Source organism: Chelonia mydas, chromosome 2 (assembly GCF_015237465.2).
Source record: "Chelonia mydas isolate rCheMyd1 chromosome 2, rCheMyd1.pri.v2, whole genome shotgun sequence".
Lineage (NCBI taxonomy): Eukaryota > Metazoa > Chordata > Testudines > Cheloniidae > Chelonia > Chelonia mydas.
This window is the reverse complement of record NC_057850.1, coordinates 250115560-250233919: the sequence shown is the minus strand read 5'-3', so window position 1 is coordinate 250233919 and position 118360 is coordinate 250115560. Positions and strand designations below refer to the sequence as shown.

At 43.1% G+C, this 118360-nt stretch overlaps 2 protein-coding genes across 8 annotated transcripts; one reads left to right on the top strand and one right to left on the bottom strand.

The window, feature by feature from the left end:
* Positions 1-30633: 30633 nt before the first annotated feature.
* On the top strand, positions 30634-86622 carry DLEC1 (DLEC1 cilia and flagella associated protein). Of its 5 annotated transcripts, none has more exons than XM_037891172.2 (38): positions 30634-30775; positions 32772-32912; positions 36035-36191; positions 36799-36909; positions 40323-40519; positions 40809-41029; positions 41294-41375; positions 41761-41848; positions 42718-42891; positions 45186-45322; positions 45700-45792; positions 47825-47915; positions 51803-51965; positions 54082-54274; positions 55655-55713; positions 57257-57428; positions 57881-57974; positions 58224-58354; positions 62579-62737; positions 64531-64670; positions 64908-65061; positions 68914-69024; positions 70142-70272; positions 70989-71177; positions 71721-71788; positions 74480-74631; positions 75504-75619; positions 76392-76462; positions 76761-76978; positions 78258-78410; positions 79434-79556; positions 80281-80375; positions 80479-80563; positions 81167-81361; positions 82351-82512; positions 83889-84042; positions 84618-84738; positions 86195-86584. In XM_037891172.2, exons 1-38 carry the CDS (start codon positions 30701-30703, stop codon positions 86316-86318), a joined length of 5100 nt encoding a protein of 1699 aa, XP_037747100.1. In that variant the 5' UTR covers positions 30634-30700; the 3' UTR covers positions 86319-86584. The 5 variants fall into 5 exon arrangements, 4 of the variants coding, with proteins under 4 accessions (XP_037747100.1, XP_043397561.1, XP_043397559.1 ...); XR_006289148.1 differs by having other exon boundaries at positions 30639-30775; positions 84297-84738; positions 86195-86223; XM_043541626.1 differs by having other exon boundaries at positions 30639-30775; positions 84297-86622.
* Positions 86623-87841: 1219 nt separating this feature from the next.
* Positions 87842-117892, bottom strand: ACAA1 (acetyl-CoA acyltransferase 1). Of its 3 annotated transcripts, XM_037891173.2 has the most exons (12): positions 117636-117892; positions 107847-107940; positions 107436-107493; positions 102689-102768; positions 102257-102299; positions 99407-99505; positions 98657-98737; positions 95233-95423; positions 94898-95077; positions 93947-94002; positions 90219-90364; positions 87842-89448 (listed from the first exon to the last, which is right to left on the bottom strand). In XM_037891173.2, exons 1-12 carry the CDS (start codon positions 117816-117818, stop codon positions 89373-89375), a joined length of 1287 nt encoding a protein of 428 aa, XP_037747101.1. In that variant the 5' UTR covers positions 117819-117892; the 3' UTR covers positions 87842-89372. The 3 variants fall into 3 exon arrangements, with proteins under 3 accessions (XP_037747101.1, XP_043397563.1, XP_037747102.1); XM_043541628.1 differs by lacking the exon at positions 98657-98737 and having other exon boundaries at positions 117636-117880; XM_037891174.2 differs by lacking the exons at positions 102257-102299; positions 102689-102768 and having other exon boundaries at positions 117636-117880.
* Positions 117893-118360: the final 468 nt, after the last annotated feature.

Here is a 118360-nt window from a genome sequence, read left to right as displayed (position 1 = left end):
ACAAAATAAATCCACCCCCAACAAGGGTCCACACCGGTGCTTTTCTTTGGTAAAACTTTTGACGTTGGGGTGGGGGTGGTTTCACACCCCTGAATGACAAAAGTTTTATGGACAAAAGTGCAGTGTAGACAAAGCCCCAGTCTCATCATGAAGAAATGTTAGTGTGTTTCAAAAGGATAGTTGAAGCATAACGTTTTGGAATCTTCCATTCATATTATCACAACTCCACAGCCTTGAAACACCTTCCGACACACACAAATAATCCCAATGAAAAAGAAATATCAGTTGTTTCCTTGGTGCAAGGTTTGACCAGTGACACGTCCCTGTAACATTACTCCCTTCAATGGTTCTGTATAAAAGTTTTACACACACGCCCACACTCCCTTCTGGAGGAGTTAGAAAAAGCCCTGCAAATGCATAGATATTTATAGTCCCCACTATTGACTTACTGTTGCAAGGAAAGAAACTGCCATTGTATTCCATTGTGGGGAAAAGTGCAGATGTGAAGCAGCAGCAAAGAGCTCCTGGAACAGATATGCCCAGATGTTGGAATGTGACTTGGTGTGGGAGCCTGACGTGCCAGGCTCACTCTGTTTTCTGTCCTAGTGACAAGTCTGTTAGCCAGGCTGGTTGGTATCGCTGGACCCTCACTTTGCGTGGACGTATTCCTCTGGGCTGGTGACTCATTTATTTCTCTGTTGCAGCCGAGAGCTGCTACAGCCACAACACAGACACTAATTATGAGAGGCCAAGAGCCCAAGTGCCTGCTCTGCCCACAGCACAGACCCCTCCCAGCTCTCATGTCCCTGCCTGCAGTGGAAATCTAGGCCTCCGCCCATTGGTTCATCCCAACCCTGTTTCTGCTGTGGCTGAGATTGGCAGAAACACCCTTTCATTCACTGTCTGCTATTTTCAGAGACATTTACGGTTCACAGAAGAAAGTGGATGCCACAAACCTATCCCAGAGGGTAAGAAGTCCCCAATTCAGAGAGACACTTATAGAAGCCACAGCCTGGGCAGTAAGACTAAATGGCTTGTCAGGAGAAATTGCATTCTGCAAAGGGAGTAAATGTGTGTGGAACAAATTGCCAAGAGCAGAAATAGAATCTGCAAACCACAAGCACACTCAGAATAGACACAGGAACTTAGAGAGGGGAGAATTTACAGGCTATAAATTCTAGACACAGAGGCGGAATGTAAAAGAACTCTGCCCTGCCCCAAAATTTTACTCTGTTAAATTGATTCTCTGCAGACGCCTTTCCCTGTTCTTCAGTTACATTTTGGTCTACAACAGAAAGGCACTGCTGACTGCTTGCATGGTGGGAGTAGAGCGCTCCAGTTTGGGGAGAAAACCTCCCCCAAAAAACAAATTGTTTTTCAATCAGGGGCATTTGGATACAAAACTAGAAGAGATACAGTGCAAGAGCCTCAGCTGGTATAAACGGGCATAGATTTATAGCCATCAGTGAAACTTTGCCAGTTTGCCGCAGCTGAAGATCTGGGACACAGATGTTGAAAACAAGTGATATTAGCTCACCTAGTCCCTTCCCTCCCAGTTTGGCTATCGTCTACTGGGAAAGAGGATCAAAGTAAAAAAGTGGCAAAGCCCAGCCAAAAAATAAAACACAAAAAGAGAAAGTTTTCAAAACAAAATGAGTACAGTATTCTCCTTTCTGTTTACTTTTTTTTCTTTTTTTTGGTCAAGAAAATAAAAAATTTTAAGCAAATTGAAATTTTTCATTTTGGTCAAAAAGTCATTTTCTGTAAAAAAAAAAAAAAAAAAAACACCTTTTAGATGAAACATTTTCAACCAGCTCTCTGAATCATTATTATTTGTCTTTGTACTGCAGTTGCACCTAGCCCATTGTGCGAGGTACTGCACAGACACAGAACACAAAGAAAGTCCTGCCGCAAAGAATTTACAATCGAGGGTGACCTGATGTCCCGATCTTATAGGGACAGTCCCGATATTTGGGGCTTTTTTTTATATAGACTCCTATTACCCCACCCCACCCTCTGTCCTGATTTTTCACACTTGCTATTTGGTCACCCTATTACAATCTAAATCTTAACCAAGCTGTAGACCGCTCTTTCACTGCCTTTCTACGAACCAGTCCCCCTTGCTGTTGTTACTATTATTATTATTTATTAACATCTATACGCCCACCATTTGCCAGACACTTTCCAAATACTCAAGGAGGACTGTCTCTGGTCTGAGGACCTCACCGTTTCAGGACAAACATGGAGACATTGGCTGGGGAAGGGAATAGGCAATTTATATACAAGTCAACTAGTTTCATCATAGGGAATGTAGCGGACATAGGTCTTGACATAGACAGGGTAGGGGCTTTACAGATGTGCTCAGGGAAGTTCTATAACACATAGAATATCAGGGTTGGAATGGACCTCAGGAGGTCATCTAGTCCAACCCCCTGCACAAAGCAGGACCACTCCCCAATTTTTGCCCCAGATCCCTAAATGGCCCCCTCAAGGATTGAACTTGCAACCCTGGGTTTAGCAGGCCAATGCTCAAACCACTGAGAATCCCTCCCCACATATTAGTGGGCCCTGTGGAAGAAAGCATAGAGGTGATTGCACAAGAAACTGATAAATGGGCAAAGAAGCTTGGGAACATTAGTGGAGCTGAAGTGATGGGGGCAACATGATCTTGACTAGGGTGACCAGATGTCCCATTTTTTAAAGGGACAGTCCCATTTTTTGGCACTTTTTCTTACATAGGCACCTATTACCCCCCCCCACCCCCTGTCCCGTTTTTTCACAGTTGCTGTCTGGTAACCCTAATCTTGACAAGAGGGGATAAGTGAAGAGGAGCAGAGTTATTTCAAAGTGGTCACACGAAACTTAAATGTTGTCATCATTTTGTTGTTCTCTGTTTCTCTCCAGTTACCACTATCTCTCTGGTAAAGTAGTGCCCAGAACCCAAAACAGTATTCCAGAAATAGTCGCACCACAGCAGTGCAGAGAATTATTATGTTTGGGGTAGGGCTCCCTGAGATCCAGCCCACATGCTCCTGGCCCTCTCAAGCTCAGGAGAATTCATGTACATGAATGAAACTGTTTGAGTTTCTGTGCTGTCATCCCTTGAGATGAATGGAGGATGCCCGGCACTTTGAAAGGCTTCAGGAACCAGTGGTACCAGAAACAGAAGATTAAACTGTGTGCATGAATCAGCCAATTCACTAACTCACAGCATTATGGGTGTGTTTTGTCTCTTTGGTGAACACAAACATAACATTGTGATGTTAGCAGGAGTTATACATGCAAACTCAGGGCAAAATAGACCAACAAGAAAATAACCCACTTAGGACCCAAGTTCTGACCTCAGATAAAGGAAATCAATGGGAGTTGTACCTGTATATCTAGAGGATAGGCCTATGGTGTCCAAACTTCAGAAGCTGGGACAATATACTTACATAATTGAGCCTTACAGCTGATTGCAAGCATATGGGATGCTGCGTACCTCTCAGCTGGCCCTCATTTCAAGAGAGAGCACTCCTTTTTGTCCCACCATTACTTACATTCCATGCACATATGGGGTTCCCCTCCTTTGTTTGTTGAAAATAATTTATGCCAGAAATAAAGAATTAGGAAACTGAGGAGATGGAAGGAATTATTTACACTAAAGGGAGGAATCCCTCAGCAATTTAAGATTCCTCCATGAATGAAGTCTGTGACACCCTCATTTTGGGTTTTTGTCACACATTGCGTCCCACATTTGGGCTTTGGCTGGTGAAGAGGGGTGAATTTAAGAACACAATGAAACATTGAGAACACCGTTCTTCATCTGGCTGAACCTGTATTAGAACAGGATGGGAGCCAATTTAATGTCACCGACACATTAGCGCAATGACAGCCGTCACCAGAAAGCTCCAAGAGAATGTGTTTGTTTTTCGCAATTCATTTCAATTCACAGTTAACAGAGGCTGAGGAATGTTTCCCACTGGCTGCTGAGTGCTGTCAGGTCTTTCCTGATCTTTAAAGCTTCATCTTCAAACTTCTAGCCCCATTCTGAATGCAGTTAAAGTTGGCTCTTGTGCTAACCTTTCCACTCTCTAAAGTTACTAGGTGCTCAAACACCCAGCTCCTATGCTATGACTCTGACATAAATACCTAGCAAGGTAGATAGGTAAAGACTAAGCTTCATCCATTAACAGAGCAAATGCCATTGGTAACATTCACAGAAACCAGCACCAGTGTACTTTCTTGAATGAGCCAGAAGGAGCACTAGTTGTGGAGATGGGTCATCATCTGAGAGATCAGGCATGTCCATCTTCAAGAAGAATGAATGGATCACAGGGATGGTAATTGGATGAAGATTATTTTTACCCCTGGGTAGACTCCTCAAATACAGAACAAGTTAGTAGCAACCAAAAGTCATTCATTCCCACCAGACAGCCACTCAATGGCTTGTTTCATTGAAATGAATTTGTGGTTTCAGTCCTTTTCCTGAGGAGCAACATGGACTTGATTTTCAGAGCGGCTGAGCGCCTCCTCCTCCCCGTGTCTTCCGCTGGAGTTATGGGTAGTCACTACACCTCTGGAAAGTTAGGTCTCGAATGTTTAGATCACAAAATGTCACCACCACAATCAGCACTGAGTTATGTGCTGGCAGTCTCAGAAGTGTATATATGTGTGACCTTTGTTTCAGTTCCACCATACAAACTCCACATCACCACACATCATTGCTTTCTAGGAAGCTTCCATCTTCATAGAATCATAGAAGATAGAAATGGAAAAGACACGCTAGGTTGGTCGTCGGGTCCATCTCCCACCCATGCAGGATTGCTCTGGTCCGACTTACAGGGACCTGGGGAGGAGCACTGAGAAAGCACCTGGCATTGCTCTCTAGTGCAGTGGTTCTCAACCAGGAGTCTGGAACCTTCTGGGGGGCCATGGGCAGGTTTCAGGGGAGCCGCCAAGCAGGGCCAATGTTAGACTTGCTGGGGCCCAGGGCAGCAAGCCAAAGCCTCACCACATGGGGCTGAAGTCCAGGACCCTGAGCCCTGCCACCCAAAGCTGAAGCCAAACTTAGCTTCACGGGGGCCCCTGTGGCATGGGGCCCCAGGCAATTGCCCTGCTTGCAACCCCTTAATGCCAGCTCTGGCTTTTATATGCAGAAAACCAGTTGTTGTGGCACAGGTGGGCCGTGGAGTTTTTATAGCATGTTGGGGGGGGGGCTCAGAAAGAAAGAGGTTGAGACCCCTGGTCTAGTGATCTCTCTTGGGCTAACTGGAGGGTTGCTATGTGGACTTAGGAGGGATTTTCCTCCGGCCAAAAGGCAGGGCACTATGCCATAGTGGAGGGAGAGGGAGGATATGAGAAGAATCCTCTGGACGTGGAGGTCTCCTTCCTACTGCAACCAGGCAAAAATGAAAAGTTGACATAGTTAGGCCTCTCTACCAACATGGGCCCAGCCCAGCCCTGCCCTGCCCTGCTCTGCCTTGCTCAGCCAGCTTTGTGGTGTAACCCTTCTGCCGGTCAGAGTTGGCAGCAACAAGGGCCGGGTTCAATATCTAGGGGATCCGTTCCAATAACACAATGCAAACCGGCTCGAGCCCCCACCCAGTGACCTGGGACAAATATATACCACCCCTGCTGGGCACCTCCAAGAGGCAATACTTCCCCTCTCGCAAGCACAGAGTCTGAGTGTAGCAAAAAGCCTTTTAATAACAGAGAGAAACAATGTGGCATTATGCTGGGGAAACACCACCAACAGGATTCATAACACAACCCATGAGCAAAAAAAAAAACCCACCCCAAGCAAATTGGGGCATGCCCTTTCCCTTTGGTTCTTGAGTCTTGCAACCCCAAGTCACCCAAAGTCCCAAAAGTCCAATGACCCAAAAGTCTCTGTCCCTGGTCAGGGCAGCCCCAGAGTTCGAAAGTTTATCTGCAGAGCTTTACCTCCCAACCTGGGTGGAGATGGGGGTGGGGGTAAGAGGCACCTTACATGATCTGAAGCTGACCGCCCCACAGCTCCATAGGGCTCCGCTCCGCCCCGCCAGCCGCCCCCACGAACTGCTTCGCTCAGCTCCACTCTGCAGCCCACAAGCAGCTCCCACAGTCCCACGAACTGCCCCACCAGCCAGTCCACAAACTGCTCCGTGTTCCACCAGCAGCTTCCGCCATCCTATGAACTGCTCCACGATATATCTTCAGGCTCCCCCACTACTTAACACAACGCTCAGTGATTTCAGCTCTTAGTCAGTTCACCTCTTTGGTGAATTCAGCTTATAGTAGGGGAGCCTCAGTGCTGGTGCACTATTAGCCCAAAGTGAGCTCAGCGGCCTATAATTAGACTTCTAATGAAATCAAAAATAGCTCTGATATTCCACAGTAGAGAGAGGAGGAAGTGCAATTAGCACATAAGGCCCTCACCCAGGGACCCATACCACCAAGTATTAATACTTGTCCCTAGCTTCTCTCAATTCACACAGTTTTGGAACCCATGACCCTTGCCTAGCGAGTGCTACTTAGTTGATGGTGAGTCCCTCCATCATAACAAAAGGCCAAGTACAGTTCCAAGCACAGTTCCCATAATCAGGGTAATAACAATTTATTCTTCCTGCCCCAATAACAGAGACACTGGGGATCCCACAGCAGCCAAAGTGATCATTTGGGCAGCTATGGCCTCATTCTAGGCGGGGTGGGTGTGCATATGCAAATGAGATTGGCCCCTGAAGTTCTTTTCCACAACTTGCCACACCTCACCACCAGATGTCAGGGCGGAGCTCATCCTGACACTGCTTACAGTGGCACCAGACTTGCAACTTGCATCATGTTGTTTTCAGTTACTAATATTACTGAAAGTAAACAGCAGTCCTGCCCTGCACCTCGTATTTTCTAACACAAGCTATGATGGCAGAGCAGGTGCCAGAGAGGGTATCAGGGTTTAAGCAGCAGATCTGAATGGCTCCTGAGTGCTGCAGTTTACACAGAGTGGATTGTTCCTGACACCACTATGGAATGGCAGATGAAGCCGTTCCAGGCACCAGATCTGACAATAAGATGAAAATCCAGAATGCCACAAATACTTCAATAATTCACTTGGGGAGCTACATTTGTTCGCTCCGGTGTCCTGTGCACACTCCACATGCATCCGATACCTCATGGTGAGTGACGGCCTTAAAGCTGAGGGCAGCTACGCCTCTCACCACAGTGTTTTATGTGCATTTTAGGGCACTCTATTTAATAAATCCCAGTGAGCTGGCATTCTATGGCTGTGAAGTGACCTTCCTTCCCGCCCTTTGTTGCCATGGTATATAGTCCCAGAATCATTCTTCCTGGCCAAAGAGGAAGGTATGGAATTCTCCAGCAGTGCTCCTCAAACTGCATCCCCATCCCCCCACTCAAGGCTGTGTGCTCTGCCTTCATGGCACTTCCTACTCTGCCACCTCTGGAGTCGGTGATTGAACCCTGCAATATACCTGTCTCACATTGACCCATCTCCAGAGCTTCATGTAAGATCCATCCCTTCCCTCCCGCCCTTTGTCAATAAGAAGGGCTGGGCTGGAGAGGAGGAAGAAGAAAGAAATATAGTAACAATAAAAATGACAACAGCAACTGAGTAATGGCACCTAAATCAAAGAGACGAAAGCCCTTTGCAGGCAGTTCTTATGTGATTCTTCATTCTCTATCTAGTACAAGATTCTGCAACCTTTACTCACAAGGATAAGGGCTGCCGGATCAGGACTGAAAATACTACATTGATGGACCAGGAACCAATCATTTACACTCTCCATATCTTCTGGTCATCACTAGGGCCCTACCAGATTCACAGCCATGAAAAACGTCACGGACCGCGAAATCTGGTCTTGTGCGTGCTTTTACCTTATACGATACAGATTTCACAGGGGAGACCAGCGTTTCTCAAACTGGGGGTCCTGACCTAAAAGGGAGGTGCATGGGGGGTCGCAAGGTTATTTTAGGGGGGTTGTGGTATTGCCACCCTGACTTCTGCGCTGCCTTCAGAGCTGGGCGGCCGGAGAGTGGTGGCTGCTAACTGAGGGCCCATCACTGCAGGCACCAGGACAGAAGTAGGGTGGCAATACCAGACCAGGCCATCCTTACTTCTGAGCTGCTGCTGGCGGCGGCGCTGCCTTCAGAGCTGGGTTCCCGGCCCGCAGCCGCCACTCTCCAGCCGCCCAGCTCTGAAGGCAGCGCCTCTGCCGGCAGCAGCACAGAAGTAAGGGCAGCAATACTGCAACGCCCCATCTACAATAACCTTGTGACTCCCTCCACAACTCCTTTTTGGGAGAGGACCCCTACCATGACAGCACTGTGACATTTCAGATTTAAATAGCTGAAATCATGAAATTTACCATTTTAAAAATCCTATGACCGTGAAATTGATCAAAATGGACCGTGAATTTGGTAGGGCCCTAGTCATCACACATTTACGCCTGTTCTCTGTGCATCACATCGCTATTGTGTTTTCCAGCTCTCTACTGAATAAATTGGGCAGTAAAACACACAACAAGAGGAGGCGAGATGGATTAAGTACATCACTGCTTTTCTTAGGGATCATCATACAATGACAGGTTTCACTCAGTCATTCATCATGAATTATGCAAACCTCCCCTCGTAAATAATGTCCATATACAGCATTACCCTTCTACCCTTATTTGCCTTATATTAAAGTGAGCATTAATAGAACCCATCCCAGTTACCGAAGACGCATAGTAATAGGCTGCGTATCCATCCTCTGCCAGGGCAGGATAGTTCCTTCCAGTATGCCAATCCGGTTTTAAATGACTCAGGCAATAGACCTTCCATTCCCACTCTTGAGAGACTACCCCATGGTCTAACAGATCTCACTGACACGCTGAACACACACTGTATACTAAGGCATATACAGCCAGTGTGCCCAGACAACACACACCAGCATGATAGCTACACCAACTTTAGAAATGGTGCCACATGCTTTCCTCTCTCTGCCTGGCTAGCTCTGCTGACCAAAGATGAGACGGGGAAGTGGTCATGGGTCCACCTTCACACCACCTCTTCCCATCCCTTTCACATAGGTAGGAGCCACAAAGTTGCTAAGGGTGGAGCAAGGCCTGCACTCCTCAGCCCCACATTGGGCACAGGGTCACTGGGTCACCAGGGTCACCAGCTGCCAGCCAAAATCTGGCCCACTGTCTGATTGGGCAGGGGTTACAGCTTCTGTGGAAACCATCACCTTGATTTTTCAGATGTTCATGTCCTTAAAATCTCAGCTCTATCACCTGGACCTGGTTCTGAATCCTGTGCAAAAACAGTTCCTGCACAAACCCTGGAATGTATTCACTCGATACTGAGTGCTAAGGGGCTGTGCTCCCCAGGGAACATTTCTGGAGGTGGAGAGGGGCATTGGTCTTCAACATTCGTAATAAATGCCGTAACACACACTGGTCTTCAAGCACAGTGCTCTCCTTGATTCTCACAAACAGGCTATGTCTACATCCAGAGCTTCTGGCTTTTGCTGGGGACAGCCCCATTCCCCCAGCTGCCTCCAGAATCAAGGAGGCATAAAGGTGGCACACAGCTATTCTTGTCCCCATATATTCCATGGCTCAGTTCATCCACAGTGTAGAGTTAGGGCTAAAGATTCCAAGACAGAGACAGAAAGAGAAAATAGTGACTCGCTCAATAATAATCTCCATCTGGAGCGAAGCACAAAATGGCAGCAGGGAATTCTGTACATTGGAAGGTGCAATACATAGGAAACAGAAAGACACCATCTCCTTTTGATGACATAGCTCATACACCATAGTGAGTGGGCCAGATTCTGATCTCATTTACAATAGTGTCAATCCAGAGTCACTCCACAGAAATCAGTGGAGTTATTCCAGATTTTAACCAATGTAACTCAGATCAGAATCTGACTTACTGTGTTTAAGCATTGCTATTTCAGAGCATGAATGGACCTCAGATTTATCTCAGCCATTGTGTAATCAGCCAAAGAGGTTACTGTGAGCTCTAACAGACTGCTTTTCTTGCTCAATTTCATCTGCCAATTTAAGATGCTCAGAAAGGAATTTGCAAAAACAGAGGTTTAAAAACATCCAGTTTGAACCTTAACTTCCCAGTTACCAGTGTAGAAATTGACTCTTTTCCCCAATGTGATTAGGAGGGAAGATCAGGGTATTTGCAGTGCCTGGTTAACATATAGTGTAGGTTTACAGTTGGCTGCCCAAGCAAATTCTACTGCAACCCCAAAGACTCTGAGGACAGTGCTACAAATTTTACTAAGGGTAAAGTTCTAAACCTTGATTAGCCTGACATGTGGGGTGGAAAGGAGACCAGAGTAACCTCTGTGGAGATCTGTGTAAAGTGCCCCCACCACCCACCTAGCTTCCGATACTCACTGTAATGATAAATTCCTCAACAGAATAGGGAATGTGTAGGGCAAAAGACAGCTAACCCCACCCCCTGGCACATTCCATGTAGACACAGGTTAAATCAGGGACAATCCATCCATAGGAAGCCAGATGCTTATGGAATTTAAAGGGAAGAAGGGTTGTTGTGCTTTTACTTAGAGGCAAACTCAACTACAATGAAACTCAAATTAAGCAGAGATGGATGTGCTGATCTTCTGATGAAGGCCTGAGGAATGTGTTTGTTGAATGACACTTACAGGAAGAAGTTCTTTATCACCTCAAAGGAATGTGACATTTCAGGATTACCAGGTATTTCCTAAGGAGAAGGTGCCTCCTGGCTGCCTCCGCCCGCCCCTCATTGTTGCCCACACACCCTCACCAAAGAAAAAGTTCTCTGTTACCTCTTCCAAAGTTTGTGGTGACTGCTTTCTTTTCTCTAAAAAGAAAAGGAGTACTTGTGGCACCTTAGAGACTAACCAGTTTATTTGAGCATGAGCTTTCGTGAGCTACAGCTCACTTCATCGGATGCATAGCATATCGTGGAAACTGCAGAAGACATTATATACACACAGAGACCATGAAACAAAACTTCCTCCCACCCCACTCTCCTGCTGGTTACCAGCAGGAGAGTGGGGTGGGAGGAAGTTTTGTTTCATGGTCTCTGTGTGTATATAATGTCTTCTGCAGTTTCCACGATATGCTATGCATCCGATGAAGTGAGCTGTAGCTCACGAAAGCTCATGCTCAAATAAACTGGTTAGTCTCTAAGGTGCCACAAGTACTCCTTTTCTTTTTACGAATACAGACTAACACGGCTGTTACTCTGAAACCTTCCTTTTCTCTGTGTAAGTGGGGGAATGGTCCCGCTATTGTGCAGAACTTTCCTGGCTTATGAACTACCCGGGTAAAATTGGCCAGCGAAAGGATCTGAGTCCTCGCTCCCACTCCTTTTACCCTGAGGTCTGCCTGACCTCAAGGACTCCCCTTCCACTCTCCTCTGTGGCAGAGCTGGGCCCAGGATTGCAGGGGTGCTCGACAACCCCCAATCTTGTCATGGTCACTTAGGCCAGGGTGTCCCCACTCTGGGGTACTCTCTCAGCACTGGACTCTTCCCTGACCTACTGATCATTGCATATAGTTCAAGCAAATACAATTTATTAAACAGCAATCAATTAAAAAAAAAATAAGGAAAAAATGGAAAAGGTTAACGGAAAACACGTAACCCCACGCTGTGGGCACAGGGACATGACAAACTGCTGTCTCTGGAATATAAGGGAAGCTCACAGTCTGGTCCTTGCATGTGCCAGGCCTTCCTCCCAGGTTCTGGCTGTACTGAACGAGCCTCTGATAGTGTGGCGGAAGTGATTAGGCCCTATGATGGTGTCCCCTGAATAGATATGTGGGCACAGTTGGCAACGGGCTTTGTTGCAAGGATAGGTTCCTGGGTTAGTGGTTCTGTTGTGTGGTGTGTGTTGCTGGTGAGTATTTGCTTCAGGTTGGGGGGCTGTCTGTAGGCAAGGACTGGCCTGTCTCCCAAGATTTGTGAGAGTGATGGGTTGTCCTTCAGGATAGGTTGTAGATCCTTGATAATGCGTTGGAGAGGTTTAGTTGGGGGCTGAAGGTGACGGCTAGTGGCGTTCTGTTATTTTCTTTGTTGGGCCTGTCCTGTAGTAGGTGACTTCTGGGTACTCTTCTGGCTCTGTCAATCTGTTTCTTCACTTCAGCAGGCGGGTATTGTAGTTGTAAGAATGCTTGATAGAGATCTTGTAGGTGTTTGTCTCTGTCTGAGGGGTTGGAGCAAATGCGGTTGTATCGTAGAGCTTGGCTATAGACAATGGATCGTGTGGTGTGGTCTGGGTGAAAGCTGGAGGCTCGTTCACCTGCACATCTACCAATGTGATATATGCCATCATGTGCCAGCAATGCCCCTCTGCCATGTACATTGGTCAAACTGGACAGTCTCTATGTAAAAGAATAAATGGACACAAATCAGATGTCAAGAATTATAACGTTCATAAACCAGTCGGAGAACACTTCAATCTCTCTGGTCACTCGATTTCTGATCTAAAAGTGACTATTCTTCAACAAAAAAAACTTCGAAAACAGACTCCAACGAGAGACTGCTGAATTGGAATTAATTTGCAAATTGGATACAATTAACTTAGGCTTGAATAGAGATTGGGAGTGGTTGAGTCATTATACAAAGTAAAACTATTTCCCTTTGTTTATTCCTTCCCCCTCCCCCCCCCCCCCCCCCCACTATTCCTCAGACGTTCTTGTTAACTCCTGGAAATGGCCCACCTTGATTATCACTTCAAAAGGTTTTCTCTCCCCCCACCCCACTCTCCTGCTGGTAATAGCTCATCTTAAGTGATCACTCTTCTTACAATGTGTATGATAAACACCCATTTTTTCATGGTCTGTGTGTATATAAATCTCCTCACTGTATTTTCCACTTTATGCATCCGATGAAGTGAGCTGTAGCTCACGAAAGCTTATGCTCAAATAAATGGGTTAGTCTCTAAGGTGCCACAAGTACTCCTTTTCTTTTTGCAAATACAGACTAACACGGCTGCCACTCTGAAACCTTCCTTTACCCAGTGTCCTCCCTGCCCTTGAGGACTCCCCTTCCCCTCTCCTGTCTGGCAGAGTCCTCGGAACCCCAACAAGGCTGGGCCCAGGATTCCGGGGGGGCTCGACCCCCAACCCTGCTGTGGTCACCTAGGATAGGGGCTAGGGTGTCCCCACTCCGGGGTACTCTCTCTGCACTAGGCACTTCTCTGATTCACTGACCATTACATACAATTTAAAGCAAATACAAGTTATTTAATGAACAATTAATTTTAAAAAGAATAAGGAAAAATGGGAAAGGTTAAAGGAAACACATCAACCCGCTCGGTGGCAGGAAACATCACAAACAGTGTCTCTGGAACGTCAGGGCAGTTCACAGTCTGTTCCTTGTAAGTCCCAGGCCTTCTTCTAGTCCCTGGCTGTGCTGCAGGGATGCTGTGGGTTGGACACTTGCTCTGGTGGTGGCCACACGCTCTCAGGCTCTAAGCGGTAGGACCCTTCTACCCAGTGTCGCCCCAGCCCTGTCGGGGCTACGATCCAAGCCTGGCCTGCAGAGCCTCTTGGCTGAGGTGTCTCCCTGTGCTGGGCCTGCTGCCCAGGGTCCCCCTTGCTCTCCCCAGCTGCTCACCACACCCAGCTCCAGACTGCTCCCGCCCCAGCTCCACCACTCTGTCTCTGCACTGCCGCTGCTCAGCCTCCAGCTCCCTGGGCTGCTTCTTTGGCCCCTCTGGCTCTGGTTGCTACAGCCCTGATCCCAGGACAGGTCTGCTCTGCAGGCTGCTTCTGTGACTCTGCTCCCAGCACTGACCTGCTTCGTGGGCTGCTTTTCTGGCCCTTCTGGCTCTGGTTGCTGCAGCTCTGCTCCCAGGGCAAGTCTGCTCTCTCTGGGCTGTGCCTCTGTCTTTGGGGCTGCAGCTCTGCTCCCAGGACAGGGTCTGCTCTCTCTGGGCTGCTTTTCTGGTCCCTCTGGATCTGGCACAGCTCTGCTCCCCAGCTTAGCTTGGGCCCCTGCTTTCTCCTTAGCTCGGCCCCACTCTATCTGACCCAGGCAAATCCAGCTCACACGGAGGATGGGACCTCCCTGGCCTCCCGACTCCCTGATTAGCCTGCCCGCCCTGTCATTCAGGCTGACCTGGAGCATTGGCCTCTCCCCATTGTTCCTGGGGACTATCAGTCTCAGGGTCCTGGTTTCCCATAGACCCTTCCCCTTTTAGTACTGGGAGCTAGCAACTAAAACACCCCCACTGAATGTTAGTAAGGGGGCGACAGTCCCCTTACATTTGGCCTTATTTTGCATATTATGATTATATCTCCTTAAAGGGACATAGCACATCAGAGAATAAATAAGATGCATTTGCTGCCTATAAGACCTCTAAGGACAAATCCTGCCACTGGATCTACTGTCGGACATGTTCACATAGATGAAGCCCAGCTAACATCAATGGCACCTCTGTCAGAGCACAGGGCTCTGCCTACCTGGAGTCAGTTACAGTACTGGGTCCTAAGAAAGAAGCAGGCTTGCAAGTCAATGGGAGCTTCCAGTGCTCAATACAGCCATAAATCTGAAGTTAATCCATTGACTCCAGCACCGTTATTCCACATTTATGTCTCTGTAATGGAGAGCAAATTCTGACAATAGGAGTAGAAAACTGGTATTGCAGGTATAGAGCCAAATTCAGTGCTGGCATAACCAAGGGCACTGGCACACCGCTGCCTCGGCGACACTGTTCTATACTCAAAGAGTAAGTGCAGTAAATTTGGGGAGCATATACTGTAACTTTCATACACAACAAAGATGATGAATCCTTGCTTTAAGAGCAAAATGGAACTTAACAATGGAGGCACAAGCAACACCTCCATAATTGTGCACTTATATTTTCTGTAATCATGGCAAGATCAAGTAGAGCAAACTATGCTGTTGCTTCTGTGGATTTGTGGAAGTGAAACTTACTATGATGATTAAAGTATGTAGAAAGAAACCTGAAGGTTGCCCATTGAGGAAGTAGTTTCATTAGTTTTATAAGGAGTTTGTATCTTTTGGCACATCCGCATGAGATCAGCAGCCTCAATACAGTCAAAGCTTATTGTTGAAATGATTCATTTCCTTCTCTCTCCCGTTTGCAGGATTCTCAAGTAATAAGAGCCCTCAGATACGCATGCACACTTCCCACAGATGTTAATGGAGGGGGAGTGGATATAAGCAACTTGGGGGAAATTGTGTCTACGGAAACAATACTGGGGGATTAAAACAAGAAACCATGAGGCTGCTATTAACATAAAGCAACTACAATGCCAGCTACGTGAGTGGTCTGTTGGGTAGAAGAGGGAGTCAGAATTGATGTTGTGGTGGGTGTGTGCTCTAGACCACTGGATCAGAAGGATAAGGTAGACTATGATGAGATAACTGGCACTGTGGATATGGGGAAAGTGGTGGACGTGATATACCCTGACTTTAGCAAAGGTTTTGATACAGGCTCCCACAGTATTCTTGCCAGCAAGTTAAAAAAGTATGGATTGGATGAATGGACTATAAGGTGGATAGAAAGCTGGCTAGATCGTTGGGCTCAACGGGTAGTGATCAACAGCTCGATGTCTAGTTGGCAGCTGGTATCAAACGGTGTGCCCCGGGGTCGGTCTTGGGGCCGGTTTTGTTCAACATCTTTGTTAATGATCTGGATGATGGGATTAATTGCACCCTCAGCAAGTTTGCATGTGACACTAAGATGAGGGGAGAGGTAGATACGCTGGAGGGTAGGGATAGGGTCCAGAGCAACCTAGACAAATTGGAGGATAGGTCCAAAAGAAATCTGATGAGGTTCAACAAGGACAAGTGCAGAGTCCTGCACTTAGGAAGGAAGAATCCCATGCACCGCTACAGCTGGGGAATGACTAGCAAAGCAGCAGTTCTGCAGAAAAGGACCTGGGGATTACAGTGAACGAGAAGCTGGATATGAGTCAGCAGTGTGCCCTTGTTGCCAAGAAGGCCAACGGCATATTGGAGTGTCTTAGTAGGAGCATTGCCAGCAGAGAGGAGAATAATCACTTCCCTCGATATTTGGCACTGGTGAGGCCACACCTGGAGTATTGTGTCCAGTTTTGCTCCCCCCACTACAGAAGGGATGTGGACAAATTGGAGAGAGTCCAGTGGAGGGCAACAAAAATGATTAGGGGGCTCGGGCACATGACTTACAAGGAGAGGCTGAGGGAACTGGGGTTACTTAGTCTGCAGAAAGAAAAGGAGTACTTGTGGCACCTTAGAGACTAACCAATTTATTTGAGCATGAGCTTTGTGAGCTACAGCTCACTTCATCGGATGCATACTGTATGCATCCGATGAAGTGAGCTGTAGCTCACGAAAGCTCATGCTCAAATAAATTGGTTAGTCTCTAAGGTGCCACAAGTACTCCTTTTCTTTTTGCGAATACAGACTAATACGGCTGTTACTCTGAAATTAGTCTGCAGAAGAGAAGAGTGAGGGGGGATTTGATAGCAGCCTTCAACTGCCTGAAGGGGTGTTCCAAAGAAGATGGAGCTAGGCTGTTGTCAGTGGTGGCAGATGACAGAAGCAGCAGCAAAGGTCTCAGATTGCAGTGGGGGAGGTCTAGGATGGATATTAGGAAACTATTTCACTAGGAAGGTGGTGAAGCACTGGAATGGGTTACCTAGGGAGGTGGTGGAATCTCCATCCTTCGATGTTTTTAAGGCCCGTCTTGACAAAGCCCTGGCTGAGATGATTTATTGGGTATTGGTCCTGCTTTGAGCAGGGGATTGGACTAGATAACCTCCTGAGGTCTCTTCCAACCCTAATATTCTATGATTCCTGCATTGTATTTCTGGTTGTGCCATTAATTTTTTTGAGACTTTGAACAATTCCTCAAACTTTTCTGTACTTCATCTGTACAGTACATCTGTTCTACACAGCACAAAATTGAGATGTTAAGAACAAAACTAAATCAAGGACCCAAAGGACGTGAAGAGAAAAAATTCTTTAATTATCTGTATACCAATGCCAGGAGCCTGAGTAACAAACAAAAGGACTTGGAATTACTCATTTATGAGCATTGATTTAGTTGGGATTACTGAAACCTGGTGGGATAATTCCCATGATTGATATGTTAAAATCAATGGTTATAACCTATTTAGGAAGGATTGAGTGGACAAAAGGGAAGAGTGGCATTTTATATCAAAAATTTCATGTTTCCAAGTCACTGATATCTTGGAAGAAAATAATCTTGGAAGAAAAGCCATTCTTTTTGGGTGACAGATCTGAGGAACTGTTCCAAATTGAGGTGTCATTAGAGGAGGTTTTGGAACAAATTGATAAACTAAACAGTAATAAGTCTCCAGGACCTGATGGTATTCACCCAAGAGTTCTGAAGGAACTCAAATGTGAAATTGCAGGACTACTAACTGTCTTCTGTAACCTACCATTTAAATCAGCTTCTATACTAAATGACTGGAGGATAGCTAATGTGACGCCAATTTTTGAAAAGGGCTCCAGAGGTGACCATGGCAACTACAGGCCAGTAAGCCTCACTTCAGTACTGGGTAAATTGGTTGAAACTATTGTAAAGAACAAAATTGTCAGACACATATATGAACATAATTTGTTGGGAAATAGTCAACATGTTTTTTTTAAAGGGAAATCATGCCTCACCAATCTACTAGAATTCTTTGAGGGGGTCAACAAGCATGCAGACAAAGGAGATCCAGTGGATATAGTGTATTTAGATTTTCAGAAAGCCTTTGACAAAGTCCCTCACCAAAGGCTCTTAAGCAAAATAAGTAGCCATGGGATAAGAGGGAAGGTTCTCTCGTGGATTGGTAACTGGTTAAAAGATAGGAAACAGGGTAGGAATAAATGGTCAGTTTTCAGAATGGAGAGAGGTAAATAGTGGTGTCCCTCAGGGATCTGTACTGGGCCCAGTCCTGTTTAACATTCATAAACGATCTGGAAAAAGGGGTAAGCAGTAGGTGGCAAAATTTGCAGATAATATAAAACTACTCAAGATACTTAAGTCCCAGGCAGACAGCGAAGAGCTACAGAAGGATCTCACAAAACTGGGTGACTGGGCAACAAAATGGCAGATGAAATTTAATGTTGATAAATGCAAAGTAATGCACATTGTATATGTATAGTTAGGATTATGTTTTCCAATGATGGGGTCTAAATTAGCTGTTACCATTCAAGAAAGATCTTGGAGTCATTGTGGATAGTTCTCTGAAATCATCCACTCAATGTGCAGCAGCAGTCAAAAAAGTGAACAGAATGTTGGGAATCATCAAGAAAGGGATAGATAATAAGACAGAAAATATCATATTGCCTCTATATAAATCCATGGTACGCCCACATCTTGAATACTGTGTGCAGATGTGGTTGCCCCATCTCAAAAAAGATATACTGGAATTGGAAAAGGTTCAGAAAATGGCAACAAAAATTATTAGGGGTATAGAACGGCTTCCATATGAGGAGAGATTAATAAGACTGGGACTTTTCAGCTTGGAAAAGAGGCGACTAAGGGGGGGATATGATAGAGGTCTACAAAATCACGAGTGGTATAGAGAAAGTAAATAAGGAAGGGTTATTTACTCCTTCTCATAAGAACAAGGGGCACCAAATGAAATTAATAGGTAGCAGGTTTAAAACAAACAAGAAATTTTGTTTTCTCGCAATGCAGAGTGAACCTCTGGAACTCCTTGCCAGAGAGTGTTGTGAAGGCCAATACTATAATAGGGTTCAAAAGGGAGCTCGATGGATTCATGGAAGGTAGGTCCATCAATAGCTATTAGCCAGGATGGGCAGGGATGGTGTCCCTAGCCTCTGTTTGCCAGAAGCTGGGACTGGGTGACAGGGCATGGATCACTTTATGATAACTTGTCTGTTCATTCCCTTTGGGGCACCTGCCATTGGTCACTGTCAGAGTATAGGATACTGGGCTGGATGGACCTTTGGTCTGACCCAGTATGGCCGTTCTTATGTTCTTGGAGTGCTTGTGGATGAATGTCCTAACAGATAAAGCATAACATGGTATACTCGCTGGTATCTGCTACAGACCACCAAATCACACTCCTTACACACCTATCTATTATGTGTAGGGGAAAAAGCTGCATGATCATGAGGGAATTCAATTTGAGTAACATATGCTGGAAGTTTCATTCTGCCAGTACTAAATCATCTTGGAATTTCTAAATATCATAGATGACAATTTCCTAACTCAAAAAGTGTTGCATCTAACAAGGGAGAATTCTATATTAGACCTCATCTTGACAGATAAAGAGCAACTGATCACAGAACTAAAAATTAGATACAAGTGCAAAGAGAATAAAGTCCAGACCAGTGATTTATATACTTGATGCTTTACAAGGATCAATTTCACAACGCTGAAAACAATGATGAGCCAAATCAACGGGGAGAAAGAATTTAATCAGAAAAATGTGAATGAAAATTAGGAATTTGTTGAACATCTTACTATATGCCCCAAAAGGCACAGTCCCACAATCAAGGAAGAACGCCATACTGGTTAAATAACTGACCTGGTTTAGAAGGAAAGTGAAATCAGCAATAAATAAGTAAATAAACAAACAAATGGAGGAAAGTGGATGTTGATAGTAATAAATATAAATCAGAAGCTAGGAACTGTAAAAAATTCATAAGAGAAGCAAAGAGACAAGGGGAAATCTATGGCCAGCAGTGTTGAGGGCAAAAAGAATCTTAACAATAGTACTGATCCATTACTAGATTATCAATAATAATGCAAAAAAGGCAAAGTGTTAAATAAATATTTCTGTTCTGTATTTGGAGAAAAATGATGATACAGTCATATCATATGATAACCCTTGCCATTCCACTAGTATCTCAGGAGGATGTTAAACATTAGCTACTACAATTAGATATTTTTAAACCAGCAGGTCCTGATAACTTGCATCCAAGATTTTTAAAAGAGCTGGCTGAGGATCTCTCTGGATCATTAATGTTGATTTTCAATAAGCCTTGAAACACCAGGGAAGTTCCAGAAGACTGGAAAAAAATATTATGCAAATATTTAAAAACAGTAAATGAGATGAACTGGGTAATTATAGGCCTGTCAGTCTGACATCAATCCCAGGCAAGATAATGGAACAGCTGATACAGGACTAAATTAATAAAGAATTAAAAGAGGGTAATATAATTAATGCCAATCAGTACGGGTTTATGGAAAACAGATCCTCTCAAATGAACTTGATTTTCTTTTTATGAGATTACAAGTTTGGCTGATAACGGTAATAGTGGTGATGTATTATACTTAAAATTCTGTAAGGCATTTGACTGGGCAACACAGGACATTTTAATTACAAAACTAGAATATGGCACATATTAAATGCTTAAACTGGCTAACTGATAGGTCTCAAAATATAATTGTAAGTGGGAAATCATCATCAAATGGGTATGTTTCTAGTGGGGTCCACAGGGATCAGTTCTTGGCCCTATGCTATTTAACCTTTTTTTCTCTGTAACCTGGAAGAAAACAAAACCACCACTGATAAAGTTTGTAAATGACTCAAAAATTGGGGGAAGTGGTAAATAATAAAGAGGACAGGTCACTGATGCAGAGTGACCTGGATCACTTGGCAAGTGGGCACAAGGAAACAATGTGTGTTTTAATATGGCTAAAAGTAAATGTATACATCTAGGAATAAAGAATGTAGGCCATACTTACCTGGTGGGGGAACTCTATCCTAGGAAGCAGTGACTCTGAAAGAGATTGAGGTTGTGGTGGTGGATAATAAACTGAACATGAGCTCCCAATGCGACACTGGCCACAATGGCTAATGCAGTCCTTGGATGCATAAACAGGGGAATCCTGAGTAGAAGTAAAGAAGTTATTTTACTTCTGTATTTGGCACTGCTGCAACCGCTGCTGGAATCCTGTGTCCAGTTCTGGTGCCCACAGTTCAAGAAGGACGTTGATAAATTGGAAAGGGTACAAAGAAGAGCCACGAGACTGATAAACAGATTAGACTCAAGGAACTCAGTCTATTCAGTTTAAAACAGAGAAGGCTAAGAGGTGTCTTGATGACCATCTATAAATACCTACATGAGAAACATATTTAATAAGGGGCTTGTGATGGGTTACAGACTCACAACTGCAGCACCTGCTGCTGGTAGCTCTGGGAATTAGCTCTGTCCAGCTGTGGAGCACCATCTGCAGGTGGTATCTCACGCATTGTCTGCTCTGCTGTCTGGGACCTGCATTGCTCCCTAGTTTGTGGCATCCTCTTCTGGACTCAGCCCTCCAGCTGTACCCCACTCGGTTCTCTCCCCTTCTGGGAGTATCCATAGTCCTCAGTCTGCACCTGCCCTCATAGCCAGCTGCAGCACCAAAGTCTACCCCTTGCCTCAAGGGCAAGCCACAGTCTGTGTCGGGCCATGCTCCTCCACGGCCAGGTGCAGTGTAAGGGGGAGGGAGAGACCCAGGCCCACCCACTACTCTGGGTCCCGGTCCAGGGACCTTCTGGCATCAGCTATATCCTGCCCTCCTTCTCTCCCCTCTACTGCTTGTGCTCCCTGGGCCTCTTCCCCTTTGGACCTTGCACCTTCTCAGCCCTTTCTTTCAGCGGCCTCAACCTGGAGCTTTCCCTCTGCTCCCCTGAGCCTGCCCAGCGCTGCTCTATCTAAGGTGCTATCCCCAGAAGCCAGTCCTCCTCCCTTGCTGGTCAGGGAGAGACCCTGTCTCTTCTGCTTTGCAGCCTTTATATAGGGCCCAGCCTGGCCCTGATTGGCTGCCTTTCTGCTGTTCTCTGATTGGCTGGGTTCTGCTTAGACGCTTCAAGGACTGCTATCAATCCTTTGTCTGCCATAGTTGGGCAACGGCCCCACTACAGGGCTGTTCAGTCTAGCAGAGAAAAGTATAACATGATCCAGTTGAAGTTGAAGCTAGACAAATTCAAATTAGAAATAAGGCATACATTTTTAACACTAAGGGCAATTAACAATTGGAACAACTTACCAAGGGTTGTGGTGGATTCTCCATCACTGACAATATTTACATCAAGATTGGATGTTTTCCTAAAACATATGCACTAGGAATTACTTTGGGGAAGTTCTATGGCCTGTGTCATACAGGTCAGACTAGATGATCCCTTTTGGCCTTGGAATCTACTAATCTAGTCTGACTGTAGTGGTAGAGATTCATCATATAGCTTCAGACTGGCACAAGGATGTTTAAATTTGCTGTCAGCCCTCATTAAGGTATATTACATATTAGGGCTGTCAATTAATCACAGTTAACTCACACGATTAACTCAAAAAAGTTAATCGCGATTAAAAAATTAAAAATCTCTGTTTTAATCGTACTGTTAAACAACAGAATACCAATTTAAATTTATTAATATTTTGGATGTTTTTCTACATTTTCATATACACTGTATTCTGTGTTGTAATTGAAATCAAAGTGTACATTCTTTTTTATTACAAATATTTGCACTGTAAAAATGATAGACAAAAGAAATAGTATTTTTCAATTCACCTCATACAAGTACTGTAGTGCAATCTCTTTGTCGTAAAAGTGCAATTTAGAATTGCAGATTTTTTTTGCTACATAACTGCAGTTAAAACCAAAACAATGTAAAACTTCAGAGCCTACAAGTCCACTCAGTCCTACTTCTTGTTCAGCAAATCGCTAAGACAAACAAGTTTGTTTCCATTTACAGGAGATAATGCTGCCCACTTCTTATTTACAATGTCACTAGAAAGTGAGAACAGGCATTTGCATGGCACTTTTGTAGCCGGCATTGCATAGGATTTACATGCCAGATGTGCTAAACATTCGTATGCCCCTTCATGCTTCAGCCACCATTCCAGAGGACATGCTTCCATGCTGATAATGCTCGTTAAAAAAATAATGTGTTAATTAATTTGGGACTGAACTCCTTGGGGGAGAATTTTATGTCCCCTGCTCTGTTTTACCTGCATTCTGCCATATATTTCATGTTATAGCAGTCTCGGATGATGACCCAGCACATGTTGTTCGAGATTGCACTATAGTTCTTGTATTAGGTGAATTGAAAAATACTATTTCTTTGGGTTTTTACAGCGCAAATACTTGTAATCAAAAATAAATAAAAAGTGAGCACTGTACACTTTGTATTCTGTGTTGTAATTGAAATCAATATATTTGAAAATGTAGAAAACATCCAAAAATATTTAAATAAATGGTATTCAATTATTGTTTAACAGTGCGATTAATTTTTTTAATCGCTTGACAGCCCTAGTATACATTCCTGGTGTAATGATATGTTTACTCTCTTTAAATCTGTAGCAGGAAGCTAAGCAGGAGAGGCTAAAGATGGTTCTTGCACCTGTGCACAGAGGCAGCGCGCGGCGGGGAGCATGCAGGGTCACATGCCCCTCAAGATTTTTCAGGATGCCTCTGGCAGGGACACCCAGCAGCGAGGAGGCAGCGCTTCCCCTGGCAAGAGTGGCTGGCTGCTGTCTGAGCTCCTTTCCACCACATTGGGCTGCTTCTCCTTCCCTGCTTGTGCAGTCCCAGCGCTGCTGCTTGCTTTGCAGACCGTCCGCTGAGTTGGGAGATGGGGGCAGAGGCAACACATAGGACTCCAGCAGCAGAGAAGGCAAAGCAGCCCATGTGGCAGGGAAGGAGCTCAGCCGGCAGCCAGCTGTCCTACTGCTTCCTCCATCCCCTTGTTGCATGGACACACTGAGACTGCCACTACCAGTGGGACTGCTGCCTCCTCACAACTGGGCATCTGTGCCAGAGGTGTCCCAAGAAATCTTGACAGGTTCTGGGGGTCATGCGCCCCCCCCAGCCACAGTTACATGTTACCTCTGCCTGTGCCCATCACATCACCTTTTGCTCTCACATCCTTTGCTCTCACTCTCTCTCTCTCCCTTTAGTCTAATTTAAGAAGCTCAGTGTAGTAGAGACTAGTAATTGTATCGGTTTGTGAATCCCCATAGACAATTATGATGGGATTTCAGCTGAGGCAGGAGCCCAGACTGGCAATGATGCTGTTACCCAAGAACCTCTTAGTGCCAACTGGCATGGGGCACAGAGGAGGTGCACATGGGTTACAAGAATCTCCTGAGTCTGGCATGTGCATTCCAGCTCACCAAAGAACGTCTTGTGAAGTCTGAAATAAAAGCCGGTGTCACATGAGTCATCAATATCATTGTGAAATGTACGTAAAGATACTATCTGAGGAATTATGTATATACACTGAAAATACGTTCTTAAAGTGTGTCTAGGGACTGGTCACCAGCAAAGGTGAAAAACAGGATTTCTGTCAGACAAGAGATGTTTGTCTATCTATCCATGTTTATATGCAAATTGAGTACTGTCTTGTTCATAGGGGGTCCCTTATCACCAGTCTGAAATGAATGCAAATGAAGGATTGGGAGAACTTCAAAGAAGGAAACTAATACGAAGACAAAAACAGGAGGCGAGGGAAAGAACCCTGTCTAGCGGGTCAGATCAAAGGTTTGCTCCACTATATTTGGAGGGAAAAGAAGACACCAGCTCACTCTTCACTGACCAAGTAAAAGGACAGCGAGTTTGCTTCATGAAAAAGGGGTCTCAACCAGGCTTGGTTGAAAATTTTGGAGAACTTTGGGTAAGATAAGCTTCTTTAGATAGGAGGGTAACCTGTACATTGAGTTTAGTCTCTTGAAAGTGTGTTATGAATTCTTTTTATACGTAACTGTTTGCTTCCAATAGTCTTACTCGCTATCACTGGAATCTCTGTTCTTTGATAATAAACATTTATTTTGCTTTTAGCTATAAATAGAGCTCGGTGCTGTGGTGTTAAGCAAAGTGGTGATCTTGAGTTGAATCTTACAAGCTGGTGTGTACCGCTCCTTTGGGCACAGCAGGCCTGGTCATTCTGTGAGAGTTCAGTGAAAAAGGGGCTGGATGCTACAGAGAATACTCAGAGGACTCAGGGGTTAGTGTGTGCCTGCTCCTAGCCTGCACCGAGCAAGCGAGGCCTGCGGAGGCCTGGAAGGCAGTGCTTGTGTTACCAGAGGCTGTTCATTTCTGGGAGCTGACCCATAGCAAGCCTACACCAGATTGCTTTACAGTAAGGGCAGGTAGTGGGCAGACATCTCACAACCCTGGGTACCCGTGGAGAGTGTCACAGATGTGAGAAGCTCCAGCCCTGTAGCGAATGTGAGCCCTGCCTGGGGGAACTCCTTCTCATTGGCTGCCTTCCCTACTGCCATGCCTCTTGGGGCTGTGCAACCAATCAGAAGAGGAAGGAAGAGCTCTCTTCTCCCCCAACCTCCCCCTCAACCCAAAGGCATTCCCATGATGGGGAAGGGGTGGCGAAGAAAAAAAAAAACAAAACCCAATTGAGCTGCCGCTGAAGAAGGAGGGAGGGAGGGAATGAAGGACCTGCCGCCGAATTGCTGCTGAAGACCCGGACGTGCTGCCCCAATAATGGACGGAGTGCCACCCCTTTCTATTGGCAGCCCCAGGCATCTGCTTCCTTCGCTGGTGCCTGGAGCCGGCCCGCTCTCATCAAATAATAGGTTCTTCTGATCCCAAAGGACTAGCCACACACCCAGGTCAATATATAACCCCGTTCTTACCCAAAAATCACGCTGATGCCAATCCTTTAGTATCTAAAAGGATATTTATAAAAAGAAAGAAAGAAAGGTGAGACTTAAAATTGGTTAAAGGAATCAAATACATACAGTAATTGCAAAGTTCTTGGTTCAGGCTTGTAGCAGTGATGGAATAAACTGCTGGCTTAAGTCAAGTCTCTGGCTGTTTCGAAATCATTGGAGGGTCCTCAGTCCATTGGTTAGAATGCTCCCATTAATATAAGTTCATAGTCCAGAGGTTTGAGCTGGAGCAAAATAGAGGCAAAATGGAGGGGTTTCCAGGGCCTTTTATATCCTCTGCCATGTGGAGGGAAACCCATTGTTCTTACTGTGGAAAATTACAGCAACAAGATGGAGTTTGGAGTCACATGGGCAAGTCACATGTCCATGCATTTCACCTAGTCATTGCAGGAAATTCCATTAAGTGTAAATAGGTGTCTCCCATGGTCCATTGTTCTTCTGATGGACCACTCAATTTGAATAGTTCCTTCAAGATGTGCTGGCTAACTACTTCCTGGGTGTTATTTTAGGAGCAAATATTTGAAATCCAGGTATAGAGCCAATATTCATAACTTCAAATACAAAAATGATCCATGCATACAGATAGCATAATCATAAGCAGCAAATCATAACTTTTTCATAGACACCTCACTTGATAACCTTTGTACAAGATTTGTTGCAAATATATAACAGTGGTTGCAACAATGATCTATATGGCACGGAGAAATAAGACATGGGAAATTATTGCAAAAGAAAAAAAATGATCATCTATTAGGATCAAGCACATTTTATAATGTGTGGTTACCATTTCTGGAGTTTGAACAAAATAAATATACAGACAATGATATAAGGGTGATCAGACAGAAATGGGTCTTTTAAAGGCAGAATAACCAGAAGAGAAACAGGGCAAATGACTCATATATAAAGGAAAATAGATAGCAGCTGGTTATGACTTACATAATATACAGACGAAAAATGCCAGAAGAAGGGAAACATTTCTGGAAGATCTCATACATTGGAAGTAAGAGTAACTATTTATATCTGGACAATGTGTACTTTAGACAGTGCTTTCTAAACTGGTATTTGTGTTGTCATAAGCTAGAGCTCTGAGAACCCTCTTGTTTCTTTGAAGGCTAAATAAGGTGGAATTAGAAGGTGAGGTATGTGTGTTATTAATAAGATTTGTAATAGTGTACTTGTGTGGGAATGTGAATTTATTAGATTCATGTTAATGAGAAACATCTGGCTCATTTGAAACTATATATATATATATTCAGTTTACATATGTTAATAATGGGGGTGGAAAGTAGGCCTAATCTAAAATCTCTGAAGTCAGTGAGAGACTTTCAACTTACTTCAGTCAGCTTTGAATCAGCCCTTAAATTCTGACTGCAGGTTCCTTATTTGATTAGTGAACGGAAAGACTCCAGCTTGACTTTCAGATTCCAGGGTGAGTTTTCAAGGCAAAAGTTAGAAAAAAACATTTTTACCTATAAAAACTGAACAGACCTGATTTATAAGTAATTGTGAGACAAGAAATATGAAACCCCGCAAAGCTATTTTGATAGACACTTTTCAGTGTTGAACCACACATTATTTTAAACAAAAACATCTTTCCGATTGCCACTACTCTATCTGAGCTTATTTTGGTCCACCGGAAAGAACTGCTAAAAGAATATTGGATTTTACTGACTTTCCAGGTAAGTCCATAGATATTATAGTCAACTGTAACAACAGATGACTAAAAAACTTGGAATCTTGAAGGACTGACACATCTGCATGCTGACACGCAGGGTCAGTTTTAAAGGCAAGAACATATGTAAATTCACAGGGTGCCATCAGAAAGAATAGTCATAATCCTTTTTTATGGGAAAACATTTGCACCTGGCAATACTAGATGAAAACTGAAACCGGTGCCAGATGACAGCAATTTCTCTGATTGGCCTTCGTCTCCTAAGCAGGATATTTTAGAAACCCTGAACTTCCCCTGCACGCGATAAGAAACTATGGCATTTTCATTTCCTAGTAAATGATGTGATCTCTAGATTTCTAAGAATCTCATTTGATAACATATTATACAAGGGAAATGCAGAGTTTAATGGCCTGATGTAGGAAGGATTGTTCCATTTATCCTATTGTAATTAATCCATGCACTGCATACATATAAACACAACTATTGTTAGCTACATTGCACTAGGGTGACCAGATGTCCCGATTTTATAGAGACAATTCTGATATTTGCAGCTTTTTCTTATATAGGCGCCAATTACCCCCCACCCCCTGTCCCAATTTTTCACACTTGCTATCTGGTCACCCAACATTGCACAAGAGTAGAGAGGAAAGAACCCAGGACTTTTTGCTCACCCTGAATGAACGAATGCTCACTAGCTAGGAGTAGCTTCTGTAGGTGGGCTATTTTCTGCAAATTAAGGTTTCAGAGTAGCAGCCGTGTTAGTCTGTATCCGCAAAAAGGAGTACCTGTGGCACCTTAGACACTAACAAATTTATTTGAGCACAAGCTTTCGTGAGCTACAGCAGTCACCAAGGGGCAGAAGCATTCATGCACCTCAGCCAGTATTTGACACCATCATGTATTTTTCTGCCCCAAGCCATATTTGAAGAGGCCTTCATGCTGGTTAACTACCTTGGTGGTTGTAGAAAAGTGATATGAATTACAGTGCCGCTCTCTCAGTCTAAGTCAGAAGCAGAAAAACGGGGGGGTGGCAAAATAAAAAATACTGGGAATGTAGTTATGGCAAACAGCACTGTCATATTTTACCACCAAAATAAGACTGCCAGTACAACCACTATAAACATGTTCCAAGCTTATACAATTAGATAGGAACAGAAAAAAGGGAGGACCGAACTAAGAAGCCTTTCACTTCTAGGGAACCAGTTTATATTCCACCTATAATGGTAGTGAGTAAAAGTCATTCCCATCCAATGTTCCCTCTAATTTTTGACAGGCTGCGTGTGCAAAAAATTTCTTCTGCGCAAATTTTTGACAGGCCATGTGCGCAAAAAATTTCTTCTGTGCAAAGTTTTGTGCACACGGTGTTTCACCATGTGCGCGGGGTTTATGATCTGTGTGTGCGCGCACACGCGCACAGCTTAGAGGGAACAGTGTATGGCTTTTTGACTGCTTATATGTCAGGAGATGATGATTTCAGTCCATTACTACAAAATCGACTATTGCTACTAGCATTTGCTAGTAGTCTCAACAGAAAGGGCAAGAACTGAGTGATCAAGTCAACTGTATTATTTAATTATCGCTAGATGTGTTCCCTCCAGGTCAGATATGAGGTTCCTACCTTGTCCGGCTTTATGTTTGTTTTAGGCCTAATTCTAAGAAGTGTTGAGCACTGAGGTTCTCATTATTATCAGGATTACGCCATTCATAATGACCATGTAAATTCTTCAGGGCAGTGCTGCAGATGCCCTGCTCCCATTCAACTCAAGTAGGGGCTTTCCCAATGACTTTAGTAGGAGCAGGTTAATAAACCAATATTAGAGCTGGCTGAAATGTTTTGAATGAAATGATTTTTTTGTTGAAACTCCCCCCCCCCCTTTTTTTTTTTGCAAAACTATCAGCCTTCTCCATTTTTTGCCATTTTAAATCATTTAATCAAAGTGCTTATTAATTTACATAACTATTTTGATAAAAATATTGCAAAAAATGACAAAAGGATCCCTGTTAAGCCCTGCAAAAGAAAAAAAATACTTCTTTGAAATTTCACATTTTTTCAGAATTGTTTTGCTGCATTGTTGACCAGTTCCAACTACTTTTATTATTAATAATAATTACATAGTGGGATGGTGTCAGGAAGCCTCATAGTTTCTCCATTATTGAGGGGGAAAAGAGGGGAGAGGGGGTTGAAATGGGATATTAGCCCAGCTGTGATGCATTAGAGCAGTGGTTCCCAAACTGGGGTTCATGAAATGTTACAGGGGGTTCTCAGGGAAAAATTCCCTAATGGCGGACAGAGCTGTCCTTAGAGACCCCGGGCAGCAAGGGGCCAGCAGCCTGGAGCCCCTGGACTTCCAAGAGCAAAGCAGATCAAAGCAAGCATATCTATCACACTGAGGAGATTTAAACTTCAAGACTCCTTATAAGAAATGGAAAGGGAGGTGGATATTTTTTGCTGTTTTTAAAATTAAATAGGCAGCTAGTATTGTTTTTAAAATTATTATGAAGAACAGGTTTAAGCTTTGTTTTAATGTGTGTCGTTTACCTGGACTGCTCAAGACCTGAATGCTTGTGGAGGAGGAACTGTTTGAGTTGGCTTCTTAAATACCTTCATGCTGTTTCACATCGGATATTCCTTGATGAAACATAGGAGCCTTGTCTTATTACAGGCTTATTCAAAGTGATACAAGATACCAAAGTGAGATCTTGGAAGAGTGTTGCCGTTTTCATAATGTAATAAAACTACTGTAATGATAAATAATAATAAATTGTGTGTAATAAGCATGTCATAAAAACAAATTGTATATTTCCAAGATCACTGCTTTTATAATTTATACTCAGGTAAAGGAGAAAATCCCTGGAAACATTCATTTTTTAGGAGGTTTGGGTTCGCCAGACTTGACATTTTCGTGAAAGGGGTTCACAGGCTGTTAAAGTTTGGGACCCACTCACGGAGAGTGAACTGAGACAGGAAAATCAAAGGCTACCAGGAGCCCCCAGAGCTGGAAGTGTGGCCTGGGGTGCAGCGAAATCCGGGGTCATAAGCCAAGGGCTAGATCTCAGGCTGTGGGGCAGCCTGCGAGGGGACAGGGGCGATGTCACAGAGAGGAGGCAGAGGGTGAATACCGCTAAGTGACGACCACAGCGCACCTCCAGAAAGGAAAGGAAAGGAAAGGAAAGGGAGCGAGGCGGGGGGGCTACAAACACTGTTACCCGCCCAGCCCCAGCTCCCCGCTGCCCCCGGGGCGGTCTCCCCAAGGAAGGGGCGCGATGGCGGCCCAGGCGCTCGCCAGCCCCGGCGCGGGAGGAACCCGCTGCTGGCTGGGAGGAGGCGCCGTCGCTAGGGCAGGGCGCTGGTAAACTGAGCCGGCCGCTCCCCTAGCGACAGGCTCCGGCCGAGCCTGCCCGGTGCGAGCGGCGGGGCCGGGGCTGCCCTGGCCTCCGGGCCCCGCGTGGGGGATGGCGGCGGGCGGGGCCCCCAGCAGCCCTGAGCCCTCCATGGACAGACACAGACCTGCCTCCGAGCGGACTCAGGTAACGGCCCCTGCGGCCCCGGCATGGCCCTTCCCCGCCTCCGAGACCGACCCCCCCCCCCAGCCAGCAGGGGCCCCCCCCCGAGACCGACCCCCCCAGGCCAGCAGGGCCCCCCCCGAGACCGACCCCCCCTCAGAGACCGACCCCCCCAGGCCAGCAGGGCCCCCCCCTCGAGACCGACTCCCCAGGCCAACAGGGCCCCCCCCGAGACTGACCCCCCCGGCCAGCAGGGACCCCCCCCGAGACCGAACCCCCCAGGCCAGCAGGGCCCCCCCCCCCCCCCGAGACCGACTCCCCCCCTAGAGACCGACCCCCCAGGCCAGCAGGGCGCCCCTCCCGAGACCGACGCCCCCAGGCCAGCAGGGCCCCCCCCGCTGAGACTGACCCGCCAGCAGGGCCCTCCCCCCTCTGAGACCAACCCCCTCCCCTCCGAGACAGACCCCCAGGCCAGCAGGACCCCCCCTCCCCCGAGACTGACCCGCCAGCAGGGCCCTCCCCCCTCTGAGACCAACCCCCTCCCCTCCGAGACAGACCCCCAGGCCAGCAGGACCCCCCCTCCCCCGAGACTGACCTGCCAGCAGGGCCCTCCCCCCTCTGAGACCGACCCCCCAGGACCCTTCTCCCTCCGAGACCGACCCCCTGCAGCAGGCCCCTCCAAGACCGACCCCACCAGGCCAGCTGGGCCCTCCTCCCTCAGAGACCAACCCCCCCCTGCCCCGTAGGGCTCTCCCTCCTCAGAACCTCCTCCTCCCCTCCCCCCCCCCGCCCAGTCCTCCCTTGCCTTCAGAGATCAACCCCCTACCCTGCACTCAAAGACCAATGCCCCTGCCCGGTCCTTCCCCTGCCCTCAAAAACTGATTCCCCCGCCCCTGCAGGGCCCTCCACACACACAAACCCCCCTCTCTCACCCCTCTCTCACCCTCCAATACTTCCCCCCCACAGGGCCTTCCCCCCTCCAGACCAACACTTCCCAGACGCCCCTCTGCCTTAGCGACACCCCCCCCCCCCCGGCCTCGTTGGAGGCCCCCTCCACAGAGATACCTCCCGCAACCACACCCCGATGCCACCTCCAGCCTCAGAGACACCCCTCCACCCATGATCCAATGGCTGAAAGTTGAAGCTAGGCAAATTCAGACTAGAAACATGGTGCAGATTTTTAACAGGGTAATAAAACATTGGAACAATTTACCAAGGGTCATGGTGGAGTCTCCATCACTGACCATTATAAAATCAAGATGGAATGTTTTTCTAAAATATCTGGTCTTGGGATTTGCCGGGGGGAGGGGGGACTTCTATGGCCTGTGATATACAGGAAGTCAAACCAGATGATCACAATGGTCCCTTCTGGGCAAGGGATCTATGAATCACAAAGAGAGAGACACACACACACCCCAGCAGCCCATTCACTGTGCCTGGACACCCCAACCCATTCAGAGCTCCAGCAGGGAGCCTCTTTGCCCCACTTGGAGAGACACCCCCCAGCCTATCCAGAAAGACACCCCTGTACACACACTCCATCTCAGACACACCTCTCTTGGACCTTCCTGTGAACCTCCCTTCTGTGCCCCTATAGTATCCACTGCAGACAGGAGCCCCTTTCCACCACCATCTGACATTTCCTCTACCTCCTACATCCCCTCTCTGGCAGACCCCAATTCCCCCTGCAGATAGTCCTTTCCAGACAGAGCCTTCCAGCCCTAGACAGTCCACACCTAGCCACCCACCCAGCCATTCTCAGGAGGATCTGAATGGAATTTGCTTTTGCAGCCTATATCTTTATATAACCCAGATTTTTACAAAGCAAATAGATACACAGAGCTTCTATATCCAGAACATTATGTACATAGTCCCCTTTCTTACGAAAGCACTGGTAATCTGAAGCTACTGCTGTGGAACCAAACTGATTTAATCACTGGTGCATACATGCCCCTCACCCTCAATCCTGTCTCTGTTTCTAAAGATTAACAATTTCTCACCCTAAGTTTTTCCCCTTCAGGACATTTCTCATTTGTTGACTAGCGTCTTTAAGAGCATGTATACTGCAGATGTTATAGGGATGGACACTGGAACAAATCTGATCAAGTCCCGTGGAGGAGACAATCTCTATCATGAGAAGTTTGTGGAGGAGCTGCAAAAGGTAAAGCAAATAAACAAAAAACAGAGGCAATTTTCAGAGCTGTTCTGAGATTTAGCAAAATGTTTGTCAATGTTAATTCAGACCTCCCAGGATTTTTTTTCACAATGGTTTCCTAGAATCGCAACGACATTTTCATGAGCAGTTTGAATGTTAAGTGGCAAATACCCTTCTTAAGACCAATTTTGCTTGTAGAGCCTCTCATCTCAATATGTATTAGCCACCTGATGCTCCTAACTGTTGTTCTGGGAGTTTTTTCAGATGTGAAGTAAAAAACAATTCTCTTTAAAGTTCCTAAAGCACTATCTGCTTTTACCCTACATTCTCCCTGCAGTTTCAAGTGGATGTGATAGTCTTCTTACTATCCTTCAATAAATTGTTGTGTAGTGTTGTTGTGTGCTCTTAAGGAGCTGCTGAATGGAGTGAAGTGATCCTTATATAACCATTTCGTACCTCACTGGTGGGTTGTGATACATAATTCATTAAATTTTGCAAAGCACTTTTGAGACAAAAATGATGAAAAAAGCTGTAGAAGTGCCAAGTATTTTTTATAATCCTATTGCTTCAGTAGGTGCTGAGCAAGAATAGGAGACGAGATCACTGTTAAAATGAACAGATATTCTGATTTTGGCAACAGATGTTAGTTTTGTAGGCACCATCTATCTCTTTGTACTGTTCACAGACTCATAGATGACTCGTGCCTCCCCATATTGGGGGGGCACAAATCTAAAGGGAAAGAGACATGACCGCACCATGTGTCTTCCCTGCTTGGTGCCCCAAGCCCTGTGCCCAGCCTGGGCCCTCTGCACTCTCCCCGCCCCACCAACATTACCTGCACGGGGGGGGACTCTGTCCTTCTCCCGCTGTGCCTTCCCCCCTCCCCAGCATGTTCGGCTGCTCTCCCTGGGAGCCGGCCCCAGACGGGGAGCAGAACGGAGCCATTTCTCACGCAGCTGAAGCTGGCTACTGAGGGTCGCTGACTCTGTGCAGCGCAGCAGCTGCCTGAGAGATCCTGGCTGGGGAGATGGTGGCACCTGGGCCCGACTGCTGGGGATAGGGGCTGAGTGAGCCGGAAATGTGCCTGGGGGGAGAGGGGATTCTGGCTCACTCGGCCCCTGTCCCTAGCAGCTGGGCCCAGCTGCGGGGCGGCCTGCCACCTTCCCAACCAGGCTGTCTCAGGCAGCCACTATGCCGCACAGAGCAGTGACCCTGAACGGCTGGCATAAGAAGTGGCTGGTTCTGCCCCTTCTGCTTCCTGCCCAGGCCCGGCAGCCACGGTCAGAGGCCGAGCATGCCAGGGGACAGGGGCAGTGGGAGAAGGATAGAGCCCCTCTCCTTCCCCATGCTGGCAGCCCATGCAGAAATCTGGTGTGGCACCTGACCCTGCATACCCCACAACGCATCACCTATGCACAGACTGCAAGACAGACAAGCCTGAATTTCAGATTCTATATTTTTCTCCTGAATTGAGTTTCTTCAGAAGGTACCAGTGAATGGAGTCTGCTTTTTCTTGACAATATCTGAGTAGTGTGTTTGAATGATCTCTCCTCAAACATTGACATCTTGTCATTTAAAGTAAGATGCTTCCCAAAAGAAGTACCGTATATACTCATTCATAAGCCGAATATTTTTGGTAAAAAAGTGACACATCAAAGAGTGGGGGTCGGCTTATAAACGGGTCTACACCAAAATTTGATGATTTAAAACTCTATGAAATCATTGAATTGAATATCTAATACATTGTCGTTTTGTTTACCTGGAGCGTCTGCAGGCACGGAGCCCCTCAGTTCCCTGTGGCCGCGGTTTGCCATTCCCAGCTAATGGGAGCTGCGGGAAGTGGCGCCACTTCCCGTAGCTCCCATTGGCTGGGAATGGCAAACCGCGGCCACTGGGAGCTGAGGGGCTCCATGCCTGCAAACGCTCCAGGTAAACAAAACATCCTGACCTCCAGCGGCTTACCCTGACGGGCCGGGAGCCAAAGTTTGCCAACCCCTGAAATATAGGGTCGGTTTATGAAAGGGTCATACAGTTTTTACCATTTTTACTTATCCCTCTTGGGGAGGAGGTGTCGGCTTATAAACGAACCGGCTTATGATCGAGTATATACGGTAGTTAGCATTAAGATAAACCATGTTATAAGAAAGTTATTTAGATTTTCTTTTAAAGTGGGTGGTGCTCTATCCATCTGAGGAAAGGGTACAATATGTGCTGTATATTCAGTGCAAATCAGAGCTTTACAAAATCCACTTTCCAGCTTGCTATTGGAGAACAGAAAACTTACAAGTTAGAGGTGGGTGAAACTGAGCTATCAATTCACTTTAAACTGCAGATTTTAAGCTTTCAGGTTTTGAAGGGTTTTTAAAAGTTGTTTTTAGTCCTAAATCTGAACAGATGTGCAGTCTTTCTGAGTCTGTAGACAGGTAATCTTAAAACCTCTCTTGTTGGAGCAGCTGCGGAATGAAATCAACAAGACTTTGACGGCTGATATTCAAAACCAGTAGGAAAAAATTGATGATGAATGCTATTTTGTTGAAACTGAAATTTTCTCAGATCCAAGATGGAATTGGGAGATCAGGGAAGAAGGACAGAGAGAGAAGAATAGTCAATAGCCTACTGTTTAGGACACTCACCTGGGATGTGGGAGACTTGGTTCAAATCCCTGCAGTGAATCAGTGAATTAAAAAGCTTTCTAGTAACTAGGGGAGAGAGAACACTTTAAATTTAATCATATACCTGATATAGTATCTGGAACACAAGCAGGGTCCAAGCATAGCACCTTCCCTCTTTCCAGTAGCAGAGGTTGAAGGTCAGGCTTCTCAGTAGGGTATTGACCCTGGAATTCATTGGTAAAGGGGCTCCTTTCATCATATCTGCCTCTGGTTGTAAAGTTTAGTGATCTGACTGGTAGGCATCTGGTAGATGTTTCAAGCCCCACCACAAGTTAAATGTTAGAAAATAATGCATTCTATTCTGAGAGTTTGTTCTTGTAAAGCAAAAACATTCTAGCAAGCCTTCAGAAAGAAACAGAAAACATTTATTTTTCTATTACATGTACTGAAATTATTAATAATTTGTGATAGCTAAAAATATATTTATTTATTTACATTCACCAATCTACTTGCCAGATTCATACTGAATATAACCATCGACTGACAGAAGTTGACATAGTAGAAAAGCACATCATTCAGGCAAGAGCTCGAGCAACAGCAGCAGAAGAAAGGGCTCTGAACATGTTGAAGGTAGATGTTGGGGAGGACTTCCACAACATTGGATTGCCACCAGGTGAGGTTTCTGGGAATGTTACCTATCCCAGTACACATTTATGGGATCCGGAGCCAAATTCAATGCTTATTTAAGTCAATGGAAAGACTCCCATTGACTTCAGTGAACTTTTGATCATAATGCCAGGGTTTAATACCACTTATACTAAAAGAGCAGCTCTGAGAAACTGTAAGGAGAGAATCAAAAAGAAAAAAATTAATCTTACATAATAAGAAACTAATTGGGCAGGTAATTTTCAATGCCTGAAACCTGCCATTAATGGTTCTATACCTTAATTTTGTTGCAAGCATATATAAACAGCTGTACAAAAACCATTAATACAAATGTCTTCACAATTGCCCTGTTGATAAGTGTTATTACAGGCAGGGAAACTGACACAGAGATTAAGTGATTGGTCCAAGGCCCCAGAGCCATGAATCAGAACTGAATTTAGAATTCTGGAGTTGTTTGATTCAAGTTCTGTGCTCAGTTTACAGACCATATTTCTCTCCAAAATACTTCATTGTAGTGATGTGAAGGAGAAACAACAGAAATGTGGACTGACCATTGTTAGTGTATCTTAAAACGCCAATCTTTTGTTTGTTTTTGTTTTTTTTTAATATTGTAGTGAAGTCCTCCTTTCGATGGTGTGTGGATAATGACCTTCTCAAAAAACATAATTTAATCTGCCCTGAAGATTACATCACTGATAGAATACCCATTACCAAAGCACCTAAAGGTAACTTTTAAAGTAGAGACTAATACGGATTTCTGATAATGCTCTGAAGAATTAGACATGGATAGCCTGCGTATAATGCTCTGTACTTCTGCCTAATGAGCAGAAACACGAAGGGCTTTACCATATGAACACTTAGTTCGTGGCAAGCTGGGGTGTAAATTGACTGTGCTGTAACCTGGTGTGCACTAGGTGTCCATGTAGACCATGTTGCTGAGCACTAACAGTTCTCTAGTGCACTTTAATGTACCCTGCTTTGAAATGGGAATAGATTAAGGAGGACGATAGACTGTTTAGTCTATGGCAACCGGCTCCACACAGAAATGTTGTGTGCTGCAGGCTAGTGTGAGGTAGATTTGCACCCAGCTTGTTGTGAACTAAGTGTTTATATAGACAAGCCCTAATATTTAAAGTACTATGAATTAGCTTAAAGGACACAGTAAAGATAATACATTTGTAATATATTACAAAAATTCTCCTTTCTGTGTAACTAATAAATTACTAAAACTGCAATTTGTTTTAAATATCAAATTTACTTTTCATTACCAATGCTGTTTGTTTAGTTTTTTCAGCTCACTCACTTTAGATAGCGAATCTGTGGTGGTCAGTTTCACCCTGTGATTCTTCTGCACTAGCAAATGCAGCAGTATTTATGTGATAAACAGAGCAGAGAAATAATTAAATTATTGAAATGAAAACCGTTTTTATTTTAAAAATTTGTTCTGATTAATCTCTATGCCTTTGTTTTAGAGCTGATCAAAAATTTTCTAACAGAATGTTTTTCCATCTAAAATGCTGATTTGATTAAATTGAAATGTGTTATGAGAACATATTAATTTTGTCTGAAATTTTTATGGGAAAGTATCAAAACGTTTTTGATAATGTCAAAATATTTCGTTTTTACTTTATCAAAACTTTTTTTCAATAAGGTGAAATGTTCCACTTTGATTTTATCATTTTCACACACACACACACACACACATACATAAACAAAACATTTCAATACGGTCAAAATGAAATATTTCAGAACATTTCATTTTGCAAAAAAATCCGTGGTTTCTACTTTTTGCCCAAATTAGGGATGATATGAAATTTCAAATCTTGGAATTTCTTCAGTGTGAGAATTCCATTTTGTTATCAACTCTGTTTATCCATTTGTAAAGTGGAGATAGTAACTTATCTACCTCAGAGGGGAGTTACAAGGCTTAATTAACTGTTTTTAAATCATATTAAGATCCTCAAATAAAGGGTGTTAAAGAAGTTGAATGCAGTTTTGTTGTAACTGTGTTGGTCCCAGGGTATTAGAGAGACAAGGTAGGTGAGGTAATATCTTTCTTTCTTTCTTTCTTTCTTTCTTTCTTTCTCTTTCTTTCTCTTTCTTTCTTTTTTCTTTCTCTTTCTCTTTCTTTCTTTCTTTCTTTCTTTCTCTTTCTCTTTCTTTCTTTCTTTCTTTCTCTTTCTCTTTCTCTTTCTCTTTCTTTCTTTCTTTCTTTCTCTCTCTTTCTTTCTTATTGTATTTTGATCATTGTAAGTTTGTCCTAAATGTTATCAGTATGATTTGTGATTGAAACAGATTAACCTACTTGTAACAAAATAAACTGTAAATATGGCGGAAATATTAGAGCACTTAAATATTTAGTTGTTTTGCTAACTCCAAGACCAATCTTGTATTATTAATAATTAGGGCTCTCAAGCAATTAAAAAAATTAATCATGATTAATAGTGGAATTAATCGCACTGTTAAACAATAATTGAATACCATTTATTTAAATATTTTTGGATGTTTTCTACATTTTCAAATATATTGATTTCAATTACAACACAGAGTACCAAGTGTAAGGTGCTCACTTTATATTTATTTTTGATTACAAGTATTTGAACTATAAAAAAAAAAAAAGAAATCGTAGTATTCAGTTCACCTAATACAAGTACTGTAGTGCAATCTCTTTATCATGAAAGTTGAATTTACAAATGTAGAATTATGTACAAAAAAACTGCATTCAAAAATAAAACAATGTAAAATTTTAGAGCCTGGAAGTCCACTCAGTCCTACTTCTTGCTCAGCCAATCAAATTTGTTTACATTTGCAGGAGATATAATGCTGCCCGCTTCTTGATTACAATGTCGCCTGAAAGTGAGAACAGGTGTTCTTGTCGCACTGTTTTAGCTGGCGTCGCAAGATATTTACATGCCAAATGCACTGAAGATTCATATTTCCCTTCATGCTTCAACCACCATTCCAGGGGACATGCATCCATGCTTATGATGGGTTCTGCTGCATAACAATCTAAAGCAATATTGACCCACACATGCTCATTTTCATTATCTAAGTCAGATGCCACCAACAGAAGGTTGATTTTCTTTTTTAGTCGTTCGGGTTCTGTAATTTCCGCATTGGAGTGTTGCTCTTTTAAGACTTCTGAAAGTATGCTCCACACCTCGTCCCTCTCAGATTTTGGAAAGCACTTCAGATTCTTAAACCTTGGTTCAAGTGCTGTGGCTATCTTTAGAAATCTCACATTGGTTCCTTCTTTGCGTTTTGTCAAATCTGCAGTGAAAGTGTTCTTAAAACGAATAACATGTTCTGGGTCATCATCCGAAACTGCTATAACATGAAATATGTGGCAGACTGCAGGTAAAACACAGACCAGGGGACATACAATTCTCCCCCAAAAAGTTCAGTCACAAATTTAATTAACACATTATTTTTTTAACAAGTGTCATCAGCATGGAAGCATGTGCTCTGGAATGGTGGCTGAAACATGAAAAGGCATACGAATGTTTAGCATATCTCGTACGTAAATACCTTGCAATGCCAGCTACAAAAGTGCCATGCAAATGCCTGTTCTCACTTTCAGGTGACATTGCAAATAAGAAGAGGACAGCGTTATCTCCTGTAAATGTAAACAAACTTGTTTGTCTTAGCAATTGTCTGAACAAGAAGTAGGACTGAGTGGACTTGCAGGCGCTAAAGTTTTACATTGTTTTATTTTTGAGTGCGGTTATGTAACAAAAAAATCTACATTTGTAAGTTGCACTTTCACGATAAAGAGATTGCACTACAGTACTTGTATGAGGTGAATTGAAAAATACTATTTCTTTTGTTGTTTTTACAGTGAAAATATTTGTAGTAAAAATAATATACACTTTGATTTCAATTACAACACAGAATACAATGTATATGAAAATCTAGAAAAACACTCAGACTACCAATTGAAATGTATTAAATATTTTATCGTTTAACAGTTTGATTAAAACTGAGATTAATCGCGATTAATTTTTTCGAGTTAATTGTGTGAGTTAATGGCAATTAATTGACAGCCCTATTAATGTTTCTCTGCTTACAGTAAGTTTCTAAAATGAATACTTTTCTCCCTATTGCTCAGAAAATGTCAATACTTTTCTTTGAACTGCAGGAAAAAAAGAGCCTGACTATATCAAGGAGACGCTTAGTTTTAAACAACTCATTTCTAAAAGTCCACGGGATCAGAAACATACAGAAATCCCACACTTGAGGAAAACATTAGATAGTCTGCCAGATGTATCTTTATCCACCTTAACGCTGTCTTCAACTCCTGAGCCTAGACATCAGACTAAGAAACCATCAAGTAAGGTATATTTCGGAGATGCACTCTTTTTAGCCCGTCAAACAGTTTAGGACTTATTGCTATCCCTGTAGAAAGAGGCAAGTCCTAGCACATTGCTATTTTAGTGTAAGTAGTTGCTTTCCATGTTGGAGAAGAGAAAAATACAGTAGTTTGCTGAGGGTGAAATTCTTTACCGTTACATAAAGCCTAAGTAATCAGGAATAGGTATTTTATATAACACCCCCCCCCCCCCCGCCCCCAAAGTTGCTGTGTTTGACACTGAATTTTGCATCACACTCTCTGTTTGTTTCAAAGAAATCTAGCTCCTCTCACAAATCAGTCTGGAAAGATGATATGTACAAAGCGGATAGAGAACAAGACCGCGTTTACCTTGCCAGACTTGAGAACCGACATAATTGCCTGAAGAATCCCCGCTTTTTCCCACCAAATACTCTTAATGGAGGAAAATCTCTTATTTTTCCTCAGAAGAAGGTAGATCGAATGATAACAGGAAGAAAAGTGGCATTTGATAAAAGGTACGTATCTTGACTCAGACCCTGATCCTGCAGAGAGTTTTGCTTTGGAGTTATTCTGGATTTATACCAGTTTAGCCAAAACAGTATTTTCTCCTGTGTATCTTGATTATAATCATTCAGAAATAATATCTTACAAGGTTTTTATAATTTTTGTTGTTCATGCTTATGGATGCAATCAGGACATTCTTAAGGCATAGATAAATAACTGACAGTGTAAGAGCTCACTGAATATTTCTTAAAGTCTCTCCCATTATTTTATTTCAGTGATCCTCAGTCTGTTCCTGTATTTCTAGCTACCCCGCCCGCTGTTTTGTTTTCTGAGTATGAAGTTGGTCAGGTTTATGAGGTAACAGCTTTTTCATCTACAAAGAATTTATTCTACCTCTGAGAAACTTGATGTCTCTCCATGACTTTCATAGTTCCCCCACCCCTATGCAGACTTCCACATAGCCAAATAAACTCTCCTGAGCCTCATTTTCCTCTCTCTTTCAATCATCAGCAGAACTTCCCGCAAGGAGTACCAAGTGTGATCCTTTTCAACCTCAGGTTGCTTTTGTGTGACATGTTCTTTACTTCAGATGCTGACAGAAATGTTCAGTTTTCCCATTTACAAAATACCTACCTCCTAGGCGTGTTGTGAGAATTAATTCACTGCTGTATGCAGAGTATTATGAAAATGAACAGTGGTGCATAAGTGTTATTTGGTATTCTATTTTCTTTTTTAAATGAAGATGACTATAGAGCTGCAGAACCTGACTTCAGTGTGTCGCCATGTAAGAGTCATTCCTCCATCTACTTCAGCCTTTGCCATTGGGCTGGGTAAGTTGCTATACTAGCTCTGAAGATGCAAAATTGTACAAGAACTAATTTGTCTACTTAAATATAATACATTGATTTTTGTGTGTGTCCCATCTACAATGCAATCCAGGTGGGCAGATCCTTAATCCCATAGAGTCTCATATCACTTCTTAGAAGTTAGAGGTTGTCTTACCTGTCTAGGACAGTCTACATGAAACTCCCAGACAGAAGTCTGAGACTCTAGTGGTCTAATTAAAAATGAAATGTAGGGAGATCAGATTGAAACAAAAGAAATGGTATGCATAACACATCTAGACGTAGGCTATGTCTACACTACTGCGGTAAATCGATCTACACTACGCAACTTGAGCTACGTGAATAACGTAGCTGGAGTCGACGTTCCTTAGATCAAGTTACCGCGTGGTCTACACCGCGGGTGGTCAACAGGAAAAAATCTCCCATTGACTTACCTTACTCTTTTCGTCGGGGGTAGAATACAGGGATTGGCTGGAGAGCGATCTGCAGTTGATTTGGCGGGTCTTTGCTAGACCCGCTAGATCGAACACCAGTGGATCGATCTCAGAGCATCGATCCCTGCCGTAGTGTAGACCTGCCCTGAGACTGCAAAAACTCATCTAGGTCCTGATTCAATGCCCATTGAAATCAGTGTAAAGAGTCCCTTACTGCCCATTGACTTCAGAGGGAGCCAGGGATATATGAGGACCGCAGGGTCAGGCTCTCTTGTGGTCACACCATTTATGGCAAATTATCTAAGAGAGCACATATTGAGAGTTCGCTAAGAGCAGCTTTCAAAGGGCAGAATATGGTCATGAAAGCGTAGAACAACTTCTGTATTTGAAATTTTCAATCACCTGCATTTTCTTTCCTAGGAAAATTTCCAGGAGAGGGTGGACTTGTCGCTCCTGGGATGACTTGCCAGTACACAATTCAGTTTATTCCTGAATATTTAGCTGATTATGAAGATTATATTCTAGTGGAGACGCAAGCACCATCCTCTCTCCTAATCCCTGTAGAAGCTAGGAGACCACCTCCTGTATTAACATGTAGGTGCAAGCACTCAATAGTTTCTGTTAAGCTTTAGGTCTCTGATTTTTAAAGGGCCTTGACTGTCTCCAGCTTTATGGAGGATTGTAGAACAATGTTGCAGGTGCATTTCATACCACTTAGGGGTCTAACTGTCTGATTTACATGCATAATCTGATTAATAGGCATTTAAATGCTGTAAAATACTCCCTTAATTATTTGTATCTGCCAAATTGTGCCAACAGTTATTTTCAGGGTGCAGAGCCAGAGGCCCAAAAATCTGAAGCCACTTTTGAAACTCATAGAATCATAGAATATCGGGGTTGGAACGGACCTCAGGAGGTCATCTAGTCCAACCCCCTGCTCAAAGCAGGACCAATCCCCAATTAAATCATCCCAGCCAGGGCTTTGTCAAGCCTGACCTTAAAAACTTCTAAGGAAGGAGATTCTACCACCTCCCTAGGTAATACATTCCAGTGTTTCACCACCCTCTTGGTGAAAAAGTTTTTCCTAATATCCAACCTAAATCTCCCCCACTGCAACTTGGGACCATTACTCCTTGTCCTGTCCTCTTCTACCACTGAGAATAGTCTAGAGCCATCCTCTCTGGAACCACCTCTCAGGTAGTTGAAAGCAGCTATCAAATCCCCCCTCATTCTTCTCTTCCGCAGACTAAACAATCCCAGTTCCCTCAGCCTCTCCTCATAAGTCATGTGTTCCAGACCCCTAATCATTTTTGTTGCCCTTCGCTGGACTCTCTCCAATTTATCCACATCCTTCTTGTAGTGTGGGGCCCAAAACTGGACACAGTACTTCAGATGAGGCCTCACCAATGTCGAATAGAGGGGAACGATCACGTCCCTCGATCTGCTCGCTATGCCCCTACTTATACATCCCAAAATGCCATTGGCCTTCTTGGCAACAAGGGCACACTGCTGACTCATATCCAGCTTCTCGTCCACTGTCATCCCTAGGTCCTTTTCCGCAGAACTGCTGCCTAGCCATTCGGTCCCTAGTCTGTAGCGGTGCATTGGGTTCTTCCGTCCTAAGTGCAGGACCCTGCACTTATCCTTATTGAACCTCATCAGGTTTCTTTTGGCCCAATCCTCCAATTTGTCTAGGTCCCTCTGTATCCTATCCCTGCCCTCCAGCGTATCTACAACTCCTCCTAGTTTAGTATCATCCGCAAATTTGCTGAGGGTGCAATCCACACCATCCTCCAGATCATTTATGAAGATATTGAACAAAACCGGCCCCAGGACCGACCCCTGGGGCACTCCACTTGACACCGGCTGCCAACTAGACATGGAGCCATTGATCACTACCCGTTGAGCCCGACAATCTAGCCAACTTTCTACCCACCTTATAGTGCATTCATCCAGCCCATACTTCTTTAACTTGCTGACAAGAATACTGTGGGAGACCGTGTCAAAAGCTTTGCTAAAGTCAAGAAACAATACATCCACTGCTTTCCCTTCATCCACAGAACCAGTAATCTCATCATAGAAGGCGATTAGATTAGTCAGGCATGACCTTCCCTTGGTGAATCCATGCTGACTGTTCCTGATCACTTTCCTCTCATGTAAGTGCTTCAGGATTGATTCTTTGAGGACCTGCTCCATGATTTTTCCGGGGACTGAGGTGAGGCTGACTGGCCTGTAATTCCCAGGATCCTCCTTCTTCCCTTTTTTAAAGATTGGCACTACATTAGCCTTTTTCCAGTCATCCGGGACTTCCCCCGTTCGCCACGAGTTTTCAAAGATAATGGCCAATGGCTCTGCAATCACAGCCGCCAATTCCTCAGATTCTATATATTTGCTATGTCCATCACTTCCTCGATTGTTAAACATTAATTATCTAGGGTGTTGTTTACTGCAAAACTATCCTCTGAAAATATCTAGTCCAGCCTGTAATATCTCAAATCTCAATCTCAACTGGCATAAATCTGCATAGCTCAATGGAGTTATGCCTATTTATACGAGCTGAAGATGTGCTGTTTTTGTTAGCCATCAGTGATTTACTTTCCCCCAACACAAAGCTCTTTTACAAAATCTTCTTTATTGTTATCAAAGTTTGACACAATCCTTAAGTACTTGGAGCTGGAAGCATCATTTAATATGGGAGAGTTATAGCAAGTTACAGCTCAAACTGCTGCACCTTTAAAGTAACCATTTAAAGTGTTTAGCATCTTTAGAGTCTTAATAATTCATATTCAATGAGTCCATGTTTAAAGAGTAATTGATTAAATAACTATTTTTCCTGCAGTTAGCTTTCACTACATGCGTATTTTCCTTTGTTGTATTGTTTGTTGCAGTGCCTCCCATCATCAGTTGTGGTTCCTGCCTTGTGGGGGGAGTAAAAATGACAGAATTTGTGTGCAGAAATGAAGGGTCCAGTAATGGAAAGTTCTGTATTATGCCAAAGAAAGTATGGCCACCCCCTAATTTCAGGGTAAGTGATTAGGAGGAACCACTACACAGTTTAGGTATCTCAAAGTATAAAGACTTTGTGGGCCATGACAATCTGCAGGGCTGGCCTGAAGTCATACATGCTCCTCTGTAAACTTCAAAAAAGGCCCCTTGTATCTGCCACTTGATTGTGACAACAGCACCCTTCCTGCCCTCTGCTCCCCCCCCAGGTAACCCAGAAAACCATGAGGATTTTCTGTCAATTAAGCAATGGTATATACCTTTGAGATTTATTAAAGAAGAAGAAGAATTATATGGAAAGAAAAAAGTTTAAGTGTCACAGGATGTCACCTATTCTAAATAGCTGGCTACAAAAACCCAACATGATCAATTTATTTTGTTTGTTCTTTTCACTTCAAGGCTGTTGCAACTATTGGTTTTGTGGAGCAAGGTCCATTTGGGATCCGACCTGCTGTTTTTGAGCTAGGTCCAGATCAAGCTATGTTATTAGAGGTCAGTAATTAGTGTTTAATATTTTGTACTTTACCAAATATATGAGCAATATAGGCCATTTTAAAATCCCTAAGTGTGATGCTTAGGGGTTTCACCCAGACCAGTAAGGGGTTGTGTCACTGCCTGCCCGATAGCCTTGGCTGCTTCTGTACTGTGCAGCTTTGGCTCAGAGTCCTGACACCAGCAGCCTGCTTACAGCACAGTGGCCTCCCCCTGGCTTCCAGCAGCCTGGTTACTCCTTCCAGGGTGACACCAAGAGCCCTTCCAGTCCCAAGTCTGCCTAAAACCATCTTCTCTGCAGTGTGCAGCCCCTCTCACTGTAGCACTAACAGAACCTTATCAAGTCGCTGCTCCTTTAAAGAGGCAGTACGCAGTACCAGCCTGTAAGTTTGGCTGAGGATTTTACTCTTCAGTTTGAAACACTGCACTTTGATGTTTGTGTAATAAAAGAAGATTATTTATTAACGAAGAACAGATATTTAAGTGATACCAAGTAAGGAATTGAGATAGAAATGGTTACAAATAAACAAAGTAAAAATACGCTTCTAAGACTAAAACCTAACTCAACAAACTAGAGTCTTCTGTTCAAAGTAGATTTCTCACCACAGCTGGTCTTTCAGCATGGCTGGCCAGTCTTTAGCCAGGATCCAACAGAGCTCAAGCTCTTGATTTCTTTGTCTCCTCAGGTGAAGTGTGAGAAATTGGCTTTCTCTCTCTGCCTATATCCTCAAAGTTTATCTTTGTTTTCAAAGTCAAGAAGCCCTCCTGCATCCACCATGGAGTTGACGCCACATTAATTTTTATAGTCTCCACCACTATCATGATAGTTAAATGGTTATCTCCCCCACTCGTTAATTTGATGGCTTTGTTTATCTTTTATGTATATATACTTCTGTAGGCTTTCTCTTTGCTCAGTTTACATTGGAGACACATTCAAGCAGGTGCAACCATATTCCTTTGTCTAGGGCAAGATGATTTAAGCCCTACTTGCCAAACACATTTTAAGAACGTATTTCCAGCCCATATTTATAATTTTTTGTATATCACCTGTACATACACCATGCCTCTTGGAGGTCTCCCATGCATAGGAAGAATGCACTCACTAAGCCACCCATTAGGAGGCTGTAGTGTACACTCCTTTCTTTCACGTATGTGGACAGTGGTGAGGGGAGTGGTGCCATGGCCCTATCACCTTTCTATGCCTTTGGGGAGGCTTGTACTCCAGGAGGTGCTAGTGAGTAGCGTTTGAGAGCATAGAGACTGCAATTATAGGTGCTTGTAAGGGGAGAAGGCTCCTGTGCCCTTCCAGCTCTGCTCACATATCCAGGGGACAAGCCCAGTCTGACCCTAATCAAGGGATCCTGTGTGAAGCCAGAAACAACAACAGTTTGAGATCACAGGAGTACATCCCTTACTGTAATGGAGAGAGTCAAATCCAAGAAAGCACTTTCCTTCACAGATTGCCTTGGGAAGGAAGGGCAATCTCTCCTCCTCTTTCCTTTTGGAGCATAAATTCCTTTGTTGCATGCTGCAGATGCTTATGCTCCATTTTGGATGCCAGTTGTGCTCTTTTTGAAGAGGGACACTCCAATTAATATATAGATCTTGCTGATACTACTGCTTTCTTTGCTGTCCTTTCCCGTTTTCTCAGATCCAGATTACACAGAGATCTTCTGCAGAGTGCTGATTGGTTGAAGGATGCATAGGGATGGATGAATAACGTTGATAATGATCTCTGCATGCTATCCACACTCTTTTGCAGTATATTTATCCCATATTTAAGACTTGATTCTGCCCTCAGTTACATTGGTGGAACACCAGTGAATTCAGAAGACCTACTCTTGATTTACCTCAAAGTAACTGAGAGCAGACTCTGAACATTAAAGACTTTTTATGACATATGTAAGGTTTTATAATTGATTAATTGATCACTAGAGTTTTTTTGTAATGAACATCTCTGTATAGAAGTCTAAGAATTGTATGAAATTAGTTATGGGCACGCTATTTCATTGTGTGTAATCGTCTCTTTTAGATACTGTTTTCCCCCTCGTCTCCTGAAAACCTGAAGCAGACATTCACTATTGTTTGTGATAATTGCCAGATCAATGACATCACAGTTACAGGTTTGTTTCTAATGTGTTTTGAGATATTGTATAAAGCGGAAAGTACAAGGTGATATAAACATTTTTAAATCAATGGATTAATCAGTGTTTGCAAAGCATTTTGAAGATGTTAATGTCAATGTTCAATGTATGTTATTGTTACATTATCCTACTAAATGAAACATTTGGAATCCCAACTGCACTAGAAACATACCTCTTAACTTGATGCGTGACGCTGGCCTTTAAACTATGTGAGAGAGTCCTATAATGAATCATAGAATCATAGAAGATTAGGGTTGGAAGAGACCTCAGGAGGTCATCTAGTCCAACCCCCTGCTCAAAGCAGGACCAACGCCAACTAAATCATCCCATCCAGGGCTTTGTCAAGTCAGGCCTTAAAAACCTTTAAGGATGGAGATTCTACCACCTCCCTAGGTAACCCTTTCCAGTGCTTCACCATCCTCCTAGTGAAATAGTGTTTCCTAATGTCCAGCTAGACCTCCCCCACTGTAACTTGAGACCACTGCTTCTTGTTCTGTCATCTGCCACCACAGAGAACAGCCTAGCTCCATCCTCTTTGGCACCCCCCTTCAGGTAGTTGAAGGCTGCTACCAAATCCCCCCCTCAGTCTTCTCTTCTGCAGACTAAATAAGCCCAGTTCCCTCAGCCTCTCCTCGTAAGTCATTTGCCCCAGCCCCCTAATCATTTTCGATGCTCTACGCTACACTCGCTCCAATTTGTCCACATCATTTCTGTAGTGGAGGGCCCAAAACTGGACGCAATACTCCAGATGTGGCTTTACCAGTGCCGAATAGAGGGGAATAATCACTTCCCTCGATCTGCTGGCAATGCTCCTACTAATGCAGCCCAATATGCCGTTAGCCTTCTTGGCAATGAGGGCACACTGCTGTCTCATGTCCAGCTTCTCTTCAACTGTAATCCCCAGATCCTTTTTTGCAGAACTGCTGCTTAGCCAGTCGGTCCCCAGTCTGTAGCAGTGCATGGGATTCTTCTGTCCTAAGTGCAGGACTCTGCACTTGTCCTTGTTGAACCTCATCAGATTTCTTTTGGCCCAATCCTCGAATTTGTCTAGGTCACTCTGGACCCTATCCCTACCCTCCAGCATATCTACCTCTCCCCCCAGCTTAGTGTCATCTGCAAACTTTCTGAGGGTGCAATCCATCCCATCATCTAGATCATTAATGAAGATGTTGAAAAGGACCAACCCCTGGGGCATTTCCCTTGGTACTGGCTGCCAACTAGACCTTGAGCCGTTGATCACTACCCATTGAGCCCAACGATCTAGCCAGCTTTCTATCCACCTTATAGTCCATTCATCCAATCCATACTTTTTTAACTTGCTGGCAAGAACACTGTGGGAGACCGTATCAAAAACTTTGCTAAAGTCAAGGTATACCACATCCACTGCTTTCCCCATATCCACAGAGCCAGTTATCTCATCATAGAAGGCAATCAGGTTGGTCAGGCATGACTTGCCCTTGGTGAATCCATGTTGACTCTTTCTGATCATCTTCCTCTCCTCCAAGTGCTTCAAAATGGATTCCTTGAGGACTTGCTCCATGATTTTTTCCGGGAACTAAGGTGAGGCTGACCAGTCTATAGTTCCCCGGATTCTCCTTTTTCAAAGATGGGCACTATATTTGCTTTTTTCCAGTCGTCCGGGACCTCTCCCTATTCCCACGAGTTTCAAAGATAATGGCCAATGGCTCTGCAATCACATCAGCCAACTCCCTCAGCACCCTCAGATGCATTGCATCTGGCCCCATGGACTTGTGCATGTCCAGCTTTTCTATATAGTCCTTAACCTGTTCTTTCACCACTGAGGGCTGCTCACCTCCTCTCCATACTGTGCAGCCCAGTGCAGCAGTCTGGGAGCTGACCTTGTCTGTGAAGACTGAGGCAAAAAAAGCATTGAGTACTTCAGCTTTTCCCACATCATCTGTCACTAGGTTGCCTCCCCCATTCAGTAAGGGTCCCATGCTTTCCTTGACCAACTTCTTGTTGCTAACATACCTGTAGAAACCCTTCTTGTTACCCTTCACATCCCTTGCTAGCTGCAACTTGAATTGTGCTTTGACCTTTCTGATTACACCCCTGCATGCTCGAGCAATATTTGTATACTCCTCCCTAGTCATCTGTCCAGGTTTCCACTTCTTGTAAGTGTCCTTTTTATGTTTAAGCTCACCGAAGATTTCTCTGTTAAGCCAAGCTCGTCGCCTGCCATATTTGCTATTTTTTCTGCACCTCAGGATGGTTTGTTCCTGTGTCCTCAAAAAGGCTTCTTTAAAATATAGCCGGCTCTCCTGGATTCCTTTCCTCCTCATATTAGCCTCCCGGGGATCCTGCCCATCAGTTCCCTGAGGGAGTCAAAGTCTGCTTTTCTGAAGTTCAGGGTCTGTATTCTACTGCTCTCCTTTCTTCCTTTTGTCAGGATCCTGAATTCGACCATCTCATGGTCACTGCGGCCCAGGTTGCCACCCACTTCTACTTCCGCTATCAATTCTTCCCTGTTTGTGAGCAGCAGGTCAAGAGGAGCACAACCCCTAGTTGGTTCCTCCAGTACTTGCACCAGGAAGTTGTCCCCAACACTCTCCAAAAACTTCCTGGATTTTCTGTGCACTGCTGTATTGCTCTCCCAGCAGATGTCAGGGTGATTGAAGTCCCCCATGACAACCAGGGCCTGTGATCTGGAAACTTCTGTTAGTTGTCCGAAGAAAGCCTTGCCTACCTCATCCTCCTGGTCTGGTGGTCTGTAGTAGACAGCCACGATGACATCATCCTTGTTGCTCTCACCTCGAAACTTAATCCAAAGACTCTCAACAGGCTTTTCTCCAATTTCATACTGGAGCTCTGAGCAATCATACTGCTCTCTTACATAGAGTGCAACTTCTCCACCCTTTCTCCGCTTCCTGTCCTTCCTGAATAGTTTATACCCATCCATGATAGTGCTCCAGTCATGTGATTTCCCCATCAAGTCTCTGTTATTCCAATCACATCATAGTTCCTTGACTGTGCTAGGACTTCCAATTCTTCCTACTTGTTTCCAAAGCTTCTGGTGTTTGTTTTACAGGCATCCAAGATAACTAGCTGATTGCCCTACTTTCTCAGTATGAATTAGGTGGCCAATGAGGGGAATTAGCAAGGGAGAAAACTTAAAATAATGTGTGATTCATTCCATTGGCCTTATACCATTTTGCACTGACTCAAGATTTGATATTTATGATATCAAGAATATACGGTGACAAACTGTAAAATTCCAGTTTTTGAGGGAAAGACGTGCATTTGGGTTTGAAACGTGTTGTGGCATACCCAGTCTTAAGCTATGTAGGCAATTGTGTTATGTTTGCTAATTTAACCTTTTGATTTTTAACCTAAATGCTTTTCTTACCAAGGACTTGTAAATACTTAAGAAATTATATATAAACTTCCAGGCTTCCTAATAATTTTATTGAAAAATTTGCAGCAGTGCAAAGGTTTTTACTATTTGCTGTAGTTGTTAATATACAACTCTTTTTTAATTGGTTATTTTCTGTGATAAAGATTGGGGGTCAGATTCTCAGTTGAACTCTCATAGTTCAATTGACTTCAGTGGAACTATGCCAGTTTACACCAAATCATATCAGTTTATACTAGCTGATGAGCTGGCCTTGCAACCCCAAAATGTGTTAAATACATAAGGAAACTGTCTGTATATATTGGTGTAGATTGGCAGTGAAATGATATCACGAAGGTACTGTAGTCTTAGCACGTTGGAGCGCAGAAGGCTGAGGAAAACCCAGATTTATCAGTAGTGTCCATTGCTATAGGTATGGTCATGAATAAGCAAGCAGTGTGAATAAACTTAACTGCCATATGGTAAACAGCGATTCATGTTTATTTTCTTGCAGGAAGTGGACAGCTGATAGCTTTAGAGCTTTTATCTGTCACTGGTGGAGAAAGCCACCCAGCCCCTGGTGAGCCTACAGACATAGCAGCACAGCACCTCATACGTTTTGACCCCCAAAATCCACATGCCACAACAGAGAAGAAACTCCTTATAAGAAACTCTACGTACGTAGCTGCTAGTAATATAATAGCACGTTAGGACTGTAGAGTGTTGTTTTATGACCTAATATGTGCTACACTCTTCTGTTAGATTGGGACAGCAAGAATCCCCTGGGTTGGGGAAATATTCATGCAATTAATCAGCAATATGGATAAATGTTATTCTTGTTTGCAATAGCAGCCACGGGCACAATATACATATATCAGAGTGCTAAAGGCAGCCACAGATCACACTCCTGACTGAATGGCTGATCTGCTGCCATATTTTGATACATTTTCAGCTCTTTATACTGTATCCCTCCAGCCCCAGAAGATTTGTAAATGGGGGAGTTGGGGACAAAATGTCCTCAGTGGGAACACCTAAATCTAATAGATTAAATTATAAACTCTCTTTGGGATAAGGACCACATCTTAAAGTGCATTTATATTGTGCCTAGTACAATGGTACCCTGATCATGATTGAGACCACTGGGCATTGCTGTAACATAATAATAATAATAATAATAATATAATTAACAATAAGTGCAATATCTCTGATAAATTAAGTTAGAGGTTTGCAGATAACCAAAGTATCAATGGGCCAGATACTTACCTTGATTACATTAATGTAAATCCTTACTGACTGTATTGTCTTCACTGGAGTGCAGAACCTGACATGGAAACTGTATACAGACAAAATGAAAAGTGACAGAGAATTGTGTTTGGATTTATAAACGATGGGTCAGATTCTCAACTAGGGTAAATTGGCAGAGCTCCTTTGCTATTGTGATTCCCACCTGTTGAGGATCCAGCATCACATTTTCTGTACATTTTAATTGCACTGGCATGGTCACTACACTTTTATTGTAAAGCATTTGTATGAAACAAACCTGTACTTTGTGAAACAAACTTGCATACAATGCAGTAGTAAACAGGTGACTATCAAGAATAGTTTTATAGTTTCTGTCATACCAGGCAGTATAAAAATTGCACTTGTTCTTTTAGTTTCACCTCATTTGCACTCAGAAAATAAAATATCAGCTTCCTGCCATACTTATTGTGTAGTGTGAGGTTTTAGATGTCACAGTGAAGTGGATTTTAAAGCCTATTAAATTACACAAAATTCCCCATGAAGCAACTCATTTAAGCAAGCATTCTTATTGACTGCTTTCTAGTTAAGTGGCATGATTGGCTAACAATGCATAGTCATTTACTTACATGTCAAGAGTCTAAGCCTGACCTCATTTTACAATTAAATATAGAAACCTACCTACATAATAGCTAGCAGTACAGTCCAAACCCACTGAAGTCAGTGGGAGTGTTTCCATTGATTTCAGTGGGCTTTGGATGAAATTCCAGAAAGGGAAAAGTTTGATGTCAGCAAAGGCTACTTCTGTCACCTAAATGCTGCACTACATTATAGGTTAAGAAGGCTAGAATCATAGAAATGTAGGGGGTGGAAAGGATCTTAAAATGTCATTTAATCCATCCTCCTGTGCTGAGGCAGGATTAAGTATACGTAGACCACCCCGGTAGGTGTTTGTCTAACGTGTTCTTAAAAACCTCCAATAATGGGGATTCCACAACCTCCCTTATTAACCTATTCTAGCTCTTAACTATTCTTATAGTTTAAAAGTTTTTCCTAATATCTAACCTAAATCTCCCTTGCAGCAGATTAAGCTCATTACTTCTTGTCGTACCTTCAATGGACATGGAGAACTATTGGTCACAGTCCTCTTTATAACAGCCCTTAACATATCTGAAGACTGTTATCAGGTCCCTTTTCAGTTTTCTTTTCTCAGGACTCAACATGGCCAGTTTTTTAACGTTTCCTCATAGGTCAAGTTTTCTAAACCTTTTACGATTTTTTTGCTCTCCTCTGGTCTCTCTCCAGTTTGTCCACATCTTGTGCTAATAGCTTTTCAATACTTATATAGTTTATCACAGCTTCCTTGTATTTTTATACTGTAACAATCTTCCTACACAACTCTATCAGTTTTGTGACTAGTAGAGATTTTCTTATGATCTTTAAGGAAAAGGATATTGTGGACTGTGGTACAATTTTATACTATGATCTTACAGAAAAAAATCTATCTAAATATTTGGTATTATAGTCTTTTTCTGTTTATTAATCTATTTCCAGTCATGTGGAACTTCCTTTCTACTGGCAGATAATGAAGCCTAATCTGCAACCATTAATGCCTGAAGAAACTGGGGACCTTGCAAAGGTCAAGTACCACCTAGATGTAGAGTCAGCTTTCTCTATAAATCCTAACCTGGGAATTCTGCAGCCCCACACTGATCACGAGTTTATTCTCACTTATGCTCCGCAGGAGGTACGGGTCAAGATTTCTTATTTCCTATAAATTCCAGCTGTGTATTTTTATGCAAGTCATAAAAACCTTGCTGTAGAGCTTTTTGAATTAAGTTTAATCAACTGTTGTGATGCTGGGATACATAGTGTTAAAAATCTACAGCGTTATTAAAGGAAAATATGTTTTGGTTGCAAAATATCAAGCCTGATTCTGATCTCAGTTTTATACTGATTCAGCTCCATTAACTTCATCTGAGATGCTTGAGATTTACAGTGGCATCAGAGCAGAATTGGGTTAGTGTATTTAAAAAGACTTGATCCAAACAGATTACAGAGTTGAGGGTGATTAGATCACATAACTGCCTAAACAGGAGTGGAATGTATTGTGGTTTAAGAAAGATCTTAATACAGGTTAATAGAAAACTGAATTAATAAATGTTTCATTAGTGAAAACATAAAATGACACATATTGCATTATTCAGATTACTGGTATTTATAAATAAGTGAGCTCTTTGTAACACATTACAGTATTAAGGTCCGACTATATGTCATTCCTTCACACTATTAGCATAAAAGAAGAGCCATCTTTAAATTTAGTACTGCCAACAGGTACAACAGTGCCTCTTTTTCAAGCACAGTTTGGAGTTTGATGACCTCTGAATTTTGATATTAGTGGGATGGATAGACAAATACTTCAGCTGTTAAGGCATTAAAGTAATTTTATTCTTGATTTAGGGAAATCTCGCAGATATTTGTCTACAGTATGTAATATACCAGGGCAAATTATAAGATATGTTAAAGGAAAAAGTCTGAATTACAGTAGAACCTCAGAGTTACGAACACCAAAGTTACAAACTGATTAGTCAGCCACACGTACCTCATTTGGAACTGGACGTATGCAATCAGGCAGCAGCAGAAACCAAAAAAAAAAGTAAAAAAAAAAGTAAATACAGTACAGTACTGTGGTAAACATACACTCCTAAAAAATAAAGGGAAAGTTTAAAAAAAAGATTTGACAAGGTAAGGAAACTGTTTCTGTGCTTGTTTCATTTAAATTAAGATGGTTAAAAGCAGCATTTTTCTTCTGCATAGTAAAGTTTCAAAGCTATATTAAGTCAATGTTTGGTTATAAACTTTTGAAAGAACAACCATAACGCTTTGTTCAGAGTTATGAACATTTCGGAATTACAAACAGCCTCCATTCCCAAGCTGTTCCTAATTCTGAGGTTCTACTGTAACAAGTATTTTTCTTGTAACCATGCAATATAGTTGTAGTCCTTTACCTTTTAATTATAGATTATTTTGCATCCATTTTTCCCCATTTTAAATGTTCTTGATTTTGGGGGAGGGGGAGATGGATACCTCAGCATAACTGATTTAAGTTGTGTCCTCTTTCATATAGCTGAAAGATTATCACAGTGTGATTCAAATTGTACTGAGGGACATCCCAGAGCCACCTAGGTAAGCTGAGAAGCAGTAGTGACATGCAACAGACACATAATAGTGTAATTAAATTATTAGCATTAAGTTTATTGGTGGTGGTTTATTTCTCTAGTGATTGTAATGCTTGTGAATGGTCCTGGATCGACAACGCTACATAATTTATCCACAGAACAGATAGCAGACAGCATCATTGCAAGCTTTCCCACATGCTTTAGTACTTCCCAGAGGGACCACCTATGTGGGCAAGAGGTAATTCAGTCTCCATGCCCATTAATTCCGTGGCCTTTCTGCTGAGAGTACCAGCAAGTTTGCCAATTATTGCCAGTTGTCATAGTGGTCTTTGTGGTATGGATACCTGCTCAGTAGAAATTGAACTGGGATGACTAAACTCGTTTCATGTAGACCAATGAACAGCCAGCAGATGTTTACAGTTTTCATGCACCAGCCAGGATTGAATTCATACCTACAGCCAAGAGGCTTTAACTGCCATTGCCATCTCTGTATTTATTCAATCTCCTTACTTTTATTGAGTAATCACTTTAGGATTGTATATTACATTATTTCTTGCTAAGGATTTACTAAACAACATGCCAAGGTTGAACTTTCTAGCTTCACCCTTTTCTGAATTATCTATTTGCAAAGATGCCCATCAGAATATATGAGGAAGAACGATTATATTTTCCACATTTGCATAATTCAAAAAAAGATCAGCCAAAAAATATTTATTGCCAGGGTTGAGGCCTGTCACGGAAAACTTCCTTTCAAACTCAGTTTGTTTGAGAAGGTTATGAGCAGTTGCAAAAGAGACCTGTTATGGGAATTGGCAGTAGTAAAGTTTAGCTGTAGTGCACACTGCGCTCACCCATCAATAACCCTCTGCATTTGTACTGCGCTTTTCATCTGTGGAGCTCAAAGTGCTTTACGAATATTAATTCTCACAACATCTCCATAAGGAAGGTAATGTTGTTATCATGATTTTTAGCTGAGGCACATTACAGGCCCACAATTCCACAAGTGGCCTGTAATTTTAGGTGCTTTGATTTTTAAGTGTCCAGTTTTAGACACCTGATGTTCAGAGGTGGTGAGCACCTTCAACTTCAGCTGAAGTCACTGGGAGCTAGGAGTGCTCCATACTTCTGAAGGTCACATCCTAGAGGTCAAATTCTGCTTTTAATTACACTGGTGTATATCCAGAAGCCAACAGATTTATTCTGGATATAACTGAGTGGGGAACCTGATCTTAGGTGTCTAAAACACCCCAATATGGAGACACACAATTTAAAAATTTGAATCTAAGCATTTTCCCATTATCACAAGGCAATATGGTAGCAGACCAGGCAATAGGTCACTGGAGTCTTGACTCCCAGTGTCCTATTCTAACCACTAGATACCCTGGGTCTGATTCTCCTCTCATTCCAGTTTTATTTCATGGCTTCAGTAAAGTTACAGCTGATTCACATCAGTGTAAGTTAAAGGCAAATCAAACCCCCAATATCACACTAGATCAGATCATATATAAATGCAAAATCTGCTCAGTAATTCTAATGATTTCCTCACACAGCTCAGAAAAGCAGGTGATGCTTGGAAATTCAGAATCCAAAACAGATGATGTGATTGCACTGGAAATAGAAGTTAAAGGTTCAACAGAACCATTTCAACTCCTTTTGGAACCCTATGTCATTATCATCCCTGGAGAAAACTTTATTGGCGTAAATGTAAAAAAAACATTTAAGGTTTGTTTGCTTCTAACTTTATGTTGTTGTTCAATGCATGTAACTAGGCTCCATGGGCGTAATGGGAGCACATATATTGCTGTATTCTAACAGTAGCTTTGGATAGCCACACTTTTCTGGGTTTAACTTTAACCATCAATGTTGCTTTAAACTCTTGGGTTTTATGTTTTTTGTTTGTTCTTGATTCATTTCAGGGAAGGGGTTCAAGTACTATGGTGATACAGGCCACGCAAATAACTAGATAGACCTGTCACATCCTAAAACTGATCTTAGCATGTTTATAGTAGAATGGTTTTGACATGAGTTCACTGTTGAAGATAAAATTGAAACAGTGCAAACACTGAAATACCTTGTTTCTAAGGCAGCACTATTGACAACATATTGGCATTTTGAAGACTCCCGTGAAAGCATAAAGTGCATTATTTAGCTCATTAATTTTTCAATTGTTTTAGATGTGGAATAACAGCAAATCATCCATCAAATATACATGGGGAAAAATCAGTGCACATGATATAGTTGAAGTTGAACCTTATACTGGAGTGTTAGGTAAAGTTTCTGTGCTTTGTAAATAATTATTAGTAGAAATATTTAAATTGTTGAGTGTTATATTAAGAAAGAAATGGTAGAGTGTGATGTTGTCAACACATGTTTGTGAAATTAGGGCCTGAGCCAAAGCAGATGGAAGTCAATGGGAGTCTTCCCATTGACGTTCAAAGGCTTTGGGGATTTAGCCGTGTAAAGTGAGGAGGAGGGGAAAGATGATGATTATGAAGAAACTGAATTTTTCTTTTCTAGAAGCCAATGAATTCTGTGAATTTGAATTGAATTTTACTGGAAGCAAACCTGGATATGCCAGCCATAACCTGCATTGTAAAATCGAACACTCTGTGGAGCCAGTTGTGCTGCATGTGGAGGCTGCGTTTAAGGTGACAACACATACAACATTTCAGGAGGATGGGCTGGCTGAGAGAGCTGATAATGATGGGATATAATGATATATGTATAAATATAACCTTTCACCTTTTGGGTGTCAGACGTTTGGTATTATCTAATGGTTGGTGAGTGGCCTATGTGAAATGAGTTGGTGGTCTCAGTCCAATACCTAGAAGAAATCCCTTATTTCATCACTAGTTAAAACTCTTATTGTAATAGGTGTACATAAACTAGAGGGCTGCACAATTCGTTGCTTCTATAGGCTGAGCTCATGGCACCCATTGGGGCTCCTTGCATTCTTCCATTCCCCACCACAAGGTCCCTTTATGCTACCCTAACTTCCTCCTCTATTTCAGGGACTCCCTGTAACCCACCTCCACCTACCCCATGCCAGGGGTTCTGTTTGTACCCTATCCCATTCCCTCCATTCCAGCGTCTCCCATTCTCCCTCCCCATTACAGAGGTTCTGTATGCCCCTTCATTGCCCCCTCTGCCACATTCCAGGGGATGTGTGTCCTCCACTCCTCCCTCCCCCTATACCACTGTCCCCCATTCTCCCCTTGTGATGTCAGGAGCTCTTGTGCTCCGTGTTCCGCCATCCCCACATGCCTTCCATACCAGGGCTGCCCATGCCATAGGATCTATGTGTGACGGGTTCTTCCCTGGCTCTCCACCTGGAACCGGGGTACCACTGAGCCCCCTGACCCACTAGCTTGGACTCCCTATCACACTGTACTGCTGTGACAAGCTACAAAGCCCTCCAGCCTGCACTTTCACCAGCATACAAACAGGTAGGGACACACCCAGCTGCAGTTACAAGCAGGCTCTCTGACCAGCCCCTGCATGGGAAGGCTACTCTCAGCTACTCAGGCATGCGCCTCCTCTGAAGTGTAAACCAAAAATTATACCGTCTTGCATTGCACAGGGAACTGTGCAGTGTAAGCTCATAAAATTCACCCCCCTCCCTCAATGGGGAGAGGAATATGCAACAGCTTTTGTTACGCAACAGCTCCTGAGTTATGATTCCCACACACTTCACTCCAACTCACTCGTTTAGATAAAGCAAAAACAAGTTTATTAACTACAAAAGATAGATTTTAAGTAATTATAAGTGATAGTAAACAGATCAAATCAGATTACCTAGCAAATAAACAAAACCGCAAACTAAACGTAATATACTAAATGGATTAGATACGAATAGCAGATTCTCACCCTAAGAGACGATACAAGCAGGCTGTAGTTTCTTAAGGGGCAAGCTGCACTTGCTTTATAGCTTGGAATCCCCAGGTGTTTCATTCACAGGCTAAAAATCCCTTTAGTCTGCGTCCAGCACTTCTCCCAGTTCAGTCTTTATTCCTCAGGTCTTTTCAGGAGTTTTCTTGTGTGGGGAGCGAAGAACACCAGATGATGTCACTACCTGCCTTATATAACTTTTGCATATGGTGGGAACCCTTTGTTCCCAAAGCTTGGTTTCCAGACTGGTCTGTGGAAAAATACTGACATCCCAAGATGGAGTCTAGAGACGTGCTCTCATCACATGTCCTTGTAGAGTCATAGCAGCCATCATTCACAGCCTGTTTGGAGCGTTCACAGGAAGGCTTACCAGGTCGGGGATAAGCTTCTCCTAAGGCCTGTTGTTTTTTCCTAATGGCCCATTGCTCTGAATTGGCCCTTCCATGTATTCAAAAATGATACGTGCATACAAATAGGATAATCATGTTCAGCAAATCATAACCTTTCCAATGACATCTCACATAACCCGTCTTGCATAAAATGCATCATAATTATGCCATAATCATATCATAATAATATCACTGTGAAGATTATGGTGTGCAGTGTCACACTGTGTATTTGTGTACCTACCCCTGTCTTCTCATGCCAGTACCTCTGTATCCTTCCCCCCATGCCAAAATCCCTGCATTCTCCTCCCCGACCCATACTAGGGGCTGTGTGTATGCCCCCCCATTCCCTCCCATCGTTCTTATTTCTTTTCTTTCTGTCTGGAAGATAAGTCATTCAGCATTTTACACTGTATTGGGACAATAAGCAGAACTGAAATGGGGGGTATTGTTATGCTGGAAGGTGTTAATGGTTGCCATCAACCAGTTCTTCCATTTTTCTCTGAGACAATTACAGAGGTGGCTAAAGCTGCTGTTCCCTAACCAGATGCCAGGGGCTTCATGTGTCCCCCTTTTCCCTCTTCCAATTTTCACCAGAGTCAATAGGTTTCTGCCCATTGCTGCCTAAAACATTTTTGGACATTTTGAAATTAATTAGATGTTATTGTGTTTCATACACAGAAACAGATAAATGCCATCAAGTTGAGTGTAAGCCAGATTTATGTGGCACTGTCTATGCAAGCAGCCAAACTCTTTTCAACCTTGTTCTGAGGGAACAGAGACAGGACCCAGGGCTGACACTCTTATAATTAATTAGTAATTTTTCTAGGGTATATGCAGTGCTCTGAGATAATCCTCGGGTTGAAGTACAAGGCTAGATTTTCAAGGGGATAAAGTTTTTAAAGGGCCTGCCTCCTTTTTGTGCATACAGTTTTGTACCCCTCAAATAAATGGTGAAGAGAAATCGGAGTAATCTAGTTTATGCCCTCAATTAGGTAGGTAGGGCACATTTGAGTTGTGGGTGCAGTTTGTGCCTGCAGTTCATTTTTGCAGGTCCAAATTGTGTGGCTGCAAATTGCTGCTACAGACAGGTAGGCTGGGCCTTCGAGAAGTCTGGCCCACAGCATAGGGAAGATACAGGTTGAGGCAGTATGGGCAGGCTTCCTCTGCTGCTCCCTGTGCTGTATATGTTCTTTGCAGAAAGAGCCTAATCTAAAACCCACTGAAGTAAATGGAAAGACTCCCATTGACTTTAGTGAACTTTGGATCAGGCCCGAAAAGAGGATTTCAGTCTTTAGGGTTATCAGAAGCCTTTTCAGGAATACTAAATTCACATAAAAGTACTGGCATGAATGTCACCCAGATAGTAACGATTCTGTCACCACCTGTCCTGTAACCCTAAGTGCTTCTGTACTGTGCAGTTTTGGCTGAGAGCCCTGACACCAGAAGCATGCTCACTGCACAATGGCCTCAGCCTGGTTACTCCTTGCAGGATAACACCAACAGCTCTTCCAGTCCCGAGTTTCCCCAAAATCATCTGACCTGCAGTATCCAATACCTTTCACTGGATACTGACAGAGGCTGTTAAGCTTGCTGCCTCCAAAGAGCAGAGAGCTGTTAGTTTAGCTGAGGACTTTACCCTTCCATTTAATACACAGCACTGAGGTGGATTGTCTATTAAAAGGAACGTATTTAAATGATAATAAGTAAGAATAGAAGACACGGATATGATTACAAATAAAACACACTTTCTAGTGACTAAAACTTAACTTCAGCAAGTTACAATTTTGTTGAAGCAGGTGTCTCACCAAAAGTCATTTCCAGCTACTCTTGGTGTGCAGGCCAAGAGGATCCACTCTTCAGGAACTCAAAAGGTGCTGCTTCCCCTTTGTCTGCCAGGTGATGGATGCCAAACTGGCACTCTCTTTCTGCTTATATTTACCAAGGTCGACTATCACCCTTTCAAGAGCCAGGAAGGCTGCATCATAATCATTAAGTTGTCTTCTCCCCCACCCCATGCATTTAGCTTGATGGCTTTTTTTATCTTATATGTAGATGTAATCTTCATTGTCTTCTGAGGTATTACCTGGCTCAGTTTACACTGGAGACACAGGAAAACAGGCCAGGACAGGCCTGTCTAGGACAGACTGTTTCCAAAACACCTTTTAAGAACATATTTCCAGCACACATTTATATTTCTTTATACACCACCCGTACATTCATCATTCAATAATATTAATGACCAGCATGTTATTGGTTTGCATACCTTACATGACACCTTTTAGGTACAGATTATGCCAACAGTGTTTTGGGGGAATATGTTTGTATCAGGCCAAAGGTGAGTTATGGTATGGGGTGCCCTCTGCCAATTATCATTGAGGGACTCCCGGGCCACAAATGAAATCTCAGTGTAGTGCGATGTATTAATCAGAAGAAGGATATTTTCTTGATGATTTTATGATCTCTTCTGTATTAGAAACTGAACCTTTGCTTTCTGTTATAAGTTAATGTAAATACAAATCTTAGCTAATGTATGCTTTTTAATCAGGCAATTTCGGTATTGATATCCATTTTAATGTATATTTCTTGGTGTCCTAGGGTCCAGCTCTCTCTATCGATGTTCCATCACTCCATTTAGGTTTGATTAAATTGGGAGAAAATGTGTTAAGTACCTTTGAGATTCAAAACCTAAGTCAATTGCCAGCATGGTGGAGAATGCAAGAAAGTCAAGCTTGCTTAGCTGAAAGGAACGAAGATGTAAGTCGTTCCAAGAGGTTCTTTATAAGACTGGTAATATAGTTCTGTACAACGCTGCCCAGAACCAGCTACACTATCTTCTTTATCATTTGTGTCTCAGCTCCCAGGGCACTAAATTTCATCCCCCAAATCAGAAAAGTAATTTTCAGTTTTCTTATGATGATGAACAAACTGATTTTTGCACATCAAGAAAGTACAGCACAAGTTTTATTAAGTGCAATAATGTTTAGCCATTTTTCTTTGTTTCTATTTATAATGTGCCTAGGACAAATTCCCTGCTGGCCTAATTCTGTGATATGCTGAGCATATCCTCAGGGGCAGTGAATGACCTCAACTCCCACTGCTGTTAATAGGAGCCTCCTGGAAGGATATCAGCACCTTGCAGGATTGGGCCTTATGGTTATTACACAATACATTTGAAAAAGTGCAAATTTGCATCACAAAAATAACTATAAAACTTCATACCCAACAAAATACCAAAAGCATTGTTTATGATCACCTAGAATGTTAAGTATCAAATATATTCCATCCACATTCTTGACCCCATTGTTTGTCGAGGAAATCTTTCCTCTCTTAGATAGTATCTGTTGGCCAAGAACTGGCTTAGACATGGTTTAAAATGGTGGTCACACTAAAGTTCTTGTGTACCTGTCCCCAGTGCCAGATTTATCTGTCCCGCTCCCCAGAATATTTTGGCACTGTCAATCTTGGTACATTCGTAGCTGGTGTGAACAGGAAGGTGTATCTCTGCCACCCTCACTGAAAACCAGATTTGGTCCCATGTTCTTTCAAGGGAAAGATCTGGACATAGTGATTCATGCCACTGTCATACTCTGCCTGGGGTACATATTAAATCTCTTTGGAGCCTGATGCTGGAAATTTGTTAAGCAAGTACATTACATTGGTCCTTTGTAATCTGAGTTGGCTGCCCATGAGTTTCTGGATTAAGATGATGATTAAGATTGTCTTTGACATATAAAGGCCTGAAACTTACTTACTTTGAAAGATCATGTCTCTCTTCGTATTATACAGTTGCAGTTAAGGTCAGCAGAAGCAAGATGGAGGTTTCTTGTTTAAAAGAGAAGGGGCTGCTGGCAGGGTGTTTCCCAGGAGGGCCTGTTTGCTTTGGAACACACTCCCCACTTTGGTCTGTGATAGCCAGAATATGTTGACCTTCAGAGCATGCTACAAATCCAGGATTTTGGGGGTAGGGAGGCTGGTGGCAGAGGGTTGACTCTGAGGAGCATAGGGAGCTGTATCGGATATCTGATTATTGCTAGCATATGGTTGCATTTGTGGCTGGATTTGTCATGCTTTGTGTTTTAAAATAAATGTCTAGGGCACCTAGAATCTGGGATAGGTGCTTTTTATTTTTATATAAAGAATCATTGTAGGTCCATATCTCTAAAACAAAGAAGGCAAAATTCTGCCCTTCGAGTTGTTCATGTAATTCCTACTGTAGTCAGTAGAAGTTGGACATGATTGTTGGCCAAAATTTGGTCTAAAGACATTTTGTAAGCACAGCTTTCTTGGACAGAATGGGTCGGGCTAGCAGAACTAAATGAGGGACCCTATCTAGTTAATTAAAAGTTACTTCTTACCTTAAACAGTGGAAGATCCACAATGTCATGTGCTGTATTCTCAGTCTCCTGATCGATATCCTGAGTTCTTCAGTTTGGGTCTTTAGCTGCATGGTATGCAAAGCGCTTACCAAACTGAGAACTTGGGTTCAGCATTTTACACTGCCTAGCAAGGTTTTGAGTGACATTCACATTTGTTTCTCTATCACCTAGGCATCCCCATTCACGATTCAGCCATCTGATGGAGAATTACCTCCTTTGGGCAAATGCAGCGTGTCAGTTCTGTTCAGGTCCTTGCTATGTCAACGTCTCCAGACAGTATTAGAACTAGATGTCAAAAATGGAGAAGGAAGGTGAGGAAAAAATGGAAGTTTTCCTTTAAGCCATATTTTAGTTTTGATATTTTTGTCTCCTGAAACACCACGGACAATGACCGACACCTGCAGCACTCAGAATAGTATAATATATTAATAAGCTGCTCAATTACACATATTGCTAAATTAACACTACCCTCATGCTTCCCAGAATGTCTGTGTAAATTCACTAACTACGCAACAGTAAAACTGGGCCATTTCTGGGTCTATTTCCAGTCATCTTCCTGTTTTTGTTGAAGTTCAGACCCCCCAAGCATGTCTGATGTCTAGTCACTTGGTGTTCAGTGAAATTTATATTGGAGTTCCAGCACAAGCTACTGTCAAACTCTTTAACCAGACACTGCTGCCAGCAAAATACTTTTGGGAAGAGGTAAGTGACTTTCTACTGTGACAGTTAGTAGTGACACTAAACTGGGAGGAGTGGTAGATACGCTGGAGGGTAGGGGTAGGATACAGAGGGACCTAGACAAAATAGAGGATTGGGCCAAAAGAAATCTGATGAGGTTCAACAAGGACAAGTGCAGAGTCCTGCAATTAGGACAGAAGAATCCCATGTACTGCTACAGACTAGGGACCAAATGACTAGGCAGCAGTTCTGCAGAAAAGGACCTAGGGGTTACAGTGGACGAGAAGCTGGATATGAGTCGACAGTGTGCCCTTATTGCCAAGAAGGCTAACAGCATTTTGAGCTGTATAAGTAGGGGCATTGCCAGCAGATCGAGGGAAGTGATTATTCCCCTCTATTCGACATTGGTGAGGCCTCATCTGGAGTACTGTGTCCAGTTTTGGGCCCCACACTACAAGAAGGATGTGGAAAAATTGGAAAGAGTCCAGTGGAGGGCAACAAAAATAATTAGGGGGCTGGAGCACATGACTTATGAGGCGAGGCTGAGGAAACTGGGATTGTTTAGTCTGCAGAAGAGAAGAATGAGGTGGGATTTGATAGCTGCTTTCAGCTCCCTGAAGGGGGGGTTCCAAAGAGGATGGATCTAGACTGTTCTCAGTGGTACCAGATGACAGAACAAGGAGTAATGGTCTCAAGTTGCAGTGGGGGAGGTTTAGGTTGTATGTTAGGAAAAACTTTTTCACTCGGAGGGTGGTGAAGCACTGGAATGGGTTACCTAGGGAGATGGTGGAATCTCCTTCCTTAGAGGTTTTCAAGGTCAGGCTTGAGAAAGCCCTGGCTGGGATGATTTAGTTGGGGATTGGTCCTGCTTTGAGCAAGGGGTTGGACTAGATGACCTCCTGAGGTCTCTTCCAACCCTGAATTCTATGATTCTATGACACAAGATAGGGGCTGAGCGCTGTAGTTGCTATCACAATACAAATAATAAAAAATAATAAGATAACTTCTGCGATGTGTCCTATGTGTAGTGACCCCTTGATTGGGTCGTCAGCAGGAATTAAATCTGGGAACTCTTGCTCTAAAGCAGCGGTACTCAACCAGGGGTCCGTGGCCCCCTGGTGGTCTGTGAGCCCTTTCAGGGGCACCGCGTGGTCCCACAGCTGAAACCCGGTGCCCCTACCCGCACGTGGGGCTGAAGCTGGGAGCGGTGCGGGGCTGAAGCCAGCATCCCCCTTCCCCAGCCAGGAGCGGCACGGGGCTATCCCTTGCCTGCACCCTGAGCTACTTCCCTGCCCACACACAGCCCCTAGCTATGCCCTCCCTGCACTCTGAGCCACAGCCCTCACTGCACACAGCCCGTAGGCGCCCCCCTGCCTGCACCCTGAGTGGTTTTCAAACTTTTTGAGCTGAGTCCCCCCTTTGAGTTATATTTTTTGGTTGCGGCCCTCCACAGCCCAGACAGGCTGGGTGGCCTGCTGAGGTGAGTCAGGGGGTGGAGGTGGTGCTCCCTCCCTAGACTCCCCTGTGCGGAGCTGGCCCGAGCCCCACCAGCCCTCACCTCCCAAAATAGAAGTCAAACTATGCCTATGCCCAAGGGTCCCCTTCCCACCCCCCGCTTTGCCCTGGAGTTTTTATAGCATGTTGAGGGGGGCCTCAGCAAGAAAAGGGTTGAGAACCCCTGGACTAAGGCACAATCCTTTCCCCTTCAGCTAAAGGAGTAACTCTGTTAAGTGGGAGCAGTAGCTCTATCTTATTCTCTATGTTGACTGGCCACTAGAGAAGCGACAGGACACACTTAGCCTGCGTGTTACACAACGTATTGTGCTGTGTCAGGAATTCCATTGATTTATTGGAGTTAATTTATGATTCTGTGATTATATTATGAGGTAACTGAGAAATCCCTCATTCTGGACTTTTATACCACATTTGGGCTTTGGAGGCAGACTTGTGTGGGAAAAGTGTACATATAATAATAATTACTATTAGGGCTGTCAAGTGATTACAAAAATTAATCACGATTAATTGCATTGTTAGAGAATAATAGAATAGCATTCATTTAAATATTTTGGATGTTTTCTATATTTTCAAATATATTGATTTCAATTACCACACAGAATACAAAATGTACAGTGCTCACTTTATATTATTATTTTTACGTTATATATATTATATTATAATATTACATTATTATTATAAATATACAAATATTTGCACAGTAAAAAACAAAAGAAATAGTATTTTTCAATTCACCTAATACAAATAATGTAGTGCAATCTCTTTATCATGAAAGCTGAACTTACAAATGTAGAATTATGTAAAAAAAAATAACTGCACTGAAAAATAAAACAATGTAAAACGTTAGAGCCTACAAGTCCACTCAGTCTTACTTCTTCAGCCAATCGCTCAAACAAACAGGTTTGTTTACATTTGCAGGAGATAATGCTGCCCACTTCTTGTTTACATGTCACCTGAAAATGACAACAGGTGTTTGCGTGGCATTGTTTGTAGCCAGCGTTGCAAGATATTTACATGCCAGATGCGTTAAAGATGTCCCTTCATGCTTCAACTATCCTTCCAGAGGACATGCGTCCACGCCAATGACGGGTTCTGCTCGATAATGATCCAAAGCAATGCGGACTGACGCATATTCATTTTCACCATCTCAGTCAGATGCCACCAGCAGAAGGTTGATTTTCTTTTTTGGTGGTTCAGTTCTGTAGTTTCCGCATCGGAGTGTTGCTCTTCTAAGACTTCTGAAAGCATGCTCCACACCTCGTCCCTCTTCAGATTCTTAAACCTTGGGTTGAGTGCTGTAGCTATCTTTAGAAATCTCACATTGGAACCTTCTTTGCGTTTTGTCAAACCTGAAGTGAAAGTGTTCTTAAAATGAACAACATGTGCTGGGTCATCATCCAAGATTGCTATAACATGAAATATATGGTAGAATGTGGGTAAAACAGAGCAGGAGACATACAGTTCTCCCCCAAGGAGTTCAGTCACAAATTTGCATTTTTTTTTAATGAATGTCATCAGCATGGAAGCATGTCCTCTGGAATGGTGACCAAAGAACGAAGGGGCATACGAATGTTTAGCACATCTGGCACGTAAATACCTTGCAATGCCGACTACAAAAGTGCCATGCAAACGCCTGTTTTCACTTTAAGGTGACATTGTAAATAAGCAGGAAACATTATGTCCCGTAAATGTAAACAAACTTGTTTGTCTTAGCGATTGGCTGAACAAGAAATAGAACTGAGTGGACTTGTAGGCTCTACAGCTTTACATTGTTTTGTTGTTTGAGTGCAGTTATGTAACAAAAAAAACCTTTATTTGTAAGATGCACTTTCACGATAAAGAGATTGCACTTCAGTACTTGTGTGAGGTGAATTGAAAAATACAATTTCTTTGTTTATCATTTTTACAGTGCAAATATTTGTAATAAAAACAATAATATAAAGTGAGCACTGTACACTTTGTATTCTGTGTTGTAATTGAAATTAATATATTTGAAAATCTAGAAATATATTCAAAAATATTTAATACATTTCAATTGGTATTCTATGTTTAAAAGTGCAATTAATTGTGATTAAAAAAAATTGAGTTAATTGCGTGAATTAACTGTGATTAATTGACAGCCCTAATTACTATTAAGAAAAAAGTAATGGACAAAAGCATCTAAGTAACTGAATGTAGTGGAATTAAAGCGCCTGTAAAGTGTGTCCAGACTCTACATATCAGATCTATCATTTTCCTGAAACATATAGATTCTCTGTGTTGCTTCATCCTGATAATCATTTCCAATCTGGAGATGAATTTTGAATGGAGTAGATTTCATCACAGTTAACTGAATGTTCAAGTGTTTATCCTACTTGATAGCTTATCGGAAGTCAGTCAGCTTTCTGCTCTGCCAGCGTCTCCCCAAGAAGTGGCACTTTGGGCCCACATGAAGAAAAAGAATTGTGTATAGAGCTAACAGCTAATATTATGGTAAGTTTAAAAACTCGTCTAATTTTAATAACACAGAGAACACTGGGGTTTTTATTTCAAGACCATGTGGCAAAAACAGTATTTGCAAGTACAGTACAATGCAATTGTGCATAGAATCTGTCTCAAACTGCCTTTCAGATATGCTTTATAGACTAACATGATTGAAGACAGAAGATAATATGATTTAAATTATAGGCACCTTAAATTGACTTTGTAGTCGGCTTGCTTGCTGCTTTGTTTTATTTTTTTTCTACTATGCCCTTTTCTTTACACTTAATGATTAATGCTGCTTTTGTAATATACAAAACTATTTTTGACCTTTATTCTTAATACATATTAAATTGATTAAATTTTACTTTATGGTCCTGAAAACATCTTCCTTACATTAATTCTCACCATTTTTCTCTCTCACCTAAGGCCTGGCTACACCTAAAACTTAGGTCAATCTAGCGCATTTCTCAGGGGTGTGAAAAATTCACACCTCCGAGAGACATAGTTGTCATCCTAAACCCTGCTATAGACATCATTAGGTTGACAGAAAAATTCTTCTGTCGACCTGCCTACCACCTCTCATCCTCTTGAGAGAAGTGGGAAAACCCCTTCCGTCACTGTAGCAAGTGTCTACACTGCGGCGCTACAGCTGTGCAGCTGCAGCGCCATAACTATGCCACTGTAGCATCTGTAGTGTAGACATATCCTAACTCTTCCTTACCTGGAAAAACTTAAAGGAGGGAGGTCAGAATTAATGTGTCCAGACAATGAGATCCATTTCCACAAGCAGTCTGTCACTGAAAAGACAGGCTTCTATCAGAAAATGTGGCAAAAATCAGTAATGGTGCATTTTTAGGTTTACAGTATTTGATGTTGATGCAAAACATACAGTAACATCAGCAAATGTTTAATGTGGTATCTACTACCAAACAAATCTGATGCAGTGTTTTGGTAGGAAATCCATGTAAAGCAACGTGTAAAACGTCTCAGTCTTCCCCTGCAATTCTGTTGGTTTTTTTAATCCAGTAAGATTTTTACCTGTTTTACTAATACATTTTTGATGATGACATCTTTCGTCTGTATCTTTGACTCCATTTACAAAGAAGATGTGACTTTCTCCTATTAGGATGAGCTGAATGACCTTACCCTCTGCTGTAGCATAGAAGATATGATTGAACCTCTTTTTATGGGGATTTCTGGCCAAGTAAAGGGACTGCATGTCACATACTTGATACCTTGTGACAGTAAAGTTACCAGGTAAATGAAGGTGTTATAAAATAATCACCCAGACTTGTTTGTTGGTTTTTAACATCTAATACACTGTAATAGTCCATCTATATTCTGATTGAATATCTTTGCTTTCTCTGCTTGGAGTGAAAGAATTAGCCCTCTTGCTGCCAGCCAAGGGATGGGGATCCTATGCCCATCATAGCTTCACAAGCCAAAGTAACTGTCTGCAATGTTTAAAATATGTAAATTTAACTCTCAGATATGGATATTAAAGTATTGAGTTCTATACCATACAATTTAAGATCAAATATCCTGGGCTGTTTCGAAGTTTTCCTGCCACATTGCCAAATCTGGTATATGACAAATGCAACTCTCCTTGATAATTTCAAAGCCTACGTCTGCCTGGTATTTTTAATTGTATCCTTGTGATACCTAACATGACTACTCTGTTTCAGGATGTACTTTAAGTCCTTGTTGTTTCTTTTTTTCAGGTGAGCCAGAAATAGCTTTAATTTGGCAGATCAGCATAATCACTACACCTGAAATAAATTCCTACAGGAATATAATTGAGGGAAACCAATACTGGCAAATGCTGGTGGTATAAATCTTAGGCTAGTTGGTCCTTTTCACAAGGGACATCAAAATTGCCTTATGTTGGAAATCTCAACTCTGCCTAAACTGTTTCTATGCTATGAAGAAAGAGGAGTGCTAGCTTTAATATCTGACGTCACTTTTATCTTTAGTGATGAGAAGCAAATGTTACGAAGTCCTCAAGATCTTCTGTTGGACTTTGGATCTGAAGTTGCATTGAAGAGCATAGTAACACGCCAACTAATACTTACCAATCATACTGGAATCGATGCTCCATTCACACTAGAAGCTGAATATTTCAGTAGCTGTCCAGTTACCACAGAGGAACAAGGAAACAGTCTGTAAGTTGTGCCTTTTTTGCTAATGAATCGGATTCTCGGCCTGATTTTCCTTTCACGTTGCTGTGTAAATTTGGAATAATTTCATTGAAATGGAGGTATACTGGTGTGAGGGGACAATCCCCTATTGCCATGCCACTTCGTGCAATACTGGGTGTTTCTTGAGTTGACTTTGCTTTGCTTATGAGAAATGATGAATCCTCTGGCTGAGGTACTATGGTTGCAGGCCATCAACTTTTGCAGGAAACACAAAGGGCAGGATTCTCATTTGGTGTAAATAGCATTGCACTATTGACATTAGTGGAGCTATGCTGATTTACACCAGCTGAGGATCTGGCTTACGGAATCCTGAACTTGTGTCTTGGCATTTAAATGGCTTCACATATAAAGAAGCTATTTTAAAAATTCATTTAGCAGGTGATTCTAGGAGGTCTGTCTTTGAGCAATAGTTACCCACAATCTAGGAGTTTGGTTGAACTAGCTTGTAAAGTTAGCAAAGACTTGTGCGGCTCACAGACTTATCATTGAGTCTTTTCCTTTTACAAGCTCCACAGCCAGCCTGGTGAAAAGAACAGCACATATCAGAAGACATGGAGCCAAGAGAGCACAATCAGGTATGAGAAAAGCTATTTTTGTTGGCCAGAAAGATATCTCCTCACAATTGGCACACCCAGCAACAGCATTTATGGAAAGAGGGCTGAATGGAAATGGAAATCCCTTAATATTAGAGTTTGGGCCTCCAGGACAGGACTGAAACATACTGGTGGACGTTGTGGGGCTTGCCCACAGCATTCAGTGTCTAGTCTGTAGATAGAGGAGTCCAGGCCCCAGGGCAGTCAATCTGGTCCTTTTTACAAGCTCTAAAATTTAAAAAAATTAGGCCAAATTCCAAACTGATTTCCATCCCCTGCAGCCTTATTGATATCAGTAGGGTTGGATGGACTGACCAGGCAGGATTTGATCCTTTGTTGTTTATTATTTATATTGCAGTAGCTCCCAGAGGTCCTAATAAGGAAGGTTCACAGCTCCGTTGTGCAAGGTATTATACCAGTACAAAGAATCAGACTCTGATACCCTTATTCATCTAGAGGAGCACCTTACTTCACAAGTAGCCATTGAGACTATTTATAAAGTAAGGTGCTATGAGTGAGTAGTGATATCAGAATCTAGCCAATAGCAAATAAAACAATTTAAAAGATGCAATAGAATGTCTACTCCCAGGGGAATTGTGTGCCAGTGCGCATGTGCATAATTCATGTGCCACAGAAAATAACTTCTGCCGGAAAGTTGCTGCAGTCACACCTTTTGCCCACCAGGGTCCGCTGTGGCTCTAGAACAGAGCAGACACTCTGGAGCCCTCCCCTGCTGCTATAGGGAAGAGAAAACACTGTGTTCCTTGCAGCGCCCTGCCTGTGGGGCCAGGACAGAAGACAGAGGATATGGGTGGACAGGCAACGTGGGGCACACACGGCTGCTGGGGGCATCACAGACTAAGGGCTAGTGGGGCAGGACAGATAGAGTCAGGGGCTGAATGGGAGTGGAGGCGCAGGACCACATGGGGACAGGGGTAGATGTGCCTGACTGAATGGGAGAGGCTAGGAGTCAGCCAGGGGTCTGTCTGGGGGAGGCGCCCCAACTGCCTAACAATCCTGCCCTTCCTCCCCCAAAAAACCCTTTTCATATTTCTCCCACCAACAACCCTCCAGGTACACTCCCAGGATCCTTTTTTCCTCAGCTCCTCTGGTACCTCTGACTCCCCCAAGCCTTTGCCCTGCTTCTGAGGGGTGTGGGAAATAGGGTCTGTATTGTCGTTTAAATTAATTACTCAGAGTTCTGTATTTATATGCCTAGTAAGGAATCTATTTGTCAAAAAACATTTCCTGAATCTTTTTCATTGTCTGTATTGTTACAGACATACTTACTGACAGGAATTTTGAAATAAAGTACCAAAAATAATGGAAACTGGTGTGATTATATTGTGTTATTTTGACAAATAAAATATGCAGAATTTTGCAGAATTTTTAATTTTTTGGTGCAGAATTTCCCCAGGAGTAAATGCCTAACATTAGTTCTCACGTTGTATCCTGTGATGCACTTCCAAGTGGTCCATGGAGCTCCGTCTATGTCAATAGCAGAGCATCTCTGTTTTCAAGAAGTGATGCCTCCTGCCACATATTATCCAGTCAGGACTGTCTTGGGGTTTCTGGGACATTTTTTTGATCAAGTAAACAAACAAGTCCTTATCTACATCTGGAGTGCTTGCTAAATATCTTAGTCAGGTGTTTGTTAGATGTTTAGATTTCCAGACACTACCACAACTAGAGGGCTAGCAGACATCTAGAAATAAATAAATAGCATAGATCACGAAGTTAACCAATCAGTCACTCCAATCCCATTGGAGTCCATTTATTTTCATCTTACCAATATTGCTTTTTCATGTAATCAAGCATTACATTTGTCACAGAAAAGTGCAGAATTAGGAGGTTGGCAGGGGAGGTTGTCCTTGGAAGAATCTTTGTCTTAACAAGTGATCCGTAATATAAAAACAGATTGAGAACCACTGAATAGGAAGCTGGAGTGAAAATGATTTGATTCTAGAGCAGTGGTTCCCAAACTGTGGTACATGTACCCCTGGGGTATGTGAGACACCACTGGGGGGTATGCAGGAGAAATTGTGTAATGGTGGATTTTATTTATTATTTTATTTATTGCATTTTCATAATAGGCTACTCAGACGAAGCTTTAAAATTCCGTGGGAATTTGTTATATACAGTACAGTAGTTAATTTACTTCAAGATGTACCAGTGAGAACACAAATACACAGAGATGCTGACGTACAGAGCCCTCACCTCCAATCACTGTACAGCACAGGTTCAGTTGCCCAGCAACTGTCCAGTCTAGTCTAACTGAGCTCAGAACTTAGGGGTTTTTTCGGTTGTATACATTGCACTATACCTATATCTGTATATAACAGTGAAATACAGACAGATGGCTAAAGACAAATAGTGTTAAGAAGAACACACAAAGTATCAGTGATAAGAAGGGTGGGGTACATGGGCAGCTGGTAGATCTGGAAGGGGGTATGTGGGCTGCTGGCAGCTCTGGAAGGGGGTATACAATAGGAAAAGTTTGGGAAACTATTCTAGAGGCTGAATTCTCAACTTTGTAAATAGGCATAGCTCCACTGAAGCCAGTGGAACTACCCTGATTAATACCAGCTGATGATCTGAACATGTATTTTGTTTGAAAAACAAACCTTATTCCATTTCCTAGAAATCTTATCAAATGCTCTTCTATTCTTTCAGCATTTATGCTGGCTTTACTGTCTCATGGGAGAGGAGTGGCTTTCCATGCCCAACCTTCCACAGGAACTCTGAAAGCCTTCCAGCAGCTAATTATAGAAATAACAGCTTATAACAACATGTGGGGAGAGTACCATGATGATCTCATCTGTAGGGTAGGTGAGGCTTTTTCTTCTGATAACCAAATCTGCATGGTCGGTTTGGGGCCAATTGTCTTTCCCCAAATTCCTCTTTGCTAAAACACATTCTTCTGCTTGTCAGGATTTCAATAAAGATTCAGAATAGCTTTTTCTAGACTGTTTCTTCTGACAAGGTTTAGTTGACAATTGTCCTCTCCTGTTAGAACGTATGGATCTGGTTTTGGCTACATGTTGAAGGCCTTTTTTTTCAGAGGGCTGTAACAGAGTTCCACAACATAGTTTTATTCCATCTACAAAATCCAGTTGTAACAGTCGCTACTCGGTTCCACCAACCCAATATGTTGTGCTTTTGTGCCTGGTGGAAGGGCTCTTAGGCTTTGTCTACACTGTCACTTTGTCGGCAACACTTTTGTCATTCCAGGGTGTTAAAAAACCACACACGCACACCCCGAATGTTTTACCGACAAAAAGCACTGTTGTGAACAGCAGTTTGTCACCAGGGAGCGCTCTTCTGCCGACAAAGCCGCTGCATCTCGTGGGGGCTGGAAGTTTTTTGTCAGCAGGAGAGCTCTCTCCTGCTGACAAACAGCTGCTTCGTGGTGCCTTTTAGTGGCACGGCCGTAGTGGCACAACCGTGTTGCTAAAAGCCTCGTAGTGTAGCCATAGCCTTAGAAAGGCATCAAGCAGAATGTCCAATAGATTAGGTACAGTACTTTCCTGGTGACAAGAGTCCTCATTAGATCTCTTGCTTCACTAATGTCCTTTAAAAGAGAGAGTTAAAAAAAAACTGAAAATCCATTTGGCTCAAAGGCTACGATATAATTTAGTAACCCACGTTCTAAGGTAGCATTTAATTCTAATTGCCAAGATGCATTGTTTTTTCTTAGGTGGGAGACTTACGGCCTACATTAATTCCTATGCAAATGACTGTGAAAGGTTGCCCAATCTTCTTGCAGATGACAGGACCTCAGACTGAACACCAAACAAAGATACCGGTAATCAGGTATAGCCCCCCAAATGCTGTTTGTAAGGACGTCAGACATTTCAAATGCCATTAGACTATGCCTACAGTGTTCATTTTTGGTCATTTGCTGTTGTTCACTAAGAAGGCAGACAACGTTCAATGGTATATTTGTCAAAATACAGTGTGTGCTTTATTTTGTTTAGACAGTCAAACATTACACTAAGGCCTTATCTGATGTAGATAAGTTTAGCATACCGCTTTGTTTGTGTTTCCTAGCATGACTGTAAAATGCGCTGTTTCCATATACATCATCTCCTAAATCCTTCATCAACCATGCTACCAACCATTCTTCCAGACTGTTTTCTTGGGGTTTAATACTGATTGAATTTCAGTCATTCCAGGCTCAGTTGATTCAGGGCCAGCATGGACAGAGATCACTGGCATGATGGAAATGGTGGAAAAAGTCCTGCTACTCCTGTCACTGAGGAGGTAGCCTCTGCCACTCCAACGCTTCTATTGACTTCTTTATCCACCATCTTTCAGAAGCACATTTTCTCACACACACAAGTCTGAGACAACTATGTCATCAGAATATGGAGGGAGTGGATAATGGAATGTAATCTGAATGTACAAAATAACTTTGTTTCCTAGATTGACTGTAGATTATCTGGTTTCCAATACAACAAACTGCCAACAGTAACTCTTTAAGCTGATCTGTTTCCACTTTGTTAATGACTCATTTAAAAGAAAAATTGTTAGGAGTTGACTTAACAATTGCACATTGTAACATTAACTTATTCCTCCTTTCCAGGTTTGGTGCTCATGTCTCTGGTGGGGATACTGTCACCCGCTGCATCAGACTCAACAACCCCACTCCCTGTGGTAAGGCTGGTTTCATATTCTAAGATATACGAGCTAGGCTGGGATCCTTGGACCTGGCTAGACTGTGTCTAGTGCAAGACCAGTGACAGGCAAAGATGGGTTTAAGTCACATTTACGCTCTTCTGATCCTTGAGGAATCCCTGACTGGTCCTGAGAGTAAAAAACTTCCACTTAAGTGCGCTTAGCATCCGTGTGTCCGTGTGCCATTGTCAACCTAGTCCACTTTTTCTCAAGGGCCAAAAAAGCTATGTTATTGTTGGCCTGACTAAGATTAATAGTTCTTTCCTTTTTCATTCAGACATTCGCATGGACTGGAAAACTTACAATCAAGAAAAAGATCATGAGAAGCTGGTGGACCTCTTGCTGTTTTATGGCCCTCACTTTCCTATGAAGAACGTAGAGGAGAATGAGATTGAGTCAACTGCGAGCGCTTCAGAGACTGAAATTGTGTTAAACTGGGATAAAATTCCAAGCAGCCCAGACACCATTTCTCCAGCCTCCTTCGTGACAGATGATGTAAGGTCATGGCAGCGTGGTTTTCTAAACCCCATTATCAGAAAAGCGAACAGAATGCTGGGAATCATTAGGAAAGGGCTGGATAATAAGACAGAAAATATACTGCCTCTGTATAAATCCATGCTACATCCATATTTTGAATGCTGCGGGCAGATGTGGCTGCCCCATTTCAAAAGATACACTGGAATTTGAAAGGTGCAGAAAAGGGCAACAACAATGGTTAGAAGTATATAGCAGCTTCCATATGAGGAGAGATGAATAAGACTGGAACTTTTCAGCTTGGAAAAGAGATGATTAAGGGGGATATAATAGAGGTCTATAAAATCATGACAGGTGTGTAGAAAGTAAATAAGGAAGTGTTATTTACTCCTTCTCGTAACAGAAGAACTAGGGGGTCACCAAATGAAATTAATAGGCAGCAGGTTTAAAACAAACAAAAGGAAGTATTTCTTCACACAATGCACAGTCAACCTGTGGAACTCCTTGCCAGAGGATGTTGTGGAGGCCACTGGGGAAGTTCCAGAAGATTGGAAGGGAGCTAATGTGTCAATTTTTTAAAAGAGGTTAAGGGGTGACTTGATGAGTCTATAAGTACTTACATGGGGAGCAAATATTAAATAAGTGGCTCTTCAATCTAGCAGAGAAAGATATAACATGATCCAATGGCTGGAAGATGAAGCTAGACAAAGTCAGACTGGAAATTAATAAATTTTTAATGGTAAGAGTAATTAAAAATTGTTAACAATTTATCAAGGGTCATGGTGGATCCTGCATCACTGACCATTTTAAAATCAATCAGGATGGGATGTTTTTCTAAACGATCTACCCTAGGAATTATTTTGGAGAAGTTCTCTGGCCTGTGTTATACAGGAGGTCAGACTAGATGATCATAATGGTAATTTCTGTTCTTAGAATCTATGAATCTGTATTAAACCATCACTATTTTTTGTTTTGAAAACATTAATCTAGGAAGCCATGGGCTGGAATGCTGCTTTGCATGATGAGCAAGACACTCCTAAGGCTCAGTCTTGCTGTCATCTGAACAGCATTGGGGTACCTGACCTTCCATTGATTTCAGTGGGAGGTCAGGGCATCCAGCGCCCGCAGGAGTTACCCCGAGTCACAGTGTTTAATGGGAGAAACCAGGGTTTATGCTGGAAAGTGAGACAAAATGATATTAGCTATTTTTGCTCTCTCCTTTTGTTTTGAGAATGATGGGTCTGCCTTCCCATAGTCCTGTGCTGAATGCGTAACATTCCTTACCCTTTCATACCTGTAGGAGTCAGATGTAGACAACAAGGAAGAGAAAGGAAGGAGTGATTCTGAAGTCTGGAGACCAGTAAATAATCAACAGAAAATAATCTCTGTCCTTGTACAAGCTCATGAAGGGTTTCCTTCCGACTATCCCTACTGTATAACTCCTACACAAATTGTAAGCTGTGGCTCTTATATGTCCTTATAGTTTGCAAATAGCCAACTGTGTAGGACTGGGGAGATGGGACAGAAAGGGAAGGCTTTTCATTGGTACAGAGCAAGAGCAGTGGAAAAACGAAATCTTAAAGAAGGTGTGGAGAAATACTTCTGCAGACCTTAGGAAGTCAACAGGATAACAGTGGTCTCCAACAGACTTCCCAAGGTCCAAGAAGTCCAAGTACCAAGCTCTGGAAGCAGGTCCTTTGCCCTGTGAAGAACAGGCAAGCATAACTGGTTGAGCTTGAATGCAGGCCTTTCGACCTTAGGCTGTCTTCACAGGTGACTCATCCTGTACAAATATACTGTATAACTCATACTGCTTCAAAAATAATTGATGCAAAATCAATTAGGGACCACAAGATCTAGAATAAAATATGCTCAGAAATTTGACAGGAAAAAAATGACAAACAGTTTATTGGAAACAAAGTTATGAGTGTGTGTGTCCATACATCAAAAATTTGAACATTAATGAACTTTTAAAAAAACCCACCACATCTTAAATCTTGGACTAATCTAGCAGTGTATCAATTTTCAGTTCCCAAATGTAAGAAACTTCTTTGCCAAAGGGTTAAAGTACAAGGTTAGACTTAATAAAAGAAAATTTTAAAGGGGTCATTTGTAAATTTTTGGAACTCAACGGTAATTAGAAACTTAACTAAGTTCTCAGAAAATTAATTCAGTTTCTTAAAACTAATTTAGTTATTTTGGTGCACGTGTATGCATGGACCCCTTTATTTCAGAATAAAAGTGGCTAAAGTTGAGTGTACCCACATAGATTTGCATGGAAATAGTTACACTGGTTTTAATTCATATTTTGTCATTTTTGTGCAAGTCTGGGCATAGAGCAGCCCAAAGAGATTTTTATGTATGCTTTAACTGCAAAGCTCAATGCAACCTTAGATGTAGATCTGTTAAGATGCTTCCATAATGCAAAACTGCTCATTTGCTTTAGCTAAATGTCTGTATAATATTTTGATTCCAGGTTGTTCCTGCAGGTGGCAGTGTCTCCATCCATATTTCCTTCACTCCACTCACGTTACCAAAGCTCATTAACAAAACTGAATGTGAGGGGTTTGCATTGGGTTTCATGAGTCTAGACAGCAAGGTAAATGTACTATCACAGCTAAGTATTTAGCTAAGTAGTATTGTCACTTCCGTTTGCTTCTTTCTGCGCTGAATGCTGATCAGTAACAGTGAAGCTATATTATTATTTATTCCTTACAATATGGGGAGCAGGTGGTGAATGGTGATTTCTGCTACTGATTAGCTAATAACTGCACACACAGCTAATTTATACTAAAACCGTTTTTAATAAGGGAATAGGGAATTAGGACTTAAACTCCTGAGTGCTATTCCCAGCTCTCCTTCTCATTCACTGTGTGAATTTGGACAAGTCACCTATCTTCTATCAGACTTTTCCCTGGTGAAATTGGAGTACAAGTTACAGGCTGCTGCAAAGCTTAAATAATGTTTGTAAAGAACTTTGAGATCCTCAGCTGTGAAGCATAAAGTGTTATTAACTATAATAAAATATTTAGTAAAGAAATTTTATAAAATTTTAGAACATATGAGTTGCCCCCCTATTAATGAGAGGCTTTCACCTAATTTATTAAGAATTTTTGTTTGCATTCAAAATGCAAATATAGCTCAGATTCTGCTATTTGCAGAATTTTTATAGAGGTAGCATAATTTACTACAAAGAATAGGCCAAACACTGCCAGAGTTCATCTATGGCTGACAGCTTTGAGAAACACCCTCTCAGATTGAAGTTAGTCCTTCAGCTTTGACACATTAGTTTGATCCTCATGTATTCTTCCTTTTCTTATCAGCTTGCACAAGGGATACCTGGCAAGGTGACTCGTTCATATGGCTATGGAGTTGCACCGTTGCGAATGGACTTGCAAGCTTTTGTAAAGCCTGCTCTGTGAGTACAACAGCTCCGACAGTTCATAAACTTACAGTAAACAACTAAATGAAATCAGAACCCTTTCCTTAGTCTCTAACAGCCTATGATTCCTTACGTTCAGGTTAACTATAGAAATGGATCATGATGGAGGAATGGTGTTTCATTCCATGGCAAGTGATCTCATACCAAATCAACCCCTTTCTGGAGTGAGTATCTAACATATTACTGTATTAAGGTGTATTTAAATATACTGCTCAGCTCTTAAGATCATTCATGGCAACACTCACATTGCTGTAAAATAATGTTTTTACTGACCATGTCCTGCTGATGCAGTGTTAAATGTTTACCCACAACGCAGTACCTTTATTTTTTTTGGTAGACTACAAACTAGGCCAGAGGAGACTAGAGTATAATTACCTATAAGCCAAGAAGGGAGATGTCATTTCAGGAAGATGGCTATTCTGTATTGGGTTAATTTACCGTAGTGATCTTTTAAGTATCAAAACAATTATTCATTTTCAGATTTTAAAAGATTCTGGAGCAGAATGAAGGTGATTTAGCTCCCAGCATGTTTGTGAATTTTGGTGATTCACAAAGTTCTATCAAATTTTGTTTTTAAACCTTTTATTATATTTTTATTTTACATTTTAATCAAGAGATTCTGAAGCACCCACACAGAGAAAAAAGAAAGTGGTTTGGGGAAGGATCCTCCAAATCTCAGATGCTATGGAATGACTCGAGAGACTAGATAGCCTTCAAGTCTCTGGAAGGAATTCAGATTGAAAGTAGTTTAATACATTCTCCTTCAGGTTTTGACAGAGTCAGTCCTTACTCACAGCCTGAAACTCACCAATTCCACAGAGGCTCCCTTACACTTCAGGATCCTTCTATCTGTGCCCTTCGCTGTGTCCAGTATCGACCCCAACAGGAGCCTGAAAACATCTCACAGCGACAGGGAGGAGCAAGGGAAGCAACTTCTACTTCATCCACAGCAAAATGTGCTGGTAGGTTCAAAAAAGCCCCTCGGGCCAGGACAGTTTAAGGCTTGTCAATCCAGTGCATTAGTCCGCACTAGAGGGGTGTCAATTCTATTGCACACTAACTGGCCCACATGGACCCTGCTGGCATGCACTAGCCATTCCTTAGTGTATGTTCATGTAGTACTATTTCAGCAGGGACTGGTGTCCACTCTGGTACCCCCTAGAATTTACACCTCTCTAGTGCAGATTAATCCACTGTGTAGACAAGCCCTTAGTAATTAGTATACAAGCATGGCCTAGGTGAACTGCAAAGCTTTGGGGAGGAAGGAAAAACACAATTGTACAATGGTGCTTGTTATGCTTTTCTTACTGGCAATGTCCCACTGAAGTCACTTTGCAGGAAGCACTAAATCAGTATCAGAATATCATAATGATAAATGTATTTACAATGTAAAAGAAAATATTTGGCTTTCCACTCTTCCTTTCAAGGCCTGAGCTTCCCATCTGCTAACTCCTATGTTAGATGACAGGGGAAGGCAGAAGAATCCTGTTTCGTTTTAGGTGTATATGTTGGTGTCAGGGAATAGTCACTCAGCAAAGAATGAAATAACTACACTTCAACATGGGCACACGGGGCTTGATTCTGACAGCAAAACTAACAACCCCATGGAAGGCAATAGAATTACTTCTGTAAAAGTGGCAGGAGGGAAAGGAGAATCTGGAGAATTCACAATCTTCAACTTGCGGGTTTTTCTCCTCATATTTTAAAGCATTACAGTTCACCTTTCGCCCTCTGTTTCACTGCACTCGCCTTTAGGAAATAGTTCTGGATTTTGAAAAAAATGTCAAGATTTTTTTTTAAACCTTTGCCTGGTTGTACAGGATCCCATGGGATTTGGGGCACCGGCATGATTCTTTTGGGTTATGATGGGAATGTGCGCTCTGGGGCAGAGCTGTTGGGCTGTGGATTTCCTACAGTTACTTCACACATTTTCATCTGAATTTCCCCCCAGGTGAAAGTGTCATTTCACACAACTCTGGAGTTACTTACGTATCAGAATCTGCCAGCTGACCAGCTGCTCTCGGGAATCAAAGTGCTCCAGTTTGAGAATGGAGACAGGAAAGTGGAATTCAGTCAAAATCTGGTTATTGAATACAGTAACAGAACGACCCAGGTAACAAGCACTGAAGAACAAAAGTAACTCTAAAAACTTATGTTCATGATGGACCTTTAATACAGAATGATCAGTTTATTTTTCATAACTTACCCACCACTGAAATGCAGCTGCTTCTAGGGCAAAGTATGCCAACTAACCAATAATGAACAGCAGCACTGCACAAAAGTAATAGCTTTCAACTGAAACTGCAGGGGACTCTCAGGATAACAGACGGTTAATCTCAGTGTGGCACCCTAATTCAAAGAGTCCCATAGGTTCTTTGATTGTACAGCAGGAAGGCCTAGATTTCAGCCAAAAGACAGCACCCTCCAATGAGACTTTGCCCCTTGACACCATGCTGAGGCATTTGCTCAGTACTGACTCAGCGAGAGTGCTACCGACTGAGTTACCAGCATCACCACCTGTAGCAATATTTCTTGGAGGTCTCTTGTGGCTGCTTAGCTAATGGGATGGGATATGATCACAGCCCCCACAGTTTGAAACTGACCTCTTCCAGACTGAAGGCTATAAAATCAGCAGTTTCAGTGCTGTGCAGAATTTTTTCATTCAAGGTATTTCTAAAGCTTTGCTCACTGTGGTATCTAAAGATATGGACAACATAATGATAACTGTAGACAACCTGTGTAAAAAAACAATTTGCAACTATGTGCCAGATACAGCTCTAAAGAAGGAAGAAAAACTAGAATGTCTGTGTCTTCATACATCAGAATGTACAATGAACATTACCTTGCTGAGGACATACAATGTTGCTGTTCTGAAAACCTCCCTGAAAAAGCAACACAACACACTTAACTGTCGTAATAGGCCACAGGCTTAAACAAAGTCTGAACTGTAGAGTGTAATCTCTCTTCTCTTGCCTAAGCCAACATCTGAGAAACTAAGGTCTGGTCTACACTAGACCTATACTGGTATAATTACATCATTCAGGGGTGTGAAAAATCCACATCACAGAGCAACGTAGTTATAGCCACCTAATCCCCCTTGTATACAGCGTTATGTCAGCAGAAGAGCTTCTGCCACCGACATCTCTCGGGAGGTGGATTAACTCTGCTGACAGGCGAGCTCTCTCCTGGCAGCTTAAAGCATCTTCATTAAAGTGCTACAGTAGCACAGCTGTGCCAATGCAGTGTTTTAAGCGTAGGCTTGCCCTAAATAATCATAGATTTTAAGGTCAGAAGGGACCATTATGATCATCTCCTGCGCAACGCAGGCCACAGACTCTCACCCACCCACTCCTGTAAGAAACCCCTAACTTATGTCTGAGCTATTGAAGTCCTCAAATCATGGTTTAAAGACTTCAATGCTCGTTACTTTTTGGACAAAGTTATGGATTGTTGTTTTTTTAACTCCCTTCCTCTCTTGTATTCTTCCAGCTCGTGCCAGTGACTGCATACCTTACTGTCCCACTGTTGGAGCTCTCTTGTGAGACAGCTGATTTTGAGACCTGCTTTGTAGACCAAACTAGGACAGAAGATGTCTTCCTGTTAAACAGGAGCAGATGCAGAAGCTACTGGACTGCTTTACTGGGTATTAAGCCTGTGCAATAGATTCCCTTTGTTATAAGAGGCTAACACTTAGTGTTCTGTTTTAGTAAGATGAGCACGCACATCTAGTCAATACATACAACATGATGACAACCATTCAGTAAGAAGCAGGTCAGGTTCTGATCTCACTATTTTTACTCCAATGTTTCTTCGCTGACTTCAGTAATTACTTCAGATGTACACCAGAGAATAGAATCAGACCCAACATATTTATTGATCTCTCTTTTCTAACTTAAGGCCTGATCCTAAGAGGAAGTGAGCACCAGGAACTCCCACTGACTTCAGCCTGAGCTTGCTTCTAATGAGGTTCATGGTAAAATGCCCGTTTATTTCAGTGGGAGCAGGACTAGACCATTTTATTTTGCCATTTACAACTCCCAGCTTGCCCTGCAAATGAAAGCTTGCCCTGCAAATGAAAATGTAGACAATGTCAAATGTGACAATACCAGACACTTTTTCATGGGCAAGTCAGGAGATGTTTTGTTTACTTACATGAATACTGTGTTATACACAAGGCTCTTATATCATGTCAATTGATATTTTCATACTTTGCTGCAGACCAACAGGAAGAGCATAACAGCATGGCAGTATTTTCCATCTGCCCCACTCACGGAATTCTTGAGGCCCATGAAGGCAGCTTACCCACCAAAGCAGCTTTAAAGATCAGTTTTACCGCAAGGTAGAGTAAGAGAACAGAAGTTTTGCTGTCTTTGGAGTTGACTAAGAATGGCCTTGCAGACTGCTATGGTGCAAGGAGTAGTTAAAACAGAAATTAACTGTTACCCCAGTGTGTGCCTCCACCGAACAGCTGCCCAGTTCTCTGTGCTACAATATTGTCTATGAGAAGAGAATAAAAGGGGTTTTGCTCCCCTCATAATCCAAGAACAAATGTTTCTGCTAAAATTATCAGCCATTATGTAGCTGAATTATTGAGACATATTCAGTCAATAGAGGCCCATTTACACATGGGAATGCATTTTAACATGGCTGTACTGCGCAGTTCCTGCATGTACCCGGACAAACGGGATTTAGACATCTTCATTCCCATTTGCCCATACATTTCCACAGCATGCACACAGAGTCATGGTACAGTAAATGCCCAAATCAAGGTACACGCTTTTTCATGCAAACCCCAGGCAGTAACGTTTTGGAAATATTACCATGAATTTATCATTAGAGTTCAGAGGCACCCCGCTGAGATGAAGCTCTTACAGCTATTGTTTCTGTGCTGGTACTACAAACTGCTGTGCATGGCCAATGTCCGAGCCCTCGGGTTGTCTCCTTAGATTTTAAATTCCTTATCATAGGGCTCATATCCTGCCCATGGTGCCCAACAAGTGCTCAGGAAAGTTGAACCCTTGCTGTTCCGCATAGTATTCTGTGAAGTCACACTCAGAAGCTTACCACACTGTCTCTACATGCTGAACTAGCCAGGAATGGCGAATTGCGGCCACAGGGAGCTGCAAGGGGCCATGCCTGCGGACCGCCAACGTAAACAAAATGTCTCGTGGCCCACCAGTGGACTACCCTGACGGGCCACATGCTGAAGGTTGGCGACTCCTGCTCTAGATCTAGAATTCACACGTGTCACAAGTTAACCAAAACTACACTTACTGTAAATGTCTGCCTAAAGCTACCATTCAGTTGACTGCTTCCTGCCCTATTAGAACCAATGGGAAAATTTTCTCATCTAACTTTTTGCTTTTTCCATAGGACAATGGCTGTCCCCTGGAGAAAGCTCAGCGTCATTCCCTGCCATCACAATAATACCTGTCATTTAGATATTTATAAAAATACAACTACACAACAAAAAGAACATTGAAGCTTTCCTTCCAAACACCACATTAACACATTCAACGTCATATATACCATTAGGTAAGACACTGTTAAAAAGCATACTGGTACCCAGTTACTACATGTGATATGATGGTACATGAAACTGGGCCAGGCTACAGTAGTCAAAACTCACCCATAAGGAAAGCAAAGTTAACTTCTGCAGTATCAGATAGCTGGCCAGCACAACACATGTCAGAGAACAGCATCATTCTCCCCCTCCCAGCCCCCTTATAGAACTGTGCTGTATTCTCGCACGTAGTAGAATGGCAAACTGAATGTCTTCTCCCTTTGTATTTTAGGAGTAATGTGGAATATGAAACTACAGTGACTGTTTCTGGAATGCTGGGAGAAAAGCCCTGCAAACTACAGATCAGAGGCAGAGGATCTTACGATGAGAAATATGAAGATCTCCGCTTAATATAAGAGAGATGGTATAGATTAGGTGTCACGGTAATGAGTCACATTCTTGGCTATTGAAGTCACTGGAAGTTACATATGTATACTGAATGGCACTATTTAAACTACATTGCCCATATTTTCATGTACTTGAGATTTAAATAAAAATTGTAGTTTTAAAATAAATTCCAAGTAGTGTATAACAAAGAATTTTACTGAACTAGGGTAATTGTCTAATGGCCAAATCCCATTCAACAGGTGTTGAATCAAAGTAGTATGTGTTGTTTTATAGTTACCTTTTATTGGCATATGCCCACTGATACTTCCAAGGTATCTGTTTCACAGTTCTTTTAAAATTGCCCTGCTTTGTAGAAGGAGGCTCCTGTAACAGTTTAGTTTGCTCCTTGGTTTAAAAGTAAGTCAGCATTAATTCCACATTATAATAGTTAGGTGCAAACTAGAGACTTAGAAATAGTGAACAAGACCATCATTCTGACTGCCTCAGTTTCTTTCAGTGCCTTGGAATATAAAAGTCAATGGGAGCTGGGTATCTATATCCCTTAGGCACCTTTAAACATTTAGGTTGGTGTTTTTTAAGTAGTAAGTGTCTGGGAGTTGGTCATGGCCCCCTACCCCTGCAACTATAGAAGGGGGATTCCATCCCACTTCATTTTCTTACGCTCCCTTGGTTCCCACCTACTCACACTTTCCTGTTTACAGTAATACCAACAAAACTGAAAGTCACTCTGATGTTCCCATTTCTGAGAGCATAACAGTTTCCCACCCTCATCCTGCAACAGAAGTATTTTGCAGGCAGTGTGTGGGGAATCTTTGCTGGCAAAGAGCAGAAACAGAAGTAGTTTTAGCAAGCGTCAGACAGATTTGTTCAACCAATCAGAATCCCATGTATCCATAAAAGCCTGGGCCAGAATTTTCAAATGTGGGCATGCAAAGTGAGGCATCTCATAGACTCACAGACTTTAAGGCCAGAAGGGATGATTGCGATCATCTAGGATGACCTCCTGCATATCACAGGTCACAGAACCTCACCCACACCCTACTGTAATAGACCCATAATCTCTGGCTGAGCTACTGAAGTCCTCAACTAATGAGTTAAAGACTTCAAGTTATGGAGAAGCCACCATTTACTCTAGTGTAAACCAGAAAGTGGCCCCTTCCCTATGCTGCAGAAGAAGGCAACCCCCTTCACCCACGCCCCAGGGTCTCTGCCAATCTGACCTGGAAGAAAATTCCTTCCTGACCCAAACATGGTGATCAGTTGAACTATGAGTATGTCAGCAAGACCACCAGCCAGACACCTGGGAAAGAATTCTCTCTGTAGTAACTCATCTAAATCAAAACAGTCTAATTTTTCCAGAGATAGGAACTTGAGGCCTCCCTGTCCCTCTGATTTCAGCATCTCACTTTGCAGCTCCACCTCAGACTTCTGCCTTGGAACTCTAGCATGCTGCTCACATACCATTTGAATAAGTGTGACTAGTTTAGTGGGTTTTTACCCCATTCGTAGGGAAAGAATATAAAAAATGAGCCCATCTTTAACTGTGGCCTTTAATTACTGATCCCGATTTTTAGAACATAGCAATTACATTCAAGTACCCAATTATGTTAAGTGCATAACCAAGAAACAGGACACAACTTTTCAGCTTGTCAGATGACAATAAGTACATTTCCTTTTAAAATAGTTAGCATTAGGAGTTTAAATGGTCTTTTGAAGGTAGTAACTAAATCCATTTATTCATATCTGAATACCAGTGACATCACAGCAGAAATTTTGGAAGCCTTCACAATCTATCACTAACTTCTAGCAGCTAACCTTCCAGTGATCTGCCACACACCATCCATTTCCTTTCTGGTCATCCCTACTACGATAACCCTCCACCATTCCTTCCATAATAACTGTCTCAAGGTTATCTCCAACTCTACGCCTAATGTGACCAAAGTACATTAGCTTGCTACTGAAGAAGCGAAATGGTTGTACAATACAAAAAGTATGTCTTTGCACTGGTAATAAAACCATACTGACTCAGGGAGAATGCTACTGATATTCATGTAGAGTTAACAGAAAAAAAGGGGGGGGGGGGGGCAAAATCAGTCCTATATTAGGGTAGTGAGATACAAAATAAGCTTTTATTAAATGTTAATTCAGAAAAAAGGCTGATTTTTTTTAGAAGTCACAAAACAAGCTAACATTAAGTAAAAACGCTATAAAGTTAAGGATGGAATGGTCAGCTTTTATTTTACAATTACTAGTTTGCATAGCCTGCTCAGCCCTTCTCTGCCTTTTATTTCATCACTCTCATTTACAAGAGAAATCTTATTCGTGAACTTGCATACAATTCCATCTACTCTGCCCAAATTTGTTTAATAGAAAAAAAATGGGATTTTTTTAATAAAAAAACCACCACCACACATACTGGGCAAGTGGACAAATTAGATGAGCCATAAAGGATCGTTATAACCTGAATGTAATCACTCAGGCTGTTGGTGAAATACCACGGCTTAACCACTTTAAAAAAACATTTTCATTGTTGCTGCTGATTTAATCAATCATCCCAGGATGATCCCTTAAAAACGTTATCGTTAGGTAGTAAAAAATCTACATATGTCGTGTGTTGGAAAAATTGCTCCATGTGCATCAACATTCAGTTGCCTAGGCAACTCTACCTTAACATCTGTCATTAAAAAACCAAGATCCACATGAACTTCATCTTTCTGAATTACAGCCCTGATCCCCTGGTTCCACACGAGTAATTTTACCTATGAGTACCATTGACTCCAGTGGGATTACTAATATGCATGTGAATTGAGGCCTCTATTTTTAAGATCAAAACTGGCTGAACTGAGCTCATCTATGTCCCCTGGCATTTGCACACCTTAGCTTTGAGGCAGCCACCAAGCTCATTTCCTCCCGCTCATTTCAGTATACAGTGCACGGACATTTATAACCTTTAAGTTCCATTAAACAAATTCCTGAACGCACTTGCATTTTTACAGTGCAAATTATTCATCATCATTGGAAAATGAAGAGTCAGATGCGGTGCTTCTCTTGTACAATGGAATTCACTTCCCTGGGTATTCAAATACTGCTGCAGCTCCCATACCAGTTCCAATGCACATGGATACAACACCATACGCTCTGGAACAAAACAAGTTAGTGTGTGGTTAGAAACAACAACTCTGGTTCTAGATCACTGATTTTTTTCAGGCAAATAAAGTTAACTTATACTGCCCACAAACCTAAAGGTTGGCTTAGATACAAAAAGATTCTAATTCAGGAACAGTCTCTGGTGCCTATTTCCCTAAAGTGAGAAAGAGAGATTCCTTGTACAAGTTTCTCCTTAGCCAACTCTTCTATGCCCCATGGCATCACAGATATATCCATTCTCCTGGGAGCGGCACACTGTAAGAACTGTGCCCCTCAGCGATCAAAGAAGATAAATTAACGGGGGACGTGGGTTATAGAAGGGGTGAGCTTTAGGACTCTGCTTTGATTGAGGTCGTGTTGAAGAAGAAACTCACCCTCTGAGACGAAGGGATGGGATCAGTTCAGAATACTGCCACAAGAAAACTACCACACTGCCTCCCTCTACTACTCTTCAGGAAGCTCAGCTATGATCTACTCCAGGTGTACAATGAAACTCTCACGCTGTTCATCAGAATTTGTGGGGAAATACGCTGTGTGTAAATCCAACAGGAAACTCTAAGTTTCTCTACTCTGTTTGAAGACACCTGAGTCGCTCTTACTCAACTTGTTTAGCAATAATAGCCTGCCATCTCCTACTATCCTCTAGGCTATGGTAGAAACATGAACACTCCATTTTAAGGAAGGGACATCACAAGCTTTGACCATTACCTTGTAGATACTTTACAGAAACAACCATTTACCACATTATTTTAAATGCTCACCGTTTTCCCCTTCGCTTCAGTTCATTGAGCAAAGTGACAACTTGACGAGCCCCAGTACAGCCTAGTGGGTGACCCAATGCTATAGCTCCGCCAAGGGGGTTGACCTTCTCCTTTGGGATCCCCAGTTTCTCAACACAATACACAACCTAGAAAGACATATCAAGAATGTCCTTGTGAAATTAATCACGTTATGTGTCAGTTCTCAGCATGTATCCCATACTGGGGAACAGCCTGGATTACCACAAGAATGGCCATACTGGGGCAGACCAATGGTCCATATAGCTTAGTATCTTGTCTTCTGACAGTGTCCAATGCCAGATGCTTCAGAGGGAATGAGCAGAACAGGGCAATTTATCAAATGATCCACACTGTTCTCCAGTCCCGGCTTCTGGCAGTCAGAGGTTTACGGACATCCAGAGCATAGGATTGCATCCCTGACCATCTTGGCTAATAGCCATTGATTGACCTATCCTCCTTGAACCTAATTCTTTCTTGAACCTAGTTACACTTAACATTCCCAACATTCCCTGGTAACGAATTCCACAGGTTGACTGTGCCTTGTGTGAAGAATTACTGCCTTTTGTTTGTTTTAAACCAGCTGCCTATTTATTTCATCAGGTCCCCCGGTTCTTGTGTTATGTGAAGGGGTAAATAACACTTCTTTATTCACTTGCTCCACACCATTAATGATTTTATAGACCTCTATCATATCTCCCGCTAGTCGTCTCTTTTCTAAACAGAGCAGTCCCAGTCTTCTTAATCTCTCCTCATATGGAAGCTGTTCCATTCCCCAAGACATTTCTGCTGCCCTTCTCTGTACTTTTTCCGATTCTAATATATCTTTTTTGAGATGGGGCCACCAGAATTGCACGTAGTATTCAAGGATTGGGCATACCATGGATTTATGTAGTAGCATTATGATTTTGTGTGTCTTCTTATCTATCCCTTTCCTAATAGTTCCTAACATTCTGCTAGCTTTTTTGACATCCACATTGAGTGGATGTTTTCAGAGAACTATCCATGACTACTCCAGGATCCCTTGCTTGAATGGTAACAGCTAATTTAGACACCATCATTTTGTTTATATAGTTGGGATTATATTTTCCAATGTGCATTACTTTGCATTTATCAACATTGAATTTCATCTGCCATTTTGTTGCCCAGTCACCCAGTTTGGTTAGATCCCTTTGTAACTCTTTGCAGTCAGATTTAGACTTCACTATCTGAGTAATTTTATATCATCTCCAAATTTTAGCTCCTCACTGCTTACCCCTTTTTCCAGATAATTTATAAATATGGTGAACAGCACTGGTCCTAGTACAGATCCCAGGGGGACACTGCTATTTACCCCTCTTCATTCTGAAAACTGACCATTTATTCCTACCCTTTGTTTCCTATCTTTTAACCAGTTACTGATCCATGAGAGGACCTTCTCTCTTATCCCATGACTGCCTATACTTTGCTAATGAACCTTTCGTGAGGGATCTGGTCAAAGACTTTCTGAAAGTCCAAGTATACTATATCCATTGGATTATCCTTGGTCACATTTGTTGACCTCCTCAAAGAATTCTAATAGATTAGGAAGCACGATTTCCCTTTACAAAAGCCAGGCTGACTCTTCCCCAACAAATTGTGTTTATCTGTATGTCTAATAATTCTGTCCTTTACTACAGTGTCAACCAATTTGCCTGGTATTGAAATTAGGCTTACTGGCCTGTAATTGCCAGGATCACCTCTCAAGGCTTTTAAAAAAATCAGTGTTACATTAGCTATTCTGCAATCATCTGATACAGAGGCTGATTTAAATGATAGATTACACAGCACAGTTAGTAGTTCTGCAGTTTCATATTTAAGTTCCTTCAGAACTCTTGGGTGAATGCCACCTGGTTCTGGTGATTTATGACTGTTTAATTTATCAATTTGCTCCAAAACCACCTCTCCTGACAACTTAATCTGGGACAGTTCCTCAGATTTATTACCTAAAAAGAATGGCTCAGATGTGGCAATCTCCAGCACATCCTCTGCAACGGCCTTGTCTACCTTGATGCTCCACTGGCACCTCAATCATACAGTGGCCCCACTGATTTTGTCACAGGCTTCCTGCTTCTGATGTACTTAAAACAAATTTGCTGTTAGTTTTTGTGTCTTTTGCTAGTTGCTCTTCAAATTCTTTTTTGGCCTGCCTCATTATACTTTTACACTTGACTTGCCAGTGTTTATGCTCAGTAGAATTTGTCTTCCAATTTTTAAAAGATGTCTTTTTGTCTCTAACTGCCTCTCTAACTCCGCTGTTTATCCATGGTGGCATTTTTTGACCTGTTACTATTTTACTTTTAGTTGTGGTTTATACGTAGTTTGAGCCTCTACTCTGGTGTTTTTAAAAAGTTTCCATGCAGCCTGCAGGCATTTCACTCTTGTGACTGTTCCTTTTAATTTCCATTTAACTAGCCTCCTCATTTTTGCATAGTTCCCCTTTTTGAAGTTAAATGTTACTATGGTTTGGTTTTTGGGGTATTTTCCACCCTACAAGGATGTTAAATGTAATTACATTATGGTTGCTTTTACCTAGCGATTCAGCTATATTCACTTCTTGGACCAGATCCTGCACGGCACTTAGGACTAAATCAAGAATTGCCTCTCCCCTTGTGCATTCCAGGACTAGCTCCAAGAAGCATCCATTAATGGTATCTAGAAATTTTATCTCTGCAACCCATTCTGCGGTGACAAGTGCCCAGTCAATATGAGGATAGTTGAAATCCCCCATTATTATTAGGTTTTCTGTTTTTCAAGCCTCTCTAATCTCCCTGAGCTCTTCACAATCATCATGCCGGTCAGGTTGGTAATATATTCCTACTGCTATACACTTATTATTCAAGCGTGGAATTTCTACCCATAGAGTTTTTATGGTACTGTTTGATTCATTTAAGATTTTTACGCTATTGGACTATGTTTTCTTTCACATATAGTGCCATTCCCCCACCAGTACGACCTATACTGTGATTGCTATATATTTTATACCCTGACTTTACCATGTCCCAATGATTATCATCATTCCACCAAATTTCTGTGATGCCTGTTATATCAATATCCTCATTTAATAGGAGGCACTCAAGTTCACACATCTTAGTATTAGGCACCTTGCATTTGTATACAGTTGCAAAGCTTATAAGTAAACTCAGGTCTGTACATTCAATGGAATACTGAACCCAACTGGCTACATGCATTCCCAGTGTAAGTCTGTTGTCTTCAGTGGATTTACACCAGGGATGAATTTAGCTCAAAATATATAATTTAAGGAAAAGCATAGCATTCAGATTTACCACTCCAAATGAGTATTTAAAATAAATTTGTGTTAGTAACTGAGCCTACATGATGTGTCTTGCATACTGAGAGTGAAGATAGTAGGTCTGTCTTCAGCATCTACATGCCTCTCTGTGAAAGACACTGGAACTACATTGTGTACCCAGACGCATGGGAAACTGAGCTAGACTGATACATTTATAAATTCACCTTTATAAAATAAGCCATAAGATACAATTAGGGAGATTTTAAACACACCTGAGTTTGGTTTCTAGAGCAGAAGACACTATACTGAAGATTCCATCTAGGTTTTTATTAAACACCCCTCTTACTAGATCCGTTACATTTATAGTTGTAACCACTATGTAATTCTGCTCAGCCACCAGGCAACGTAGAAATCCAAAATTAAACAAGATGGGCAGTCTCACCTGACTAGCAAAGGCTTCATTAATTTCATATATATCAATATCATTCACAGTCAAACCTGTGTGTTAGAGAGAGACCAGAAGTTAAAAGAAGATTTAATAAATGAAAAATAGTGTCTGAAAGAAAATATTCCTAAATAGAAGGCTTTCAATGAAACATTTCCAGTTCCCCCTCACAGGAATGAGGGGATATATGGGTAATTGCAGCATAGTTGGATATCAAAAGTCATACAACTTAAAATTATGCATAATGATTTAAGTATCACTACTAGACTTTTGGATAAGATATAAACAAAATTCCCTTCCACCCAACCCTTGTAGAGGTTAAAGATCTTAGGATATTTTCAGAGAGGATGTGAGAGCAAAAGAACTGCTGTTAAATTTGCCTAACTCATTGCCAAACTCATTCTGTGAGATTCCTGGAGTATGAAAGGAGTTACAGAAACAGCTCAAATTCCATGGATAAAACATGTAAAATACTATGCTTATTTACAGAATATAAATAGTTGCCATTTTGAACTGGCCTATCCTGGAAGAGTATTCATTAATAATGAGGTTAATTTACAGGCATGTGATTTCAGACTGGAGTGTCTCACCCATATTAAGTTGAGAGAAGCACAACATCAGAGAACAAATCATGTACTACACTTATTAATGCTTTGCTGGAACTGTAAAAGGTTTCAATGCAAGTTTCTGAGCACATACAAATGAAATTATTATTTATATTTTGTAATGCATGTGAATAGAATCTTACAATAATCCTAGGCAGGATTTCTTCTAAGATTATAAATTTAATGAATCAGTATTCCCACTGCTGCTAAATAACTCCATGAGCTGAAGTGACCGAGATCACATTATGATTTATAATACTGCAGCACTTAGGACCCCTACTCATGGACCAGGACCCCATTTTGCTTGTCACTGTATAACAGAACAAAAAACATGATACCTTACCAGCCTTCTCCAAAGCTACTGGAATGGCATAGGCTGGCCCTATGCCCATGACATCGGGTGGGACTCCAACCACAGCATAAGATTTTAACACCCCTAGGACTGGAAGCCCCAACTGTGCTGCTTTAGAGCGTTTTGCCAGTAGAACTGCAGCAGCTCCATCGCTGACCTGACTGGCGTTACCTGTCGAGAGAGATTTCACTGACAATATCACCTTTGCCTGGGCATGTTTAGTTACCAGTAATGCAGGTGGGATTGGGAGGATAACAAATGGCTAACAGTACATGCCAACAGAACACGGATTCAAAAATAACTATTCATCTACTGAGAGTGCTTACCAGCTGTAGTGGAGCCATTTTCCTTGAAGGCAGGCTTCAGTTTTGCCAAGCCTTCCAGAGTTGTACTAGGTCTGATCCCTTCATCTTGGAGTACAGTGATAGTTTTCTGATTGCCCTGGTCATCCTTAATAGTGGTCCTCACTGGAATGATTTCATTTTTAAACAATCCCATCTGCTGAGCTCTCGCAGCTCTATTGGTATAGAATGCATGAATGGTTAAAAATCTGGAGTAGGACTGTACCAAATGCTCCTAAAATCACCAGAGCTAATTAATGACAACATAAATTATGAAGGGATTGGTTTACAGATGCATCATTCATTGCTTAAAAATAGTCGAGTATGTGTAGTGTTGTTCTTTAACAAATGGAAATAAAACTGTACAACTGTGTGCAATGGGCCCTATACTGCTAACATAATGAAAATTCTCCTTTAGCATAAGTGGTAGGAGGCCATGTTTTTGAAGCAGGAAGAGCCAGGTTCTACCCGTGCTATCACTAGAGCTGGGTGAATAATGGATTTTTTTGATTCTCTGGCAATTCAAACACACACACACACACGCTTACTTTTAATTATTTAAATAAAATTAAAGGAAATTCTGAACCAAAAGGTCACTTCAAATTTAAAATCAAAATATTTCAAAAATGTCAAAACAAAACATACGGTTGGACTCTTTCATTCTTTAAGAGTTTAAGTACAGGCTGAGCAAGCTAAGCAGCATGATGACAGTTACATTTTCCTGCTAGTTACCACAGAATGCATCAAGTTTCTCCCACTCGTCTGCCTTCCAATAAAGAGAAGTTGAACTTTATGCCGGGGTGTTGAAATCTATTGGCATAATGCACTAACATTTAAATATCTAATTTCATCCCAGAAGGATTCCAGAGCACGTGACGTAATTTATCAAACTACATACACCAGAATCACTTCACCTAGCACCAAAATGCAGGTGGAGTGGAGTGTGGCAGCTATTTCAGCACAGAGAAACATTAAGTCTGGGACAGAAAATAAAAATACCGTATTGAACTAAAATTACTGGTCCTGTTTAAGAGGGGCTGAATGCAATTAACCAAACTGGAACCTGATTTTGACACTACGATGCAATACTCTGTTTCAGAAAGTACGAAGGGCTCTTTTACACCAACAAGGGGTTTAAGGACCCCTACTGGACATCTGATTTGAGAAATGGCACCTCCAACAGCACATGCTCCTATTCCTATGGGTCAGAGAAGAGTGCCATCTACTGAATAGGTGACTATTAAGAGTTGCTCAAATACAACCCCACCACTTCATGCTTTCATTCAAAAAGTGAATTGGTGCTTAAACAAATGTAATGGTTCAGGAAAGTGAAAGATAAGAGTGAAATGCTGTAGGATGAGCCAATACAGTCGCAGATACTTCAAGACCAAGGACAGAGCAGCACCCACTTCTCCTGCTCGCAGGGATGAGTGTGTACACATACCTTTTTACGTTCCTGGTCCAATATCAATAAGAAAAGTTACCACAGCAAGTTTTCTAGGAGCAGGGCCAAAATCTAAAGGTTAACTAGCTTGTGCAGTGGCTTCCTGTATTACATAAATAGCTGGACCAGGCAACACTTGATTAGACCTGTGTTTTTCAAAGTTTGGGCCACATAAGGCACTGGGTCGCCTTGCTCAGCGCCCAGGGACCCTCACGGCTCTGGTCAGCACTGCCAACCAGGACATAAAAGTCCCATCAGCGGTGCTGCCCATCTAAGGCAGGCTAGTGCCTACCTGTTCCCACACTGCACTTCCACCCTGGAAGCAGCCAGCAGCAGGTCCTGCTTCTAGGCAGGTGGACCACAGGGTTCCACAGGGTTCTGCGTACTGCCCCCACTCCGAGCACCGGCTCCGCACTCCCATTGGCCAGTTCCCAGGGTGTGGTGCCAGTGGGCAAGAGCCACTTGGAGCTGCTTACGCGCCTCTGCCTAGGAGCCAAACCTGCTTCCAGGGTGCAACGTGGTCTGCGGTGTCAGGACAGGCAGGAAGCCAGCCTCTGCACCCTGGCTGAGCAGCTTACTGGGAGCCGCAGGAGGTAAGTCCCTGCCCCAAGCCCACGCCCCAATCCCCTCCCCCAGCCCTGAGCCCCCCTCAAACCTGGAACCCCTTCCTCCACCCCAAACCCCTTATCCCTGGCCCCACCCAAGAGCCTGCACCCCAACCCCCTGCCCCAGCCCTGAGCCCCCCCCAAACCCGGAGCCCCTCCAACCCAACCCCTCATCCCCGGCCCCACCCGAACCTGCACCCCCAGCCCAGAGCCCTGACCCCCTCCCACACCGCAATCCCCTACCCCATCCCAGAGCCCCCTCCCACTTCCTGAACCCCTCATTTCTGGCCCCACTTCCTGAACCCCTCATTTCTGGCTCCACCCCGCAGCCCTTAGCCTCGCACCCCAACCCTCTGCCCCAGCCCTGAGCCCCTCATCCCCAGTTCCGCTGGGTCGCGGGCATCAACAATATTTTTCAACTGGGTCCCCAGAAAAAAAGTTTGAAAACCACTGGATTAGACTGTTACTGTAATTTAGTTTAACTCCTTGGTACCAATTGTTGCAGATAATCCATAGTTGGCAACGGATTATCTATCAAAACAGTTCTATTGTCACCAGGAAATCAATCAATTTAGTTTTGCAATAATTTAATCTAAGGAAAGGATAGATTACTAGAGTTTGTACTGGGCTCATATGAAGCAAAACATCCACGGCAATGACCGCCAGCTACACTCACAAGTTTAGGGCTTCTCTAGAAGTGACATATTTTGTGTCTGCACCCACACTTTTCCTTCCAGAAAAGCCTCCTTCTACTACAGCATTAGACTTCAGTCCAAGGGGATCTCAAGCTATCTAGCTAAAGCGCATTCAACTGTATTTTGGGTTTCAAAGAAACCATGAAAGCTTTGACCCATTTGAGTGGTGGGAAATATAGAAAGCCTGATCTCAACTACAGATACTCTAAACACTCTAGACTAAGTTTTCTAGCGATATGTACACAGTGGGCTTAGTGGGGGGCTTAGATCAGCATTCACGTTGCACTCCCTGTCAGTACCTGGCCTGAGCCAGGGAAGCTAACGATCCAACCAGCAGACCAAATTTGGTGATGAATCCTGGTCATGTGTCAACTCAGGCATGTTGTGTATATGCTAAGAAGAAGGGGGTTTAGTCATGTGACTCCCATTACAGTTCAGGAGTCACAGCTACCCCCACCTCCAGGATCCTCATTCTCTTGGCAGTCGCCTACTCACACCTCACTACATTGCTGTTATTTGAAATGTTACATTTTAAGCCTTTACCACAGGATAACACAAAAACTGTTAACGGGAAATAGGAAAGTTTTCTCTATAGAAATCAAGCATTTTAGATTATCTATGTAATTTTTATTTCCTTGGCACACAAATAAAACCCATGTATTTACTTTTGCTGAGAAGCCATGGCAAAGTCATCTTGCTTCTTTCGGGAAATGCCGAACCTTTCTGCCACATTTTCTGAGGTCATTCTGGAAAAAAATACCACTGGTATTAATCTACCGAGACAGAATTTTATTAAAATTCCATTTGCCATCAAAGACAAGCAGAGAGGGAAGAGTGCAAGCTCTACTCTCAAGTTGACTGATCCCTCCGTGGGCTTAGTGTTCTGCAGTACCACATGACAGAATTATGTCACGTTTCAAATCCGCTCACTTGCTTTCCAAATGAAGAGGGGCTGGGACAGATGCAGAGGCCCCACACGCAGCCCTTGGGGGGAAAGGGAGTGCAGAGGTAGCCCCTAATGTGATTCTGGCTACATCTCCACAATGGAAAGCAATAGAAACTTCAGCGTTTGTGAAATGCAGCAAAATTTCTAGAAACACTAAAAAGATAGAACTTGCAGTTCTGAACCCCTCAAAATGTTCTCCTACTCCTGCTAATTAAGCCATTGATCTTTACTGTAAGACAACGACGACTGATTTCAAAAGATCTGGACTACTACCAGTCCTTATACAATTAATCTTCTACCATAACCACAGGAAACGCTGAAGTGCACAGACTTCAGTAGCGAATCTAAAGGTCAACCATTAAAGTTTGAGACAATAAGTTTGGTGCATTTTAAAATACAACAAAACATTGTCTTATGAGATACACAGTCAAGAAAATCACTAAGTTCTAGGAAGGAAAATAATACTTACCCCATAGGAATAAGGCAATCTCTGGCTTTACTGTTGTCCATCATACGTGAGCTAACATCACCAGTGGTGTCTACACTTCTGAGGGACATAGTTTCCACTCTGAACAGGAAGAAAAGTTAGAATTTACTACCATTGTTTGCCTTAGAAGAATTCATGTAAATTTAGTACCATTTGCACAGTCAAAAGCTCAGAATCCTAATAAAAACCTTGTATATCATACTGCAGAAGCAACTGGCGCCTAACTTGTGCCTCACTCTGGTTTCAATCTGCAACATAAATGTAAAGCAATAAAACCACCTCCCTACAGATTAAGGTGCCTGTTATTTTTCTAGGGAAGAATATCACAGTGTCAGTTCATTTCTAGTGTTTTCACAGCATGGGAAGAAGAGTTTACTGGTCGTTCTTGGAGCCGTTCTCTGCAGTAAACATACGGGGAAAGCAAAGGTTTCTGGGCAGGAGTTTCCACCGGTAAAATATAAACAAAAGCAATAAAAATGCAAGAGTTGCATCTTAAAAAAAGCTGGCTAGGATCCTAACAGGGCAAGTGATAAGGAAACCACTACAGAGACACTTCATGGAAGTGGTGCCATTTGTCTTGTATTGCACAAGATAAACAAGAAAGGATTACTATCCAACAAAGAGCTGCAGCCTTTGTCCTACAAGTGAGTTAACAGATTAAGAAATGAAAATATCTATTCCATGATTATGAAGCCATTTATTACACTAATAAGTTAATGTAAAGTTAAATCAAGCCATGAGTCCTAAGACGGGATAAGGGTTTGTTTTTATATTCTATGCCATCTGTGTATCTGTTTTCCAGCCATATTATTTACATACCACCATCAGGCAAGCAGGAAAATAAGCCCCCACCCCAAGGAGCCTACAATTTAGAGATCTAATCCTGCACCTTTACTCTATGTAGTATCTTATTGTTTGCTTAAATTGACTCCACTGAAACTACTCAGAGTAAGGTGGCAAAACTCAGGCCCTAAATTAGAGTGAACGACAACAATTGAGCATGATTAAGGTAAAGGGAGACAAGTGGGAGGGGAATACCGCCACAGGTAGTGTCTGGTTTCGTAAAGGGATCAGCACATAAAAGCTGTTTTGTTTAACATTTGTTCATTAAAATCCATAAAGTTACTAAACACAAGATGTGAAGGGACCATTGTGATCATCCAGCCTGACCTCCCACATAACACAAGCCGTAGAATTTCACTCAGTGACTCCTGCCTGCATTGAGCCCAACAACTTGTGGATCAGGAGGTGAAAGGACTGGATCCAGTGCCATGAGCCATCCAGGGCCTTTAAATTTCATCAACTCAGTGGGTTACTGTTGAAAGACTTCCTGGAACAAGCATATTAACAGAAGTGAATTTGAATGATAACAGAGTACCAAGTGTTCGGCCAGCACAAGGCTGTTCCTGGTACATGCCAATTGCTATGCATCCATCCATGAGACAGACTTGTTACCTTGCTATGCTAGTTACTTCATAGCAGTCCTAAGAAGGGTAGTGACTAGTTCTCTTTTCTGAGGGTACAGCTACACAGCAGTCAAGGGGTGCAATTCCCAGCTCGAGTAGACATCCACACCCTAGTTTGGCTCAAATTAGTGCCTAAAAACTAGCGGTGTGGCCATGGCAGCACCGGCAGGAGCTTAGGCTATACCCAGGGAGTCATACCTAGGGGCTCCAGTGGGACTGTATTCGTTGGGCAGCTAGCCCGAGTTGCCGTTGCCACAGAGCTATTTTTAGTGCACTAGCTCGAGCAAAGCTAGTATATGTATGTCTACCTGACTGGAGAATTACGCCACCCAGCTACTCTGCAGACATACCCTAACTCTTATAAATCTTCTCATAAGATGCGATTTTCAATGCTGAATTATAAGAGCAATGATTAGGGTAACAGATTGTCACTGAAGGTTACAAACTGATCTCCTTACTGATTTAAGTTAGTAACCCAAGCCAGATTGGAAACTTCAGAGGTAAACACACACTCACTACTTTAATCTAAAAGATTTTGCTTCTGTATAATTCAGATTCTTCTGAAGTGTGTTACATCTCATGATTTCCTTACCCTGTACAGCATTAGTACATTTCATCCCACTCACTGTTCCAGTAAAGTCACCAGCACTAAGAGAAGCACCATGTATTACTTCAACTGCATTTATAACAGTGCACAAAGAAATATCTGTTACATTCCTTTGGAACATCAGTGACTAGCACAGATGAGATGTTCATTTCCAAATATGAGACAACTGGGATCTGAGATCAACACAAACTGACCAAAGGCTTATAAAAAGCCAATCACAGATGGCATTTTTTCAGGTCCTTAGATCTCCACACACAAAAAGTGCACATGATGGCAGGGCACCAGAGGAGCCTAACAAACCAATTCTTTAAATAAAGGCTTATAAGGGATGGATGACTAACTAGCACTCTGTTCTTGGGTTCCATTCTCAGATTACTCACTGCCTTGTTGTGACCCTGTGGACAAGTAACTGTGGCCTACATTTTCCAAGAGAAACTAGGTACACTGAGTGCCCTGCTTGACACACCTTAAAAGAGCCTGGTTTTCAGGGTGTGGGTTCTCAAACCTTCTGAAAGAGTCAGGCCACTTTAAAACGTCTCCTATGAGGCACGCAAAATCACTAGTCACTTTTAAAAAGTCCAGACCTTAATCTCAGAGACTCTGTTCACCCATCTGTAATACAGGGATAATGCCTACCTCAAGGGAGTTCTGAAGTTTGTTTGGAGAGCACTTTGAGATTCTCATATGAGAGATGTTTTAGAAGGCAAAGTACTATCTAGAAGTCTACAGGAGTAAATGTGTATATAGAAATTTTCTTACCCACAGGCCAAACCAATGTCATAAGACCCATTTCTGATGCCACCTGCAACAAAAGTACTGTGTAAACATTTTTACCACCACTTAGCAGTAAATATTTGTTCAGCAATTTGTTACTCAGAGGATCATATTTTCCTGGAATAAGGTAGCCCACTCTTTTTCAAGGACAGTGATAATTTTCAGAGAGGACTGTTAGGAGTATATTGAGTTCCTTTAGCTAACATTTCTACAGAGTAGAATTATGGGATCTTCACAGAAAGTTTCTTCCAGACATAAAGGCTATATTCAGTCACACAAAAGTATAAGAAATTCATAGGGGAGAGAGAATTAGGGATCAAATCATTATTTCAGAGTCTGGCTCCAGCAGTCTAAATCACCATCAATAAAGGAAAATTCTGATTCTCTGACTGCCCATAAGGCTCATTACATGCTTACCAGCTATATTGATCACAGCTTGCAACCCAGAGGAACATTGTCTGTTAACACATGATATGGGTACAGTCTCTGGAATGCCACTAGAACAGAAGACACAACAGAAAAGGCACAGAGTGAAAGACACCACATACCAAAACAACAACAAATTTAAAGAGGAAGCTAATCTCTTAAATTATCTTTAACTCAGTCAATTCTAACACAATGACAGACATACCTGTTGTCAGACTCCTCTAAGACCATGTCTACACTACAGAGTTAAGTTGACTTAAATTACATCAACGATCATAAACCACTGTAATTACATCACTTGTGCATGTTCACAAAATGCTCCTTCTTTTGGCGAAGCCTGTCCACAGTTGGTGCTGTAGCATGATAGGGAGAGCAGTGCACCGTGGGTAACTATCCTACTGTGCAAATCGCCACCTTCTGCCGCTTGGATTTCTGGGAATGGATTGTAGTGCATCATGGGGTGGGCTCACAGCCCCATGATGCAGTTTTCTAAATCCCATCATCCCATGGGACTCCAAACATGTATTGCACTGTTTTTCAAATGCCCCTGTAAATTGTGCACCTGCCATCTCTGCCTGAAAGCATGGATCCTGCACTGCTCTCCAGTCTTGTAATGAGTGTTACGAACACAACGCAACTGATCCTGCAGTATTTCATGAGCTGCAAATCTGAACAGGAATTCGTGGTACCTGCCCTGCTATGTACCATGGAAAGAAGCAATTCAAGATTGATATTGGCATTCACGGAACAGCTGTATACGTGGACCATTGCTACTGGGCTCAGGAAACAAGCACCCACTGGTGGGACCGGATTGTGATGCAAGTATGGGATGACAAGCAGTGGCTGTGCAAAGCCACCTTCCTTGAACTGTGTACAGAGCTCGCCCCTGCCCTGTGGTGCACAGACACTAAAATGAGAGTTGCCCTCAAGCTGGAAAAGCACGTGGCAATCACTGTGTGGAAGCTGGCAATTCCAGATTGCTACCTGTCAGTCGGTGAATCAGTTTGGAGTTAGGAAGTCCACTGTGGGGGTTGCAGTGATACAAGTTTGCAGGACCATTAATCACCTTCTGCTATGAAGGACTGTAACTCTGGGCAATGTGCAGGAAATGGTGGATGGCTGAGGTGGGGCAATAGATGGCATGCATATCCCAATTTTGTCCCCAGACCATCTTGCGAGGGAGTACATCAACAGAAAGGGCTACTTCTCTATGGTATTGCAGGCACTTGTGGATCACCATGGGCATTTCACTGACATCAATGTAGGGTGGTCAGGGAAGGTGCATGACGCACACATCTTCAGGAACAGTGGTCTGTATAGAAAGCTGCATGCAGGGACTTTCTTTCCAGACCAGAAGATTCCAATAGAGGATGTTTAAATGCCCATAGTGATCCTGGGAGACCGAGCCTACCCCTGACTCCCGTGGCTCATGAAGCCTTACACCGGAAATCTTCCCAGCAGCAAGGTTTGCTTCAACAACAGGCTCAGCAGGTGCAGAATGATGGCAGAATGTGTGTTTGGCAGATAAAAGGGTCGCAGCACTGTCCTTTTGGCTATTTAGACCTCAATGAGGAAAATATTCCCATGGTCATAGCAGCCTGCTCTGCTCCGCATAATATTTGTGAAGCCAAAGGAGAAAAGTTTACAAGTGGAGCGTTGAGGTGGATCACCTGGCAGTTCATTTTGAGCAGCCAGACACCATGGCTATTAGAGGGACTCAACAGGGGGGCTATTCAAATCAGGGAGGCTTTGAAGCTGCATTTTGATAGAGAGCTCCAGTAATGTATCTTTCTGTAACGCATTCAGCCAGGCATTGTTTACTTGCCACCTTGAACGACCCTTGTAATGATTGCTACCTGAATGTCAACTGTAGTCTGCAAATGTGCCAGTTGCCACTGGGTATGAATTTCTGCTGCAACCACTGCGTGTAGGACACAAATAAAGAACCACTGTTTAATAAAAACTTAGTTTTACAAGACAGCAATACACAGATTTACATTTCTTACAGGAAACACGACACTGAGCAGCACTCTCTGAAATGAGATTCCACAGCTGTGTGTAAGTCCAGCTGTCATTATGGAACATGTCCCTAGGGGGTGAGTGCCAGGGCCATGAGAGGAATGGGGGGGAAGGGGGAAGAGAGTTTTTGGAGGGCATGGAACGCAGTTCTGTATGGGCTGCCAGGGAACTCTAGCATGGATATGTTTCAACTGCAGCACAATCAGGGACCTGAGCATCTGTTTGCTTCTCTGTGAGCTTTACCGTCTGCTCCTTTGACCCTCTATTATCCGCTCCTGCCCCTGTCTCCTCTCCTGGGTATCCATTTCTAGTTTCTCATTTATTGTCTCTCTCTACGGTCTGTGTTCACTATCTGCATGATCTGACAATTGCACCACTTCTCAAAACATGTCCTCCTTACTCCTCATTTGCCTGCTTGTTTGATGGAGGCGCTACACTGGTGTGTAGGAGCTGGTCCTAAAGGGCACCTCCGCAGAAACAAAAGAAACAATACACAGAGTCAGTATTGTGTGTGCACTCGCAATCTTGAATCATAAAAGTTACATACATGTCTTTCTCACTTTTCCTTGGCAAGCACACAGCATGGCCAGAACACTAAACATGATGAGTTTGGCCTAGAGTGTGCATGATGATACAAAGGGTCTGGGTGGTTTCAGAAGGGGATCAGTACAAGTGCCTAGGAACACTAGGACACTATTCTGAATACTGGCACCGTTTTCCACAGATGTGGGTGATTGAAGCTGATATCTCACTACTGAGGGTAATCGAGGATGCAAGGGTGCATCTCCTGCACGTGTGTGACTTCAGACTAAGTCCGCATGCTGCTTTGGTTCCTGCACAAGTAATTGCTGACTGTCATGGCAAAGTTTCCTACAATGGAGGGAAGAAACAATGCAGCTCTGGAACATTTGGCAGAGGATTGCAGAGTAACTTCAGGAAAGTTTCCTAGAGATCTCTATGGAGGATTCCCAGGTGATCCCGGTGTGCATTAACAAACTTTTTTTTGCAGGGCCCACATTGTATAGCTGCATAGGGGAATGAGACGCAGATGAAAACAGTAGCTAGTGTTGTTAGTTTCTATCCCTTCTCCCATGTGCAGTGTATAACAAAATTAAGGACACCTCTACCTCATATAACCGTGTAGTATCAAAACGAGTACTTACCAGTGCTCCCCCTTCTGCCTCAGGGAGGCCAGAGCACTGGGACTGGCTAGACGGCTCCAGAGTCAAAAAGAGGTCCTGGCTTACCACACCACCAGATGCCCCTGTCGCCAGTCCCACATCCTCCTCCAACTCTACCTCCTCGTCCACCACTTTGCCCTCAGGGTGGACTCCACTGGCTGCTGCCTCCAGTCCCCCTGAAGTATCCACAGGCTCTGGGTGGGGGAGGTGAGGTCACTGCCGAGGATGGCGCGCAGCTCCTTGTAGAAGCGGCATGTTTTTGGTGCCACACCAAAGCAACCGATGGCCTCCCTTGCCTTCTGGTATGCCTGCCTCAGCTCCTTGATCTTAGCATGGCACTGCTGCGTGTGTCCCTTTCGTACCCCTTCTCCTCCAGGCCATGAGCAATCTGCTCGTAGGTGTCAACGTTCCTACGGCTGGATCGGAGCTGCGACTGCACAGCCTCCTCTCCTCACAGAGGCAACAACTCCAGCGTACTCCAGACTGGAGCGTGTTTGCTGTGAAAAGTCGGCATGGCCAGCTGGAAATATGTTATGTGAAATGTCCACACCGAGCAAACAGAAAGTAGAATTTCAAAAATTCCTGGGGCTTTAAAGGGGGAGGGGTGCATGCCTGTGTTACTGGCTGCAGGGCAGTGGAGTTCAAATTACTGACCAGAGTGGTCACGATGGGCATTGTGGGATACCTCCTGGAGATCAGTGTCTACACTGACAGTGTGTCGCTCTCACTTGGTCACAAAAAGCTCTATGCCACTCATTGAGATGGTTTAATTACGTTGGTGTAGCAGGAGAGTTAAATCGGCGGAAGGCACATTGCAGTGTGTACACCTCCACTGTTTTGTCGACGAAACCCGACTGTGTAGTGTAGAAAAGACCTTTAGACTACTCAGTGATCTGTACTGTGGTACAAACAGCAGCAGGTACAGTAAGTCCCTGGAGAAAGCGTTTAGTCACACAGCACCAATGTCACAGCCCTGGCATCCAGTGAACCCAACTAGCAGTGAGAAGAGAATTCAGTCCTTAACCTCTCTGTTATCATTGCCAGTTGTGCTGGTGCAAGAAACTGAAACAATGACTCACGAGGTATTGGGCAGAGCCAACAAATCATTTCACAAGAGCCACTAATCATTTGTGCAGTAGTGACTTAGTTACTACCAACCCAACCTGACTTTACCTCTATGGGTGAAAAGCTGTTCATACCATTACCAATTTCCTTCCTGCCTTCCAAAATTATTTTTCTACCTCATTTTTGCTAGTTTTGCTAGAAATTGGTAACTACATGTAAGAGAATATATTAAAAGCTAACAATATATTGTGCAATAGAGCTTGCTCCTCCCAGTCTGAAATGTGTGAGACGATATAAAATAAGCAGGGACTTTGAACTGTGAGTCAAGGTTTAACTTCTAGTTTAAAGATTAGGGGACATTGGCTTTGGAAGAGTTCAAGAGTCACATCTCCACTTTTCTCTCAGTACTCAGGAGAACTCAGTGCCAGAGAACACAATGAAAGGAGTCTCACTCAAGGAGAAAGAAAATTTACCTTAGAAATTGGGAAATTCTTGCAGTGAAAGCCCCAGCTCCAGGTTGCAGCACATTCCCTGCATGCAAAGACATTAATTCCAATTGATCAGCTGCATTTTCTTTACCCTGGCTATTTAACACTCTGTAGACGCTTGAGTGTATTAAGATCTTAATTAAGATCAAGATCACGTCAGTCAGTGTTTTAGAAGAACTCTTAAATCAGAGCCCATACCCCTGACAGAAGAGGAAACAGCCCCCCGGCAGAGGACACACTGGAGATTAAGCTAATACTATTCTAGTGTAGTGTTAACACCCTGCTGATTTCAGAGCTCTGCCTAGATGGCATCCATTGGTCACAAAGGGCACTCTTGTTTTCAGAGAGAGGCCCAAGACTGGAAGTTTAAGTTCAGGATGAAGAGGGCTCACTTACCAACACAGATATCTCCCACTTTCTCAGGACTCAGACTGACATCTGTAAGGACAGCTGTCATAACAGCAGATAGCAGCTCATCAGGAGTAGTATCCTGAAAGGAAAAACGGCACATCCTGTGAAGTATGCAGTGTTGTTGTAGCTGTGTGGGTCCCAGGATATTAGGGAGGCATGGTGAGTGAGGTAATATCTTTTATTGGATGAACTTCTGTTAGTGAGAGAAAGAGAAACTTTCAAGCAAAGAGAGGTGTGCAGTCAAAGTGTGGGTTATTTCTGTATTGAGGCATGTACTTCAGCAGCCATCACCCATCCATTAAACTCTCTCCGGAACATTCCCAGACTAGCATCAACTTCCTGAACACCACAATCAGCTTCAGCACTGGAACCTGACAGACAACTATTCACAAAAAAGCCATAGATGATCACACCTAACTTAATAAATCCAGTAACCACTCCAAACGCACCGGGAAATCTGTTATCTACAGCCAGGCACTCAGATACCACAAAATATGTTCTGAGGAGAAAGTCTGTGATATACACCTTAACACACTCAAAACCACCTTCACCAAACAAGGACATTACCAGAGAAGTAGATTGCATCATGGAACGGGCACCCAAATATCCATAGAGAACCTGCTTCATTACAGAACTAAAACCCTCTCCAACTGCACACCCCTAATTTTCACCTACCACCCCACACTGGAAACCATAGAGGGCATCATCAAGCAACTACAACCCATACTCAATGGCGACTCCATCTTCAAAGAAATCTTTCCTGAACCCCATCTTCTGGCCTTCAAACAACCCACCAAACCTCTCCAAAGCTCATCATCAGAAGCAAGCTCCCCATGGACTAGGATACACCAACTCAAAGTGGCACCAGATCCTTCCAGAACAACAGATGCAAAACCTGCAGACATATCTCCACTGCTACAATGATCAACACCCCCCACAAAACACCTTTCAAGATCTATGGGTCATACACATGCCTATCACATGTTGTGTATCTCATCCCATGCAATAAAAGCCCCAACAAGAACTATGTGGGTAAAACCAGACAATCACTATGCTCTCAGATGAACTCACAGGAAAATGATAAAAGAGAAAAACACCACATCCCCTGTGGCTGAACACTTTTCACAAAGCAATCACTCTATATCTGACCTTTCAGTTCTCATCCTCAAAGGAAATCTGCACAACACTTTCAAAAGACAGCCTGCGAGCTTAAATTAATAACTTTGCTAGACACTAAAAACCATGGACTGAATAGAGACATTGTTGTAATAAACCATAAATCCAATCTATAACTCACTAACAACCCCGCCCAGTTGCCTTTGCCCCCCCCCACCCACACCCATTTCTTTCCTCCCTATGACTAAAGGGGTGTTAACAGGCCACTTCACCTTGAATGGTCCCTTGAAATACATGTTAACTACTTATGCTAAACAATCTCTTCCACCTTGTATTCATCTGTGACATTCCAAGTACCTTTCCCAGACCTGATTCCTGAAGAAGAACTCTGTGTAAGCTTGGATCTCTCACCAACAGAACTCAGTCCAATAAAACATGCTATGAAGAGCATTTAAGAGAGTGAATGTTGCTTTAAGGGGAAATTAGAAACAATGCCCTCCCACTGACTTGCCCCCATACTCTTTTAATGGCCAACTGATTTATGTTAGTACAGGGCTTGAAAAATGTGCAGATCTACTAATCCTACCAGCCAATATACCAGTAACTAACCACATGTATATTGTCCATGTTACATTGTGGATTTTTCAAGCCCTGTGACAACACGCTGCCTTCCATTCTGCTTTGGTAAGTACAAGAAATAGTGCTGTTGTAAATCTTTCCAATTCAAAAGCAGCTCCAGTTTGTTAGCCATAACAGTGCACAACAGCCCAGCATTTCAAACTAGATTCTATGGTTCCTGGGTTTACTTTGGCAAAAGAAAGAGGTCACTGGGAAGATATATGGCCAGATCCCACAAGCTGATATACTTGAGTTGAAGGAGCTTGGTGCTTCACAGGATTGATGCTATACTAAATCGACCCAGAAAGAGCCTTTGTTCTTTAAACCTTAGTCCAAAAGCTTCACTAATGCAGAAATAAGGTTGCCTGGTGGCAGGGCTGGATTAAGACCTTTAGAGGCCCTAAGCACTGAAAAGATTATGGTGCCCCCCCATATGTAATTCAAAATAAAAATACCATACCGTAAAATAAAATTTTATTTTTCGAAATGACACAAAATTTACATGTATGCTGAAATTAAAATAGCTTCTTTCTAGATTTTCTGATTGCAAAATTCTGGATAAGTTCATCGAAGTTGACTTGATGAAAACATGTCTGCTTCAATACACAATAGGGAAAGCGAATCAAGTCTGTGCTGACACATTGTTGTTCTCTGAGAGTTTTTTATTCTTTTCAGCTGAGAAAGAGCATTCTGCGGAGCAGTTAGTAATCAATGTTAGACAAATACGTAGTGCAATCTCTGCATTTGGAAATACACACTGTATTCCGTCTTTCAGTATTGCGTCATGAAGATCAATGTGACTGAATTTCATTTTTCCTGTTTCATTAAACTTTGCGCGCATATAACAGTGGAACTGCCACACTTCTCCACAGAGATTCATGTTCAAGCCAACAGGGTATGAGACAACTAGCTTTTGGAAACCTTGCGAATATTGTTTGTCAGATAAGTCCACACAGTTTAGAAAAGAAAATCTACTTGATACTTCTTTGTACACTTCACCTCTCCTCTTCATATGAGCTTCAAGTGTATAAATTATAGTGTAGTAAGTAGATACGTGAAATTTGTCTCTAAGATTCAATGCTGTTTCTGTTGCACAGCTATCATTTGCTTTTTTTTCCCCCGATTCGCTTGCGGGACTGGGCTTCTTTGTAGTTAGTATCAGGCAAGAGATCTTCTGATATGTCTTCAAATCTTTCGAAGTCATTCCTCAAAGTGTGTAAGTGGTCTGCTAATGACTGACGGAGGTCTGCACATGTTTTCAAATCCAATTCTCTTTCTTGGAGAGCTTGACCTGTGTGGTAAAAGTGTTGTAAAATTTCATTCCACATGGTCAACATGAATACAAACTCTAGTTCTTGCATCTTGCTTGCAATGTTTTCTGCCTCTCGTACAGTTTCACCCTTTTGTGATTGGTCTTCAGCTATACTTTCTAATGCATCCACAATCTTTGAGTAGGACTCCAGAACTGTACTTGTTGCCACTGCATGTGCCTCCCAGCGAGTATTAGAAAGAGATTTCAACATACAATCATTGCCCAAATATGGTTTAAGAACTGCCCATTGGAGTGTTGGGGCAGAGAAAAATGTATAAAGTAACTGGACTGTTGAGAAAAAACGTTCTGCAACCGGACAACAACCAACAGCACTGCGGCCAACAAGACTGAGAGTGTGCGCAGCACATGGTAGGTGGGGATAAGTAATAAAAAGAGAACAGAAAAATGGGAGAAGAGTGTGTAGTGGCGTGTAAGGAAGTCTAACAAAGTTCTGATTTTTCCCCATGATGACTACTTCGATGCTTTTTTTGAAATATCAAATATCAAATTTAAAAAAAAAACCACTCATTTTTTTGGTGCCCCCTGCTTTGCTGATGCCCTAAGCACATGTTTAGTCTGCCTATTGGTGCCTTGTGCCCTTCCAGAACCTCTAATTCAACTACACTCAAAAGTCTGACAACCAGGAAATGTAGAGTTAAGAATAACGCCACCCCACAATGCAATCTTGACCTATCCCATTAAGCTGGTAATAGCCACTGGGAATGGTTCAGTACGGGTAATGCCATAATATGTAGATGTACAGGACAACTAAGAAAATGTGCCATTGTGTGTCTTGTATTCCTGTAGTATTTATTTGCACGCACTCCAGCTGTGTTTAGTGTAGCTGTACTGAATTGTAGAGGGATCAGTTGGAGCAGACTGGAAGAGTTGATATAAGAAGTGCAGAGTACCCATCATTTCAGTACTGAGTTCTGTACATGTCAGTAACAGTGCACAGGGGTTTTGCTGTCACAGGGACTGTCTGCAGTCTGGTGGCATACATGACTAAGCCAGTCAGAGCTGGGTATGAATGGTTATAAATAGGGGAGTTTGAGACAACCCTATGGATTCAGTAGTTGAACAACAGAGGACGAAGGCATGTGCGCCATGAGAACCCATCCCAGAACCTGTGTGACTTTGAATCCAGGCTGTGGACTTCTTGCTGGATGCTGGTGATGGAACTTTTGGAATTATTGCCGACTTTCAAAACTCTCTGTAATCTGCCTGTGACAATATTTATAGTGAGAAATTACTATTTGTAGCTAATTTCTTTAGTGAATCAAGCTTAGTTTGCGTGTTTTGTTTTATTTGCTTAGTAACCTGCTTTGTTCTTTTTGCTATTCCTTTAACTACTTAAAATCTGCGTTTTATAGTTAATAAATTTGTTTATTATTAAACCCAGTTTGTGAAATTTCTAACTGAAGGGGCAAGAAGATGTGCATATCTCTCTTCACACTGAGGGGTGTGCACATGAATGCTGGATGAGTCCACTCACACAGAGCTGACTTCAGTCTGTGTCTGCAGATGGGTGTGTGTGCGCACTGCAAGAGGCCAGAGAGCCTAATTCAGCAAAACAGGGAGAGGGAATCCAGGCTGGTGGAGCAGGCGGGCTCAGAGAAACTCCCGTACATCACGTGGCATCCCGGATGGGCGGGGGTCCAACCCATCACACATAATACAGTACTCCCTAATCCATTGCACTAGTATGTGTATTACTAGCATGTTGGGGCATCCTCAATGTGGATAGATAAGGTTGAGGAGAATGAGGCAGGATTACATTACTCTAACTGCTTACTAGAGTCTTCCATCTTCCCTCTAATTAGTATTAATTTCCTTGACAATCAGAAAATCAGAATCTGTATGTGGATTTTAGAACACTTTCAATATTGCTGTTAAACCAGAAATTTTGGTCTCAGGATAAAGCTTCCAAAAGTAGCTCCTGCAGAATGCAGGCAGAGCCAGGAACATGCACATGACACATTCTCTGAAAGAGGCCAAGAATAGAGCTCCAACTCAATACATAGGTGTAGCTCAGTGGCAGTGCCAATGGCAACAGCATGTTCATATTGAACAACTCAATTACTGTGACAATTCGCTGCCAGCAAACCTTCTGGCTTGCAACAGAAGCTCTATCCCTGCACACATACACTTCAGTACCTTTGAAGCATCAGTTTGGTTCAAGCTGAGCTGGAGTTCCACAAACTTAGGCTTTGTCTACAAAAGCACTTTTGTCGGTAAAATTTTTGTCTGTCAGGGGTGTGAAAAAACATGCCATGCACTATCTGAGATTAATCCAGAACAATATCAGTTTGGAGAGGCTCAGAATCTTAGTCTGAGCCTTGGATGTGCACAAAAACGTTATAAGAACTGAACGATTTTGTAAACTCATGAATTAAGGGGCTTTATCTTGGGAACATCTAGCTCACATGATCCAACTTTGGACCTCTAACCTATCCCCACACTGCGAGGCACAGCAAATTTCAAGACAATCTGAGTCACCATGTAGATTTTAGAATGCTTACAATAGTAGTCTTTTATAACCAAGCTGCCATTCCATTATAATTCTTTTTATTTAATATCCAGTTCAGTATAGAGATTAATTCCTATTAACCTCTGTCTACTGCTTCAATTCCTCTCAATTTCCAAATCGCAACATACAGTTAAAATCCTCATTTAGCTATGAGGTCTCACACTTCATAGCCTTACTTGCACCACACCTGGGGCTTCTTGCATCCCTCCCCTTCCCCCAAGTTCCCTGTGTGCCACTCTCCCATCCCCCTCTCTTTCAGGAACTCCCAACTCCACCCATTCTCTCTCCAGCCAGAGATTCTGTGTGCCCCCATTCCTCCTATACCAGGGCCTCCCCTTCTCCCCATGCCACTGTGTGTGCACCTCCCCATTCCTCCTATGCCATTGGGTGTATGTTCCCCCCCCATTTCCACCTTCCCCCCTGCCAGAGGTTCTGTGGGTCCCCCTTCCCTCATATCACAGTCCCCCCATCCTACTCCCCCATACCAGGAGCAATACATGTACCATCATTCCTTTCCCCCCAACCCACATTATTATTTGTCTAGGAGACTGACATTCTGAATGTCAATCTATTAAACTCCTTTGGGAAGATGAACAGAGATGAGATGGGGTAACTGTTAGGCTAAAAGGCATAATGGGTGCGATCAACCAGTTATTTACTCTATAGATAGGCCTTCTGGTTTTGAGGGTTTATAAATTATATTTGTCAGAGGCTAGGAGGGGAGAGCAGCATTTGTGTTTTATGTAAATGTCCAAAACGCAGGGGTTTTCAGGGCTTTTTGTATGTACCATTACAATAGCATATACTGTAATGAGTAGTCTTTGTAATGTTCCCTGGGGTGCTTTAATATGGTACTGTTTCAAACAGTAGTACACTAAAGTGCACTAGGGAACCTTTAGTGCCCACCAAGAGGGTCTACAAGGATTAATTCATCTGCAACACATTAGCGAGCTTTAGAAATCACCGCCCCCGTCCCATAGTGCACATTACTGCTCCACATAGACAAGCCCTTAGAAACAAGTAGCCATTTCTGTCGTTTTTCCAGTGTTTATTGGATAACCGCTCATTTCATTCCCTGAGTGCAGCAAGTTTCAGCGCTGTAAAGTGCCAGTATAGACAGTGCACCAGCGCTGGGAGCCATGCTCCCAGCGCTGGGAGCTGCACCCCTTGTGGAGGTGGTTTTTTTAGAGCCCTGGGAGAGCTTTGCCACGACTACACAAGCTACGTTAAAGCACTGCTGCAGCAGCGCTTTAATGTTGCCAGTGTAGACTAGCCCACAGTCCAGGCTCTGGCAGGGGTGAGCGTCCCGACAGTCTAGGGGCTTCCATTGGGGGGAAAGCCAGCCAAGCTTACAATCCTAGCTTGGCAGACAGTAGACTTACACAGGCCTCCTGGCCCAAGGTTAGGGTGGGAGGGGAACGCAGGCCCGCCCGACTCCATGGCGTTCCAGCCCAGGGCCCTAACAATGGCGGAGTGGTCCGCCACTGGGTCAGCGGGGATCCAGCAGCAACACACTGACCTAGAGTCAGCCAGCAACATAGCCAGACAGTAGTCGGCTATCCCTGGGCTACTTCCTATCTCCCCAGAGTTTGGTACCTCTGTAGTCCACAGGTCCTCGGGCTCCTCTGGGTACACAGTGGACAGCAGTCCCGGCAACTCCTCTTCAGGGTCAGTCTTCTCTGAGGGCAGGTGCTGCAGAGCGCACGTTCAGTTCCAGGGTGCCACAGCAGAGAGGAGGCATCCATCTCCTTCCTTGGCTTCTGCTCAACTGAGGTGCAGAGTCCTCCCTTTATTCTTCCTGTCCCGCTCTGGTACTTCCAGGAAGAGCGGCGGGGCAGATTCGGCTTTTCCCACCAGGGGGAGCGTAGTGGTCCTTCGCTCTCAAGTCTGGAGAGAGGCTATTCCGCCTCACTACAGGGTGTTTATCAGTTAAAGCTTAAAATAAGAAGCCCTATCTACAGATAACACAGTCTTGAGACCCTCTGCAAAAGAGCAGGCAGAGGCTTCGTGTGTCTTCAATTTCCCCCCTTTTCAGTTCCCCAGTTTTCCTCAAAATCAGTAGGATTTTGACCACTGATGCCCAGAATATTCTCTAAAATTTTGGAATTGATCAGATGCAGCGTTCAAATGTTATCACATTACTAATGTAAGCAGTGTTGTTGTAGCTGTGTCAGTCCCAGGATGTTAGAGAGACAAGGTGGATGAGACAATATCTTTTATTACACCAACGTCTGTTGGTGAGAAAGACAAGCTTCCCAGCTTACACAGAGCTCTTCTTCACATTATTCAGGCAAACAGCTGCAAGTTGAGTGCAAAGCCTTTGCAACCTGGCCAACTAGTTTTATTTAATGACTACATCAATCTTCTTTCCATACACTGTTTAAGAGGAAACAGAGCAGCTTTTCAGGTCACAAATCTACAGCAGGCAAGAGACCTCCTGCAGACAGGGATAGCCAGGCCAGGGCTTCAGGGCAGAAGTTTGCGCACAACACATTGGGGATTTATCAGTTTAGATCCACTGGTTCCATGCCTTAGACTATGTCTACACTACAGTTTATGTTGGCATAACTTGTGTCTCTCAGAGTTATGAATCAGAGGTGAATTAAGATTTATTGGGGGCCTGGGCAAAAAGAACATTTGGGCCCCCACATCCTGCAAGCCCAGAACCAGGGAAGCCAGGGCCCCAACACTTTCAAAAGGTGGAGGGTCATGCCCGCCCATTTTTTAACATCAGCATAGTAGCCTCGGGCAGGCATGGAGCAGCAGTGGCATGGGCATAGTTTGGGGAACGGAGGGGGGGCGTTGTCCGAGGCTTGCAATTTGGGAAGACCAGAGGCAACAGGAGGAGCAGTGCTGCACGTGACAGCTGCCTTCGGCATGTGAAAGTAGAATGAATTATATTGAAATTATAATTCATTAAAGAAATGCTACTTGAAGGGTTTGTTGAAATATAGTTGTCAGGAAGAGAAACATTAAGGAGTGTGAGACAATGGGTCCTCAAACTAACTTAGAGCTCCTACTGAGCTAGGAGATTGGTAAACATTAGTATGCAAATAAGATATGTATGTATATTTGTCAGTTTCTGCTTCCTTTTATCTCTTATGTTAAATTGGCTTTGGCTTATCTGTATAAATAAGTTAGCTTGAGCCTCAGAGAGGGGCTCACATATCTGGGTGCATTGGCAAAGCACTTTGCTAATAAACAGAGTGGTCTGACAAATTATGTGAGTCCTGAATCTGACTTTGACAGGCACAAAGCACAGTTGGCAGCAGGTGCAGCTTGTCACCAGGGCCCATGGGCAGCGGTGTGCCCTTGGAGGCGGGGACATGGTCTGGGGGCAGCTCTCAGGCACCCTAGCCCCTGCCCAGGGCAGGTGGAGGGTCCAGGGTTCCCCAAAGCAGCCTGGGCTCCCTGGGTGGCTCTTACCACTGCCCATTCTCCCGCTGACATAGCTTCTGCCATTCGCAGAGGATGTTTTATTATGCTGACAGGAGAGCTCTCCCGTCGGCATAGAGCGTCTTCACCAGGCACGCTTCAGTGGCACAGCTGCAGCAGCAATGTCTATGCCCTCAGACACTGCACTAGTGCAGAAAGCGACTCGCACCAATACAGTCACTTGCACGCTTCTAACATCCGTGCAGCAGGTCTACACTAGGGATTTGCCCTCATATAGCCACCCTGGTGCAGAGAGGGGACAGCCCAAGAACACAGGGGAAGGGGACATAGAGGTGCAGAGAAAGAAGTGCAGAGCCCCCTTTAAAGCAGGGGAGATGAGGGCACACAGTGTAAGAGCAGAGAGGGAAAATCCTTTACCGTGGGGGCCCCAGCCCCAACCCCTACTCCCCTGAATTTCCCAAACCCCCAATCCCAAGTTCCACCCCCTCAGGCCTCCCCGCAAAACTCCTCTTCCGCTCAGGGCTCCCCCCAAAACCCCTCCTCCCCTCAGGGCTCCCCCCAGCCCCCTACCCCAAAACCCCTCCTCCCCTCAGGGCTCCCCCCAGCCCCCTACCCCAAAACCCCTCCTCCCCTCAGGGCTCCCCCCAGCCCCTCCTCCCCTCAGGGCTCCCCCCAGCCCCCTACCCCAAAACCCCTCTTCCCCTCAGGGCTCCCCCGCCCCAGCCAGCCACTGCGGCTCTAGGGGCTGTCCCTCCAGCTCCCACCCCCGGGGCCCCCTCGGGATTCCCCCAACCGGGGTTACCTTGAAGCCGCCCCGCTTGGCTTTGGCGATGGGGGTCCGCCGCCCGTGCACCACCACCACGTCGTCCTGCTCCCCATCATGGCCGGGCGCCGTCGCTACCCCGCCGCACTGAGCCGCCCGCAGCGCCGGCCCCCCGGCAGGCCTAGCCGCCAGGTGCCCCAGCACCACCGTCACCCGCTGCATCGCGCGCCCCGGCCAGCAGCCTCCCGGACTCTGCGGCCGCGCGGGACTCTGGGACAGAGCCGGCCCGCCCCGCCCCTGCGGGGGGGCCAAGGCAAGCGAGTGCGGGGCCGCCCCCTGATTTGCATAACATGGCGCCCGGTGAAAAATTCCCTACTTTCAAGGGCTGGGCTCCTGGGAGACTACAGGCCCCAGGATGCAACGCGCCACCGCGAGTGGACAGACTGGTGGCGCTTTGCCTTCTGGGGCCTGTAGTCTTCCATCCTCCCAGTTGCGTGCTCTGTCCAACCGGTTCAGTTACCCCCGCAATGGACCCTGACCTACTGCTGACACTGTCCTGCCGGCCTTGTGCATGAGACAGTGTAGCTACTGCCTAGTGTGGAGGCATAACCTAAGCCCACTTAGATAGGGTCCCCTCCTAGGTCAATTTTGGACCTATTCCTTCTTCCTCCCAGCTTGACCTAGAGTCAGAGGCAACCCCACTACTGTCAAACCCATCCTTCCACACGAATGTCACAGCGCCCAGGTCTGCTAGAGCAGGCTGC

Excerpts from the sequence above, each read along its gene's own strand:
- DLEC1 (XM_037891172.2), top strand. The coding sequence starts at position 30,701 with ATGGCGGCGGGCGGGGCCCCCAGCAGCCCTGAGCCCTCCATGGACAGA. Across the intron at positions 32,913-36,034 it reads TTGTGGAGGAGCTGCAAAAG|ATTCATACTGAATATAACCA; the intron begins GTAAAGCAAATA and ends TCTACTTGCCAG. Across the intron at positions 41,849-42,717 it reads AGCCTTTGCCATTGGGCTGG|GAAAATTTCCAGGAGAGGGT; the intron begins GTAAGTTGCTAT and ends TTTCTTTCCTAG.
- ACAA1 (XM_037891173.2), bottom strand. The coding sequence starts at position 117,818 with ATGCAGCGGGTGACGGTGGTGCTGGGGCACCTGGCGGCTAGGCCTGCC. Across the intron at positions 95,424-98,656 it reads GCCATGGCTTCTCAGCAAAA|AGCTGCGAGAGCTCAGCAGA; the intron begins GTAAATACATGG and ends CTATACCAATAG. Across the intron at positions 90,365-93,946 it reads ATGAAGCCTTTGCTAGTCAG|GTTGTGTATTGTGTTGAGAA; the intron begins GTGAGACTGCCC and ends ATGTCTTTCTAG.